Source organism: Diabrotica undecimpunctata, chromosome 8, assembly GCF_040954645.1.
Source record: "Diabrotica undecimpunctata isolate CICGRU chromosome 8, icDiaUnde3, whole genome shotgun sequence".
Classification (NCBI taxonomy): Eukaryota; Metazoa; Arthropoda; class Insecta; order Coleoptera; family Chrysomelidae; genus Diabrotica; species Diabrotica undecimpunctata.
The window spans coordinates 56,394,025-56,504,735 of record NC_092810.1 but is presented as its reverse complement, the minus strand read 5'-3'; the positions used below and the strand labels follow the sequence as shown (position 1 = coordinate 56,504,735).

The 110,711-nt window shown below is 32.3% G+C and overlaps 1 protein-coding gene across 1 annotated transcript; it reads right to left on the bottom strand.

The window, feature by feature from the left end:
* Positions 1–40,739: 40,739 nt before the first annotated feature.
* On the bottom strand, positions 40,740–106,306 carry LOC140447585 (uncharacterized). Its single transcript, XM_072540317.1, has 2 exons — positions 106,220–106,306; positions 40,740–44,497 (listed from the first exon to the last, which is right to left on the bottom strand). Coding segments are annotated over exons 1-2 (1,206 nt in total). The 5' UTR covers positions 106,222–106,306; the 3' UTR covers positions 40,740–43,293.
* Between the last annotated feature and the right edge of the window lie 4,405 nt (positions 106,307–110,711).

Sequence of the window (110,711 nt, the reverse complement as noted above, 5' to 3'; positions counted from 1 at the left end):
CAGTGTTCTGTAGATAGTCATTTTGGTTCTTTTGTCTAATAATTTCGATGTCATCAATCTTTTATTAGCATAGTATGTACGATTCCCGCTGGAAATACGTGCATTAATTTCGCTACTTACGGAGTTATTCTGATTGATTTCTGTGCCGAGATATGTAAAGGCATCCACTCGTTCGATAGTATAGTTGTCTATTGTGATATTATTTTCATTGTCAGTTATTCTTTTGACTGTCATATACTTCGTTTTTGCTTCGTTTATTTTGAGACCTCTTTTTCTTGCTTCAGGATCAATTTGTTTGAACACTTCCATTAGTCGTGGCTTATTCCTACTAATGATGGCTACATCGTCTGCATATGCAGTAATTTCTACTGATTTGGTGTTTATATGGAGGGTTATATTGGTTTTTCTGATGACTGCCTCAAGAACTAGGTTGAATAGCATGGTTGATAGGGCATCTCCCTGTCTTACTCCCATGTTGATGTTAAACAAGGGAGTCAGTTCTCCATCTACTCTGACTGCGGCTTTTGAACCCTGCAATGTCATTTTTATGAGGCTGATGTATTTCTTAGGTATACCTAGATTACAAAGGTCTTTCAGCATTTTGTCTCTTTTCACACTATCAAAAGCTTGTTTAAAGTCTATATACATATTATATAGGTCTATGTCGTATTCATAAGCTTTTTCTTGTATCGTTCTTAGTATGAATATGTTATCTGTAGTGGCTCTATTTGGTCTGAATCCATTTTGATAATCACCAATTATATTTTCGGAGTATTCTAATAATCTATTGTAGATTATACCAGAAAGAATTTTGTATATTACATTTAGCAATGTAATTGGCCTATAATTCTGGCATTCCCTCTTATCTCCTTTTTTATATATTGGTTGTATGAGGCCAACTGTCCATTCCTCTGGCATTTGCTCCTTCGTCCATATTAATGTTATTAGGTAATGGATTCTTTCCCAGAGTTCGGATCCTCCATGCTTTAATAATTCTGCCGAAATTCCGTCCGTTGCTGGTGCTTTATTATTTTTTAGTTTATTTATTATCTGAACTACTTCTTCATAACTTGGATTTTCGATGTGCAGCTCCGCCGTATAATATATTGTCTCGTTCTGATCATTTTCGTTGTCTGCACTTAGATTTTCTTCGAAATATTGTTTCCATCTCATTATAATTTTTTGCTTCTCTGTTAGTAGTTCTCCGTCCTTGTCTTTGCGTATCGTTAGTTTTGGTCTAAATGACTGTGTGCTTTCTTTTATGAATTTATAGAATTTTCTGCTTTCGCGTCTGTTGTTAAGCTTTACGATTTCTTGTACTTGTTTTTTCATAGCCTCTCTTTTCTTTCTTCTGCATATTCTAGTCGCTTGTATTCGTTTTTCGTTATAAATCTCACTGCTATTTCTTGTATTTCTTTGAAGTTGGTTAAGCCTAGCTTGCATTTTTTCCTCTACTGCAGTTCTGCATTCATCATCATACCAATCCGCATTTCTTTGCCTTTTCCGACAGTTTCCTCTGCTGACTCCGTTATAATTGTTTTTAATTGTCTCCATTCCTCCTCTGCAGTATCTTCCTCTCTAGTTAGGTTGAGTTTTAGTTGGAGAGCATTTCTGTAATCTTGTCTTTTTGTTGCGCTTTTGAATCCTTCGACATTCCATTTTTTGATTTGAATATTTTTCCCTTTTGCTACTGTTGCTATTTTCTGCCGTAATTTTGCCCCTACAAGATAGTGATCTGAGTCAGAGTTCTCCCAGCGATACGTTCTGACATTAGTTATGTCTGTTGCCCATCTTTTTGAGATGAGTATATGGTCAATTTGATTGGCTTCGTTAGTTCCTGGTATTTTCCATGTTCCTTTATGGATATCTTTTCTCTGAAAGTTAGTACTGACAACTACGTAATTATTTGCTGCTGCGAACTATGCCACCCTGAGTCCATTTTGACTGGTTTCAGTGTGCAAATTGTGTTTCCCAAATATACGTTTATTACTTAGTCAATATCCACTAGGAAACTAAGTTCCTGTAGCTGGCTGTATACCATGTATAACAAAATTTTTTATTTTAAATCAATGGATGATTAAGTGGGGAGAGGGTGCTAAAAATCCCCCGGTCAGCCAATAATATCCCAAAAGTTAAAAGGATCGTTACGTGGAACATTCGAACCATGTACGAAGTAGGCAAAGCAGCAAATACTATTCAAGGAATGACTCGCCTGAACATAGATATTTTAGGATGCAGTGAAGTTCGATGGCCAAATTCTGGAATAAGAATTACAGTTGAACACCATATCTATTATTCTGGAGACGATACAATAAGAAACAGAAATGGCGTAACGATAATAGTAAAAAGAGAAATAGCTATAGCAGTAATATGATTTACGCCCATATCAGACAGAGTTGTGCTATTGAAAATTAACTCAAGTCCCTCTAATATAAATATCATTCAAGTCTACGCATCGACATCAGAATCCACTGAACAAAAAATAGAAAATTTTTATCAGACCCTAGAAGACTCTCTAAAACTGACCAAAAAAAATGAACTTGCTATTATCATGGGCGATTTCAGTGGCAAAATAGGACAAGGTACAGTCGAGAATGTCGTGGGGTCATATGGTCTTGGCATAAGAAACGAAAGAGGAGAAAAACTAATCCAATTCTACCAAGAGACGGATATGGTTGTAACGAATACACTTTTTAAATTACATCCAAGAAGACTTTATACATGGAAAGCACCCGGTGATACCCCAGGGAAAATCATAAGAAACCAAATTGATTTTATCAACATAAACAAGATGATTAGAAATTCTATGACCTCAACAAAAACATTTTCAGGCGTAGATGTCTTCTCAGATCATAGTCTATTGGTTGCAAATATCAACATACGACTCAAAATAATTCGTAAGAAAATGAGGCCCAAGATACATATAAGACTACTAAAAGAAAATGACACTCAGAAAAAAGTAAAAACAGAGATTAACAAGAATTTTCAGAAAATAGTTAAAGACACTACTAGAGGCATAGAAGAACAGTGGAACTAAACTAAGACATCTATTACCACAATTGCGCATGAATATCTAAAATAAAAAAGTGAAAAGAAGCAAGAATGGATGACAGATAAAATATTGCAGATGATAGAAGAGCGAAGAAAATTAAAAGGTAGAAATGACAACAAATACAAAAAGTAACATAAGACTAAAGGAGATAAAATGAGCAAAAGTAGCATGGCTGATGAAGAAATGTACGGAAGTTGAAACACTACAACGCAAATATGACGATTTTCATATGAACATAAAATTAAAGAGGTACACAATACCAGAAAATAACGCAATACAAGCATAGTTGTAGACATTGAAGGCCACATTTTGACTACCATTGAAGATACATTACGAAGATGGAAAGAATATATGCAAGCAAGCATATTCGAAGATGCAGCACGGAGTCCGACTGAACTAAACAATCCCTACGGCCCAGAAATAACAAACGAAGAAGTACTTATGGCCATTAAGCGGATTAAAGATGAAAAATCACCAGGACCTGATGAGGTGCATGGTGAAATTTTAAACCTATTATAGGCACATCAAATCACAGCTCTTAAGAAACTATTCAACAACTTACCAAAAGACTAGCTACTATCAATATTCATTCCACTTCCTAAAAAATCAAACGCTAGAAACTGTGAAGAACATAGATTAATTAGTTTGATGAGCCATGTACTTAAAGTACTCCTTACTGTCATTCACGCGCTATACACCAAATTAGAAGAACACCTGAGTGAAGTTCAATTTGGATTCAGAGTAGAAGTCGGAACGACGGAAGCACTTTTTAGTTTGCAAGTTCTAATACAGAGAACCAGGGATGTCAACTGCGATGTGTATGCATGGAGAACTTTCTAGTATTGTTCTAGTTCTAGTTCCATTGTCTCAAGACAATGGAACACCACAAGGATCTGTAATTAGCCCTACACTTTTTTTAATAGCAATGAATGATGTTATAAAAAATCTCAAGAGACCTGCACAGGCTAGATTATATGCTGATGATATGATAATGTTTATCAAAGGAAAAAATATTAACTCGATAGTCAAACTTTTACAAGAAGAACTAAATAAAATCGAAAGTTGGTCTAATAGGAGTGGATTCTATTTTTTAGCTGACAAGACACAATATATTATTTTTTCCAAAAAGCCTATTCACACTAACATACCTGCCTTAAAATTCGGCACAAAGTTTTTAAAACGAAGTACAGAGATAAAATATTTAGGCATAACATTCGACGAAACTTTAAGTTGGAAACCACATATTAAAATATTGGCGATATCATGTCAAAATGGTATAAATCTTCTTAAATGTTTAGCCAATAAACAATGGGGTGCTGACGGAGATACATTATTACTGTTGTATAGAAGCCTAATCCGATCAAAATTGGACTACGGATGCATTGCATATTCTTCAGCGTCGAAGTCAAATTTAAAAATCTTAGACATTATACACAACAATGCATTACGCATAATCTCTGGAGCTTATAGAACAACTCCTGTTGCAAGCCTCGAGTGGGAACTTGGAGAGCCATCATTACATGAACGACGGAAATTACTTAGTCTATCTTACGCTTCAAAACAATCATCACTACAACCTGACAACCATTTTCTTACTCAGTCATTGTTATCAAATATCAATATAAGAACACATTTACCATTTCAATTAAGTATCAAAAATATTTTAAACTCTATTGAAATTTTTTACTTTCCCTCAACACATTCAGCAAACGTAAACACGCCACCTCCCTGGTTAATACCTTTGCCTACTTTAAATTTAGAACTATCATCATATCATAAATCTGAAACTAATCCACAACTATTTATAAGCAATTATAATAGAATACTTTCTTCTTTCCCTGAATATACCCAAGTTTACACAGATGCATCTAAAACAACTTCTGGTGTAGGATCATCATTTGTTATAAGAGACATAATAAAAAGTTTCAAATTGCCCATAGAATCCACTGTGATAACTGGAGAATTGTATGCAATATACAGAGCTCTAATTCACATACAAACAGTCAAACTAGATAAATTCCTTATTATTACTGACTCAATCAATTCCCTCCATATACTGTCAAAAATGTACACTTGCAACCCGATTGCTAAATTAATTAAAAACAAGATGCAGCAGCTGGAAAACAAAACATTAGCCTTCGTGTGGGTACCATCACATATAGGCATTAAAGGAAACGAACTAGCTGAAAAAAAATGCTCGAGAAATAGCAAATTCCCCAAATATCAGACCGATAATAAAACCATTAGCAGAAGATCTCAATCCGTACTTTAAACAAAAGCTGATATGTATTTGGACTAAATGTTGGGAAGAAAAATCCTCAAAGTTAAAAGAAATTAAACCAAATTTTGGACGATGGAAAACAACGCCCCTAGCTGTTTCCTTCAGGTTGTATTAACCAGACTCCGATTAGGACACAGCAACCTTACACATGAATATCTCATGAAGAAGGAACCTCAACCAAAATGTACGAGTTGTGACGTGCCGTTAACAGTGAAACACGTTTTAACGGAGTGTCCCAAATATAGTGATGAAAGACTAACTAATAAAATTCCATCAGTTATAAGGGATATTTTTAGTGAGTGTACCAGTGAAAATATTGTGAAATTTTTAAAAGACTGTAACATATTGAACCACATATAAGTATGTTATGTATTTGTTATTTGTAATCATTATTGTTTTCATTAAATTCATCCGCTAATAACCAATATGGTTGATGCGGCTGCCTTTAAATAAAAAAAAGACTAATACACAAAAAGGGAGACACCACAGACCTGAAAAATTATCAACCACTTTCACATACTTTAAATATCCTAAAAGAAAAGATAGTCACGTTGGATAATGGAATCGAAACAAGATCAGTAAAAATCAACTGAGGCGTAAGACAAGGAGATACAATATCTCCAAAATTATTTACAGCTGCCCTAGAAGATATCTTTAAGTCAATAGACTGGATAAAAACCGAAATCTCTATTAACGGAAGATACTTGAACCATCTTAAAATTGGCTGGACATAACCACCGTCTTTAGGATGGCCGATGGAATAAAGAAATCGGGAATTGGCGGTCATACGAAGCCAAAAGACTACGAGGAAGACCGCAAATGCACTGGAGCGACCATAGTAAAAGAACTGCAGGACCAAGAGATGAATGGCGAGAATTAGGAGAGGCCTATATTCGGCAATCCGAATAGAGAGAAGGGCTTAAAAAAAACTAAAATTAAATTTCTTATACAATCTATGTATATCATATCACATATTTTTAAAAATAGTAAAAAAATTAAAAAAATACATATTAAATATGTTTATTGCACATTAAACATGCATGAGTGATTATTAGAGAAGATGGCGGAGTTATTGCTGAATCGTGTTATTCCAATCACCCGTTTCTGTTCACTTTTTCGCGTAAAATGTGGTAAGCCACATGATAATGGCGTCGACTTCGCGTACACGTACTAAATTAAATGCAGTTTTAAGCGAAAATAGCAGTTTAAATGTAAGTGTTATTGACAATAGTGATGATAGTGTAGCAGACAAAGACTATAGGCCCAGTGGCGATGATTTTTCGTCCAAATCTAGTGAGGTAGGCATTTTTTCTTATTTGACTTACCATGTTTTTATAAAAATATATTTAATTTATATTACATAAAAAATATGGTACGACATGTGGCTTATCGAGTTAATAGTATAAAAATGTTGGAATATTTATAAATTCTAGAGTCTAAACCAGTCATGTTTTTTGTATTCTACGATGAATTGCAGGAACCCATACCTATGGTTTCCGGAGGTAAGGAGGTAAATCCAGAGAAGAAAAAACCATCCAGATGGGGACAAAGAAATGAGAAAAACTATTTTAGAAATGAAACAAAAAGAAGCCGTAATTTGGAACAAGAGTATGCTTCGAAAAAAACTAAGATGATTTTTAGTTCACGTGAAATCGGCGAGCCATGTAGTTGTAAAAATAAATGTAGGGAGAAACTGCAAGGTAATCATGAACAATTATTTAAGAAATTTTGAGAGTTGGGACCAAATACCAAAGTCACTACAGCAGAGCCAAAAATAGGAAAAAGGAATATCTGAACTGCGATATGACAATTACAGGACTATATACAGATTTTTATGTGCCCTCGTGTACAAAATTAAATATTACGCCAGTTAAAGAAAGTGCACACAGGAAAATATTTTGTTTTGTACTGAATATAACACAGGGTTTAAACTACCTCGATCTGATACTTGCAAGACTTGTGATGAGGCGATCATTAAAATAAAGACAGCAAAAGACGCTAATAATACAGATCAAGAAAAAGAGTTAACTACTTTATCTAATTTACACATAGGTCGTGCAGATACAATGCAAATTTTGCTAAAAACTAAAAAAAATGAATGTATTACAAACAAGTTAAAATTAGTAATCTCGTTTGACTTACAGCAAAGTATGCCTCTGCCAAAATTAACTACTAAATTATCTTACTATAGAAAAATTTAGCTTTATAACTTAGGGATTCACGACTGTCTAACCACAAGGGATACATGTACTTATGGACCGAATATCAAGCTTAGCGCGGAGCAGATGAGGTTTGATGATTTTTACAGTTTTGAACCTCTTCTAAATAATGTTAATAAAAACGCACGTTTTCCTGACAAGCAGAGCGTAGATTTTACTGGAACATACAACTTTCGATTTAAATGACAAAATTTTGGGTAATTTTTTGTCAAACATAGTGTTAATGGAGAATATCAAAAAGTTAATGTTATAATAAAAGACAGACCTGTAATAATAGAGTCGTCAAAAATTCAAAAAAGAACAAAGAGCCTCTGAAAATTGCAAGAACTAAAATAAAAAATATAAACAGGTTATGATCCGCCAGTCTACCATGCTTTTTATATTCAGCGAAAAGAAGCTACTGACAATGATAATGAAGAAATGGAAATTGTAGATATATAAGTTTACTAGCGGACCCGACAAACTTCGTTCTGTCAAATAGATTTGGAATGTGGCAGTGTATTTCTTTACTTCTCCTGAACAGAACCGTCACCATGATGATAGGGCGGTGTGTGAGGGTCAGCTCGGGTGACCTAAGTATCTTCGCTTCCACAAACTTTAACCACCCTTTTGAACCCACTAAAAACCACGACTGGGATATCTGCCAGAGGGCTTCAAACTAAGAGAGGAACTTAAGGTTCAAACCTGATTGAAAAATAATCTAAAGGGATAGTGGGAACCTAAAGGTGACAAATATTTATAAAGTGGGTGCTTCAATGACAAAACATAGAGATAATTAATTATTAATTATTAATAACATGGGGTTAATAACCGATATAATAAAGAATAATGAAATAAAACGTATATAAATAAGTATTTTCAGTAATCGCTTTATTGTAAATCAAGTGAATCATAATTAATAACAAACCTGATGGTTTTCCAACACGGGAACAGGCAACATACAGTGGACCATGTGAGAAACATGAGTTTTCTAGATTAATACCACAAACACCTAATGATTGCCCCTGGGACTTATTTATGGTAATAACAAAAGCAAGCCGCACTGAAAACTGTAGTCGTTTAAATTCAAACGGTACATCACTCGGAATCATTGGAATACGTGGTATCCAAACGTCTTCTCCTTTATACTTTCCTTTCAGTATAGTTTTTTCTATCACGTTGTTCAATAATTTTTTATCGCTAACCGTGTGTCGTTGCAAAGACGCGGTTGGTTGATATATCTCAACATTATAACTACCGATCCAACCTTTAATTGAAGATTGTGAGGTGGCAATCCTGGTAAAACCAGCGAATTTAAAAAATTATTCGGATGGTTGACGACATCATCTTGGTTAGTAGCCGAATTAACTGATTTATATATCCTCAATTTGCCTGTAATTTGTTCTTAAATTTTGAAATTTAATTCATTTACATCTACAAGTTTTTTGTAGCCAATATAGCCCGCTCGCTAAACCAATCATGGTTTAGAATAAGTTTGTCTTTTAATCGAGTTAACTGACAGAAACTGTGAGGAAAGTTAATGCAACCAGTCAAGGTGTCTTTAGGAAATTTGCCATTACTAATGTCAATGAGTTGTTTAGAAAATATGTCTCTACACCAAATTTATCTTAAAGATGCAGTAGCAGTAAACAAACCAACACACGTTATCAACATTATGAATATTACGAGGAGCACTCCCAAATCACGATTTACAATGTATAAACGTACATAATATCCACCTCATAAACTATATAAATAGACATCGTATACGAAACTCAGCATACCATATCATTTAGTAGTCCTTGTACGCGGAAGAATTGCTATAACTTAATTGGACCACTGTTGTTCTAGTGATAATATTTTAGCCAGGGCGTGCGTCAGGGAATTACAGCGCTTGAATTTATTCATTTATATTTATAATAAATGTTATCATTTATATTTTATGATCAGAAGAATAACAAAGATAAAATTAAATTAATAAATGTTAGAATGAGGTTTTCCAACAACATAATATGCGAATTCGTTATTGTAATGCATTGAATTAATAAAATTAAATTAAATATGTAAAAATTGTTTTAAAATTAAATGTAATATCTAATGGCGGTTTCCCACCAAACGGACAAAATAAAAACAAAACAAAACACAAACTCGTATCCAATAAAACAAAATAGCAACTTTTCACAAACTTTACTAAAGACTGGCGTGTTTTGAAACAGTTCGTTTTGTTTTTCGAGTCCCGAGTTTTTGAAACTCGAGTCTGTTTAGTGGAAACGGTCAGTTGTGTTTATTAATGGACTACCTCACCTCTGACGTTACAATGGGGGGGGCTTCGAAAACCTTTCTAAACATTTCTACACTAAATACAAGATAGAGCTGCGGTAAGTATAAATAAACCGTCAACAGTATGATTGTTACGAGGGGCACTCCCACATCATGATTTTAACGATGTATAAACCTATATTTTCCTGTATTATGAAATACATATGAAAATATGAAGTAGACATCGTAGCATAAGTCGTGCACAGGAATAACAGAACTGAAAATAACTGAATAAACATGTTAGAATGAGGTTTTCCAACAACATAATAACGTGAATCCGTTATTGTAATGCACGGAATTAAAATACAATTATATTAAATGTGTAAAAATGTTTTTAACGTAATATTTAAGGTTGGAACGGAGTTGCCACTCGTGAACTGAGCTCTTAATGGCACTCCATTCGTTGGTTTAAGGAAAACGAAATTTCAAAGCAAAAACCTATGCAAAGGTCAGAAAAATCTTGTCAAAAATAAAAACATTCAACATATCTGAGTAATAAATAAAACAAAAAACTCAAAGTGTAACTTAGGTAATATTTTACTCAGAATCTACCTCGAGTGCATGTGAATACCTTCTTTTTTCTTTACCCATTTCATCTACAATATGCTAACAATAGTGATTTTCCAACAACATAATAACATGAATCCGTTATTGTAATGCACGGAATTAAAATACAATTACATTAAATGTGTAAAAATGTTTTTAACGTAATATTTAAGGTTGGAACGGAGTTGCCACTCGTGAACTGAGCTCTTAATGGCACTCCATTCGTTGGTTTAAGGAAAACGAAATTTCAAAGCAAAAACTTATGCAAAGGTCAGAAAAATCTTGTCAAAAATAAAAACATTCAACATATCTGAGTAATAAATAAAACAAAAAACTCAAAGTGTAACTTAGGTAATATTTTACTCAGAATCTACCTCGAGTGCATGTGAATACCTTCTTTTTTCTTTACCCATTTCATCTACAATATGCTAACAATAGTGATTTTCCAACAACATAATAACATGAATCCGTTATTGTAATGCACGGAATTAAAATACAATTACATTAAATGTGTAAAAATGTTTTTAACGTAATATTTAAGGTTGGAACGGAGTTGCCACTCGTGAACTGAGCTCTTAATGGCACTCCATTCGTTGGTTTAAGGAAAACGAAATTTCAAAGCAAAAACCTATGCAAAGGTCAGAAAAATCTTGTCAAAAATAAAAACATTCAACATATCTGAGTAATAAATAAAACAAAAAACTCAAAGTGTAACTTAGGTAATATTTTACTCAGAATCTACCTCGAGTGCCTGTGAATACCTTCTTTTTTCTTTACCCATTTCATCTACAATATGCTAACAATAGTGTATTTTTTTTATGTTTATTCACAATAGTCAAAAGCTCGACTTTTAGAACTAAATTGTCAAAACTTTTGATCGCAGCCACTTTTGAATATCCGCTTTCTTCAACTCGGTGGTCGATATTTATTAAACGGGGAGTATATAACGAATATATTAAGATAGAAAAAAACATGGCGACTACCAAAATGGCACTACACAGGATCTTGATTATATAGAACGTATAGTTATGTACGAGATATCATAAGGCACTATGAATGAAAATAAATTTACTATAGACAAATTTTGATTTATTGATTTAAGGAAGGCCTCTGGCTAAGTTCAAAATAAACAACTGATCGAAACCTAACTTGCGACATAGCAAATGAAAAGGGACGATATAACGAATCTATTAAGATATGTTATTGATTTTCTATCTTAATATATTCGTTATATCCTTTCCTTTCATTTTCTATATCGCGTGATAGGATTTGATCAGTTGTTTATTTTGTACTCAGCCAGAAGCCTTCTTAGTCAATAAATCAAAATTTGGCATACGGTTTTGCTTTCGTATTAAATTATTAAATGTATACAGCATGTTCAGCAGAAAGTCGAACAAAAGATGTGGGATCTTGACAATATCATTGAGACTCAAGTTGAATCACTGATAATTAACGTAGTTAATGAGAACAGCACGTCAGACTCTGATTATGAATAAAATATTATTACACTGTGAGTTTTTTGTTTTATTTATTAGTCAGATATGTAGAATGTTTTTATTTTTGACGAATGATTTTCTCGGACATTTGCATAGGTTTTTGTTTGAAACTTCGTTTTCCTTAAAAAACGAATGGGGTGCGATTAAGAGCTCAGTTCTTGACTGGCAGCCCCGTTTAAACCGGAAGCTCTTAGATATTAATACTCATAATTTCAACGCAATTTAAGAAGTTTTTACTTCTGGCGGCACTTCTCCAAGTGCACCTTATTTTTTTTAATACAAAATTTTCGTTTATGAAAACATTTAAAGTTAAGGTATATCTGTATTCAAATTTACGAAATTTATATAAAATGAGATTTCAATTTCTGGTAACATTTGTAATCTGGATCACGTGAGTTTTATTGTTTTTCAAATAAAAACTGAAAACATAATAATAAGTTACTTCTTTTGAGGCGAACTAACACACAATATACTTTAAAAAATAAGTGTATTTGATGTTTCGATTTCGATCGTTTAGATGTCAAAACAACGTTGCAATTACTGCTTTATTATTTTTGTCAAACCATAAGTTTCTTTTTATTTTACAGTAGTGAAGCTAATTTTGAATTTCCTTGAAAATAATACTAACATTGTATATTTTATCTTCGTTGTTCATAGTAAACAAATCTTTAATTGTACATACTGTTTTATTAATTTGATAGGAAATATGAAAGCAAAACCGCACGCCTATGGAGTCTTACGTAGCATAGCCTGGTTTTGTTTACTTTTACTGCACGTCGAATTTGAATGAGGTGTAGATTGGTCATTTTGCAGCTCGACACGCATATTCTTGCTTAAGTGTAAGGCTACGGCTCCACGAGCGACAGATTGTCGCTAGCAGTTGCAGTAAAATGTAGCTTGATAAATGAAAACAACAGCAGTAATACTGAGTGGCTCCACGCGCTGTAGATTGTCGCTTCGTTTCGAGACCGAAACGCGTCGTCAAGGTCGTGTCGCGTTCTAATAGATCCGGACCTATTTTTTAGCAGTAATTTGTTTGGAGCGTTTGTGGCTCCACTATCAGTATTTTTGTCGCTTGTAGCGGTAATTGCCATTTAATCGGATATTTTTGTTCTTGTTTGTTTATTTCTCTGTGTTTGTTAAGTTGTTTCTTTGTTTTTATAAATTACTTTAAAGTTTTTTCGTACAATTTTGTGTCTCAAATCGTAACAAAAAATTATAAGTTCTTAGAAAGAAATATTTCCAATATTTTCTTTATCGATATTCTAGATAACAAAAATCAATGGATGTTTTTTCAATCCCAATTAACCGTATCAAACTGTACTTAATAATAGATGCCATTCTTAAACAAGAAAAAGTTGAATAGAGAGAAAAAACAGTTTTTATTGATTTCCCGAAAATCTATTTTTTGGATTTCCTTCTTCGAACTGGTGATTCATTTCTATATAAGGGGTTGTCTAATCATGTCATATACATAAAATTTTAATAATTATTGTTTATAGTAAAATTTTATTATCCTTCAGTACTAATGTTTCTTTTTCGATAGCTTGGCGTGATTCATAAATAAAAGAATGCAACAAAGCAGATTTTATATCTCATCAGAATTTTTTAAATTATTGTAACATAAAAAAAGCAAGTTGGAAAAGGAAGATTCATTACATCAACCCAATATGATAAATGAATATAATCGACATATGGGAACCGTCGATCTACTTGATAATTCAGTAGCTAATTACAGAATACGCAGAGGTAAGAAGTGGTGGCGGCCTCTTTTTATTCTAATGAAAGTTAAATAGTTAAATATTTTGTTTTTTTATTTTTAGGTAGATACATGTATAGGATTATAAAATATGTAATTTGAAATCTTACTTTAAGGTTGCTAATTTTTCTTCTGGCGTTAGGCTATCACGCATTGATGTATCCTGTTTTCGTATGACATCTTCTATTTCACATAATAAAAAATTAAAAGAAGACACTGACATCCTGTAATATTCAAAAAACTTGTCAGGATATTCTTTTAATTTGTTGTGTAAAAGAAAAAATTTTCCCTCTGTCTGTCTAGGCACTAGAACAGGGTGAATCCACCATTTCCGTTGTTTTTTAACCCTACGTCGACGGCACAATGCCAATATTAAAGCAACAAGCAACTTTCTGTTGAAATGATAGATTATCCATACTATATTATTGTATTATCGGTGTGAATTTATTTTACTTATTTATTTATTTATTTTATCTGCTATATAAACGGACATTATATAAACGGACGAGATACCACTGATTGTAGCTGCGTCATATTAACGCTTATCGAGCCACTACCAAGACCAAAACGCGGCGATATGCGCGCTGTAAATTTTCGCTCGTGGAGCAATGATTTTACTGCTTTACTGCCGCCGTAATTTTACTGCTACTGCTAGCGACAATCTGTCGCTCGTGGAGCCATAGCCTAATACCTTGACGTGTTTCCACAACTTGGAGAGTTTTAAACATGCATTGAGTTCATCAGCTGGCGTTGATCGTGGAATCACTGACACGAAAATCTCCTGCTAATAAAATCATTGCACCACCAAATGGGTTATGATTGCTCCGTAGATCTTGTAAGGTTCTATCTAAAGCCTTCAAAGATTTTTTATGTGCCATCGTGCATTCATCCCAAACAATCAATTCACATTGCTGCAAAACTTTTGCCATTGCAGAGTTCTTCGAAATGTTGCAGGTTGGAGTTTCGTTGCTTTGCATGTTAAATGGCAATTTTAGCGCTAAATGGGCTGTTCGACTACCTTCAAGCAAAGTTGCTGCGATTCCCGACGAAGCGAGTGCAAGTGCAATTTTATTTTGTGAGCGAATTGTTGCTAACATCAATGAAATCAAAAAAGTTTTTCCTGTACCACCAGGTGCATCTAAGAAGTAAATCACTCCTGTTTTATCATTTGTTACTTTCATAAGTGCATCAAATACATACTTCTGTTCTTCATTCAATACTGGAAGATTTGTTTGAATTAATTCTTTCAAAGTGTTGAGATCATACAGTTTTTCTCGGTGCAACTCTTGGATGGACTCCCCAAACGACGTCATTTGAAAGCATTTGTTATATTGTTGGATATTTGACAAAAAGTGGAGGGAATGGTACTAGTCCTGAAACCAATCAGTACATTGGCTCTGGTGGTGGATCCACTGGTATCAATTTCACTTTTCCATTTGCGCAACACAATCCATTGGCTTCATTTTTGTATTTCAATGCCTTACAATGACAGCCAACCAAGTTCATAAATCCAAAAGTAACACATTGGTAATTACTGTAGTCAATTGACAAATCGTAATTGAAAGCCGCTCGATTATTAGTTGAATATCTCGCTCTCTCTTCCCGCGTTCGTGATATACGAATTCTTTCACTTTCATTTCGACTGTCACGTTCTTTTGCAGTATGATTAGATCCGTAAGTAGTTTGGTTTGTAGCATTTCGGGTTCTTCTACCTAAATTACTTCGTCTTATAGGAGGTATACCGAATACTGACAAACAGATTAAAAGCAAAACTCGATTTCTATCGATCAGAAGAACAGGCAGGATTTCGAGCGGGACACGGAACAAACGACCATTATTTGCAATGCCTTAAAACTCTAGTTGAAAAGTCTATGGAATATAACAGACCCCTTGCTCTTATCTTTGTCGACTTCCACAAAGCATTTGACACAGTCGAAACAGTTGCTATCTTAAAAGCACTATCAGAATGCAAAATAGATCAGAGGTATGCAAATATTATTCGAAATATATACGAAAATACGACAACAACCATTAACCTCCATTGCATGACTGAGAAGATAAAAATTGGCAGAGGGGTGCGGCAGGGAGATACCTTGTGGCCAAAACTATTTATAACAGTTAATAACAGTGGAGTACGCATTTAAATATCTGCTATGCATCTGCGGCATCTCAGATATGCCGATAATATTGTTCTCATAACAGACAACTTAGGAGAAGCCAGAGTTATGCTACAACAACTACAGCAAGTAACCCAGAAAGTCGGTTTAAAAATAAACTATGGAAAAATAAAAATGATGACCAATCTCGTCCCCAATGAGCTAATAGAAATCGAAAAGTCGCCCATACAACTTGTGGAAAAATATTTGTATTTGGGTCACGAAATAAGGTTAACGCGAGATAACCAAACATGCGAGCTACTCAGAAGAATAAATCTTGGTTGGGCTGCATTCGGAAAAATGAGAGACGTATTTAAAACAAATATACCGATCCATTTAAAAAGAAAAGCTTTTAACCAGTGCGTTCTACCAGTCCTCACATACGGAGCAGAAACCTTAACTCTTACAAAAACATCAGCCGAAAAATTGAGAAGGACACAACACATCAATGCTTGGAATAAGCTTAAGAAATAGAATAAGAAACGAGGAAGTTCGTAGACGAACCGGAGTGGAAGACATTATCGAACATATTACAAGGCAAAAATGGAGATGGGCAGGACATGTTGCAAGAATGAAAGACGACAGTTGGACAAAAAAATTGCTTGAGTGGAGACCATGGGCTGACAAGCGAAGCCGAGGAAAATCCCCAACGCGATGGACCGATGACCTCAAAAGAATCGTGACCAATTAGATAGCAGAGGCGCAGAACAGAAGCAGATGGAAAAGTCTAGAGGAGGCCTATGTTCAACAATGGACAACTCAGGGCTGATTGATGATGATGATGATGATGATAGGAGGCATATCGAATATACTTAATAATTATGAATCACAGGTATTAAAACACTTTGCACAAAATACGATATAAAACAATCAAAAATAAATCGAAGAAAACTGGAGAATTTGTTTCGTTTATCAAGTTGACAAAAGAAAACTGAGTAGATAAGGTAACAGAAAATCCAAGAAAAACAACACGTGTGTGTACACCAATGTACACCGGCAATGTGACAGGTTGTTGTTGTCTGTGAAATCTCTACTTTGCCTGTGAAAGAGAATATAATCAAGGAGGATTTAACACGACGTTTTAGTTTTTTTATTTATTTTTTTTTTTAATTTGATCTGACTTCGAGTCAAGTTGTTTAAGCGAAAACAATGTTGTATGTATATAGAGTATATTAAATTAATAATAAATTAATTATTAAAGATAATAAAAGCTTTTTAACCTGGTTTGTTTACCAGATGCAACGACGTGAAAACTGATGCAATTTATGTCATGTTCCGAAACTAAAACAAAAGAAAGAATATTGCGAGGATAATCAAATCTATAGCTCTTACATTTTTTGATTTTTCACTTTGGTCGGGTTCACGATATTATCACTTTTGTGTGAACGCATTAGATCCTCCAACTCGGACACGCACACACACGAACGCGCACACACGTACATTTGATTGAATTTGAACTTTGTGCAGCGACGATAAAGTGCAAATTGACTCTTCGACGTTAGGAACACACCTACATTGTTTAGATAACAGTGAGTGCTTGTAATTTAATATAAACTTTATTAAATAGCAATAAAGTTCAAATTGACTCTAGATTTAGTTAGAAACTATTTGTATGGGAAAAAAGAAAAGGCCTGTTTTAGGGTTTTTCCGGAAATTATTTGAATTTTTCTCGCCTTAAAAACTATCCTTAGACTTCAAGGAACATTTAAAAAATAATGATTGTTAAGATTGGTCCATGCGTTGTTGAGTTATGCGCTTACCAACACATTTTGCGATTCATTTTTATATTATAGATTATATTTTTCCAATATAGTGTTACGATTTTTTAAATCGAAGAACATGTTTAGCGACAATATTTTTTAAATAAACTTTATTTTTTTATAAATATGTATTTTTTTCTGTACAATAATAAATGTTTATGCAACACACAATACTTTATGAGAACCATTATAAAGACGCAACTTTTCTCTTGCATCACATTCTGGTTTTATCTACTATATGCTCTCTTTTTAATACTTATTTTGGTTTTAATAATGCGGTTGTAGTTACAGAGTGGGAGCTGAATCCGCTTTGTGAGACATCTTCCTGAGTATCTGTAGTTTCTTTGGTATTGGCAGGTATAATGGTTGAAAGCAAAGTCTCTTTAGTTTCTTCATAGATATTATTCTAAAACAAAAACAAAACAGAATACATTTTTATTAACTAATTAGAATCAACTTAAAATTGCAAATCCCAGGTAAATATTTTATATAGATTGTTTGTTTTTTATATAAATCTTGCTATACCCCAGACATATTTGAAGACAAAAATATAATATTTTCCCTTTTTTATTCGAAGGTACCATCAACAGACGCTGAGTGGAAAGAAGTAAGCAATGGATTCCAGGATCTTTGGCAATATTCACTAATTGTTTCGGCGCAATCGACGGAAGACATGTAAACATAACGAAACCAGCCTTCAGTGGATTGTAATGTAAACAGCAAGGAAATAAAGAAGGAAAAATTAAGAGGTAATCAGCATAGTAAAGAGTAATAATTATTTAAGAAATTATTATATATTCCAAATTAATAAAGAATAAATTCGACACAGTTTACCGTATACATTTCAAATTAAAAACAAAACAATTGACCCAGTTTAACACAAGCCTGAATGTTTAAAAAATTACGACACTTAGACCTTGTTGGAAATTAATACAAGGTAAGAATTGTAGTGTACAGTCTAGTTAATACATTGTAAATTCGAAATTTGTTTTGTTATTCCTAACCGTTACAGGTCGAGACTAGAAGAGATACACATCTCGCTTATGCAGTGCTCCGGCTTCTAACGTAAGCCCATAGCCTCTCACTCTTTGCAGGACCTGAGACCAAGAACTCCTTAATTCCCTTCTTTCCAAAAATTTCCTCACCCTCTTGTAAATCCGCGAGGGCGTAACCAGTCAGTCCAGACTAGTGGAGCCAGTAAGCCTTGCCCCGCTCGCAGGGATAAGTATCCCCTAAGAATTGTAGAGGCTTTGATAAGGATATTGCGACAGACGTCTTCTACAATGGTGACAGCCTTATCAGAGTGGAGACATTTCATTTGAGGGGTTTAGTCGATTTATTTACAGCTTCAATTCTAAATTATCACGCTTAACCCCCCAATCTATTAGAATGGTGTCTCCCCCCCCCCCCCCCAATATACTTTTATGTATTATTAGAATAGTAATTATGTATTATTAGAATGGTGACAGCGGTCTCGGTTTGGAGAAATTAATTCGGAGAATTAAGTCACTTCTACAGTTTCTATTTTTTTTTTTTGGCAAAATTTTGCAAGTTTCTTATATTATAAGAATCTCTTCCATCGTTGAAATCTTGCTTCGCCAGTGGCATTCCAAAATTTTTCTTCTAGTATAGAAACAGTACAATATTCAGCAAATATTATTTTATGTACAGGACTTCTTTTCTGAAAATCTTTTTCTTTTTTTTTACCATTGACGTTTTGGGTCCAGAGACATATAGACCCTCGATCAACTTAAAAAAAAAATAATTTTAGAGTATAAGCAAAGAAATCAGTTTGCAAAACTTCCGTCAGGTCTCTCAAGTACTAAATAATTTTCGTGCGGTAGCACAAATCTCGTTTTAGCGAGTAGATTTTTTTTTGTCGCGAGAAAATACCTTCATAACAATCCCGTCCTAAAACCAAAAAATTCCAAGAAGCCATAAAAGGTAGGTGAATCGCTTTTATAATCAATTAAAGGGAGGACAACTTAAATGACTTTGCTTGAAAAATAAATACTAACCATTACTATAAAAATAAGGAATTTAATTATCCAGGTCAAGTTCACAGTGTCGAGTGCACGACACCGGTGTTGGAAAAAAAATGCAAAGCAGCATTAGTTGAGTTTTATTAAATGACTGTTTACATATCAAGTTCAATTTTGTTTTAATGAATTAAGTGTGCCATATATATTTTGTTACTCGAGGAATATTTTGAAGAAAGTATAAAATTTACCATATCATACTCGATATTGAGATTTAGAAGTTTGCATATCCAAGGAGAAATCCGACGTACTCTGAAAGTTTTATGGTGGACAATAGATTGATATTATATAAATATGAATTGACTATATTGATTATTGATTTTTAATACTGGACGGTATCATTCCAGAAATTTTAGCAACTTTAGTTGTCTATTATAGATGAGATTTTTGTGGGATTCGCTGAAATTCTAGGGAAAGAGAGGAGTAGAATTTGTTGTCGTCTTAGATGAGGTAGAAGTTGAAACATTCGCTTCATGTATTTTATATTTATTGAACGTAGTAGTGATTTACTTGAGGATTTGTAGAGATTGCTACCATAATCAATTTTTGGACGGATAACAGATCGGTATATTTTTATTAGTGTTTCCTCATCGACTCCCCAACTATAACGAGCCAGTGATTTAAGGATTTTTTTATTTGAAGGCAGCTGACCTTAGGTTCTCGAATATGTGGTCTCCAGGAATGTTTTATCGAAAAATAATGCAGAGAAGCTTTATTTGATCTACTACCTGGAAAAAATTTCTATTCAGAGAGATGGTTATAGATTGCGTGTTTTGTCTTCTGATAAAATGAATGACTTTGGACTTCGATAAGGAGAAGTTAATGCCGGATTGACTGACTCAGTCGTTTATCTTATTTACCGTTTTCTGTAGTAAAGTGTTTGTGGTGGATATGACCTTTCCATGACAGACTAATTATTAACGTACAAGATTATGTCGTCAGCATATATTCCATATTGTACAGGATCATTTATGAAGGAACTTAAATCGTTATACTAAGGAAAAATAGTATGCTGCTTAGAGCAGACCTTTTTTTGATTCTATGGTGTGAGAATGTTTGACGTCGTATGATCTGACTTAGTTGTTTAGTATCAGAGAAATCGGTATAGAGTCAAAAGCGATTTCGATATCAAGGAAGATTGCAATTATTTCATTTGTTGAATAGTGCATGAATAATTGTGGATCGAAGAAGTAGAAGATTGTCCATGGTGCATCGATTTGGGCTAAAGCCGGATTAAAATAGGTCGAGAACATTATTTTGTTCAGTGTGCCAAAGTGATCTTTTACTATTTATTTTCTAGAAGTTTGCATGATGTACAGGTGAGAGAGATTGTCCTGTATGAGTTTAACGTGTTTGGAGATTGATTGTCTTTTTTGATAGGAATCGTTAAGGATTGTCTCCATAGAGATGAGAATTGTTGGGAAAACCAAATTTTGTTGAACAGTTGGAGTCTTTTTTTTCGTATATATTTTGGTGAAGAATTTTAAAAAAAGATAGAGGAAATAGTAGGATAATAGACGATTAGGAGACGGAAGGCGTCGGAGAACGCTGTAAACCGATAGTAATAATCGAGGAAATAGTAACATTACAGAAGATAAACCGATAGTAATAATCGAGGAAATAGTAGCATTACAGGAGATAAACCGATAGTAGTAATCGAGGAAATAGTAGCATTACAGGAGATAAATCGAATGATGATACAAGAAAAAAAATGTAGGAACAAAAATTATGGAAATATAAGTGAATATGAAAGACACGATACGAGGATATATCGTAATATATTTTATAGAAACAGAGGAGATTGGAAATCACAACGAAGAAGAAGAATAATAAATGGACACAGGTGAGATGCCACAGAAATAGAGGCACAGCGAGAGGATATTTCGCACCGCATGCGAATACGAATACAGTGCCAGAAGTAAATTTTTTCTACAGGAATGTAGGCAAACTGCATATGGTTCGACTTTAATGTTGAAACTTACGTCGAACAGGAGGCTGCTAAGAGGATAAGCTAGGGTGGTACTTGAATCCCAACCCGCTGAGAGTCCTGCTGCTCCAGCACGATACTGCAGTAACTACAGACTGGATTAAAATTACGAAACGAATTGGAAATTAGGATTTTTTTTTTTCAATGAAGTAAATGGGAGAATTATTGAAAAAGAAGTTTGTCACAATTAAGGACGATTCCCTATGAGTATTGTATTTACATGCAAGAGAACAAAAGATGTTAAGTAAATTAGGTACTCACAAAGGCGAAAAATGATAAAGAGATTATTAAGAAAAGTATTTGTCAATATTATTACATATTTAACGAAATTAATTTCGAGATTGAACTGAAAAATAGAAGAAACAGTTACGGTAATATTGAAACAAAAAGTTGCGAAGGAATTACAGAAGGATCAATAGATAAACCGATTAAGGGTATGTTATCTATAGGAATCATAAATGTGAATAATCCAGAAACATAAATTAGAAGTTTTATTCCGAAGATACAAAATCAGGAAAAAAAATTTTATATATGTTATATTTAAAGAAAAAGGCCCATCGAAAAAATGTAAAACATGCAGCTGTTTTATTTGTAAAAGACGATAAACCAAACAAAAAAAAAACCATACCTATTTTAGAATATTTTATTACGATAGCAAACACATTATTCGTTACAAAAAACATTACATAACGGAATTAGGTTAATAGTATGATATTTGATACAGTTGGAATGTACGAGTAAGCAAATCCATAAACTTTGAAATGAGTAAAATGTAACTGACCAGGTTAAATGTTTTATTATTATAAGCGTATATTTAAAAATTTTATTTACAATGCAAGAAAGGGCAATTTTGCGGAAATGGCCGGACCACGTAACAGATTATCTAGGAAAAAAGTAAAGTTTAATGGACTACTAATGTCAAGAAACATTTAGTAATGGATATATCTAATAAACGCCGTTAGGGAATTCTCCGATTTATCGAAGAAAAACAAATTTATTTTAAGGATTTATGCTTCAGGAATAGCATTAGTAGACTTGTTGAGATTTTGGCTCACAAATGCGAGTACAGGCGATTATAAAGAAAAGGATAATAATGAAAAATGAGAATAAGAAGAGACAAAAAATAAGAATAAGCCAATTCTTAATGAAATACGAAAAGATTAAAAGAATCATAATTATTTACAAAACAGGTACAAAAATTTGTATAGTACAAAATAAACAGGTCAAGAAGAGTTATAATCAATGACTTCCACATGTTACAGGAAGGATATGGAAAAATAAATAGGATATATAGTACAGAAATATAAGGAAATAGTATTTCTGGAACGAATTACGAAGAAATGTTAAGAAATATGCGAAATGTGAAGAGATGTGATGATTGCCAAGGGCATAAGCACTCAATCATAGACCAGAACTTCACTTAGCAAAAGGCTGAGAAGAAGAAAAGGAAGCCAGGGAGACGTCAGCCAACCAAAAAGATCAGAACGAATAAGGAACAGACTAGGCATTAAGCATGAAAGAAAATGTTGCTGCATATTCCATGAAACGAAAAAGAAAGGATGGAACTCATACAACAGAATAAGAAATAAAAATGAGACAACAATAATAACACAGGATGATGAGAACGCAGAAACGTTTTTCGACGCAGAAAACCAATAAGGAAACATCAATCAACGACAAGAAAGGTTTAAAGCTTGGTATTACAAGAGACGGCCGCTCGAATAATGCTAAAATTTTAACAAGAAATTTAATATAGTAAGGAATCCGATATAGAGGAATATCATTACCAGGTATAAGTCAAAAATATACATTACAACAATAATAAACTAACGTAATATGCTCAGCTGACTATCTCGTTCGTCTGTTGTGTTCTTATTTAAATGAAATTTATGTGTATGTATGTATATATGTGTGTATGTAATAGAATCATACTTGCCTTGTTGGAACGTATTAATGTTCCGATGTGCATTCGATAATGTTTGCAAATATCCCGCATCATCTAGTAACATAGTATTTAGTGTTTCTAAACCCTGTTCACCCCCCGTAAGAAATTATTGTGCCTGTGACACAATCGCCTACCGTCATACCACATTAGCAAGGAAAATGTTAGCTCCCATAATCCGAAAATATAGAAAACAAATAACTATAGAAAGGGTAGGTTTTGCAATCCAGTATAAATGTAACGACGGATTGGAATATGGTCGTCACCCTTCCTAACAGAACTACACATGTTAATAGGTAAGAAAATTTGCCATTAACAACTAGGGACGAAAGACCAAACACAGGTAATATACTCATTCACAGTTAAAAAATAAATAGAGTTAATGAAAATAATTTTCTTTGAAAGTATAAATAGGGCAGGCTCGAAAATTAAACTAAAAATAGTTAAAAACTAATGTGGACAAACAAATCACTAAATAGCAATACAAGATTATTATTTTATCATAAAACTAAGCAATTTTATAAAAAAAAAAAAATTTAAAGGTCAAGTTAGAAACCGCCAGCAATTTCAAAAATGCAGTATAGTCAAAACGTAGTTCAAATACCAAGAATGCATATTATAGGTCAATTTCAACAAAGACTGCCGCTCAGCAAAATGTAATTAGCCTTGAAACATAATTACAATAAAATCTACAAGGAAAATAATTCCTGTAGCTGGCTGTATACTACGTATAACAAAAGAGGTTAGTCTTTGTATGTTGGTATATTTTATTTTATAAAAACCCTTAAAAGGGCAACATTAAAAGCACGAACGTTTTCGGAACAACTGTTCCATCATCAGGTTAAAATACCTAAAATAAGTATAAACCATTTAATTACAGCAAACGCGGTTTAAAATTTTGACTAAGGTTAAAAAAAACAATAAAATGGTTATACTTACAGGTTAACATGCCTGAGCCACCAAAATATTTGGGTAAAAACCCTTTAAAATGAAATGTGTTACCAAAGATTGTACATGATGTTGATAATATTATGTGATGTTTAATATTTTAATTAGATTTTACTTCAGGTAACATACACCCATGCTTAAGTGAGTTCCAGTGTCCGGAGAGTAAACCTCTTTAAACGGACTTCAGCTGGCAACTGATTAATAAGACACCCATGAACGGTGTCAAAAACAAAATGTCAATGAACCATGAAACAGTGTTAGTTAAACATTATATTACTACAGCCAAAAGATTAAAAAAAAACTTTGATGATGTTAAAATGATAACAGCAATCCAGGTGTTGGAATTTAAAAATTTTTCTATAATTATTTAATATTGAATATAAAAGATGTAAATTACTGGTGTTGTTGAAGGTCATGTTTAAGAGGATGACGTATGCATTAGGCAGCTTATGTTACTCTTTATCGTATGGAGTGTGGTCTAAAAGGTGTAATTTGTGACGAATTAGCTGAAATATATGGAAATGTCCTTTTATGTTGCTTACATCTAGGACAAGGAAAAATAAATAGTATATATTTGTAGCTATTTTCCTTGTCCTAGATGTAAGCAACATAAAAGGACATTTCCATATATTTCAGCTAATTCGTCACAAATTACACCTTTTAGACCACACTCCATACGATAAAGAGTAACATAAGCTGCCTAATGCATACGTCATCCTCTTAAACATGACCTTCAACAACACCAGTAATTTACATCTTTTATATTCAATATTAAATAATTATAGAAAAATTTTTAAATCCCAACACCTGGATTGCTGTTATCATTTTAACATCATCAAAGTTTTTTTTTTAATCTTTTGGCTGTAGTAATATAATGTTTAACTAACACTGTTTCATGGTTCATTGACATTTTGTTTTTGACACCGTTCATGGGTGTCTTATCAATCAGTTGCCAGCTGAAGTCCGTTTAAAGAGGTTTACTCTCCGGACACTGGAACTCACTTAAGCATGGGTGTATGTTACCTGAAGTAAAATCTAATTAAAATATTAAACATCACATAATATTATCAACATCATGTACAATCTTTGGTAACACATTTCATTTTAAAGGGTTTTTACCCAAATATTTTGGTGGCTCAGGCATGTTAACCTGTAAGTATAACCATTTTATTGTTTTTTTAACCTTAGTCAAAATTTTAAACCACGTTTGCTGTAATTAAATGGTTTATACTTATTTTAGGTATTTTAACCTGATGATGGAACAGTTGTTCCGAAAACGTTCGTGCTTTTAATGTTGCCCTTTTAAGGGTTTTTATAAAATAAAATATACCCACATACAAAGACTAACCTCTTTTTTTTATAATTACAATAAACAATTGTAAATTACAAACAACAGGTGATTTTGTTTAATAAAAAAAAAGAAAAATAAAGATAAACTTTATCTTGGAATTATTTTAAAATTTTAGGAAATAGTTAAGAAATAGTCTTGAATTTTAAGAATTACATATGAAAATACGATACTTGATATAGTTTCTGATAAAAGCAGAATTCAGTACACAGTATATTGTAAAAAAATAAGTGATGACAAGTTGAAAATTAAAAATATAAGACTTAACTTTACAGGGTGTATATATATCATAAATATCATATAGTATATTGGAATCGTTTAAAAAAAAAAAGTCCCAATTATCAATATATCTGTTAATAACTAATTAAATATCAATTTATTTTAGTAGTTTATGATCATAAGGCATACTAATATGCAATACAATGTAGGTTAGTTTATAAGTCAGAACTATGTAAAGCTATCGCTACAATTGTCTGCAATAAGCAGCTTATGCATGTATATATAGGTTAAGGTGCGTTAGACTTACGCGTAGAAAGTACTAATGCTAACTAAAGTTTGCTAACGGGAGTGCGACTACTCGGACAGTAATAACAGTGCGATTTGTTACAAAAACCGCAAAGAAAACCACGGATACCGTTCAAAACCGATTACATTATTAACTATCTTATTCCTGAAAGCAGCAACCACAACCAGGCAGAAGAAATCCACCTACGAGAGGGAGTAACACGTCCATTCATCAATGGCTATTGCTTCGACTCTACAATAGGCGAAATAACCTGGGAACAATACAAAGACAACAGTTGTGAAAGTCAATTGTCACAACTTTATAAAGGGCACGGTGAAAAGATCACTAACAAACAATCCCTAGAAGAGCTGGTAATAGTAGAACAAGATAAAACCATATTTGCTCTAACGCTACACAAAAGGGCTATAATATGTAACACAGAGGTATGGCAAACTGAACACCCCCGAATCCTAATAAATTTCCTCGTTAACAACAAAATAAATCCTAGTATGCCACTCCTTCCCCAAAACGTAGACCTAATGACCTACATAAATAGCAAATTCCTTTACACCGAACAAGCCTACCAAAGAGAAATAGAGAATATATACTTAGACACAGTACTGCGGCGATGTCAAACAAAGAGAGAAATTTTAAAAAACAGATTACTAATGGCCCCATCCCTACCTGACGCTGTCAGCCAACTTATGCAGAACATGCCAGGGTACACTGGAAGAGTACTAGGAGAAGTACTTTACATAATGCAATGCACACCGAAACCAGTGACCATACGAAGAACAAACAAATGTTTCCATGAACTACCGATCTCACTACTAAACCAGTCAAAATTTATGTCACCAGTAACAAGAATAATCCAAGATTACGCCGAAGAAATAGATTGCAACCATGTAACACCTCCGATGTTTTACGTAGAAGAACAATGGATCAGCTTGACACCAGACCCAACCAAGGCAGTCAATCCAACAGAAATCACAGTAGAAGCAGAATCATTAATAGACATGGTACCACTACAACCATTAGCAGCTGGCGGAATATACACACAACAAGAAATACAAGACGCACAAAGGATAGTCACGTTCGGATCAGAAAGAAAAGCAGTAGAGAACATATTCACCAGAAGAACAGCAGGCCTAGAGACAATAAATCAAGGGTACACATTAACCAAAATATTTGACGAAAATGAACTAAACGAGATCTCTCACTCCACCCTCAATAGAATATGGGGATGGTTATCCACATTAGGAAATATCACCAGTAGCCTAATTGGCGTATATTTAATATATAGAAAATTATATATGCTTGTGGAATAATACCGAATGGGTTAAGAATATACCAAACAATAGGATGCAGCTACATAATCATAGCAGGGTTATGGACAAACCTCATCAACTGGGTAATACACCGACACCAAAAATCAAAGAACGAAGAACAAAATATACACCTGAATACAAGCAATGAGCAACCAGAATCAGAAGATGAACATTGGACAAAGAGATGCAGCAAACACATACCAGACACCAATTTATCAGAAGTATAACGCGGCAAAGTAAAGCAGTACCAACCAGAAAAGACCAAACCAGCGAGAGCAACCCAATGGAGATAGACAGCACTAACAAGATAGTTAACGCGGTACGTGAAAATTGGCAAACGGACATTAAAAGCCAAGACGACGCGAGTGAAGTGCGAAAATCCCCACAGGGATACGTCGATAGTGAACGATCATAAGCAAAACCGCGATTGCCGAGAAACGCGAGTTACATTCGGATAGAACAATTTGAGAATTTTAGAATTTAGAATAAGTGACACATGTAGTCACAAAACACTGTAATAAGTCAAGAATGTTTTCACTTGTAAATTTCAATAAGAATTTAATACAAAAGTAACTCAACTTGTCATACACATAAGTACAATACGGGGGCAGCACGATACATTCGCTGACCACCGCACAATATTCTATAAGAAACAATATAATATAACACAATAATTGGGACTTAATATAAAAGAGTATAGTAGGATATAAGTAATGTAAGATGTAAGTAGAATAGTTATTATGGGTTGGAAAAGAAAAAGGCCTCTCAGGCCATTTCTTTTTTTGCGAAGGGAGTAATGTAATGTAAACAGCAAGGAAATAAAGAAGGAAAAATTAAGAGGTAATCAGCCTAGTAAAGAGTAATAATTATTTAAGAAATTATTATATATTCCAAATTAATAAAGAATAAATTCGACACAGTTTAACGTATACATTTCAAATTAAAAACAAAACAATTGACCCAGTTTAACACAAGCCTGAATGTTTAAAAAATTACGACACTTAGACCTTGTTGGAAATTAATACAAGGTAAGAATTGTTAAACAAGTGAGAAGAATTGAGCTGACTAAGAAGTTTTTACATAGCGTGATCCAGTTTAACACATGGAATACGTGACATAAAGAATCTAAGGTAGGAGTTGGCGATACATAAAAACAAACAGAAGTTGGTCAGTCAGTCAGTAAGAGCGAGGCGCCGAGAGTAGCCCCACGCCAGTGCGTTAGTGGGAAGTAGTCACGCAGACGCTCCACGCCATAGTGTGGAGATCGGAAGATACGCAGACAGTGGACGCGTTATTTAACTCGACGGGATAGTGTGACGTATAAAGTGTCGGCAACTGGAGATTCGAAGGTTCGCAATCTCAAATCCCGGTAGACTGGAGGCGTATCCCCTAGCTAGAGCCTAGATACGCGGAGGTAACTAAGATCTATATACTAACCCCAGGTATATCTAATGATACCGAATTGTCTGACCTTTAATTCCTTGCTTGTCTCTTCTCGTCTCCCTTCGCGCCTGATCGAACATTTTGGTCATAACTGATATTTTTTAGTGTACAGTCTAGTTAATACATTGTAAATTCGAAATTTGTTTTGTTATTCCTAACCGTTACAGGTCGAGACTAGAAGAGATACACATCTCGCTTATGCAGTGCTCCGGCTTCTAACGTAAGCCCATAGCCTCTCACTCTTTGCAGGACCTGAGACCAAGAACTCCTTAATTCCCTTCTTTCCAAAAATTTCCTCACCCTCTTGTAAATCCGCGAGGGCGAAACCAGTCAGTCCAGACTAGTGGAGCCAGTAAGCCTTGCCCCGCTCGCAGGGATAAGTATCCCCTAAGAATTGTAGAGGCTTTGATAAGGATATTGCGACAGACGTCTTCTACAATGGTGACAGCCTTATCAGAGTGGAGACATTTCATTTGAGGGGTTTAGTCGATTTATTTACAGCTTCAATTCTAAATTATCACGCTTAACCCCCCAATCTATTAGAATGGTGTCTCCCCCCCCCCCCAATATACTTTTATGTATTATTAGAATAGTAATTATGTATTATTAGAATGGTGACAGCGGTCTCGGTTTGGAGAAATTAATTCGGAGAATTAAGTCACTTCTACAGTTTCTATTTTTTTTTTGGCAAAATTTTGCAAGTTTTACGCTTAACCCCCCAATCTATTAGAATGGTGTCTTCCCCCCCAATATACTTTTATGTATTATTAGAATAGTAATTATGTATTATTAGAGGATCATATTTCTATAGTAAATACAAATTACGAATTTGTATACGGTTATACTGGAACAAATGGTTGAGTCTCCGATAGGTGAATATGATCGCAAACAAGCGTATGCAAAAGTCTACTCACCAAAAAGCTAAACACACCAAGCCCCACTGAACTGACAGAAACAAAAGATAAGGTGCCTTATGTTTTCATTAGGCGCAGACGTTATTATAAGAAACCAAATCGACGATATACTTGTTAACAAAAGATATCGAAATAGTTTCCTATTACCCAGGCGCTGATATTCAATCTGACCACAATCCTTTAGTGGGCGTGTATAGAACAAGTTAAAGAAAACACGCGGAAAAAGTGTATAAAAACATAACATAAGAAAACTAAAATGTAGTGAAGTAAAAAAAATAGTCAACAAAACAATAAACAGAAAATTTAAAGAAATCGATAATACAACGGAAAGCACAGAAGAGAAGATCGAATAAAACGATAGACGGCATTAAAGACAATTTTATGAAGAATGAAGAAGGTTAGAATAAGCTAAGAATAAGACATGGATGACGACAGAGATTCTGCAGCTGATGGAAAAAAGAAGAAACAGCAAGAACAATAACTCTATGTATATAAAATTTTATTAAAAATCCTTTATAAAAGATATATAATTTAAAAGACCCAATCGGGCTATATCACAACAGGTTTTCGGAATCTATGTTATATCATCAGTCACCTAAAAAGTATATAACCACTTAATTAAAAAGAACGTAAAATTTAAATTTTGAGCAGCGTTAATACAAAATGTGGTTAGTACTTACTAGGTAGGTATACAGATTATTACAGGAAGATTACAAACCTTACAGGGAGATTATTCTCGTCTAACCACCCCGTGTCACATAAATACGCAGCTTTTCATAGTTACATCCATCGTCTAGAAACCATCCCTCTTTCAGATTTAAACTACAAAAAAGAACTTAACATACTCAGACGAATACCTGTCAACAATGGATATGATCACATCATCAACAAACTCATCCACAAAAGACGCCTTAAGACCCTGCAGGAGACTGCGTTACCCAGGGACCTTACCACCAAACCCAATTACCTTTCACTCCCTTACCATCACGAAAGTCTTTCAGGAGATATTCGAAATCTCATCCCAATAATTTGGGTCAGCAGATATCTAATTCCAAAGATCCCATCAATTATATGAACCGTAGTGGTGTTTACAGACTAAAATGTTCAGATTGTGATGCCAGCTACATAGGTAGAACATGTAGATCACTGTCTTCATGCTCTCTAGAGCACACAAAAAGAGAAAACACTTCCACTTTCTCTCAACATCTCAAAGAACATAACCACACGCTTAATATCCCAGAAGACATTTCACTTATTCACAATATCCCCCAAAAAAACTTCCTCAAACTAGACTTATATGAAAATCTTGAAATTCTTAAAGAAAAACAAAAAAGTCCAAATTGGGTTAATCGTCATGTCTCATTCAATCGAGACTTCCTCCCGCTCCATCGCCAACTATTCTCATAACCCACATCCTTAATTTACTCTTCCAACAAAATCTATATTTATTATTATTTGTTCGTCAACTATCCATCTTCTTTAATTCACTACAAAACCTCTCTTTTAATACATCATATTGTCTAGATTTCCCCAATTCTTTCTATCCAACCTAACTTTAAATCTGACCCCTATACCTAATGTTTTTCATGCTTATTTTTGACACCTCTAAATTCAGAGTAGATTATTCATCATCCCCATCCTAAACATTCAGTTCTCATTTTACTTATCCACACATCTCCCTCAGGGTTTGGTTTCGGATCTCTGGAGACCCCAGCCTTCTGTAGTCTTTTCTCTTCTCATAATTTAAAAACATCATAACTTTCTTTTTTACCTAAATGTAACAGAGCCACCGACAACCTTTTCATTTTACAGTTCTTGTTAAGATATATCAATAGTCTATTAAGCTCATCAACTTATAACTTATCCTTTTATATTTCTCATGTACCTAGTGTTGCTTTATAACAGATAGGGCCTTTTCCTCTTAAGTTATAAGTTGAGTACTATATGACCATCATATTACAAAAACCACGTCCCAACCATCAATTTTTGTTCATCTCATATATTTGCGAACATACACAAAACAACAAACCAACTTCCTCCATGAACACCAAATCAGTTATTTACGTTCATGAACTTGTAACATGAAAATTTTTACATTTACCAGGTACCAAATGTTGCTTTTTAACATACAGGGCCTTCTATATTTAAGTTATAAGTTAATTATTACATGAACATTAGACTACATAAGCTTTTATTTTATTCACTCACTACCTCCATATATAAAATATATCAATTCCTATTTCACCCATCAACAAAAAATTTTCTAGAATCCAACTACCCACATATATCTAATTTCCGTTCTCCTGGTACCAAATGTTGAAAAAACTTAAGGGGCCTTATATAAGAGTCTCTAATTCATACTAATTGAAGACGTATGTATAGTTGGTTGCCTAAAAATACCCTTACACTTTTCTCGCTACATTCATTAATAAACAAAACAAATGCCACCATGTCCTTAAGAATAAATTCAGGACAAATTAACAACTTCAAACAACAACATTGATGGTTGCTACTGTTAAATTATTTTAATTTTAACTTTTTCAATTTTTAATTCTTCTGTCTTAATTGGACCAAACACATAAAGTTACACTGACTGGTTTGTTCGGACTTCCGCCCTTACTTGTCAAAATTGTCATTTCAATCAGTTGCTTTCATTAGGTCCTCGTAGACACATCGTCTCAGAACCAGCAACTTCACGTGGAGTCATACGTCGCCATGTAACCAAATCCTCTGCTAACTTTAACATTTTAGAATTTATCACAACATAATGCAAACCAAATTTATAAAACAAATTTTAACGGGTTTTTACCCACATATTTAGTGGCTCAATACGTATATACCCACCTAATAAGTATTAACCACATTTTGTATTAACCTTGGTCAAAATTTAAATTTCACGTTCTTTTTAATTAAGTGGTTATATACTTTTTAGGTGCACTGATGATGGAACATGGATTCAGAAGACCTTTTGTGATATAGCCCGATTGGGTCTTTTAAATTCTATACCTTTTATAAAGGATTTTTAATAAAATTTTTTGTTATATATGGTATACAGCCAAACAACAGGAGCATAGATTCCTTGTGAATTCTATGTATAAAACATTACAACGAGATATACAGAGAAAGATCAGAGAAACCAAAAGAACTGGAGAAAAAATGCCAAGACATCGAAATTCTACAAAGTAAATACGACGACGTGAATAAAAATGTAAGAGAAATTACAGGCCGAAAGTAAAAGCAGAAGATTAAGTAAATTTGTTAATGACAACGAAAAGGTAATTGTGGACAAAGAGAATATTGATAATACCTGGAAAAATTACATATGAAATATATTTTTTGATGAGAGAGAGAGAACCAGTTACCAATACCTACGGAGACAGGTCCACCTATACTAGTGGCAGAAATAAGAGCAGCCGTAATATCACTAAAAGAAGGGAGAGCTCCAGGACCAGACGGAGTATAGTCTGAATTTATTAAACTTCTTGATGATGAATCTTTAAGAATACTATATATTAATACTAACTGTATATTATATTAAGATATTCGATCATATCTATGACACAGGCAATATTCCAAAACATTGGCTAGTTTCAGAATTTATTACGTTACCAAAGAAACAGGAAGCGAAAAAGTGCGGAGAATATAATAGGCTAATAAGTCTAATGAGCCATAGGTACACTAAAACTTTTTCTTAAAATTATACATCGCAGAATATACAAGCTATGCAAGATACACAGTTTTGATTTATGAAAGGCGTAGATACGAAAGATGCACTGTTTAGTCTACAGGTATTATTCCAAAGATGCAGAGATATGACTTGCGATATCTACACCTGCTTTGTGGACTACCAAAAAGTTGTGACACAGTTTAACACCGAAAAATGATGGATGTTCTAACAAAACCTCAATAAATGATAAAGACCGGCGTATAATACAAAATTTATACTGGAACCAATCAGCCACAATAAGAACAAATCTTGGAGATGAACCGACGGAAGCGATTCACATTTTGCGAGGCGTTAGACAAGGATGTATACTTTCACCTATATTACTTAACCTATATTCAGACCTTAACCTTTTAAATGGAGACCGCCTAAACAATATCCGCTACGCTATGATACCGCTATTTTTGCAGACAGTTTAAACAGTTAACAGCAACTAATGAACAAAGTAAATAAAGTAAGTGAAAGATTTGGACTTCAAGTAAACATATCAAAAACTAAATTTATGGTCATCAGCAAAAACAAAATTAGAGAGGTCCAACTGCTTACCAAGAATACACCAGTGGACCAAGTAAAAGACCAGTTTACCTATCTTGGAACAATAGTAAACGAACAATGGGATCACTCACAAGAAGTAAAATGTAGGATAGAGAAGGCTAGGAGTGCATTCAACAATATGGCCAAACTCTTTAAAAGCCACAACCTTAATCTGGTGATAAATGTAGTACTTCTACGATGTTATATCTTCTTGATATTATACTAGGGAGTTATATCCTGGACACTCACTTAAATAATGGAGAAAAAACTTAAGGCCTTCGAGATGTGAATATACAGAAGAATCCTAAGGATATCATGGACGGACAAGATAATCAATGAGACTGTACTAAGAAGAATGGAGAAAGAAAAAGAAGTGATGTATACGATAAAAAGAAGAAAGTTAGAATATCTCGGACCCATTGTAAGAAACGGCACTAAATACAGATTACTGAAAATAATGCTATAAGGCAATTACAATGGTATGGTCACGTGATGAGAATGAAGGAGGAGCGATGGCCAAAGAAAGCCTTAATGTATGTTCCGCCAGAAAGAAGGAAAAGGGGAAGACCATCAAACTCCTGGAGAAGAGAAATTACAAAAACAATGCAATCTAGAGGCTTAGAAGAGGGAGATTGGAGAGATAGGAAAAGATGGAGGCTGAAATGCGGGAAGCGGCAATCGCCGTAGGACCCCCGTTATATGATGATGATGGCAAAATATTCGGAATGGAAGGAAAGGGAGAAGAAGAATATCATGGTTAAAAAACCTGAGCAAATGGTTTTCCACAACAATAACTAATCTATTTCATCAGTTAACCCTTTAACGCTATCTGGTATCTATATATACCACAAGTTATTACGGCTTATTTTGTCATCAGAGTTGCGGTGAAAACAATCCTTATAGGCGCAGTCTATACACTTATACCGAAAACCTGTATGCGGTGTGACAACTACGTGCTTTTCACAAAACTGGTATGATAACCTACCAGCGTACCTTCTTGCAACAGTCTATGTAAAAAATCGTTTAATTTTATTTTTGTTTTTTCCACACGTGCCATTTGGTATAAAATACTTGGAAAAAAATTGAAGGCCAGTGTCAAGTGTACTTTTTACATTATTTTTAACTAGACGATAATTATTTAAAAGCACTGGAATAGTTATTGGAGCTATAAATAATTTTTTTGTAGGAATTTCAGTCCCAAAATTCATTGTTTTTATTTATCCTGGGGTACAAACAATTATTATTTCTTAGTTTTAAAACTTATGCCAGTTAATAAACAATATTGTGGCAACAATTTTCTATAAAAATCTTGTTGTTTGATATTAGCGCTAGGAAAATATTTTTATTCATTTTGAGGATTGTACCAAATGAAAGGTTATTTTTTCACATACTAAACCAAAAAATCTCAAGATCGTATTTTACGCACAATAATTTAATTATTTGCGGATACACTAAAGCAAGGTTTAGTATTTATTTGCTAGACAAGGTTCTACAAGACTATAAATTATTAATTAAGCCTATTTGTCATTACAATTTTTCCAGTATATTATTGATGTTTTTTTAGATGTCTTAAAACCGACCGAAATTTATGGTCAAGGCTGAAAGTGTTAGTATCACGCTGAAACCCAAGTAACAAGAGAGAACTGATAAAAGCAATTATTCAAAAACTGATTTAGAGTTGTTAAACTGTTTGTTTGGGCTGTTAGACCGTTGTCTTCTGAGATTAGTTCTCGACGTTTCGCCAACACTAGGGGTTGGCATCTTCTGGAGATGTTATTTGGGAAGGGGGAAATTTTGCGATTGCACCTAAAGTTATACCCCAAGAAGATATCATCGCTAATATAGAGTCTGCGATTCGAAACTTACCAATCGAAAAAGCTGAAGAAATAAGGACAGAATCAGCGAGAATTCTGCATAAAGCTAAGACGCCGAAAAATAACCTGAGCCACCACGAAATCCATGCCATTAAACGCAGACAAAGATGTTGTAATTTTACCAGCAGGCAAGGGAAACACCACCGTCGTAATGAAGACAACCGACTACAAAACGAAAATACAAAATCTTCTAGATCCTGCGGTATATAAGAAACTTAAAAAAGATCCCACAGCAGTCACCCTACGGAAAATCAATAGACTTATAAAATCTTTGTCCATACCAGAGGATATAAAACCAAGAATATGCAACAGCGAAGCAGTCCCACCACGCTTGTATGGTTTGCCGAAAATCCACAAAGACGATGTACCTCTACACCCTATTGTGAGCTCCATAGGATTCGTCGCATTCATCAGGCCGGTCATCGAGTATAGATCCACCATTTATACTATACTGCCTGACTACAGCACAAACAGATTGCTCGCATTGGAGAAGACAATCCTGCGTAGAGCAAACTACAAGCGACGAGACTACCCTTTCACCTAAATTCATCTCCTGTCGAATATCCAGCCCATCAATGAGAGGCTCACCTATCTGAGCAGGAGTTACAGTATCAGCACCATCCCGCGCCAAAACCTCAGAGCCCAAAGCATCCTGAAAAGTACCTGTTCATCTATCGGCAATGTATTCAGAAGAAGACCCAAACTCAAACTCCCTTTCCTACCCGCTGTTTTACTGACTCTTGCCAGCAACGAACTCCCTGACAAATACATTGATATACAGGAGGCAATTCCCCTCTATCACCACCGTCGCCATCAACAGTAAATGCTCACTTCGAGCTTGCCATAGACAGGGGGGATCGGTTTTCTGTAGTCTCCCGATTTCATTGCACAATGATACCTATCTATTTGTTGAGGTACCAGTCCACAGCTGCCTTCTCGCGCCGCGTTCATACAGTTACCAATTACAATAATAAATACATAAATTTAAAAATACATATATTTACTAATTCATTGTTAGATCAATAAATTCTGAAAGGAACCGTTTACCTAGATTGCCTTTCGCCTCTGATTGTCCAGGCGCCCCTCCGACGACCAGGCCACCACAACAGCACACCAAGTACCACAACATCAAAAGCAGTGCCAAAACCCAACAAACACAAACCACGTCCTGAAGAGGCAACAGGACATGGTTTGTGTTTGTTGGGTTTTGGCACTAAAACAGGACACCAAAAACACCCAAAAACGGAACATCCAAAAGCAACAAAAACAAAAAACAATGAGTACAACGTAGCGTCAGTTTCAGGTTACAAGTGAAGCAATAACATCTCCAGAAGATGCCAACCCCTGGTGTTGGCGAAACGTCGAGAACTAATCTCAGAAGACAACGGACCGAACAAACAGTTTAACAAGTTAGACGATGGCCGTGAAAGCCTAACGCAGTTGATTTAAAGTTATTACACCAGAAGATTTGGCTCGCCTCGTGAACTCCTTGCCTCGCAGAACCGAGTCTGTCTAAAAAATAAAGATTATCTCACCAAATACTAATTTTCGTGATAATAACCATTGTGCCTACCATTTTTTAAAAATATATATACTAATACCTAAAGGCTGTTGTTTTATTTATTTTTGAATTTTTAGAGGGTTTTTTCTTTTAAAACAGATGTTAAATATTATATAAGTAGAAGCATAAAACGATGCAATAAAATTTTAGATAAACTTATAAATTGCATAAGTCTTGTGAAAAAGAGGAATGCTGATAACAAACTCAAATTTTTGTAAACTTTTTAGAATTTTGGACACTAGTGTATATAATTGGTAGGTATAATATATGATATTAACTTGTAGCGAAATTATATTACTAAAGCGTATTATATGTAGGGATTGAGCGAAGATGCAGGTGTGTTTTTCCTTACACCTTGTCCTGATGCGTTTGGTTCGCGCACCAGTCATAGGTCGCTGGTTTTTTCCCTTGTGGAATAAGTTTTGTCCTTAGGGAAATAGATTCACTTTACTTCTTTGAAGGACCACCCACAAAACTGGGACAAATTAAAATTTCGAAAAGAACAGTTTTAACAAGTTTATTAAAACAATTACAACAACGTATTTTGGACGCCGATAACTTGATTACGATAGCTGATTTATGAAACTAAACTTAATGAGACTATTAAAACTAGATAACTTGTCGGTGATATAATATTGACACGAACTGAGTAAAACTTATTAATATACCGACTGTGCTAAACCTTCTGAGGTGTGGTTAGCGCGGACAGGAGCTTATAGCTCATTCAATGCTGGATTCGAACTGATACAAAAACTGATTTCAATCACTCGGCTAGTAATCGTTTCTTAACATTAAGAAATCTCCCCATCATCCCCTCGACGTATCTAACGGATATGTTAACATTTAAAATACCTTCAACTCATTGGTAAAATTAATTACCTGAGAAGGGTATATTTTTCAACTTTCGTTAATTTTGGGAATTTCCGAATGATTCAAACCGATAATTTGGAAACCATTAATCCCTTCATTGTTATAATTCTTCTAGAAAGTTATTTGAATGCAAGTTATCGGCGCCGTACAGATTATTAGATGGTACAAAGGATTTTATAAATCTTAAACTAATATACAGTGTGATATAAAATAATATGACACAAAATAAGATAAAAATATTAAATATTGTTGTTACGCAACAGGGATATCTACAAAATAAATGATGATAAAAACGCCAATAATTTCTTAACCCTGCAGTACTTGCGTGGGATATCATCGTATCTACTTGCCGAAAAATCGCATATGCTTACTTATATAGCGTATGTGATACAGGTAAGCTTTCCGGAAAGTTTGCTTAAGACTTTGGTGAGGTGCGTATGTGTACCTTTTCTGTTCAGAGTTATTGTTGAGGTTAAATTTGGTTCTGGGACACATATATGTATTCCAAACGACTTCCGAATTTCATTGTAACATTTTTATTATAGCTTGTTTTTTTTTAATTAATACTTATAAGCAAGGATCTGGAAAAATGGCTGGCATGGTACATAGAGCATAGAGCTACAAGAGGAAAAAGTACTTGGAGGATCCAGATGAAGATAATGGAGATTTTTGAACAAAACTGTTCACGACACTGATTCAGAAGAAGATGTCAGGGAAAAGGATGTTGCAAAGAAGGTTATAGGATGTTACGACGGTAATTAAGTTTTCTGTTATGTTGGAAAAGACCGTACAACCCGCTGGAGAAAATTTGTCCACTACAAACAAGAACCATAGATGATACCCATAAATGATGCAGCAAAAAACCATAACAGAATGTTTTAGAAGTTTTATTACCAACAACATTGTGAAAATGGTAACTAATTCTACAAATAACACTGAAAATGTCAGACCCAAGTACAACCGTGACAAATATGCAAAACAAACTGATCGGTGAAAGAACAGATTTCAGTAGTCACTTTGCATTTCATAAGGACGTCACGCTTGTATCTTTTGTCCCAAGGAAGAAGAAAAATGTCCTTGTCCTCTCCACAAGCTATACAGATGACAGAATAGATAAGGATACTGGCAAACCAACAATGGCAGTGGACTACAAAAATTCTAAGTTGGGGGTAGATGTTGTAGATCAAATGTGTGAATCTTATAATGTCGTTTGAAACAGTACAAGGTGGCCCATAACTAGTTTCTTTGATATTATGAATATAGCAGGAATTAATGCCTTAGTACTATTCCAAATGAATAACTCGAACCTGAGTGTTGTACTAAGCGATTTTTTACGCCGCTTAGCTTTGGACCTGATGAAGCTGCAGATTAGATAGAAATTTTGCACGCCTAATGTTTCGGAACAATTGAGGAAAAATGCAGGACCTGAAACTAATAACGCTCTGAAGAAGGTTTTGCTTCTGGAGAAATAACTACATTCCAACCAAAGATGGCCAAAAAAGAAAATGATGCTACATCCTCTAAAAAGAGATAAAAGCACAAGGGACTATTGTTTCGTCTGCAGTAATTGGATCTGCAAAGAACATCAGAAAGAATCACCGGTCGTCTGCTTAAAATAAGCAACAGAAGAAGAAGAATGACCTAGTTACCATTTTATCAAACTTTAATTTAGAAACTGTATTTATTCGCTTTTAACAAAATATAAGGTTATCTAATAAATATTTCATAAAAACAAACTTTGTTGTATATTAAAACAGCAATTGAATATATATTTTAGACCAGGTTTATCTTGGGACACACGTGTATCCCAAGCGACCGCTCATGTAAGTTGCTATGCGAGTAGGAAAAAATTATTGCAAGTTACACAAAAACTATTTAAAATTAAGATAATGAATAGCATCTGAAAACTTCATATTATATTATATTTAAAAGCATGTAATGAAATTATAATTTCATCATTCAAATATTGCCGCGCTCTAACGAGCACATTATCTGGAATATTAGACACAACCACTTCTGTCATCTTTATTTTAATAACTTGTCACTTTGTCAGATTTTATTTGTGGTTAAAAATGTTAAAAATCCAGAGTTAGTGACATTAAATGTCGTTTCTTTAATTTCAGGTAAAATTTTGGGTAAATAATATAAATAGAACATGTTTTAATATATCTTTAATTTCAGAAACTCAGTTGTGTTACTAATTATCAAAAGGAACCTTATAAATATATAATATAATGTTAAAAAAACACTGTACCAACTAACTAGAGACATTTGTGGATATGCAGTTAATAATAATAAAAAATACACAGCGTGGTAAAAACGCCAAATAAAAATGGAAGTACAAAAAATAGGAAGCCCTGAAGAACATATCTGGGACATATTGATAATTATGGAAATTATAAAAATCAAAGACGAGTAGTTGTTAAAGCGGCAATAAAAAATTCTAGGACACAAAAGTGGGAAGAGTTTGCACATAAAATGAAGAGCAACACCTGAAGAAATGGTAAGCTACTAGACAACAATAAAAACTTAAAAAAAGTTAAAGAAGGTACAACAAGATTTATTGAAGATGAAACCGGCAGGCTACCAGTCACAGAAGAGCATATAATGGAAAGATGGTACGAATATTTCAAAGGAGTACTAAATGCGGACAAATGTATTTGAAAGCGATAACAACTTGAGACTATTACAAATATTAGACAACATTCGAGAGATGAAATAGAGTCGATAACAAGGTTAAAGAAAAGGAAAGCGGTAGGTTTAGACAATATTAAACTGGAAAGAAATATTCAAATTACAAAGGCATATGGATTCTGAGAGTAGTACACAAAGCAAATGAGATAATCCTAGAAAAAAGATTAAGAAGTGTTGTTAAAAAAACATTAGATGATAATCAATGCGGTTTTAACCAGGAAGGAGTAAAATAGATTTAATATTCACAGTACGACAGCTGGCAAAAAAAGCACTACATTACAAAGATAAATTACAAAATATACTTTGGTTTTCTACGTCTTTGACTTAGTATCACGAAAGGAAATATGGAATGCTATTGAAGATTGATTTATAGCAAGCTACTCCTAGCTCTTAATAGCATATATTGTTGTACAAGAAATATTATCAGAATAATTAAAAATCGCAATAATTCTACTTAGACAGAAGAGGTAGAGAAGGGGACAGCATTAGGAGGGAACTGCTTTCTTGTTTGTTACATTAATGGATAAAATAGTCGAAAAAGTACAAAGAACTGTCAAATAAGTAAGGGTTGTTACAAAACTGAGAATATTGTAATTTCAAAGCAGACTAAAAAAAGTGATCTCAGAATAGATTAAAGAAAAATTAAACAAGCTGAAAATTTCAAATATTTGAGCTGGATTGTAAATTCGGAGGGAAAAATGGAATAAGAAATCAATAAATCAATAACAAAGAAACGAATGCAACAAAAGTTTACTATATAACTAAGTTTACTAATATAACCGCCAGAAAATTTAACATGTTAATTTCCCCAACAAAGACAATATGCATGGTTATAACAGCAAATTTACTAAGATGTAAATTGGAGCTAGAAGGTCAGATAATAGAACAAGTGCATCTAGGCATCACATTATCTAGCTACGGAAAGCTCGAAACCGAAGTGGAAGATCAACTGAAAAGAGCAAACAGAGCCGCAGGCTGCCTAAAGGAAGCAATATGGAGAAATAAAAATATCGGGAAAGAAACGAAAGGCAGAATTTACAAAACAGTCAAAACAAGACCTGACACAGAGAGAACAAAAAGGATGTTAGAAACAGCAGAGATAAAAACACTTGGGGACAGAGCTAGAAGTACATATATACAACATAGATGCAAGGTGGAGAACATCAAAAACTGGGTAAGAAATAGAAGAGTAGAATGAAACGATCATATAAGCCGAATGACAACAAATAGAGTAGTAAAGACGGCAAGAGACGATTCCCCAATAGGAAGACGATCAGTAGGAAGACCACGCAAACGATGGAATGACAACTTACTGGAGGCACATTGAAAAACAGACAGAGTCATGTAGATAGATTCATAAAAAGAAGAAGAACAAGAAGAAGAAGAAGATATATATAATAATGCGTTTATTTAAAAATTTAGATAAGTATCAGAACCAAAATAAAAATATTTACCAGAAGTGTATACGTGCCCATGCTAATGGATATCTCAGAAACTTGAACTTTCAGTGATAAGCAGAAAAGTAAGATACAATTGTGTGAAATGCTGTACCTAAGCGTGGTTTTGTTAGTGACGCAAGGCGATAGATTAAGGAACCATTTTTATAGGAGAACAGTGTAATGTTGTATTAGTCTAATCGAAAAAAGACAACTTGCGAATTTCAGTCATATTGTCCGTATGGATGATAATAAAGAAATAAAGCAAGTGCGACAAGCAACAGTGGATAAAAAAACGAAGAAAAAGCAATACAGCAAGGACGTGGAATAGTGAGATTGTAAAGGCACTGAAGTCGATGGTCAAGAACCGCGGCATTTGGAGAGGCTACTAATCCAAAATCTCGAGGGCCTTACACTTGTAAGGGAAAACAAGGCTTGAGGATTAAGTAAGTAGATTTAAAAAAAACATTTAAAAAGGTCCGTTCAAAAGCATGTTTCAATCATCATCGAACGTCAAAGAAAATAAAAGCAAAAAAGTGACACTTGATAAAAAAGAGGTAATTTATATGTACTGATAATTTATGCTAAGATAATTTCGTGTGTTGTTTGGAAGGTACAGTAACTTTCATGTTTTTCAAGATCTATAAGATTTCCTTCAAATTTACAACCATGTTTATTATATCTGCAAGAAAAATTAACATCTTGTGCTAAATTTTCCAAGGCAAAATTTCTTTGATCTGTTATAGGTTTCTGACAAAAAGAACAAGATTTTAATACTTTACTACAATTGTCACATATTTCATGACCTCCTATACAGACGTAAATTAGGGAAACCATATATTCCATACATATAGGACACTCTAAAATTTTACGTAGCACATAGGGATTGTTATTTTTAAATTCAGAATAATCCTTTAAAAGTAAGTCTTTATTATCTTCGGCAGGTTTAATTTTAATTATTAACTGAATATAAGATGTTGAATTGAATTTATTGTATATTGATAATAATGTATTTTGCATTTCAGTTAGGGTTAGTTTTTGAACAATTTCATCTGCCACAGAAATTTCTGGTGTTTTAATTGTTTTAATTAATTGTTTTTTTGGTAGCACAGTTCCATATTTCCTCCGATATAACTGTTTTTCTACGTCAATTTTATTTTCAATACATTTTGTACAATACAACTGTTCATCAAACTGTGTAATAACACTGTTTTTAAAACAAATATAAGGTATCTTTCCTTCAGTATTCTTAAGCTTAATTTTATAAGTGAAGGATTTATTTGAACGATTAATTAATGATACAAAGAGATTACAATCGCGAAAAAATATCAAAAAGGTAACAGAATTAATAACAGCAACAAAACAAGAATCTTTATCTATACCACAATTAAAAATAACGTTTCCAAAATAAATAAAATCTGGATGATTTTCCTTCATATGTTCCACGACATCAGTTGCTTCCAGCTTATCGGTACAATCAGATATTTGGCAACAAATAGTTTTGTGTGGACAATTTTGTTCATGATTTTCTACAGATGACCAGGAAAGTTTTTCTTCACAATTTGGATATATACACGGAAACAGCAGATATTTGGCTACTCTCTCATATAGCAGAACTCTGGTTACTGGTTGGGTATATTTTATTGTCTTGCATCGGCCACACTGATATTCATCTTCAGACAGTTTCATAATTGGTCCAACAGACAGCATATTCTTGCAGAAAGTACAAGTTAAAGATTTTAGAGTTTCACCTAACTCTTCACAGAATAATTTATCTTGGTCCCTGCAAAAAGGAAAACGAATAAAAAACGAACTGTCAAATATTATAATATATATATATATATATATATATATATATATATATATATATATATATATATATATATATATATATATATATATATATATATATATATATATGTATATATATATATATTGAAATGATATTGGACGTAGGAGGAGAAAAAATAGTGTCTAAAAAATTAATTTATAAGTTATATACTAGATAATATTAGATATTAAAAGTATTTGGTTATTGTAATAAGTTATATACTAGAGAATCTTATAAAAATTATTTATATGAGGGTATTTTTAAGAAATTAGCATATAATAAGTGTAAAAAGTTTTTTTTATATATAATTATAATATATTTAAGTGAGCCATGTGCATAGGCAACCAGATATACCTACTTTGAATAAGTGTCATAAGTTACAGAAATTAATAATTACGAATATAAGTGGGGTTATAATAATATGTTGTTTAAAATGTGTAGTTTATTAAATTAGAGTGTTTAAGTTACTGATTTAAGTTTATATTCTGATCTGAAAAGCCTAAATGTCGACAAAATTCTCAATAGAAAAGAAAGGAATTCTCTAGAATACAGAATTTAACCTTTATTTACGCTAGAACGTTCTCGAATATGGTTATGTCTGTGAAATGGACATAACCAGAACATATACTTTTTCGAGAACAATCATATAGAACAATTCGAATATGATTTCTTGCCAGATGATTCTGGAACATGGAAAAAGATATAAATACCCGGTGATTTGGATCAGTGATCAGTTACAGTTACTATGAGGCCAGTCAGTTAGTAAGAAAGTTAGTTAGAAGATAGACACATTTAGTTAGTGAAGTCAATTGTTCAGTAAGTTCAAGATAGTCAGTCAGAAGGTCCAGATGTTCAATATAATAAGTTCAATGAAGATTAAGAAACAGTCTAAAGATAATATTATTGAAGATTAAAAATTATGTTATGTAAAAATGGTAATTGGATAATGGAAGGAAGTATTAATTGAAAATTAAAATTATATAATATATTTGGTGATTGGATATTGGTATATTGAAAAGAAGAATATATATATATAAATACTGTTAAGAAGAAAAATATTTTAAATTGGTGGAAGCTGATAATTGGAGTAATTTCACAAAAACAAGGATAACCGAGGCTGAGAACGAAGACATTGAGTGGTGATTTAAATCTTTATTGTAGAGAACATTTTATTTAGGCATTCAGTGAAAGAAAGGTACAAAATTTTGTTAATATAATTTAGTTAGTATCATAAGAATTTCAATTTTAAAGATAGTTTGTTTAAAATTTACATTATCTATATAATTTAATTAGTTTCATATGAATTTTAATTTAAGATAGTTTATTTTAAACTTTACATTGGTTATGTTAGAACAAGTAATGCAGAAAGTGAATAACCGAATTAGGAGGAAAGCTGAAAAATATATCAGAAGACAAAATCAAAAAATAAAAAAACCAATCACATTTCAAAAAGGAGACCAAGTGTTAATTCGTTCACTTAGAAAAAGTAATGCTGGAGAAATCCGTTGTAAGAAATTACTACCCAATGCCAAATATGTCAAATAAACAAAGAAAAGAATTTCAAAAACTAGTACACATTTAGATCTAATGTTGTATATGAAAAACTAAATACAGTTTCGATGGATTTCATCTCAAATTTAGTTCCAAGTCCAACAGGAAAAAAGCATATACTAGTGATAGTGGATTTATATACAAAATTTATTAAACTATATCCCTGCTCCAGAACCAATGTTAAAACATTGAAATTATATATTAATCAATTTTTCGAAGAAATAGGACCATTTAGAAATTGCATAATAGATAATGCTACATATTTTAACAACCAAAAATTTCGGGCATTTTGTGAGAAAAAGGGAATCAACATTCATTTTAAAAGTATCAGACATCCTCAGGCAAATCCTGTAGAAAGATATATTAAAGAAGTTATAAAATATTTAAAGATAATATATCAAAATCAACATGAAACGTGGCAGCAACATATACCACAAGTAGAATATTTTTTAAATAATACACATAATTTAAATACAGAGGAAGTACCAGAATATTTAATGTTTGGCCATATAGGAAACAGAAAATGGATTAGTGAATATAATCAGGATATGTTAGAAGATGGATTCATTGAGAAGGCAGATACACGGTTTATAAACCCTATAGTAGTAGTACGTAAAAAAACCGCGATAAAAAACCTATATATTATATATTATTAAAAAACACTCATTGCTCATCATTCACAAACAATACATCTTAACAATATATATATATATATATATATATATATATATATATATATATATATATATATATATAACTCAAATTTGGGAATGCCAAAAGTCCTTTTTTAAAAAGAATTTATTAGAGCTAAAACGACTAATTACAATAAAATCAGATTCTAAACTGAATAAAATATTAGTTGAAATAAAACATATTATACATTTGCAATTATACAATTCACAATATTACGAAACATAGCGTCAGCACTCCTAAGTTCAGTGTCTTTGACAATGTCAGCACTCCTGAGTCCATGGCCTGAATAAACCCATAGGCGTCGCTCTATAACTCCTCTTCCCCTAGATTGAAGCTCCTTGTGGGAGGTGAATTTTCGAACTGGAATCGTCTGGGTCCTGTATGTTTGACATTCTTATGTCTTCCTTTCTTTTGGTTTCTTTTCTTGTTCTTATCGTTATTTTCTTATAGATAATGTAGATGATTATTACAACGATGGCAAGATATAATATGATCGTCCAAATGCTGGGAATGTGATAATTTTCTCTTTGTTCCATGATGGGTGTGATTCTGTTTGTGGGATTTTTTTCAAATTTTAAATTCTTCAAAGTTATTTTCATAGGTGAAACGCTTAACTCTTTAAACTTTAATTTCGGCTCGGTGATTAATATTGGTTGTCCAAAGGTTCGATCTTGGAACAACAATTCTTGGTTTCTGAAAAGGATTGTACACTGTGTATTTTCGATCAGAAAGATGCCTGTCAGTGTTTTAATTTGAATTCCTTCAGAGCATTTGAAAGTTAATTTTTCCTCCATAGGAAATATTGCCAAAAACTGGTTCATCTCTGGTATGATTTCGATGTGATTGCCTTGGATGTCTGCCTTAATATATTGACAATTACTGGAGTTTTCTTGTAAGATTATTTCCTTTTCGCATATGTGTTCTTGGTTATTTTGTAGACGGCTTGGACATTGGAAAATTTTACCGTGGGTGCAGATGTCGTTGAGAGGTATTATTGTATTTTTATTTTTTAGCAAATATCTTGTATTAGGTATTATTATTGCAAATTCTGACTCAATTTTTGTGGGTATAGGTAATAAATAGTAGAGATCAAAGATGTTCTCAAAATCGATAGGAATTGTTAGAAAATATTGAATTTGGTTTTCCTCTATTTTACAGGTGATTTCCAGAATGGATTCAAAATTCTAAAATATTTTCGTGTTTTAATTCAAATGGTAATTGTGTTTTGTAAAATAAAGAGATTCTTTGTAAGCTATTTTTGATATATTGAATAATAATGTAGTTGTACGTCTCTGATCTAAAGAATTCGCTGTTAGAAATGTTATTTTTAAGATACTCAAATTGCTTGTTCAGGTTGTCATATTCAGTTACAAGTGGTTTTAAATTATAAAAATGTACAAATGTATGACTAGATTTTTGGAGTTTTGCGGTTCCTAATTTTATAGGTAGAATGCCTAGGTTGTGGGTGATATCTTTTATTTCGGCTGTTGTATGTCCGATTGTGACGAACCTGGAAAAATATAAGGTTTCCGTTTAGGTCGTTTTACATTTGAAAGGTGAATGTTTTCGGTGGTATTTTTATGCCGCTTAATGAGTTTTGCTGTTTTCTTAAATTTATTAATGGATTTAATATTTTCTTTTTGATATTTATTTTTAGTTTTTCCTTTTATTTGTCTGTTTCGCACAAATACTTCGGTAGGAATTTCATTTGGTAATTCCTCGCGTGTTTCATTTGCTTTATTTATAACTTTTGCTTTGTTTTCTTGAAGTTTTTTGTTAATATTAGAATATAGTAATTTCATTTTATCCTTATGATTAGAAATATAATTATTAATTAATTGTTGCTCTAGGTCAATGTTAAATGGGGAGTTGATGTCTAAATGTCCCGTGACTAGTTCATGGGGTTTCATTTTTGTTACGGCGTGGATAGTACTGTTGTAAGCTAATAATGCATAGTTTACTTTTTGTTCTATTGGGTCGGATTTATACTCATTTTGATTGTTTAGTAACCTGATATGTTCTATAATAGTTGAATGAAATCTTTCAGCTATACCATTTGATTCTGGATGCTGGGAGGAGATAAAGTGGATTTTTACCTTGTGTAATGCTAATAAGTCTTTAATGACTGAATTTTTTAGTTCTGTACCATTGTCTGAAATGATTTGTTCTGGAATACTATGATGTGTAAAGAATCTAATCAAAGCGTTTGCTACTTCGATACCTTGAGCAGAATTAAGTTTATAAAGTTGGGCATATTTAGAGAAAGAATCGACTATCGTTAGAAATTTGGTATTTTCAAGAGTTATGGAATCTAAATGTAAAATCTGAAATGGCTTAATTGCTGTAGGAGTAATGCTAAATATTGGCTTTATGGGATTCCTATCATATTTTGTTAATTGGCATATTTCGCATTCGTTAATATAAGTTTGTATAGAAGCTCGTTGATTGGGCCAATAATATAATGATTTAATTCGGTTATCCGTTTCATCTAAACCTCTATGATTTTGCTTACCTTCATGATAGTTTTGAATTATTTCTTTAATTTCGTTTATAGGAACATCGATAAGTTTCTTAGTGCAATTAATAAATGATATTTGAGAATTTTTAAAATATTTTTGGATAACAACGCTAAATTTCTCATATACTGGGTCTTCAAAATAAAGGTGATATTTTACTTTGGGTATGGTATATTCTTTAATAAAATCAATAACATCACGCTCAAAATTGTTTTTTGAGAACTGGACAAGAATTCTTTGTCTTTTATCAAATAATTTGATTATAGTGGGACTAGCAGGATTAAAATTAACTTCAGAGATAAAAATTTGGTTAATTCCCGTGTTTACAGGGTTTTCGGAAATAGGAATTCCGGGGGTAGGATTTTCTACATTGGTGTGTATCGTCTCACCGTCATCAGGATTTTCTTCTTGTCTATTATCTTCATCTATTTCAACAATCAGCGATTCTGTATCTGGTTCATTATTAAGATCTTGTTGAGCTTGTTCATTAAGTGTTTCCATATATTCAAAAATATTTTTTGTGTTTTCCAAATTCTTTGTTTCATTGACGTTTAGCTCTATTCTGGATAATGTATCACAATTTGTATTTAAAGATCCTTTTTTATAAATGATTTTATAATCATATTCTTCTAGCTTCAAGTGCCATCTTACTAGTTTGGAGTTGGGATCTTTCAATGAAAATAACCACTGTAGTGGTTTATGGTCAGTAATAATAGTAAAGCGTCGTCCAAATAAATACGGGCGAAAATATTTGACAGCCCATACTATTGCCAGTAACTCTTTCTCAATTGTTGAGTAATTGATTTCTGAGTTGTTCAAAGTTCTGCTTGCATAAGCAATTGGCAAGTCAGATCCAATCTTTCCTTGACTAAGTACGGCTCCTAGCGCAAAATTACTAGCATCTGTAGTGAGATTGAAAGGACGGGAGAAGTCAGGATACTGTAATATGGGTTCATTTATGAGAAGTTGTTTACAAGTTTCAAAACATTGGATGTAATCTGAATCACTTACATTGATTTCAGCATTTTTCTTCAGGCGAGTAGTTAGTGGTTTAGTAAGTTTAGAAAAATCTTTAATAAATTTTCTATAATAACCTAAAAGTCCTAAAAATCCTTTTAATTGTTTAGTATTTTTGGGTATTGGAAAATTTTTTATCGCTTTTATTTTGTCTGGGTTCGGCTTAACACCTTGTGGCGTTACGATGTGACCTAAATATGCTACTTCTTTTTTTAAAAACTCAGATTTATCTATTTGAATTTTGAAATTTGATTCTCTTAATCTTTGAAACACTTCTTTTAAATTAACTAGATGCTCCTGTAGACTTGTACTAAATATAATTATATCGTCAAGATAAACCAAACATTTTTCATTTTGTATACCTCTTAGGATATTATCCATAACCCGTTGGAATGTCGCTGGGGCGTTACGGAGTCCGAAAGGCATTCGCAAAAATTCGTAGTGACCGTTTTCTGTATTGAATGCAGTTTTTTGAATATCGCGTTCATCCATCTCGATTTGATGAAACCCTGAAGCGAGGTCGAGTGTCGTAAAGTATTGACACCGTCCAAGTTTATCCAATAGGTCACTAATGTTAGGTAAAGGGTATCTATCACCAAGTGTGATAGCATTAAGACGTCGATAATCTATTACGACTCTAAACTTAGGTTTCTTGGAGGCGTCCATTTTTTTTGGGACCACCCATATAGGAGAGGACCAAGGGGAATCCGAAGGTCTAATAATATCTTGATCCAGCAGGTTCTGGATTTGATTTTGCACTTCCTTCCTATAAATTTCTGGATATCTATAGGATTTTGAATATACTGGTATATCGTTTGTTGTTTTTATTGTATGTTTAATTTTATTAGTAAAAGTTAATTGATTACCTTCGACATGAAAGATATCGGAATATTCTTTTATTAACTTTAATATTGAATTTCTTTCCTCAAAATTCATATGATCTGTTCGAACTTTAGAAATATCGAATTTGAATTCTTCAGCATTTATGGAATTAAAATTTGGATTTAAAATTTGTTCGTATTCAGCGAACTTTTCCACCATGATTGGGGAAGTTACATCCAATTTAAAATAAGATTCAGAAGAATTCAAAATCGTGCAAATAGCCTTATTGTTCTCTACCGTCGTAAGGCATTCCGGAATTTCTAATTTACCGATTTGTGTATATGGTATAATTACATCGCCATTTTTTATATTTTCAACATTTAAACTGTTAACTTGCTCGGTTCGTGGCGGCACTACTATACAATTCGTGTTGCCACTGTTCCCGGCTTTATAATAATTCAATTTTATCTTACTCTGCGAAGTAATTAAAACGTTATTGGCCAAATCAATTTTTGCATTTATTTTTTTTAAATTATCGAGGCCTAATAAGCAGTGAAAATAGTCATGGAATTTAAAAACGCAATAACTTAAATTTAATTTATTTTTAGTATTAAAAATTTTCGATAAGGGAATTTCAGTACAGTAATTTTCCTGTTTTGCTCCAAGTGCTGTTGAAATTTGAAAGGGTTTACGAAAAATTGAATTTTTAAAATATTTTTCAGCGACTTCTGGGGTTACAAACGATTTTGTGCTCCCAGTGTCTATTAGTACTTTAAGATTATGCTCAGGAAATACAATGTACGGCAATTCACTTTCGTTATTTATCAGATTTAAAAGTTCAACTTGAGTAATTATGGATTTTCCGAGGCTTTGTTCTCTAAAAAATGATTCTCATTAGTTAATTCAACTTCCTCGGTATCGCCAATATTATGTAGCTCCTCAGCTATGGTATTTTGTGGTTGACTTGAAAATGTATTATTGAAGCGTCTTTGATTTCCAAAATTTGTTGGTCTAAAAGTATTTTGACTAGTGGTACTCATTGGAGTTGGGGCTTGAAATCTTTGATTTGGATTTGATTTAAAGACATTACTACTTCTGTTATTTGTAAAAATATTAGTTCCTCTGTTATTATTTGAAAAAGAGGTTGATGCTAATGGTTGTCTTGTTTGTTGAAATTGTGTGGAGTTTGTTATAGGTGGGGCTTGAGTTCTTTGTCGAGGTTCATTGAATGTAAAGGATCTGTTCGTTTGAGGAAATTTTTGTTTAAAGTTAAGATTTGGTCTTGGATTACGATTATTTTGAAAATTTGGCTTTGTTTGCCTAGATTGTGAAGAATTATTTTCATTTAAATAAATTTGAAAATCGTTAGTTAAAATACTTAGTGCAGAATTTAAATCTTTAGGGTTTTTAGTTCGCATGAAGGTGCCAAGTGGTTCTTTTAGACCACGTAATAATACTCGTAGGGCTAAATTTCTAAAATAGTTTGATAAAATTAATAATTCTTGGTCATTAGAACGTGTAGTAATTAAAGATATTTGTAAATTCAAAAGATGTTGGACTTTATTGAAGAATTCAAAGGGAGTTTCATTATTTTGCTTTAATTCTGACATTTCTATACTAAGAGTATAAATATCTCTTTTATCAGCGTATGTATTTAGCAAGGCATCTTTAAGATCTTGCCAGGTCCTAACTACACATGCTGAAATGTTAATAGCAGCTTCACCTTTTACTTTTGCTAATATGCTAGACATAAGGTATTCATTCTGAAAATCATCTGAATCAACTGTATTATAAAATTTATTAATCAATTTTTCACAGATTTCCACGAATCTAGGAAGTAATGTATTTTCTCCGTGGAAATCTGGAATCATGTCAAGATATTCCTTTTTTAATTGTGGGATTGCCATTTTTCTTTTATTTTTTGAGTAAAAATTTAAATTAAAGTACGATTATTTATTAAGGATGAATTAGAACAAAAATTATCTTTAATAGGGAGATTTGAGTCAGAATCTGAGTCTGATGAATCAGAATTAATTAGAATTTTAGGCTCTCTATACGACATAAGCACTTACCAGAGAAGAATTGTCCACTCCATGTAAGCTGGTTCACTCAGAAGGTTTGACTAGGCAGGTATCTTCGATATTCACTCGAAAAGTCCACTTAACACGATTCCTGTTATAAAGGGCTACTCAATCCACCCACAGGAATATAACACTTCCGAATTAAGGTCAATAAATCGTTGAAACGAACCGAATTTATATTCGCTAAACCCGTTTGACCTAGCTACTGACTGCGCCACTCAAATTTGGGAATGCCAAAAGTCCTTTTTTAAAAAGAATTTATTAGAGCTAAAACGACTAATTACAATAAAATCAGATTCTAAACTGAATAAAATATTAGTTGAAATAAAACATATTATACATTTGCAATTATACAATTCACAATATTACGAAACATAGCGTCAGCACTCCTAAGTTCAGTGTCTTTGACAATGTCAGCACTCCTGAGTCCATGGCCTGAATAAACCCATAGGCGTCGCTCTATAACTTATATATATATATATATATATATATATATATATATATATATATATATATATATATATATATATATATATATATATATATATATATATATATATATATATATATATATATATATATATATATATATATATATATATATATATATATATATATATATATATATGTATATATATATATATATATATATATAAATATATATATATATATATATATATGTATATATATATATATATATATATATATATATATATATATATATACATCTAGCGGTTAATGTAAGCTCCGTTCTAAAACGGTATTATACTAACTCCAGTAGAATATACACCGTGTATTTTATTATCTGAGTAGCGCTTTATGTAGACTCCGACCAACACGTAGGATTAAGTGGACTCCACAAAAGGATAAACCATTTGTGGGATCCGTATTTACGATATTGCATATACTTCTAAACTCCTGCGATGTTGCCAATAATTGTATTAGTAGTAGATTTTCAAATTTTACAGCAGGTACATTCTGGAACTGGAAATTTATTTAAATATCCAATAATTTAATCATGGAGGAATTTGAGGACTATTTGGCTAATTTATGTAGTTAAATATAAATTGTTAACCGACATATACCTTTATTTTACTTTTTAGTTTTAATAAACAAGGCGGTAATTTATATTACTTGTTTTATATATTTTTAAACATAAGAAAGTGTCTATTATAATTGTGGAAAAGTTAAGTTTCCATTTTTATTAATTAGTATTTTTTATTAAAAGGCATTGTCACTAAAACATTTAGTTCATAAATGTACGTACATATAGATAGAGTAATCGTGTAACAGTTTATGAAAGTAGAAGCCCCTTTGGTAGGACTATAATGCTTGTTTTCCTATTAATATAATTAAAGAAAACTCAAACAATAGGAAGATCTTTGTAATTTTTGGATTCCTGCAGTTTAAGACATGCAATGTTTGTTTTATAGCGTAGTTAAATTTAAACTACAATAATTTATAAATCTATCTTTAATAACATACTTTTTTACTGCCTAATTTCAATAGATATGTCGATTTTTAATTAAAATATTTAATGCATTAAAGTCGCGTAGAGATTTTCACTAAACATTTAATTTTAAAGCTATTATTCTAATAGTCCAAAAAAAGTATAAAAGTCTAGGGTATTCAATATCCCACTATGGATTTGTTTTATAGATTATCGTAAAGCGTTCGACAGAGTCAAATGGATACACTTATGACTGATACTAAAAGAATTAGGTATACAACATCACCTAATTTTGCTTATAACTGAACTGTACGAACACACTACTGGACCATTTAAACTAACATTAAAAGAAGATTGAAAATCAAAACGAAATATAAGTATCTGGGAAAAATTTCTCAAACGATATTAATATTAAAAGGGACTTTAAAGAGCATCTGATAAAGCATGCTAAACCTTAAGGCGACTAAACCACACAAAATGGTTATTTGAGAAAAATTATAGCTCGTTCCAGAAAGAATTGTAAATATAAACATTAATGTAGATTAAGAAGAAACGCTGAAGAAAAAAACAGTAGCGGTTAGCCTAAATAAAGAAAGGCAAAAAGAAGATGTAATTTGATGTTTTGAAAAAATCTGATCCGAAAACTGTATGAAAAACATCTCATAGTATAGACATAGAGCGCGGCGGTGCCTCTGCCGTTTGGCGGCCTATATCGGAAACTTTTACTACCATTTGACTATTTGTGTACAATTTTGTGTATGGTTAAGTGACACACCACAAAAAGTGTTTTTATTTTCTCTTTTGTTCAACAATTAAAATGTATTGCTATACTTCTAGATGTTCCAATACAATAAAGGATAATAAACATAAAGCACAGGGTAAAAATTTTTATTATTTTCTATGCGCTAGTTATTATAAACACATAAGCTATACTACAATTAAAAACTATGACTACTATGAAAAATATACGGTAGACTATGACTACATTTGTGCTTTAGAACTATAGTAAGAACAAGATAAAAATCTAAATTCCTTCATAATTATATTAACGAGAAGTTTATAAAACTTTTGTTCGTTATCAGTAAGAGAAAGCGCATTTCAGAATATATTATGAAAAATGTTGTTGATATTACAATATCAGATGATAGGAATACAAAAATAAAAAACAACTTACCTTTTCAAAACAACAATCAATCACTTCATTTTATCACGAAAAATTTAAAAATTGCAATGTAATTGAACCCATTTTGCGAGCTATAGTTACATTGATACTTATGTGGCAATTAGCTGTAAAGTCATTAGTCTTTCGCGTCGTATCATATTTTCCTAATATTTTTGTAGGCAAGCGGTTTAGTTTGTGTAATATAATATCCCCAATTCGTCTCATAATATTTAGTTTTCAAAACAGCTGTTAATAATTCGTTCACATTTTTTAAAGCTCTTTGCAATACATTTGAAAATAAGTCGACAGTAAGTTCTGCCATGGTATTTCATAGTTTTATTCTTATGATTATATCAGTGTTTGTTTAAAATCTATAAATAACTAATTTAATGTTTTTTTTGTATTCCCAACATTTCTAATTAACTGCCTAATAGTCAATAATTGATTATTCACTCAATCGTTCCAGGTGTATTAGTAAAAATATTGTATATCCTAATAATTAATAGATATATAGCTTATATATAGCTTATATCGCTATAGTTTGTGCAGTACATTTTATTATCCCTTTTGTGTATGGTATGCTTTTCAGCAAGTTGGTACTTGCTCTTACTTCTAAATTGACAGATCAGCTGTTTAACTGCCTGTACTGAACTTTCTTCTTCATTTTGCAAATATATATAAAAATTAATAAAACTCTGACATACCGTTAATTAAAATATTGGATACCCTATACTATTCAATCAACGGAAATACTAAGATCACACGGGGAGAATCTGTCCCTATCTAATTAGCCCTTTTCGGTCCATCTTTGGACATAGGCCTTCCCAATCCTTTTCCATTCTTCTCTGTCTGTCGGTATAGTCATCCACCTAGAGCCCACGTGCTTCTTGATATCATCTGCCCATCTCATTTGGGGCCTTCCTCTGCTTCGTTTATATTCCCACGGTCTCCAACTTATAAGAATTTTGTTCCATCGGTCTTTTTTTTGTCTTATATTGTGCCCGGCAAATCTCCATTTCAATTTTGCAACTTCTTGTCTAACATCCCTCACTTTTGTTTTCTCTCTTATCCACTCGTTTCTCTTTTTATCCATTAGTCTTATGTGCAACATTTGTCTTTCCATTGCTCTTCGGGTTTTTATGGTTATGTCCATGTTTGCTTTTGTAAATGTCCACGTTTGAGAACCATAAGTTAGAACAGGGAGTACGCATTGATTGTATACTTTAGTCTTAAGATGCTGTGGATATCTTTTGTTTTTAAGAATGTAGCTTAGTTTGCCAAATGCCGCCCATGCCAGTCTAACTCGTCTTTTTATCTCTGCTGTTTGGTTTTCTTTGTTACGTTTTATAGTTTGACCCAGATATATATAATCCTGAACTTGTTCTACTTCATCTTGTCCGATCCTCATTGTGATGTTTTCATCTGTATTTGTTATAATTTTGGTCTTGCTGTAATTCATAAAAAGGCCTATCTTTCCAGCTTCTACGTCCAGTTCTTTCATCATTTCAAATAATTCTTCTCATTTATCTGTTATCAATGCGATGTCATCAGCGTATATTAGATGGTTCAAGCGTTGTCCACAAATTTTTATACCTTTTTCTTCCCATTCTAATCTTTTAAAAATATCTTCCAGAGCCTGATTGAAAAGTTTCGGTGATATTGTGTCTCACGCCTCTATTTATTTGTATTGATTTTGTTCATTCATATCCTTTAATTGTTGTTTTGGCTTCCTTATCTGTGGTCAATTCTGCTGTTAATCAAAGAACTTTTCACTGCCCAATGTTCGACACTGTCGAAAGCCTTTTCGAAATCTATGAACGCTATATATAGAGGAATATGGTATTCATTTGCTCGTTCTATAAGTATTTTCATACTTAGTAAATGGTCACTTTTGCTGAATCCCTTTCTAAAACCAGCTTGTTGGGTATCCATCGAAATTTGTCGTCAATCTATTGGTTAAAATTTTTGTTGGGAGTTTATACATTACATTGAGGAGTGTTATGAGACGGTAGTTTTTTATGTCTGCTTTATCCCCTTTCTTGTGTAGGATAATGGTTACGGATTCCTTCCAGTTGTTTGGGATTCTTTTTTCTTTTAATATCTTGTTAAAAAGGGAATGTAGAGTGTTAATTACCACTTTTCCACCATATTTCAGCGTATCTGCAGTTATCCCATCTTTTCCAGGCGATTTGTTGTTTTTCATTTCTTTCAATGCCTTCTTTATTTCTGATTTGCTTATTTCTGGCTATAGCTCTGAGTTGACATTTTTTACTTTAGCCTTAAGTTGGTTTTTAATTGTTTCTGGTGGTTCCTTTTTTGTTTTGTATAGTTCTGGGTAGAAATGGTGGATAATATTTATAATGTCATCTTTAATGTTTGTTTCTAGTCCGTTTTCATCTTTTATTTTGTTTATTTCACACTTACCTAATTTCGGTCTTAAGCATTTCATATTTTTGTTGTTTTGTATTACCTTTTCTATTTTTATTTCTTGTTCTTTTCTCTTATTTTCTCTTATCATTCTGCTTATTGTTTTATTGATTTCTACATATTCTATAGCGTCCTTCTTTTATCCATAAGCTTCTTTGTTTCTGTTGATATATAGTTGTTCTTTTTTAGATCCTTTTTTGCTATTTCTTTTCCTGAAGTAATCATCGTTGCTGTAAGTATGTTGTCTATTTCATCTATATCTTTGTCATCACTGTCTAATTTTTAAGTAAGTTGTTCTTTTAATAGGTCTTTGTATATCTCTTTATATTGCCCTAGTTTGTTTCTATCTACTAGATCCCAGTTTTTAATTATTTTTCTTTTCATTTCATAGTTACCGTCAATACTAAGTTTTGCTCTGACCAACCAGTGATCGCTACCTGTTGTGAATCTGTTAAGAACTGTTACATCTTTAATGATATATCGTTCCGTGGACAGTATGTAGTCGATCTCATTTTTTGTGGATCCATTAGGGCTGATCCATGTCCACTTTCGTTGGGGCTTCTTTTTGTAAAAGGAGTTCATTGCGTATAGATGCTTTTCTTCTAGGTAGTTCATCAAAGTAGCACCTCTATCATTTCTCTGACCATACCCGAAATCTCCTATTTTAGTTTCTTCCTTGTTTAGTTTTCTACCCAGTTTGGCATTGAAATCTCGAATTACTAGTATAAGACGATTTTTATGTTCTTCCATAGCCTTTGATATATCTTCATAAAATAGTTCGATATCTTCGTCATCATAAGCTGTCATGGGGGCATATACCTGGATAATTTTAATTGATGTTCTTCTTATTTTAAGTATGACATAGGCTGTATTCGGGTTTCTTCTTTTCGTCGAGTTTCTGATAGGCCTATGATATCTCATTTTATGTTTGTTAATTCTTCTTCCAATTCATGTACTTTTTCATCCGTAGACATTGATCTAATATTGTATGTCCCTATTGACAGGTTGACGGATTTTTTTGATTTATGTTGTGTTCGTCTTAGTGGGTTTTTGTTTTTATCTATCAAAAGCGAATTATTGCGTCTCCCAGATACCGCGAGGCAGACCTTTGAGGTGTGGGATAATATTATGGGTTATTTCTGGTTTCATCATAATTTACACCGAAATTACTAACAAGAGAGTTCTCTTACTTCCACATGTTCAAATTGATATATAGTACCAACAGATGCTAGTTATATACCATCAGTACTAATAAAATGAAAACTATCAAATTAATGTCAATTTCATTGAATAATCAAAACAATCGAATATATATACCAAAACAACACAATGAAAGTAAAAGTAGAAGAAGAACTAACCGACCCTATTGAAGCTGGTAATGGGATAAGACAGGGAGATTTAATGAGTTCTCTATTGTTCAACCGGATTATGGATGAAATATTAAAAAAGTAAGAAATAAAAGAGGATACCAAATGGGAGAAAAACAAATTAAAATAATCTGCTATGCAGACGACGCAATACTATTCTTTCAAAGTGAAGATGATTTACAACGTATGCTACACCAATTTCATATAACCGCCAGAAAATTTAACATGTTAATTTCCTCAAAAGAGACAAAATGAATGGTTACAACAGCAAGTTTACTAATATGTTAATTGGAGTTTTAAGGTCAGATAATAGAACAAGTGATGGAGTTTTAATATCTAGGTATCATATTATCTAGCTACGGAAAACTCGAAACTTAAGTGGAAGATCCACTGAATAGAGCAAACAGAGCCGCAGGCTGCCTAAATGAAACAATATGAAGAAATAAAAATATCGGGAAAGAAACCAAAGGCAGAATTTACAAAACAGTTATCAGACCAATAATGACATACACAGCAGAAACAATACCTGACACAGAGAGAACAAAAAGGATGTTAGAAACAACAGAGATAAAAACACTTAGAAAAATTGATGGTAAGACACTATGGGACAGAGCTAGAAGTACAGATATAAGATGTAGATACAAGGTGAAGAACATCAAGAACTGGTTAAGAAACAGAAGAGTAGAATGGAAAGATCATATAAGCCGAATGACAACAAATGGAGTAGTAGACATGGCAAGAGACGGTTACCCAATAGGAAGACGATCAGTAAGAAGACCACGAAAACCATGGAACGGCAACTTACTGGAGACACATTGAAAAACAGACAGAGTCATGTCTATATAAAAAGAAGAAGAAGAAGAAGAAAAAGATACACAGGATTGACAGGATAAACAATAAAATAGCTGCAAGAAAGAGAAAATGAATCAGTCATATTAATGTAGAATAGCAGAGGACAGAGTATTTGTCATAGCCTTAGACAAGTGTCCAATTGAAAAAAGACCACAGGTCGTTCAAAAAAGACGGAACTCTAGAAAGAAAATAGAATAGATTAAAAAAAAAATAAAAGCATAAACATGTCTTTTCCTACTCTTATAATATTGAAAATACGCAAATAGAACCTTGAATTAAAATGTAACCTTTGATATCTGTGATAAATTCATCACCTGAACAATGGCGCCGATGTATGAAGTTGAAATTTTTTACACCTATTTTAACTGTTTATTTTTTTATTATCTATATATGAGTTACGAACGATATCACAAACCTATTTATTTACCACAAACAGGCTCTTTAATACCTTAAATTATTACTATACAAATCTGATTCGAAATATCGTCAAAAAGTAATACACGGCATGTAAAATTTAAATTTTCAATAAAAAGTAAAATATTAGGCATTACTTATGGGGTTCAAAGAACGAGCCTTTACGAAAATTTAAGTACTAAGAAGATCACCACACTCGGGCATACCCAGGGTAATGATTAAATAATTAATCGGCTAATTCTTCAGTCACCCCTTTAATATGATTTTGTTAAATTGGTCCTTTTTAGGACCAACTATTCTAATAACATATGTTTATAACTGTTAAGGGTATATCTAGAGATCAAGAAACTTTGCTTTACTTAAACTTATCAGACATATGCGCTAAACACGAATCTGACTTATTTATAGTGCAGGAAACACATATAGGGCCTAACGTAGGGTATTTGGTATAAAGCTTATCGCTGAAAACCACATTATAATTATAGACATGCTATCTCTGTCGGAAAAAAAGCAAAGAATAACTCAAAGTAAGAAAGGACAACACCAGTCAGCTTTCAGAGAACCTTTCAACGATGTTGAGCTTGGATCCACCATTTACATATTTAATGAAAAATAATACAACTACCGACATTGAGGATCTGAGCACAAAGCTTATTACGAAATCTAGACCAAAAACACCACAATGGCTTATCCGGATGATGAACAACTGTATTCAAATTATGGAAACACCCAAAATCTAGAGACAAGCCAAAGTTGTTACTTCGCTTAAACCTGGCAAAAACTCCAACGAACACAAAAACTATCGGCCAATATCTTTATTTTATCAGCTATTTAAAATACTTTTGCACAAAATCGTTAATATGATTTCACCGATATTTTAAGAAAATCTCAAATTAAAAGACAAAAGTGGCTATAGATAGGGAAGATCATGTACATTACAAATGCTAAATCTTACCCAACACATCAAAGACGGGTACGAAAAATATCGGGTATCAGGGGTGGTATTTTTCAATCTAAATGCCGCTTATGACACCTTAAATTACCAAATATTTCTCGAAAAACTATATGATATTCCCTTAGATAACAAACTCACTTATATTATTTGCGTATGCCTACACAAGAGAATATTTTTTGGATCACTCAATGTTAAGAATAGCAGATGAAGAACGGTCTCGCTTGGGGTAGCATAAAAGCACCTACACTGTATAACATTTACCCAAACGATCAACTTATACCAGTAGATAATAGGACTAATATTATAAAGACGATACACCTATTATTGCACAATAAAAATAAACTATGAATCAATTTTCAGCCAAAACCCCTGAAAAACTCATGTGCGCTCCTCAATTTCCCTAACATAGACGCTTTCACAAACTGAACATCCAATAATGTCATGAAATTGTTGAACTGTAGACTTCCTATAAATTTCTTGAAAATAGTTTGTATCCCACGGGATCAGTCACAGATCATTGTTTAAAACTAAAAGGTAAATTGAGGACCAGAAATAATATTCTTAGCAAGCTTGTCAGCTAAAAATGAGGCGTACGTCCTTCCGCCTTTAAAACATAGACGCTTGCACTATATGCTTCTGCTGCCGAATATACCTTGATAGACAAATTAACCATTCTTTCGTTTTGTGCACAACACTACTACCCATTTTAACACAAAAATATCTATTGCAGCACTTAACCATATTTATTTTGAGATAACCTTCTATCGAGATATAGTATACGAGATATCGAGTATACAAATAAGACCAGAACTAAAATAATAAAAAAGCTTTATACAAGATATCGCAGAAGAGTAGATGAAATAAAAGTAGTTTTTATTAATCAGGTGCTTACATAAAACGTACAAAGACATACTCACGTAAACAAAATACATTACGAAATTTCTGTAATAAAAAAAAACATCGAATTCGGCATTGAACTAATAAATTATATTAAATAAAAAAACAATATTTCTAAAAATGCAGAAAAAATAAAATTTTCTATGCAAGCGAACATTCCATTAAATAATAAGCCGAAATCCTTTTGTATCTATATACCTGTTTTTTAAAGAACCAGTTACCTTTTAGTACGTAGTTATACCAGGTAATAAGATATCCTCTGTTACACAGTGTAATGCATATGACATTACACTGTCTTCAAATAGTAGATAAAAATAAGGAGCCCATATAAACCGTTCAGGGTATATGTTGAAAATATACGGTATAATCGCACAGTTGCCAAACTCTCAGAGCTTACTTAAACCGATAAACGTATGGTTCAAATATACAATGAAAAAGATCTGAACGACCCCTATAATATATACTCGTGAACTAAACGATATACATTTATGATACAGGGGTATTTACGGGCTCCAAAAAATTTTTATAAATTATTAAACTCTACATGTTGATGAATCGACAGAACCAATATTATGGAATGGTCAAGTGAGCTCCGTATATCGGTATCCACTTGACCACGGAGCTCAATTAAACCTGAATTTTAACATGGGCGGAGTCCACTTTATGCCGTAGATATATATATATATATATATATATATATATATATATATATATATATATATATATAATATACCGTACAACGGGGTGAAAAGAAACCGGAGGGTGAATAGAAACTAAATGACAGTATTTCACTAAAAAAATCATAATTTAAATAAAAACATATATTTATATGTACCGGGTGGTCCAATAAGCGGATCTCTCGGCTATATATCAGAAACTATTCATGTTATAACTTTAGGAGAAAAAATTCCTTAGTAAAAGTGGCCAAGAGAAGCTGGAAATAACTTCTGGGTTAACCGCTAGGGGGCGTAACCTGTGAAGAAAAATTTGAAAACCAGTTTTTTGTGAAATATGCCCAATTATACCAAGTGTTAATAAGTAAACTTATGTTGTTAAAGTCCAGTGTAAAACACATCTGGATTAAAAGATATCGAATTTTTACCGTCGAGCTGATACAAATTTTATTAAACATTAATTACGTGCACTTAAAAATTAAAAATTCCATCATGACATTTCAGACTAGTAGGACGTGTGTAGTGTCGCTCCGAAATTAAATTCCAATTTTGGGTGGTTTCGAGTGTAATCTGCATGCAAGTTAGTGTAAAGTGTGTTTGAAAGGGACCTTTATGTAAGTAAATAATCAGTTATCTGATTTTGAACTGTATTAAATTGATAGTTAGTTTTAATTGCCCTACGGATAAAAGTGAAACTTCTGAGTGGTCGAAACGAGTTGAGCTTTTTACGCTGGACGGGTGATTAAGAACGATAAACAATAATAATAATCAACAAAAACAATAGGTCTGTTATTCAGGTTTCGGTAAAACTATACAGAATTATAAAGGCTGAATTTATTTGCTGTTTTGATATTGATTGTATTTTTGTATTTACAAGTGGTAGAAGTCGAAACTAATTAGGATCGAGAATAATTGCTAAGATTTAACTGTAGAGGTAGGCGCGGCGCTTGTCAAGATCCGTAACCGTTATTTATAATATTTATATTTATAAATACTTTAATTACTTGAATAAGAAGAAAAATGGCGGATGGTAAGGTTGATGAAGATGGTAAAAGAAAAAGCAAAGAGGAGATAGATATATTTAGCAGGAGCAGAAAAGTGAGCCGAACGCCAGACAGGTCGAAACCAACAACGAATGAAACCAGCAGCCAGAACGAAATGATGGAACTAATGAGACAAATAGCAAGCGATAATAAAAAGAAAAACAATGACCTGGAAGAGATAAAAAATACAATGGGTAATATGATTGAGGAACTAAAAGAAATTAGGAAGGAAAATAGTGAATACAAATTGCAAATGAAAGAAATAATAAGAGAAAATGAAAATCTAAAGAAAGAAATGACAGCGATGAAACACAGACAAAATAGATAAAATAGAAATAGCATTGGAAGCATGTCAGAAAGAAAAGAAGAAAAATAACCTAATTATGAGAGGCTTACCAATAGACACAATAGAAGCAGAGCAACTGGAGAACTTCATAGAAACAAAAATGGGAGTAAAATCAGAAATAAATAGGGTACAAAAGATAAATGAAACAAAGTGTGTTATCGAATGTAAAAAATTCAAAGATAAAATGAAAATACTGAAAGCCAAGAGTAAACTAATAAACTATAAGCAACATAGAGTATATATAGAATGTGACCTAACATTAAAAGAGATAGAGATACAAAGAAATCTTAGGAAGATAGCAGCAGATGAAATGACTAATGGAAAAAGGACAAAAATTGGATATGGTTTCATAATTATTGAAGGCATTAAGTGGAAATGGAATCAAAAAACAAGCCAGATAGAAAAAATAACATACAATACAGAACCAACTAGTTCAAAAAACTAGCTGAAGAAAACACAATAACGGACAGAGAAACAAAACAGGCACAGAACAGGGACATAAGCAGATCTAAAGATAATAACACAAACGGGAGTAAAAACAAATTGAAGTACAACTTAAACACAGAAAAGAACAAAACAATTTAGAAAATGGCATCATGGAATGTGAGACGTATAAATAGGAAGGAAATAGAACTGGGGGAAGAAATTAGAGATAAGAACATTGAAATAGTAGCTATAACAGAGACAAAGAAAAAAGGAAAAGGATCAATAATATTAGAAAACGGAATGTTACTAATATACAGTGGAGTGGAAGAAACAAAGAGAGCTCAGGCAGGAGTAGCGTGCATGATAAAGAAGGAGAGTATCAACAAAATAAAAAATTGGATATATTACAACGAACGTATACTAAGAGTAGATACATAGATATGGATACAGAGGAAACCAATACAAACCTAATCATATGTTACGGACCAGATGAAGACGCAACAAAAAACGAAAAGAATGAATTCTGGGACAAATTACAAGAAGTGATAAATGATTGTACAGAGAAAATAAATTGTGATCACAGGAGACATGAACAGTAGAGTGGGGAAAGAAACAGAAAAATGGAACAATGTCATCGGACCTTATGGGGAGGACAAACTAAACAAAAATAGAAAATTACTACTTGAATTCTGTCTAGACAATAACCTGGTGATTATGAACACACACTTCCAACATAAAAGGATACACAAGATCACAAGAGAAGTCAAATCAAGAGACGAACAATCAATTATAGACTATACTATAGTGCAAAAAACAGAGAAGAACTGGATAAGAGACGTAAGGGTAAAAAGAAGTTATGAAATTGGTAGTGACTACTATCTACTAGAAACCACATTCAAAAGCAAAAGAAAAGAAATAAAAAGAAATGAGAACATAAACAGAAAACACAAAGAAATAATAAAAATTTATAAACTAAGGGAAGAAACAACGAGAATAAGATACTCAGAAGGACTAGAGAAAGAGATGGATAATGAACATGAAATAACAGAAACAATAGAAGAAGAATGGGGAAAATTTAAAAATGCGATGATAAAAACAGCTAAATCAATATGTGGAACCACAAGAAATAACAACAGAGGAAAACGAATATCTTGGTGGAACGATGAAGTGAAAAGAGAAATAAAAGAAAAGAAGAAATTATGGAAAGAATACATCCAAGACAAAACACAACAAAAATATGAAAATTATAAGAGACAAAGAACAAAAGTTAAAGAGATAGTTAAGAAAGAGAAACAGAAAAGTTGGGAAAAATTCGGGGAAAAAATGGAAGAAAACAGCACAGAAAACGTAAAATTATTTTAAAGAACACTGAAAAACCTAAGAAGCAACAAAGAAACGAAACTAAAACAAATAATGAACAAGGAAGGAACAATAATAAACGACGATAAGACAATAATGGAAAGATGGAGGGAACATTTTCAGCTGATACTGAATGGAAATCAAGCGAATACAATGGAGAAGGAAAGCCACAACAGGAGAGTATCCATGAGAAACACGGAAAATACAGAAACTATAGAAAAAGAAGAACTGGAAGAAGCAATAAGAAAGATAAAGATTGGAAAAGCACCAGGAAGCGATGAAGTAGCACCAGAAATGATGAAATATATAGGAGTAAAAGCAAAAGAAAAATTGTTATACATATATAACCTAATATGGAAGAGAAAAGTAATACCCAGAGAATGGACAAATGCAGTAATTATACCTATATACAAGAAAGGAAACACAAGAGACTGTAGGAACTATAGAGGTATATCACTACTATGTGTAGCAGCAAAAGTATACGAAACCATAATAGAAAGGAAAATTAGAAAAGAAATAGAACATAAATTAGAGGATGTACAAAGTGGATTCAGGAAAGGACACAACACACAAGACTATATATTCACCATGCAACAAGTAATAGAAAAAGCCTTAAAGAAAAATAAAGAAATACATCTGAGCTTTATAGACATGAAAAAGCATTCGACTCAGTCAAAAGAAAAGATATATGGGAAAGCCTAAAGAAGAAACAAGTAAGTGAAGAACTGATAGAAGCAACAAAGAGTATATACATGAAAACAACAAATACAGTAAGAATGTTAAATATACAGTCAGAACCATTTGAAACAACCCAAGGAGTTAGACAAGGGGGAAGTCTCAGCCCAGTACTATTCATAAATGTAATAGATGAGATAGTGAAAGAATGTAAGAAAACATTCAAGAAATACTGCATCGGTTGGAACAGAATGCAAATGATAAATACTGAGATGTGTATATTTGCAGACGATATAGTATTAATTGCGGAAACTGCAGAAAAACTGAAATACAACTTAGAGAAATGGAATCTAAAAGTAAGCAAATACAACTTAAACGTAAACAAAGAGAAGACTCAAATAATGAAAATATCAAGGAAACAAGGGAAGGAAGATCAAATAGAAGTAATGATAGACCAACAAAAAATAATACAGACAAATTCATACAAATACTTAGGAACAGTAATCAACAACAAAGGAGACATCGAGGATGATCTTAACAACAGAATGGAAAACACAGGAAAACTATTCCAAGCACTAAATAGAGGATTCCTTAATAACAAAGAAATATCAACAAAGACCAAGATGACAATATACAAAACAATATATAGACCTACAGTGACATATGGAGCAGAAAATTGGATATTAAACAAAAGACATCAGAGCAGAATTCAGGCAGCAGAGATGAAATACCTCAGAAGAACGATAGGAGTAAAAAGAACTGATAGAATCAGAAATGAAGAAATAAGAGAAAGACTCAAAATCAAACCGATACTCGAGTCAATCAAAGAGAAAAAATTGGCATGGTTCGGACATCTTACCCGGATGGACAATAATAGACAAGTTAAAAGAGTGTGGGACGTCAAACCAATAGAGAAGAACAGAAGAGGAAGACCCATTAAAGAATGGAACAGTGACATCTCGCAGATACTACAGAGTAAGGGTAAGACTTGGCAGGAAGCAACACAGATGGCATCCAATAGGAAGGAATGGAGAAAGTTCGTTAAGAGCTAGGACACCTCAGAAGACTGTCAAATAGTGTAATGTAATGAATTGTATTTTAAACGGCCCAACACCGAAAGGTACAAATGGGTCTACTGATTAAGTAAAGTAATGTAAATTACGTGCACGTGACTGACACTCAAAATGACGTCACCTGCGAAGCAACAGTACAGCTTACTACGGTGTTTGATATGTAAGATTCCTTGTCCCGGTAGGTAGATGTATTTATGCATCGTGCGGCAGATGAATTGTTTTTACAAATTAATCACCCCTGTGATAAGTCTTTAAATATTTTTGTTTTTGCAGATCCTCTACATTTGATTAAACTTGCCCGAAATCGTGTAATTGATCATGGTTTTATTACTGACAATAAAATAATCAACAATGATTACTTTGAAGCCCTACTAAATATATCAACTTTAGAATTGACAATTGCGCATAAATTGACACTACGTCGTCTCTGGTTATAAGACTCTATGAGGCAAAAAGTGAGACCTGCATTTCGATTATTGTCAAATTCTGTAGCAAGAAGATATTTCTTATACTGAAAAAAATGGACTTAGCCAGAAGATAGTTACTGGAAAGAAGCTGCTATAATTGTTTAGCTATTTAATGATTGGTTTGATCTATTAAATTCTCTATGTAAGTTCTCCAACACGAAATGCATATTATGGTACAGATTTAGATAAGCAGTCCCTTTACTGGATGAAATGTTAGAAATGGTCAATTCATTGCAGGTTGGTAAACATATAGGACTTATTCCATTTCAAAAAGGGATATTGCTTACTAATAGATCGCTGAAAAAGATACTTTCTTACGTATCAATCAGAATACAACGTTGACTATACTTTAACTTCGGGGTTCAATCAAGACGAGCCAGAGAACTTTTTTTCTTATATTCGAGGATTGGGTGGCGCAAATGATCATCCTTCGCCAATAGATTTTAAATATGGATTAAGGTGGTATATTTTAGAAAAAGTTATGTCCAGGCTGAGAGAATTGGGTGTTAGTGAGTACCTGGTCAAAGTAATAGACAGATACTTTACTGACAGGTCCATAAGAGAACAATATACCAGCATCAGTTTGTCGCAGGGTGTTCCGCAGGGTTTAGTACTAGGTCCCATCTTGTATAATGTCCTGTACGACGGGGTGTTGAGGCTGCATATGCCAAGGGGATGCACTCTTGCAGCTTATGCCGATGATCTCGCACTGGTTGCGAAGGCGACTCAGAAAACTAACATGGCTAATGCGGCTAGCACAGCCCTGCGTTGCATAAATATCTGGACCAGAGAGAACAATATACAGCTAGCGCCTCAAAAAACAGGTGTTAGTTCCCAAAGGGAGCCGGGAAAAGTCCTCTCTTTGTTTATAGTGGAAGGTGTGGAGTTTGCACCGGTTAAATCTATTAAGTATCTGGGAGTCTGGTTGTCAGGAGGACTAAGGTTCGGAGTACACTTGTATAAAATTTTGTAGTCATTTTAATCAAGAAATGATCTAAGTACGTAATCTCTACAGGTACAAAACATTTACAATTTTAAAGAAGATCAATTTAAGTAGCCCTCAACATTCTTAGAAAGTCTCGGTCACTGAGGCATTCAGTTATTGGATAATCGCTAAGGGTTCGCTCATTTGCATTTTATGATCTAATCCCCAAATCTATCTACAATTTATTGTATCTTAACAGCAGGTAAACGGCTAATAGTTTTGTTCCTAATTTAGGGATTTTCCAAAATCTCCCAGTTTATTGAATTAGGTACCTAAACATTTCTAATTTGATGCTCAGATTTGTAAATCATTTTTGTTTTGATATTCAAAGCGTAAACACTCGTTGTGCGTAACAAAAAGGAAGATTGTGATTTTATAATGCCTAAAACAACCAGTGCTTCAACTTGGATTAAACCTTATAAAGAGCTGTCTATGGATATGGGAAAAATCTACTGTTCAGTCTGTGGCAAAATTGTAAGTATCTAATATTTTATACATACAGGGTGTTTCCAAATGACACTTACAACGTTTGACTGTAGATACTTCTCGAAAAATTGAACAAAACGATATAGTTAATGAGGGGTCAAACTTATTTACTTTTCGAGATACAGGGTGTTAAAATTAAAAAAAATTAAATTCTTTTAGTTAATAACAACAATAACTTTAAAACCAATAAACGTATTTACTTGAAATTTAGTACTCGTAGGTTGTTTTTAAATGAAAAATAGCTTCCTTTAGTGAGAAAAAATTGTCCATGGTACAATACAATGGTGTGTATTTAGAAAAATTTTTCACCTTTACTTTTTTTTATAAAGTCAGCTATTCTAAAACACAATTATTTTTATTGTAATTGAATTAACAAAAAAAAACTTTTGTTGAATTTTAAAATAAGTTATATGATGTACTAATGGTTAGTGACAAAAACTAATTTGTGGATTAATACTGCATTTAAAACACTTAGCGAGTGTTTTTTTTTCCAAACCAGTTATTTGATTAACCAAAAACACCTTGTATATTTTTATATTTTAAAGGTTGGGTTAAAATAAAGGTTTTTATTTTTATTTATAGATAGCATGTGAGAAGAAATTTCAGATAGACCAACATGTGAGAACTGCTTCACACATTGCAAAAAAAGGAAAAATAGGAGGAAAACATCAAACTTCAATGGCTAAATGTTTCCAATCTACTTCAAAAAAATTAGATGAGCAAGAAACTTTTAATGAAGACTTGTGTCGCGCATTAGTGTCTGCAAACATACCGCTTTCAAAATTAGCAAATGTAAATTTTAGTTCGTTTCTAAAAAAATTTTGCAAACTTAATGTTCCAAGTGATCGGTCTCTAAGAAGAAATAATGTGAACGGGCTATACTCGTCGGTGTTAATTAATATTAAGGAAGAAATTGCAGATAAATATTTTTACATATCTGTAGACGAAACCACTGATTCCTCAGGAAAGTGTATTGCTCATTTATTGATTGGTGTTCTTAAAGAAGATACCTTACCAAAATCTCATCTTATTTCATGCCAGCAACTTGAGAAAACAAATGCTTTAACAATTTCGCGTTTTATACAAGAAACATTAGCAACTTTTTTTCTTCCGACAACTATTCCTTCTAATAAATTACTGCTTATTTTATCGGATGCTGCTCCTTATATGGTGAAAGCAGGACAAAATTTAAAAATATTTTTCCCAGATTTAATACATGTTACTTGTGTAGCGCATGGATTAAACAGAGTTGCAGAGGAAATACGAAAAAAGTTTCCTCTTGTAAATACCATGATATTCAGTGTCAAAAAAGTATTTCTTAAATCTCCTATAAGAATTCAACTTTATAAAGAAATGCTACCTAACATTCCTCTTCCACCACAACCTATTTTAACGCGATGGAGAACATGGTTAGAAGCAGCTAATTTTTATGCAGATCATTTTGTTAAAATAAAGAACATAATTGATACGTTAACAGATTAAAGTTCCCAATCTCTTTTGGATTCTAAACAAACTTTTCAGAGTAACTTGCTTCAACAAGAACTTTCATTTATAAAATCAAATTTTAGTTTTGTTCAAAAAACAATTACTCAGTTAGAATCACCAAAACTGTCATTGTTCGAAAGTACAGCATTAATAAAAGAATTTGCGTCATGTTGTCGGAACGTTAGAGGTAATATTGGAAAAGATATTTTAAAAAAAATTTGAAGCTACTATGGAAAAAAATAAAGGTTACCATATTCTTTCTGAAGTAGTCAGTGTTCTAGCTGGAAATATTTCGGAAACAATTAATTTAGAACCAAATGTTTTGGTTAGTTTGAAAAATGCTCCCGTTACATCAGTTGATGTTGAACGAAGTTTTTCCATATATAAATATATGTACTCAGACAGAAGCCACAAGTTTTTGTTAGAAAATTTTGAACACCACTTGGTCATTTATTGTTACCATAATTCTAAATAAGTTTATTCATACTTAAAAATCGTCGGCTTAGTGACACAAAAATGTAACTACATTTTTTCCCGTTTTAAGATATCTACACTATTGAACTTACTTTAGTGAGTTCTATTGAGTTACAAAAAACTGTATCTCTCCGACCACCTAAAACCCCAGTAAGGAGTTTTCGTAACTACATTTCATAGCAATCTTTTAGTGTCACAGAAATGTAAGTGCTGTTATATTTCTGTGATACTGATGTTTTCGTAATATAAATAAGCTGATATTGAGTTACATTTTTGTGGCATTAATTTTTTTGCACTGAATGGTGATTGCAGGTAGTAACTGTGGATTTGATAATTTGTTTATTATGTTTAGCAGGGTGCTCCGTTGCATTTCCAGTTCTGTTACAACGATGTGACGTAAATACGTGAATCAGTTTTAAGTTAATTGTTGTAGATGTTGTTATAATAATCGTTATAATACTGTTTTATAATTTTATTATTACACAATAATGGATTCAAGAGGGAAGAAGTTAGTTTTGTTAGCTATCGGTACGAGATGATAAAACACATAGTCATAATTTACCGCTCTCATCACAAGTGACATATTCAGATAGTGCCTCCCATGTTTCTACCAGTAAACCTAATGTATCAGAATATGAACAATGTGAGGATATATTTTTTTGGTGACGGTTAAGAATAAGTGACACGTGTGGTGGCCAAAACCGCAACGTAACTTTATCTGCTATGTTGCTTTACGCTGTTCAGACATTAGAGATTCCAAAAATTGACCATTGCTTTTTTGAACCTGGCCATTCGATGATGGAGTGTGACTCGGTCCATTGTCATATTGAGAAAGCATAAAAAAACGTGGACATATATGACCCCACTGTGTGGTACTCCACTGTAAGGATGTCGTCAAAGAAATCAAAATACACTGTACACGAGAGTGGACAGGAAGAAATTTATGACTTCACAGCTTTTGCCACAAATCTAATAAAAAACAAAAACGTGGATATCGATGGTAGTAGTATAAATTGGCTAAAATTAACATGGCTGCAGTACAGAAGAGACGGTAATAAACATATTTTTTAAATAAAACAAGGAAACTAAAATTTTCCTTGCCAAACTTAACAACGGCATATGAAGGACAAGGGAAAATAAAAGAGGAAAAATATAAGGATTTAGAAGAGCTGTGCAATAAAGGCATTATTCCTTTCCAGTATCATCTCTTCTATAAGTCGTTGCTCACCAACAATAAGGTCAATTAATCAGATGTGCAAAGTGATTGACATAATTAAATTTATTGTTTGAAAATGTTTTCGAAGTTTATGTTTAATTTAAAAATAATATTTTATAGTTTTAAATAAAGTTATAAACGTCTCGATGAGAATAACCACAATATATTTATTAAAAAAAGAAACTTTATTGGCGTTTCGACTTCTAATTGAGAAATCGTTGTCTAAACATTTTATAAAACTTCTTTTTTTAATAAATATATTGTGGTTCTTCCCATCGAGACGTTTAAATAGTATTTTCTGTCACAAGAAATTAGCTTCAGAACAATATAAAGTTATAAAATGAATTATGATTATTATTTTTATTATGATTATTAGTAAACTGGGTAACCCTCAGTTGTGAAATTAGATTATAATGCTACAGCAACAAAGAGTTACAAGTAGGTACCATTTTATTTTAGACAAGCTTACTCTTAATCCTACTACAAAGTCATTTATATTTAAATGGCGTGGTTAAGTTTTCGGACCAGGTAGAGATTAATTAATTTTAATTTATTGTACTTTTATTTATTATACATGTCACTCAGTATGTTCAGCTCTCGAAATTTATCGATAATACTCAAATACAAATGACTTTGTAATAGGATTAAGATTAAGCTTTTCTTAAATAAAATGGTAAATACATAAGTCTCTATAATAATAGACTTTTCAGTTAGGAACACAAAAATGTATCTCCGCTACTTTATCTAATTGTTGATATTTTGAAAACATAATTTATCCATTGTTGCGTATGATTGTATTACCGTAAATAATACATTCCTAAGATTAATAATTCGGAACAAAAAAGTTGAGAATAAACTACAGATAATTATAAAATGCAAATCATTTTTTTTAAAAACCTTATATTAAGCTCTCCTGAAAAGTAGTCTTTTTGAGATACATTTTTGTGTCACTAAGCCGACGAAATGATGTAGTTACTTAAAATAAATGTAAATCTTAATGAATAGTAGGAAATATTTAGTTATGTACACTTTTTTTTTAAATAAAATTGTTACTATTTTACGATTTTTTTATTTATTTGTATGCATATTTTGTCAAATATTTGCATATTTTCGGGTAAACACGTGCATATTTATGCGCATATTTTCTACATTTTTATTTGCATATTTGCCGAAGTCTAGTTATGACCATTTTTATTTCGAAATCACTATGAATTAAATACACTGTATATTATGAAGAAGTACTAAATTACCAACCAATGTCACACTAAAAATGCACCCTGTAGATACGTTTCCTATACGGGTATATGTCATTAGTATTATAAAGTCAGAAATTTTTGAATGAATACTTTTACTCATTATTATTTCAGGTCACGAAATCCACCAAAGTCCAATAGAACGTTGAGGTTGCTTGAATTGTGTCAGTCTACCGACACTGCATCAGATGAGCCGTTAGCCGTACCTACACCGAATAAGCCATATTCACCAGGTATTATTAACACCGAACGATCAAAAAAAACAATTCTCCCAATGTGCATAAATATAACTTTACCGGAGCAATATGAACAGGTACAAACAACAACTGATTCATGGACATCTCTCATCTTAAGTCATGAACAATTTTTTGGAGCTATTGAGACAAACTCAGACTATTTAGAGATGGAAAATGTCAACTATACGAGTATTCAGCCTGTTTGGGATAGCTAATTTCTTAATGAATCAATGGACACACTTGGTGGAGATCTTGATATACCAGATGCATCTACAGAGACAGATGCTACAGATTTACCTCAGTCGGATTTTTCTTCAGCCTCCGATGACAACTATGTGCAGCCACCTGTACTGTCAGATACGTCAGAATCCTCACAATCGGATCAAGAGACGTTACCAGCTCAAAAAGAAATAATTGAAGAAGTTTTTCACGGCAATGTGAAGGAAGGACTGAAAAGAAGACGAAACGCCCTGAAGTCAAATTGGAAAAAAAACCGAAATAAACAATTAAGAATAAAAGGAAAAGCTTATCTTGGATACACAAAATCTAAAGATGGTAAAATGAAACATAATAGACTAAGAAATGAGCGTAAAATGGGACCGACTTCCAATGGGCACTTCCAATTTTGGTAAGAAAAGTAAAAAGAGGATGTGTGAAAAAATTAATGAAGATTCAAGACAAACCATTTTTACAAAGTTCTGGAAAGATCTTAATTGGGATCAAAGAAAAATGTATGTGTGCTCCAATGTACAGAAAAAAAGTACAGCACAAACGATACCCAGAAATTCGAAGAGAAGCAACACCCTAAAATTGCCACTGCCCATTGAAGATGATAACGGCACAAAAACTATTCCAGTATGCCGCACTATGTTTTTAAACACAACAGTCCGTTCAGTCATGGCTGAAAAATTTTTTTTATGGTATCCAGCTTTCCCAGGACAATCAAAATACAAACCGTAGGAAAACTGTTCCAGCAACAGTTTAAAAACAATCCGAAGGTTTAAATAATTTTTTTGACTTGCTACCGAAGATGCCATCTCATTACAAATGGCAAAATACGAGTAGTAAATTATTTCTTGAGCCTATGTACAAGTCACAAGCGCACATTTACAAACTTTACAAAGAATATTGGGTGGAGAAAAACATTAAATCGTTTTCAGTTAAGAAATTCCATAAAGAATTTCATGCAAAAAACTTATCTATTCGTCAAATAAAAAAAGACATTTGCGATACGTGTGCGTCTTATTCTGTAGATCGAGGAAGATCTATTCTGTAGAGAGAGGAAAAGATCGCTGACAAGTTGAAAGCGGAAAAGGGTGAGTGCATTGTACTCACTGATGATCTTCAGGCAGTTAAAGTTTGTCCTCATGTCACAGCTAGTGCAATATATTTTAAAACAAAATTATCTATGCACAATGATAAAGTTTATAATGTTATGTTACATCTCATCATGCCACCTGTTATTGGTTTACCGAGACTGAAGCAGATCTAAACGCTTCTACCTATGCATCACTACTAATTGATTACTTGACAAGTCACTGCTTACCTAAAGGTTTACCTATTGTAATATTTACTGATGGCTACTCAAATAAAAATAGGAATATCACTCTTTCCAACACTTTGCTTAATATTGCAATGAGTCATAACATATCAGTAACAAAAAATGACCTAGAAGTCGGTCACACTTAAATGGAATGTGACTCAGTACACAGTGCCATCGAAAGAAAATAAATTAAAAAATCGCAGTATCGACATGTCTAGTGATTACGTATCTGCAACACAGGAAGCAAGACAACGTCCATTCCCATATGAAACGCAATTGGTGCATCACTCTTTTTTTTTTAAATTATGCAGATCCATCAACTTGGAGATATTCGACACTAAGACCTGGACGAAACGCAGGTAATCCTAAAGTTGTAGATATAAGGGCTATTGATTATAAACCTACTGGATATCTTCAAGTGAAGCTTAACTTTGACGAAGAATGGATGGAACTACCAATAAGACCTCGGCAAATTCCAGTTTGTTATGGCTACAAGACTGTGTGCAGTAGTCCAATACCCTTTACTGCAATAAAGTATAAACACTTGCAGGAATTAAAAAAGTGAATCCTCCTGATGGTCACATCTATTATGATCATCTGCCACATAACTAACATAATCAATTAAATATTAAGACTTGTGTTGGAACGGAAAAGAATTAAAAAAAATATTATTAGTAGGTACTCTCGATTTAAGATTAGATAGAATAACTTAATAAATTATTTTAATAAATTAATAATTGAAGAAACTTGTTAATTTTTTCATTAAAAATGAGTAGAAATATCTCCCCTACTAAAGTATGTATTATTTTGTACCTACCAATGTCTACTAACTTACACATAGAGCTTCTTGTATGTCAAAAATCAAATTTTTGCTTTGTAAGATAGTTAATAATATAAATAAAACAATACCTCAAACCCATTTTGTTTTTATTTATAACCAATAAAACTAAAAACAGTTTTTTGCTTCTCCTGTACATTCAGTCTGAATGGATATAGGAGGTATTGGTAGTAAGCGGACGCTATGGTGAAAACATAATTGATTATTTGTATGACAAACCTAAGATCAAGTAACACTATATCCGCATAATTCCCGCCTTGATTTTAAAAGTGATATGTCATGTCTAAGTCAGTAGAGTTCACGTGATATGTTGTTTGTTATTGTATTCAAGATTCTTATTATTAAAAGTATTCAATAAATAGTGAAATATTGTTTGTTTTACTGCTTAGAATCTAGTAATCACTTCATGTTATGGGCCCAGTTATGTGCCAGTAATGGAATAGTTTTTGATTTGAAGGGTAAACAGGAATTTGGATCTTGGAATTTTGGAACTCTGGAAACGCGAACGTGATCAAAACAAAGGGAGCAGTTGCGGTTAATCTACAGGTAGCAAATTTTAAACAATTTAATGGTAAGAGTTTTTTTAAATTGAAAGTTTCGCATGGTGTTAATGTTGAAACAAAATGATTTGCTGAAAATTTTACAAAAAAACATAATTAATGACACCTTAAAAAAGAAAGATGCTAAAGCAAGGAATCTTAGAGCGGATACTGTGATACAGATCGTAAAAGATAAAATGAATGCCAGAGATATGTTTACATTATAAAAGACACATATTTGCAAAATGGTTTGTCTGTTCAAGTTGAAATTTAACGTAAATTAAGGAATATGAGGTATGCTAGTGGAGAATGAACAGATTTTATAATGATTTTTGAAAACAAAGTGACAGATCTAAAAAATAGTGGTGGAAAAATGGAAGAACCCGAAATTATTTCACAATTGTTAGCTACTATGCCGGAGTCATATCAAGCAACAGTCACAGCAATTGACATTATTTTCAGTCAAGATCCACCTAGAATTGACTTTAATATGTTGAAAAATAAACTCTTACAAGAAAAATCTCGTCAAGGAAATTCGCATAAAAATAATGAAGAATGCACAGCAGTTTTCTTTGCTGATAAGAATTGATATCACTATGGACATCAACAGAATTCCCAACAGGTCACACATGGTCCTGGATATTATAGTAGAGAAGGACGATGGAATGATTGACGACAGTCAAATAGACAATATCCAGTACTGGGATAAGGACAGGGCAATTTTCGATTGAAATGCTACAAGTCCGGTAAAATTGCACATAAAAGAAATGAGTGCATGGATTGTCGGTCTGTTAATAGTGCAAGTGTCGGTCCAAATAAGGTTAAAAAAAAATTTCATTTCTTACTAAACTAAATTAATTTAAATCGCCACATTCCAATACAGTTTGTGTGAAAAAAGAAAGGAGCTTGTTGAGGTGGATGGGGAATGTCCATCAAATGTCAGAATTGTTAATTTGAATTTTGACAGATATACAACAATAATTGATAAAAGTGTAAACAAACACGTTGACTTTATAATAAACTCTAGTGCCACAAATCATTTGATAAATGCAGTTTCAGGAAGTTTTTTAACGGAAATTATGCTCATAATATTAGTATGGCAAAGCAAGGTGTAACCATAAAAGCTGAAAAGAGTGGTAATTTACATGTTGTATGTAAGGTTGGTGTTAAACTCAATCTAAAAAATATTTTACAGTGCAATGAATTAGAATATAATCTGTTTAGTTTAAAGAAAATGGAGCCGGCAGGTCTAACAATTATATTGAAAAATGAAAAAGTACAGGTATACCATAATTCTAATTTAATCGTCAGTGGAATGTTAAGAGGAAACATATATAATTACTTTTACTGTAGTAGATGATAAGTGTAATGTTGCTAGTTCAGATAGTATTGTTCGAATAATTCCATTCGAATATGTAAAGCTATTTATAAATATTTTTAATTTAGTATTTAACTCCACTTTTGACAAAAATGCACCCACTCTATAAATGTCATAAATGTCAAACGATTGTCAAAACAATTTATCAACAGTCTTTTAGTATTGTATAGTTTTTTGTGCGCTTAAAACTCTTTCAAAAAAGACTTCCCGAAAAATCAGGCACCCTGCTTACTCTTAGAGCGAATTTAGACGTGGATGAAGCAACATCTCTGTTTGGCAGAATTCCCTTAAAATCCGTCAAGGATTTAATCCTCAAAAAAGGTATACAGTGCTCTCCAAATCGGTTAACGATTTGTCCCGCTGTTGGTATAACAGCAATCAATTATAATCACAGATATATTATACATATTGATTATAATATACAGTAGTGCCCGTTTTTGTATACACTAGAAGCACAGAATACTACATAGATAAAATTACACCTAGATTGGTAACAGGGATAGCCAAGGTCAAATCATGTTCGGATTAGGCGCCCATTCGTTTGGTGGCGCTGCTAGTCTCGTTCCTGCGCGGAGGGAGTGTGCTGTGATCAAGTCAAAGTTGAGTTTAGACAAATACGGCGCCATATTTGTATTTGTTTTATTTCTTATAATTTATTTTATAATTTAAATTTTTTTATATAAATAGTGCAAAATCGTACAATTTTCGACGATTTTTTATTATGGAATCGAACACATTACATGGAATAACAATGTAGAGACGAAGAACAGGAACAAAAAATGATGTGTTCCAGATTGCATGGATACTACTGGCAAAAGTCCAGGACATTATATGGATATGTTTGATAAATGGGTGAATGCTGTTAAGAGCCCTTATTAGAGAATGCTGCAAAAGAAACTATTTATAACAAATTTCGTGTATGCGCTAGTCATTTTAAAGAGGAAGATATAGTCAATGTTGGAAATAGCGGTATTACGAGACCAGCCGTTCCGAGTTTGTTTTTACCAGGACCAGGTAAGAACCATAAGAACTATTATACCACTGACCTATATTTTTATTCACATTATATCTGACCTTTTACAAATTAGTTTATAAATTTAACCTAAAATTATATATTATAAAACCAGTCTTACTTAGCTTAGTATTTGAATTATTTGTAGGTAGTGGTTCAACAACTATCTTAAAAAGCATCACCTTAGAGAGGGTTCGGCATAAATTTCTACAGGTGTGCGCCTTTCAAAGTTGGATTAGATTAGCAGACCATGACTACACTATCATGGAGAGGTATATGAGCTTGCCTGCTTTAAGTGTGAGGAGGGATCTGTCCCTCTCTTGTGAGTGAGATTGGTCTTAGAGTACCATATTACCATGGTTTGCCTCATCTATGTACTTTTAATGTTCCATTTTGTCCATGTCCCTCAATAAATATATAAATATTAGTAGAAGAGTTACTGGTACCATAGAGTTTGGAAACTTAACTGTGTAAAATACTTCATGTTTTTATTGTAACTAGGTAATACTTTACATATTTTTTTTATTTTTGTTATGTTATTTTTCCACCTTTATTGTGCTGGATTTTAGAATCGTAGAACTAACTGTTGGGTTTATAGGTTTTAAAATGTAATTACATGTTTAATTATATATATATATATATATATATATATATATATATATATATATATATATATATATATATATATATATATATATGTGTGTGTGTGTGTGTGTGTACATGCATGTGTTTGTGTACATAATATATTTTTATTTCACATTATTTAATTTTATTATCGTAAAATACTGTGTACTTAACCACTATTTTGTATATTGTAAATTGTAACATTTAATCGGCTTGTCCAGTATATTAGCCTGCATCCACACAGACAGTGGTAAGGCGTTCAGAGTTATGAATAAATAAATTTGAATGTGTCGACAGGGATCTTTCCTATTCTGTTGATGATAGGGATGGGATGACTGATCTTAAGGTGAGATACTGGTGAAAAAATCTGTTGATTGTAATTGTGTTTGTCATTTCAGGCATAAAAACCTTATTATCCTCTGTTGTTTGGAGTTTATACTGAGCAAATAAAGTTACTATATCAGGTTTTAGCAAAGCTTACATTCTGGGTGAAAACTTTAAGCATACCTTAGAAATAAATTATTTACCTTATCCATTGTTCTTTTTTTTTTGTTCGTTTTTTCTATTTGCTATTATTCGGTTATTCCTCATTCTTGGGTTTTCTTTTTGCAAGAAGCAATATTTTGCTAATCTAATCAAAATCATAATTTTGTTGATAACCAGAATATTTTTCTGGAACTTATATTATGATTGTAAGGTAAATTTTCTGTCTCATCTGGTATTTATTTAGTAGTGGAATTCTCTAGTGTGTAAAGCAGTTTTCCATTAAGTGAATTCTAAATTTTTGGTTTTCTATGCTAGATTCACCAATTTCCATATAACTCATTGTATTTTTCGACTTAACCATTTCCTTCATGATTATATGGTGTTGTTCTACTTGAATATATTCCTTTAGAGTGTAGATAATTAATAAATTCTTGTGAAGTAAAGCTAGTTCTCCTTGTTAGATTTGATATATACCGTCATTCTATATAAACCAAATAGTGATTTAATCTGTAATTGGTTAGAATTGCTTTTCTACCAGATAATGTCTGCATTTTTTTTAAAACTTCAACTCATTTGCTTTTTTTTTCAATTGCATAATGTTTTCATTCAGAATCTGTGAGGGTATGTGTGAAAAAAGCAATTGGTTTTCCAGATTGATTGCTTCGCTTATGTAATCGTAGATTAATTTTTTAAAAGCATGTACTTATCTTTATCTTCTAGGGATTTATCTTTAGATTCATTGCTTTCTAAAAAATTCTTGAATGTTATATACTTACCAATGTTTGAATTCTTTAGTGGAAGTTTTTGTCAGTTTGGATCAGCCTCTAGTTTATCTGGTCTAAAGTACTTCCCCATTGTAAATTTATGCGAATAAAATTGTAGTAAAATGTCTTTTGCAGAATTAGACTTTTATTCACATAAAACTTGATAAGAATGACAAAACAATTATTTAAATACTGACCAGTTCTTGTCACAACCTTAAGAAAACTAAATTATACTACACGTGGCTTGTATTATTAATATTTCTTGTAACACATATAACATTTCTTGTAACATTTTTATAAATAAAGATTTTATTCTATATTTTATTCTTTAATTTTTTTAACCACTTTGGCATTTTAATGTAATGGAAAATAAATATAGTCCCAACATAACAAGAAAACCAAAAATGTATACGAAAAATATTTATTATCGTATAGGATAAGGATTTTTCTTGTTATTTTAGGATTATATCGATTTTCCTTTACTTTAAAATGAGTTCACAATCCTAGGTAATATTACTAAACTTTTGAATTTAGCGCCATGTATATATAGTTACGCGCCCGATCACTAGGTGATGCGCCAATCATTGTTTTATTCCTTAACACGGAAGTTTCAATGCTAGGTGGTAGCGGTAGTGTGCTATGGAATACTAATCACAACCAATCAGTTGTGATTAGTATTCTGTGCTAGAAGTGTTAGAAGTTTTTTTCGCATGGTTCTCTGGGTGGCCTTTGACACATGGTTACCACATCTCCGCAGCTGTTAATCCAGGATCTTCGTGATAACGACTTGGATAGACAATAGTGCACATACACTTTCGAAAGACTTAATAACTAGCAAGTAGTATTTAGTAGTAGGAATTTTGTTTAGTTTTTTAAAAAATTTTGCAAGTCCGAAGGGATTCAAATTGAATTTACAGTGCCTAGAAATCCTGAGCAAAATATGGTCAGTGAGAGATTTAACCAAACTGTTTTAAATATGATCCGTTGCTTACTTTTTGACATTGAACTGACTAAGAATTTATGGGAAGAAGCTGTACAAATAGCAAAATATATAATTAATTGATTTAAAACTACTGCAGTGCCAAGTGGTAAACTTCCAGCAGAAATTTGGTTTAATAAAAAAATAGATCCAGAAAAGATACGAATATTTGGATCGAAGGCTTGGGCTCATGTTCCTCAAGAAGTAAGAGGAAAGCTCGATGAAAGAAGTCAAAAAAAAAAATATTTGGTAGAATACAGTAATAATCGATATCGTTTATGGAATCCATTAAATAATAAAATAGAAGTTTTCCGAAGTGTGATATTTGATCAACAATATGTCAAATAAACCCAAATTTTTACTGAAGAAAAGAAAACAGGTGTAGAGAAAGATGATGTCAAAAATGAAAATAAAAAAAGGGATGAGACTATAAGAAAAAGCAATTAAGAACGAAAAATTCCAATTGGATATAATGACTATCTATGATATGTATATGAATGGCTTTATTACAGAATTCTCAGCAAGAATTTTACCATCTGAAGTTCCAAAACATTACGAAGAAGCAACCAAGGATGAAAAGTGGTTGGAAGCTAAATGAAGAGTTATCAGTTCTAGAGAAAAATAAAAGTTGGGAGTTGGTGTTTCCTCCAAACGAGATGAACATAATAGACTCCAGGTGGGTATTTAGTATTTACCCAGAAAGAAATAAATGAAAAGGTTTTCAAAAAGGCTCGACTAGTTGCAGGAGGTTATAAACAAGAACTTGATCCAAATGAAGATATTTACACTCCAGTGACCATAATGATAACATTTCGAGCACTATTGGTATTAGCTCTTGAAACAGATTCAAAAATTCATCAAATGGATGTAAAGTCTTTTTTCTGGGCTTTTTTTATATTCATTCTATGTGCTCTTTCCAGACTAATTTTCTATCAATTGTTACTCCTAGGTATGTTTTATGAGCAATAACGGAAAAACTATGCTCTTGTAAAACAATCTGATTGGGAATAGTTCGTTTCCGGGTAAATATACATGATTTCGATTTCGTTAGTGAAATATTTAAACTTTTCTCGTGACACCATTGGTTAAATCGAAGAAAAAATTGATTTAAAGAATTAAAACCAGATTCAAGATCACAATTATCAATGTAAATGCATATATCGTCGGCATATTCCAGTATTTTAATGTCTCTGAATTCGCCTGTTAGCTTTTCTAGGTCAAAGGTATAGATTGTATACAATAAAGGACTTAAATGCTACTCTGAGGTAATCCCAAACTTGTTGTTCTTGTATCTAAGATTTCCTCATTTATTTTAAGGTAAATAATACAATTACGATATAATTTTATTATTTTTCTAGAAAATTCACAACTGTTCTTGTTTTGAGCATTCGCTCGAATGTTTTAAGTACACAGGATGCCAGTGATATACCTCTGTATATCACTGGCATCTAGTGAAATATATACCTCTGTATGATTTGCTAGATTTGGATCTTTTTGCGGTTTTAACTTGGAATCATAATGTATTTCTTCCAATCTTCTGGTTACTGCGTGGTTTCCCATATATTATTTATTATTTCTAACAAAGTAATTTTGCAGGATAATGCAAGGTTGGATAACATTATATAATGAATGTTGTCGATACCAGGAGCCGTAGTTTTGTGCTGTTTAATACTGCACTGGGATTCTTTGAGTCTAAATTTCTTTAACAGACTGTCCATTGCAATGTTATTGATATTTTCTACTTGAAGAGGGTAAACCGCTTCTTCTTTTTCAACCCATGGTGACGTGACTTGGTTTATAAGGGTTGTTGTCCATTCCCCTGCTACTACTTTACTGATTAATTTTTTACAATTATTTTTTAATTTTCTAACCTCTGTCCATATTTGTGTGATACACCATTGTGTTCAAATTAACCAACAGTCAACAAAATGATACCTTTTGATAATTATAAACAATATCAGGTACAGCCAATAGTTGCCCTGCAAAACAACTTTTCTCGTTCTACATCAAACTCTCAAGCTAGCTTAAACTTAAAAAACAATCCAGAAACTTAGAATGAATATGATTCAATGTCAGATGAAGAAGATGAAGACTCAAAATAATAAACACCCATGGCAAACAAGATCAAAAAGAAAAAGGCTTAAACGTCAAGATTCAAAAGAAGAAGAAGCTTCAATTACACTGTTAAAAAACTCAAATAGGTTTTAGCCCCTTTCTTAGTAAAACTCCGTAAATGATACGAATTAAAATCCACCAATCTCAAAACCCCTTCCAAATTTTATATATGGCGTGAATAACTATAGTAAAATGATAGATAATTTAGCTCAAGCAGTAGAAGTAGAAACTTACTTTACTAAAGCCTTAACAAACAACACAATAAAAATTTTACCAAAGACACCTGAATCCTACAAAAAACTAATACATCACGTAGGAGAGGAAAATATCGTCCACCATACATACCAACCTAAGGAAGACAGAGCATACAGAGCAGTTATTCGAGATCAACATCACTTCTTTCCAACAGATGAAATAAAAGCGGAAATCCAGAAAAAGGGTCATAAGGTAAGGAACGTTACAAATGTCACATAGATTGAGTCGTGAACCATTACCATTATTTTTTGTTGACCTCGACCCACCCTCAAACGAACAACAAAGAAATATTTAAACTAAAATATATACAACATTGTAATAAACACAGTAAAATGTACTGTGGAAAACCATATTATTGCGTAAAATGCGTTGGATCACAAAACACAAAGGACTGCATGAAACAAAAAAACACGCCAGCAACTTTCACTAACTGCATTGGAGACCATTCTTCTAATTACAGAGGATGTTCTCTTTATCGTGAACTACTAAATGTCAGATACCATGACAAATCAAAACAAATTACCACTCAAAATCCTGTCAACAATCTCAATGTAAATATATCTATCCAACATTATGCTCATAATTTCAACAAAATCAGTTATGGAGATCCTGCCATTGGAAACATAAAATCAGATAACAAAAATAACAACAATGAATTAGCAGATAAACTATCAAACTTCCTAAACGAATTTTAAAATATGTTCTCTCAGCTCTTACACCAAAATAGCATGATTTTAACCATGTTAACTACAGTCATTAACAAAATAACAAAATAGCTTTCAAGTCACTACGAATTGTGTCGTGGAATGCAAATGGTATTTCAAACCATATACTAGAGATATCAGTGTTTTTAAAAATGTATAATATAGACATTCTATTAATATCTGAAAGCCATGCCACACAAAAAACGATTATTAAGATAACTTACTATACTGTGTATTATGCAAACCATCCAGACGGAGGAGCACATGCAAGTTCTGCCGTTATTATTAAATCAAAAATTAAACACCATGCAGTCCAACCTTATATTACGGAAACAATTTAAGCAGCCATCAATAAAATCGAAACAAACACCTCCCTTAGTGTATCATCAGTTTACAACCCACCTAATTTCCAGCGAAGAGTATCATGATTTCATAGAGACTCTTGGATCCAAATTCATAGTAGTAGGAGATTAGAATGCAAAACATACCACACGAGGTTCCAGAATAATCATGCCTAAAGTTTGAGCATTAATGAATATCATCCAACAAAATAACTTAAGATACTTATCTACGGGAGAACTCACATACTGGCCTACAGATGCCAACAAAATTCCAGATTTGGTAGATTTTGCTGTAACAAAAGGGATATCTGGCATCCATAGTGCAAAAGTGTCAAACTTCGATTTAACATCAGATTACAGTACAATAATAATAACTTTAAGTACACAGATAATATGGAGAATATCACCACCCAAACTCATAACTAAAGAAACAAACTGGGATGTTTTTCAAAATTCTGTAAATACAAAGATTAGACTAGATATTAGGATAAAAGAAAACCAAGATGTAGAGAAAGCAGTAGACTATTTAATAGCAGTTTTACAAACAACAGGATGGAAAGCAACACCACAGCGCCAAAGAGGTTTTGCAAGAAAACCATAATATCCCCCTTCATATAAGAGAACTTGTAGCAGAAGAAAAGAAGAGCTTGGCGCATATGGCAACAAACAAGAAATCCACTAAATAAAACGTACTTTAACAGGACAAGTCATAGACTAAATAGAGCATTACATGAAGAAATAAATGACTCTTTCCAGTTTTATGTTTCGAACCTCTCACATGAAGACCATTCTATATGGAAAGCTACAAAAAATTTAAATGACCGACAATAACAAATTCACCTTTAAGAAAAACAGATATGACCTGGGCCTGCACATGCGCAGAAAAAACAACAGTGTTCGCAGAGCATCTTGCTACTGTATTCGTAGCACCAGATACTAATAACGATGAAAATGATGATATAAAAATATACTTCGAAACTCCATGTCAACTATCTCTTCCTCTGACAACATTTACTCCGACAGAGGTTCGACAACAAATAAAAATGCTAAATTCTCAGAAAGCTCCTGGCTATGATTTAATAACAGAAGAATTACTTCAGAAGTTACCGAGAAAAGCAGTGGTGTTATTAACAATATATGCTTAACAGCATACTACGTTAGGCTACAAAGGCTACTATTACATAAAATTGAGCAAGTTGTTCCTGTAAACGAAATTATACCACAACACCAATTCGGATTTAGACGTGAAAACCGAACTATCCAACAATGCCACAGAATAAGAAATATAATTAAAACAACTCCCGAAGAGAAAAAGTTTTGCGCTGGAGTGTTTCTAGATATAGAATAGGCTTTTGATAGGGTATGGCATAAAGGTCTCCTCTACAAACTGAAATTACACCTAACAGACCAACTATACTTTAAACATATATTATAATATACATAGAAAATCATCCATATATTTCATATTAAATAATAAAATCTAAAAAACGCCCTATTTCCTATTTCAACACTTTACTACATGTTGACAACACGAAATCCTACTTAATGGCGGTCTCTAAACTAAACCCTGAACTCTGGTTAAACCGCCAAAGCACGGAGGAACATTTATGTGGCAGTCCCTACGGATCGCTAAAAACCCGATAGCCGTTTCTAGTGAGATAGGCAAAATTGTCAACAATATTATAGCAGTAAATCGTTCATAATAGTTTTCAACATTTTCCAAAAAGTTGTTACAAGTTCTAGCATTTCGTACATTTCAATAAGCTTTGACGTAATGAATTCATTTACAAATGATAAACAACTATCAAACTTATGTTTATATGGGGTTAAGCTACAATTGATTGTAATGAAAATTATATTCCTAATAACGTTTGTCGTTTCGATTTCCATTCCGTAAATCGTTTTCAAAAAAGATATTGAAAAATTATGCGAAAAAGTATAACCTACAAGTTATTATCTTGATTTAAGTTTTTCAAAACTAACTGTTGACTTACTTGGCCTCGATCATGTAGGCAGTAGCCTTCTTTTGGTTAACAAAAATCTGACGGTAGTGTTTTTACGCTCGGAATATCAAATTCTATCTGTTCATGTGTTTTTATTTCATTTTTGTATAATGTGTGCTTAACGTATATTAATGTATTGTAAATAATTGAGGAGCATACATGCAAAAACCGATAAATCCATTTTTTGAATTTTTTAACCTGAACATGGATTCATATCAATTTAGTAGCCCTCTTTGTTTATAGAATATAAAATTTCAACAAAAACCGATATTTTCTCTTTAAAATGATGTAAAAGTTGACCAGTTCAAGCAAATGCCGATAAATCCAAATTTCAAGCAAAACCCGATATATCTTTAAATAATTAATTTGCCATCTATGATATAGATCCATAATATCGTCCGTACTTATATCAGGTTTCTTTATGCTGTTTCGGGCTTCGTTTTATAGTAGTAGCATAAACAAAGAAGTATACTTCTTTACCTATGGTAGTAGTTTGTAAATTAAAAACGAGAGGACTGTGTTACCTTAATCAAGTTGTCGAAATTAAGGGGGAAAAGATTAAGAGGTTACGTCATGTTGTTTATGAATTAGGTATTAAGCAGTTGTTTAACCTAATTGTATTAGGTTTTAACAATGGAAGCAAGTGTGTTCGAAATAAGTATAGGAAATAGGAAAAAAAAGGAAAGGTGAGACCAAGAGGCAGAAATTGCAAAAGCAAAGGTAACAGGTAAAAAATAAATTAGGATATTCGTTACCTAACCCATTTTTTGTTTTAGATATCGTGATAGCGATCCTCATTTTTAAAACTTTACAAATGGCCCTACTTATCACTGCAATAGCATTGTTAAAAGTGACATTCGAACCATTCGAAAAAATTTTTTGAAAATAATGTGAAGTCGGAATAGGATATCAAATTGTGTCATTACATGTCAGTAGTTCCAATTGAAAGAAAAAGATTGACCACAGAACGAGCAGTCAAGGGGCGTAACTTTTCCGTACACTACTCCTTGTCGAAAAGAGTCAGCAAGAAAAAAGTTCAGGTATGCCAGACATTTTTCATGAAATGTATGAATATTAAAAAAGATCGCATAAACTACGTTACTAAAACATTGTCAGACGGAAAAATCCCAAAAGAAAATCGGTGTGAAGATCACGTGTCCACAAAATCTGTTGTCAAAAAGAATAAAATAAGAGAGTTTATTGGTAAACTACAAGGAAGCGAAAGTCATTCAAATAGAAAAAAAAAGCAAGACTAATTTATTTGGCCTCTGATCTAAGCATAAAGAAATTAATATTATCATAATGTCAACTTTTCGATATTTAGGAGGATATTCGTTTATGATTTTAACATTGGGTTTTCTACTCCAGCATCAGACGTATGCGCACAATGTACTAGACTTTAATTCAAAATTATAATGGAAATCGAAACGGAGGTAAAGAAAAGAGAGTTTCGTACTGAGTTGAGTATCCGCCAAAAGAGGGCTAATGCTTTTTATAGTCTGCTAAAAGAAACTCCTGAAAATTCCATCACATTCTGCTTTGATATGCAGCAGGTGCAGCCTTTGCCCAAAACACCTATTAATGATGCGTTTAATGTACAGCAGATTAGCATGTTTGTTTTTTGCTGCGTGGATAACCAGTCCAAACATCCAACTTTTTTTTACGTAGACTGAAGATCAGGCAGGTAGGGGATCAATTGAAATAGGTTATGCACTTGTAAATTATTTGGATTCTTTAGAAGACGATAATATTACGACACTTCGCCTCTTTTGCGACGGATGCGAAGAACAAAACAAAAACTGCCATATTATTCATTCGCTGTACTTCTGGCTTAGATTTAAAGCTCCAGTTCAAGTGACAGAAATATTACTTGTATTTCCAATCAGAAGCTATTAGTATTTGCCAGCAGACAGGGTATTTGGGATAGTAGAAAAGCTTCTAAGAAAAAAAGTCACAATTCTCTCTAGAGAGAAATATGAAGAAATTTACAAACAAACTAGACTTTTTAAAAAAATAGGCACTGATTGGAGATTGTTTAATATGAAAGAGCTTTAAGTTGGCTTGAAAAAAGTGAAAGCACTAGCCGATACAAAGAAGATTGTAGTAAAAAAATTTAACAATGGCAAATTCATAAAAATACGATGATTCCAAAACTATTATTTTACCAGTGAGTTGAAAAATTTTGAAAAACTTTTCAAACCAAAATTTTCCGATATTGAGTTGACTATCTCAGAAAAAGAATTGACTCGGGGTAACCCCGAATAGAAAAGAAAACCCTTAAACACTCATTAAATCAACAGTTCGATAAAGATTGGGAGAAATTACAAGAACTTGACTGGTACCGGGAATTGCTTAATGACAAAAGTTAAAATGAAAAGGATAAGGAGGAAGAGGAAGGGCAGACATGTGACTGCCTGGAAGAGGAACCAACGTTTCAGATTTGATTTTACTTTTTATTAGCAACAAAAATATGGTGCTCTTTCAAAGATCTTTTAGGCAAAACCCGATAAATTTCTGTTTTCAAGCAAAACCCGATAAATTAAAAAAAATCAAAAATTAAAACAGTAAAAAAAGGTAATATATTAAAATTCCAGAATATTATTACATGACTTATAACTACTATTTATTTCCAATATGATGTTTCTTTAAATTGTTATGGGATTTTGCTGTACAAGTTTTTGCCTTTTATCTCAAAATTGGAAAAAGTGGATTTATCGGTTTTTGCATGTATGCTCCTCAATTGTAAATAATCTCTGCGACTTCTTTTAATCCTCTATTTGCATCAAATGCATCTTATGGCTCGTTGAGCTTTAGAATTAAGCTTTATTTTTATATAGGTTTAAACTGATGATGAAACAAAGTTTTTCTAAAAAATCCATAAGATGAATGAACAAAGTATAAAAAAAGATAAACTGGAAACAAAAGCATGTACTAGTGAGTACCTTTTAAGCACCACACTTTTTTACATTGTTCACAAATTATATAAAAAACAATTATAAATAAAGTTAGAAAAAAGATTGATTAACATTTGAAAATCTAGTTGTAACCAAACATTTTAAAGTAAATAAGTAATGAAAAAGCGTTGTTTTTTTTTTATTTTATTTTACTTCGTTATACTACACAAGCGGCTTAAATCGTTTTTAACGTAAGATTATTACTTAATTTTTATTTTCCAATTCAATTTTTTTATATTTATTTACATTAAATATTAACTTGTTTATTTGTATGATCCATTTCTGCAAAAACTATGTGATATATTTGGTTTAAAATAAATTTAGAAATTTTTTATAATTTGGCAACAATGTCAACTTAAATCTCTGACGTAGATAATGACATGCATTGAGATTTACACTTTACTAACTGTATATTTAATTGTCTGTAAAAACAATAAAGATATATGTGATAAAAACAAGAGCAGATACAACAGAAACATAAAAAAAAAACAGAAAATAGGAATGAGAGTCTTGATATTAATTTCAGGGGAAACATTAAAAGATAGAATACTAAACAACGTAATATGAGTTCTGTAAAATATAGGATATTGTACGATACTACAAAGTGTAGTAATTATCGTACCATCTCACTGATTTCCCACCCAAGCAAAATATTACTAAGAATCATTAAACGCCGTTTGCAACAATACTTAGACAAACAAATTCCCCAAGAACAAGCAGGCTTTGTCAAAGGGAAGGGTACGAGAGAGCAAATCCTTAATATGCGGCAGCTCATAGAAAAGGCCCGCGAATTTAAAATTCCAATAATAATCTGTTTTCTAGACTACCAAAAGGCATTTGATTGTGTGAAGTGGGAAGTTCTCTGGACAGTTCTTCATGAGATGGGAGTTCCAGATCATTTGGCAATATTAATTAAAAACTTATACGAAGATAACTCAGTTAAAATAAGAATTGAAAACCAGCAATCTGATACCTTCAAAACCAGCAGAGGTGTACGACAAGGGTGCATACTATCTCCAGACCTGATTAATTTATATGGAGAATACATAATGAGGAACGCACTCGATGGATGGAGAGGCGGCATCTCCATTGCAGGAAAAAAGATCTCAAACTTAAGACTCGCAGACGATACAACACTGATAGCAACATCTGAAGAGGAGATGTCGAGACTGATAAAGAGAGTAGAAACCGAAAGCAACAAGTGTGGGCTCAAGATTAATAATCAGAAAACAAAAATCATGATTGTGGACCACGCGAATATCCTCCAAACAACAGGCGCCCTAAATCAATTCGAGAAAGTAGACGAGTTCACGTATCTAGGATCTTCCTTAAGCAATGCAGCCTCCTCCCATACGGAAATTCGCAGAAGAATAGGGATGGCCAAGAACGCGATGAGTCGACTGTCAAAAATATGGAAGGACCGCTCTTTATCCAAAAAACTCAAAATGAGACTGGTACGGACACTCATTTTTTCAATCTTCAGTTACGGTGCCGAAACATGGACAATAAAATCAGAGGATAGGAAAAGGATTGACGCATTCGAAATGTGGTGCTGGAGACGAATGCTACGCGTCTCGTGGACGGAGCACAGATCCAATCAGTCGATTCTCGAAGAGCTAAACATTCAGACCAGACTCTCCTCTCAGTGTCTTGCAAATGTTTTAAAGTTTTTTGGCCACATTGCGAGAAGAGACAATGACAACTTAGAAAGACTAATTGTGTGCGGAAACGTAGAAGGACGTAGAGGCAGAGGACGCTCACCTATCCGATGGTCAGATCAAGTACAGAAAGCCACTGAAGAGACGTTTTCCGAGTCCATGAGAGCAGCCCAAAATCGCAAGAGATGGAGAGAATTGACAGCCCGCATTGTAGGAAATCACGATCCTCAGCAATGAGGAAAAGACAAGAAAGAGAGAGTACGATACTCAAGATATAGAAAAACAAAATCATATTACACGAATAAAAACAACACCATCTCCCAACTATTTATAGCAAGAGAATAACACTAGGGTGCTTAGTAAAAAGAGTAAAAAGAAGTCTATAGAGATAAGACTATAAAGGACTATATCTTTACCTTGGTATCAATAGAACAAGTCAATATGCTAATATAAATTAAATAAAATTATTTGGTCTTTTTAGTTCAATTAGTTAAATGAACTTTTAATTTGGTAAAAACAGTTTATGTCAACTTATATTGACTATACCCTTCGAGTTTGTGAACTATTCTTGGCTCTTATAGTATATGTCGACATCTAGATGATTATAGTGACGAGGATAAAAACTATATGCCGGATAGTAGTGATTCTAGCAGTGCTGTTAAAGAAAAAATAGAATCTGTTCCAAATTCTAGGTCTGAAAATACAGAGAGGAGATAAAAATCAGGTGATACCAGTATTGATTCCAACATTCAAGGAGTTTATTAATGAAAAACAAAAAGCGGAACGCAAAAGAAACCGAAACTTTGGAAAAGCTTATGTAACAGCAAAAATAAGGTAAAACTAGCACGCTGCATGAAAAAACTTGAAGCCTGTAGAAATAAATGCAAAAACAAAATTTCAGAAGAGGTACAAAAAAAGCTATTCGACGAATATTGGTCTATGGGTGATCGCAACAAACGTATTGCATATATTGTTAGGAAAGGACTTTAGATTCGGATTAAGAAAAAGTTCAAAAAGTGACTTATGTTTTTCATTTAAAGGTGACTGGCGCTAGAATTCAAGTTGGTAAAAAAATGTTTTATAAACACATTTGATGGGATGAATATGTTTATTACACTGGCTATTACAAATAGCGATTAAAATACTTCAGGAAGAATAACTGATGACCAGCGAGGTCGTGATCATTTTGCTAACAGGCATAATGAGAAAACTATTCCAATTTTCAGAAAATGTACAAATTATACTGTAAAGAAAATTAATCACCTGTCTCTAGACCTATCTAAGAAAAAGAGTTCCATAAAATGAACATTTCATTTAAAAAACCTAAAGTAGATACGTTCCATAAATGTGATGTGCTGAAACTGAGTAATAAACTTAAAGTTACTGAAAACAAAGATGTTAAAACTAAAATAGAAGACGAGATAAGTATTCATCACACTGCTGCAGACAATGCATATGTTATGAAGAGCAACGATACAGAAAAAGCAAAATGTAACAGTACTTTTAGATGCCTTACTTTTGACTTGCAGCAGTGTCTCCCAACTCCATACGTAAATTCTTTTGTTGCCTTTTACAAAAGACAGTTAAGGACATATAACCTAACTATTCATGAGAATAAAGAAGGAATTGTAACATGTTACATATGGCACGAAGATGAAGGAGGAAGAGGAGGTAACAATATAGCTACATTTATTTATAAAGATTATTTTCATTACTACTACATGTTTCCAAAGTAACCCTGTACTTGGATACATGCGGTGGTCAGAACAAAAATTTACATGTTGCTATGATGTTTTTAGTAGCAATGCAAAATAACACTAATTTAGAAGTTATTGACCATAAATTCATGGTGAGTGGACACAGTCATATGGAGTGCGATATTGATCATGGATTGATCGAAGAGCAAAAAAAAAAGTTTAAGTGTTCCAATTAGCCATCTGCATGACTGGTATCAGCTTGTGAGAAGTACAGGAAAAAAGAAGAAACTTAATGTTGTAGAGCTTTACCATGGTGATTAAATTTTTCAGATCTTTTGAAAAGTAATGGTCTAATGCGTAAAAAAGATACAAGAGGAAATCCTTTTAATTGGTTTGATGTGAACTGGTTTCGTTATACAAGAGAAAAGAGAATTATGTTTATAGGTGTACTACGTAGAGGACGAACTAATGCTAGGTTGGTACCCAGCAATTTGTGTAAAAGCACTCTTGCTATATCAACGCAGAATAAAAAGGATATTTTGAATCTTCTTTCTCTGATAAGTCCAGTATTTCACGATTTTTATAAAAATTTAAAGATATTTGATGCTGCTGATGGGATTTCAAATATCAAATACTTTTCTTCATTAAGGGACATAGCCATTGGTCTGCCGAAACCGTATTAACATTATTCCTATGTTTTTATGTTTTTTTTTAAATATTGCGTAAATATATTTTATTTATTTATTTTTTAATAAACAACAGCTTTTTGGGCTAAACAAAATAGTATAAGTCATCTGGTACGTATGGTCCAACTAATATAAGCCACATTTTTTTTTGTAATTTCCATTTAAGTATTTAGAAAAATATATATACAGTGCACAGATTCTAAATGTGCCGGTGGGAGATGGCTTCTATGCGCTGTATTATAGTCGATGTATGAGAGAAAGTTTTCAAAATAATGAAATAACAAATAATAATATAAGATTTGTTATTTTATTGTTTCGAAAACTTTTTCTCTCATACACCAACTACAATACAACGCATAGAAGCCATCTCCCACCGGCATATTTAGAATCTGTGCACTGTACTTTGTTCTAGATTAGTATTTACAAAATAAAAAAGGGTAAAAATAAAAATTTTTTGTACTACGATTTAGGAGATATGACAATTAATTAGCTTCAGAACAAAATTATTTATCTTTTTTTGCTTCTCCAGAAAAGTTGACTAAGTAGACTTATACTTCTTTTACTGAGCACCCTAGAAGGTACCATACCACAAAAAAATCCTTTTAAAATACTATGGTCTTAAAATCGAATAAGAGCAGGAGTATAATCTAATTTAAAAAGAAGTGGAAACATACGAAAAAAAAAATTAGATACGGGAAACAAGAACTTTATACAAAATCTGTTCGAAGCCAAGATTATACTATATGAAGTGCCCTTTACTGTTTAAAGTATAATGCTAATATGGGCTAGAGATGACAAATCAATAAAAAATAAATTAACAAAACCAGAAAGAGATAATGGAAAAAATAAATAATGATAAATAAAAAAACCAAAGATAAATGACAACATTTAGTCAATATCTTTTTCTTTCAGTGCCTATTCGTTCCGAATATTGGCAATCATTCTGGCTATAATTATTTTATTGACTGATGCTTTAAATAGATTCGTTGTTGTTGTGGAGAACCATTTCCTCAGGTTCTTCAACCATGATATTCTCCTTCTCCCAATTCCTCGCTTTCCGAATACTTTACCCTGTAGGATTACCTTCAGTAATCTGTATTTAGTGCTGTTTCTCATTATATGTCCGAGATATTCCAACTTTCTCCTTTTAATGGTATACATCACCTCTCTTTCTTTGCCCACTCTTCGTAATACGGTCTCGTTGGTTATCTTGTCTGTCCATGATATCATTAGAATTCGCCTGTATAGCCACATCTCGAAGGCTTCAAGTTTTTTCTCCATTGCTTCAGTTAGTGTCCAGGATTCAACTCCGTAATACAATATTGAGAAGATATAACATCGTAGGAGCCTTACTTTTATCTCCAGATTAAGATTGTGGCTTTTAAAGAGTTTGGCCATGTTATTGAATGCACACTCTTAGCCTTCTCTATTCTACATTTTATTTCCTGTGAGTGATCCCATTGTTCATTTACTGTTGTTCCAAGATAGTTATACTGTTTTACTCGGTCCACTGGTGTATTATTGATAAGTAGTTGAGCGTCTCTAACTTTATTTTTGCTGATGATCATAAATTTAGTTTTTGTTATATTTACTTGAAGTCCAAATCTTTCACTTACTTCATTTACTTTGTTTATTAGTTGCTGTAAACTGTTCAAACTGTCTGCAAAAATAACGGTGTCGTCTGCATAACGGATGTTGTTTAGGCGTTCTCCATTTAGAAGTATTCCATGTTCGCATTTTTCCAAGGCTTCACTAAATATTTCCTCTGAATATAGATTAAATAATATAGGTGAAAGTATACAACCTTGTCTAATGCCTCGTAGAAACTGGATCATTTCCGTTGGTTCACCTCCAAAATTCGTTCTTATTGTGTCTGATTGGTTCCAGTATAAATTTTGTATTATACGCCTATCTTTATCATCCATTTGGGCTTTTGTTAGAATATCCATCATTTTTTGGTGTTGAACTGTATCAAATGCTTTTTGGTAGTCCACAAAGCAGGTGTAAATATCGCAAGTCATATCTCTGCATCTTTGAAATAATACTTGTAGACTAAACAGTGCATCTCTTGTACCTACGCCTTTCATGAATCCAAACTGTGTGTCTTGTATTCTCTCTTCGCATAGCTTGTATATTCTACGATGTATAATTTTAAGAAAAAGTTTTAATGTATGGCTCATTAGACTTATTAGCCTAATATAATGTCAGAATAAAATGGATATGCACTTAAAATACTTGACCGAAATATTAGGGGTCCTAAAAATTCCCATAGACACTTGACGATCTGCAACGTTCGATTTATTTAGAGACTAAGTGAATAAAAGTGGATATGGTGAGTGACCGAGTCATTTAGCTAGAAATAGCTATTTTAACCTTCGTAAATCCGAGCGGGGTGCAGTTGAAACTCGGATATCAATTTTTAGATTTATTTTCAAAAATATATTTTTTATTAATTTCTTTTGAGGAATGTTTCTTAAACATATTTATGATGTAGCATAAAAACGTTTGATTAATTACTGTTTATTGCAACAAGTTCAACCACACCCCGCTTGGTAAGTAAAGACAGGACCCTTAAGCTAGCGGGGACACATGAGCGGAATCCAATTAAACCTACGCCATATTTTTTCACCAATTTTTCAGTAAGATATTACCATCCTAATAATTTTTCACCATTAAGATTTAAGAAAGACTTTTCAAGCATGTTTGCTTTTACGGAAACTAAAACCTTAATTTCCTACGTCCCAATGAAAATTGCAGCAGTTATTCTTTTATCGACAAAACATAACGATTGCAAAATTAGTGGAGAAGAAACAGATTACAAACTGGATAAAATATATTACATTACAATAAAGTACAAACCGGATATTATATTACACTACAATAAAACAAAGGCTGCAATCGATATATTAGATAAATTGGTAAAAGAGTATAAGACTCAAAGAAAAAGTATCCGGTGGCCGATGGCAATATTTTTTCATCTGCTCGATATTAGTGGCATCAACGCTTATAAACTTTTAATGATGAAAAATCAAGATTGGAAAATTAATCGTTTAGGTAGGAGAAGATCGTTTTTATTGGAGTTGGGCCAACCAATAATTAAGAAAGATAACTTGTAGGTACCAAAATGACCAGTCATTACATCTATCTATATAAAGACAAGTCACACCGTTTATCCAATAAGGTAACGACGCCATCTAGGAAAGAAATATGAACTACCATCTCAATCATATTTTGTTCTTGAAACGATATGTATTAGTAATACTGTATTAATTATATATTAATATAATTAATAATTAATTTTATAATATTCTTAAGGTGAATTTAATACAAAATAATTTAAAGCTTTATGTTAGTTTAGATATAAAATCCTAGCGCCACCTAGAAAAGAAATTCTGAACTACCCACATCTGACATTTTATTCGTATTTTGTTCTTGAAACGATACGTTTCATTAATAATAATAATAATAATAATAATAATAATAATAATATAATTTACATCTAATAATACATATTAATTACATACATAATTAATAATACAAATATGTATTTTTATATTTTTTTCAAAATTGACAAAAATATTGATTGTTGTAATTTAAAGGTAAAATTTTGGTATTTTGCAAAATAATTTAAAGCTTTATGTTAGTTTATATTTATTTGGTTTATATGTAAGAAGGTACATGCTGGTTTTTGTACGTAGACAAATCTATATCGATTTCACAAGACGCCATTTACTTTTTTTAAAACTTTTTTATAACAACTCGACAAATACCGGATCGACTTGGGTAATTTTGATTTTAAAATATTCGTATAAAATATAATAAAATAAAATAAAATTAGATTAAATTAAGTAAATTAAATTAAGTTAAATCGAATCAAATAAAATAAATTGAATTAAAAACCATTGCTCCGTGCCTAGACGATAAGAAAGCAATCCTTCCGCTCCCAGAATTACAACATATCACTTTTTGATTTTTTAAAACTATTTTAATAAAATATAATGATAATCAAATTGAAATAATTAAACATAAATACAAAATAATAATGAAAATGTAAATGATAAATAAATTCTATTTTGAATTTAACAAATTTTGAAAATTACTAAAATCATTAAACAAAATTTTCAAAAGAAAAAATTAAGATTTTTAAACAAACAAAAAGAGATTTAAACAACTTAAATGTGTGGTATTATTTAAAAAAAAAATATTAACAATTCAGTAATAGCAGATATGAAATTTTGAAACTCACATCTCCTTTTTTATTGGTCCGATTGGAGCGTGTGATACGTTAAATGAAAGGGAAGGATATCACGAATATATTAGGATAAAAGACGACTACAAAAAAGATACTTCACAGTGTCTTCATTATTATTGAAAGTATAGTTACGAGATGTCATAGGGCACTAAGGATAAAAATAGTTTAACTAAAAGATAAATTTTGATTTACTGACTTAAAGAAGGCCTCTGGCTGAATACAAATAAACAACTGCACGAATCCTAACATGCCATGTAGCAAATGAAAGGGTAGGAAATAACGAATATATTAAGTACGAAAAAACAAATATAAGGTTACTACACAGTATCTTCATTAATATTAAACTCATAAACAACATTAAAAAAACCAGTAAGATATATCTCGTTCATAAAATAGGTAGGACCAGTGGAAAACGAAAACATAAGACAGCCATACGATATTTCTAATATAATACTAGGGTAGAAAAAATAAAGAAACTGGAACCGATATGTGATGAGAATAGAGGATTCGCGATCTTAAAAGACGAAATACCAACATGATGCGATGGAAACTACACGGACAAGCAACAAAGAGGCAATAAGAGAGCTGGTCATCACAATTACAGATATGATTAACCATTTTATGTATTTCAAGTGGGAAAAAGAAAAAAGAAAGTAACTTAATAGTTTCTCTATAAAATGCAATAGAATTTGATTATAAGATATAGCCCAGTCTGGTTAAAAAAAAGGTGGAAAAATGTTTCGCAGATATCTGAAGCTTTTAAGACATAGGTGGGGGATACTAGATGATGAATAGATGAAAAGATACTCCTAGTTTTACCTTGCGTTTTTTTAAGCAATAATTTATGGTCACAATTTGATTTTTTTGTCTATAAATTTTTTCCGTTATATTTTAAATAAACAATATTTATGTCATTTTTTTATGTCAAGAATATCTTTATTTTCCCGTTTTTTTATTTAAAATTGATAAATAATTTACAGAGATATTTGCAAAAACGCAGTTTTTTTGCACTAATTTATAAATTTTATTAATTTTTTTATTAACAAAATAAAATGGTATTTATACATTTAAACGTCAAGGAATTACCATCTTTTAGATTTGTGCGAAATTTCCCCCCGATCTGTCAAATATTTTATGAGTTATTTAATTTGTTTATCCCTGGGACTAATTATTTAAACCATTGAGCTTGCCCCATGCATGATGCTAGACACATTCAGCAAATTTCATAGGATTCTTTAAGACTTGGACTATCTCAGAAGTTAAATGCATGTTGAGTTTTCATCGAAATTATTTACAAAATAAACGTTTGAAAAAGGGGTATGTTTTTTACTTATAAACAATTGTAATAACTTCTATTTTTTTTAAGCTACAGACTTGTACGTACAACCATTGGATAGCTGGTAAAAAAGCTCACATTAAAAAATAAAAAACCTTCTATGACCAATAGGAACGAAGTTAGTGACTATTTTTAAAAAAATCATATCTCCATTGTTTATAAACATTAAGAAGTAAAATTTGCACAAATTTTGAATAAAAATCTAAACTTTATATTGAAACTTATAGCTATAAAATTTATCTAATTTTTCGAAACGACGGTACTTTCGAAAGATCGACATAGGAAAGTGGAGAGGATATCTGTTTCAGCTCCGTTTTTTTTTTGGCATCAGAACTTGAAATTGCAACACGTAGGAAAAATGTACATTATATCGGCTTCCTTTGCAGCTGCAAGCCTCTTTTTTTTTATTCTGGGGTAGCTCGTCGAAATATGAATAACTACATAGTTTTCACTGGCTGGAAAATATGGGAAAACTCGGAAAAATTGAGTCGATTTGAAATTCACCCTAAATACTTACTTTTTTTTAATTTGCTCGAATAGTTTGTTGCAGTATTAATAATGATGACATAATTATCACCCCCCATAAATCTCGGAAAATCCCGGAAAATCAACATACGTTTTTTCATTTTATATCAATGATGTAATAATACTTATATATTTTATAAATTAAATTTCAGGTAATTTTTTACACATTATATTAATATATTCCTTATATTAATTATAATTGTTTGTATTTTTATAATTGACAATTTTGATTTTTATTATATTTTTCTTACAAATATGATATACAATATTAATCTAATCTGCCTTATTGCTTTGATAAAATAAGTCGATTTTTTCATCACTTGCCTTATTAAATTTTGCAATGTTTATTGAAAAATGAAAACCTCCGTTCAGTGCAGCAACAAATTAACGATACAAACAACGTTAACCAAAAATTAAAGTACATAAATACAGCTATACAAACAACAGGAAAGAAACATCTTACAAAAACAACAACAAAGAATAAGGGGTGGATGACACAAGATATACTAGACTTGATGCAACAAAGAAGAAAGATGAAGAATTACCCAGACAAATACAAAGAAATAAATAAACACATAAAAAAGAGAATAAAAGAAGCCAAAGAGGAGTGGATTAAAGAACAATGTGAAGAAATGAAAACCTATGAAAAAAAGTACGATGCATTCAATATGCACAAAAAAGTAAAATATATAACAGGAAGCATAAAGAAATGCCAAATAGGTAAACTTAAAGACAAAGATGGAAATCTTATTCTAGATCTAGAGAATAAAATAAAAAGTTGGCAGAATACCTGAATGAATTATTTGAAGACGATAGAAACAACTTAACTCAGATAATCAATGCAACTGGGCCAGACATATTGAAAGAAGAAATAGAATACGCAATAAGAAACGCTAAAAATGGAAAAGCAAATGGACCTGATGAAATTCCTACAGAACTGTTGAAGCTTTTGAATGATAAATCCGTAACCATAATATTAAATTTTGCAGCGAGGAGCTAAAACAGTTTCCCCTCCACTTTCCTATGTCGATCTTTCGAAAGTAACTTCGTTTCGAAAGGTTTTAAGTTTCGAAAAATTGGATGAATTTTATAGCTATAAAATTCAATATAAAGTTAAGATTTTCATTCAAAATTTGTGCAAATTTTACTTCTTAATGTTTATAAACAATGGAGATATAATTAACAAAAAAATTGTCGCTAACTTCGTTCCTATTGTTCATAGAAGGTTTATTTTTTTTTTGTTAATTGTGAGTTTTTTTACCAGCTATCTAATGGTTGTACGTACAAGTCTGTAGCTTGAAAAATATAGAAGTTATTACAATTGTTTATAAGTAAAAATCATACCCCTTTTTCAAACGTTTATTTTGTAAATAATTTCGATGAAAACTCAATATTCATTTAACTATACTATAGTATAAGTCTTAAAGAATCCTATGAAATTTGGTAAATGTTTTTAGCATCATTCATAGGGCAAGTTCAATGGTTTAAATAATTAGTCCCAGGGATAAACAAATTTAATAACTTTTAAACTATTTGGCCGATTGGGTGGAAATTTCGCACAAATTTAAAGGACGGTAATTCCTCAATGTTGAAATGTATAAATAACATTTTATTTTGTTAATTTATTTATCAATTTTAATTGAAAAAACGGAAAAATAAAGATATTCTTGATATAAAAAAATGGTATAAATATTGTTTATTTAAATTATAAGGAAAAAAACTTATAGATAAAAAATCAAATTCTGGCCATAAATTATTGTTTAAAAAAAAACGCAAGGTAAAAATAGGAGTATCTTTTTATCTATTCGTCATCTAGTAACCCCCACCTATGTCTTAAAAGCTTCAGATATCTGCGAAACATTTTGCCGTGAAATCGATGATTTTTGTATAACCAGACTGGGCTAATATGCTTAGGAAAAGTTATATCATATATAATAACAACGGTATAAAAGTTCTAATATCACCTCATTTCGGTATCAAAATAAAAATCAGTATTTAAACCAAATACTTAATATGTTGGAAAAGTATCATGTATTTTTCTTAGATTTCTCATAATTTACAGCAAAAGCTGTAGAACAATATAAAACAATATATTGGATTTGTAGAATAAATAGCAAAACTATAGTATATTTATATTTTTGCATAATCACTTTTATGAGATAGCCCAAAATAAGGTTCCAGAGGTGGCCCATGCGGAACATTGAATGAAAAACATTCAATTTTTTTGGTCCGGACAATTTTTTTTTAATTTTATGTCCATGTCAGGACGGGCGCTCGGGCTGCAGCGTATATATAAGAGAGAGAAACAGTATCTAGGGCACAAATTTTTTCTGTTTTAAATTCTCATTGTACAAATGAGCACCCGCCCTAACATACGCGCTTCATTGTCAATTAAAAAACAATAATTTTATAGACATTTATGCACCAAGGGTGTTATTAAGATGATTATGCATAAAGAGCAACCTAATCCAGCCAAAGGGGCTCTGGCCCAAGGGACGGATGTTACTCGGTGAACGTAATCATCCAGTAATAACAGTGGCACATACAAAATATGCAGATATATTTTGTAGGTTTAGTTAAATAAAAAGTAAAAACGTCTTAATTTTAATTTTTATACTATGTGAAGCGAAAAATAAAATCTTGTATGTACCACTGGTGTTACCGAAAGATTACACCCATCGGACATTATTCATCCCTCGGGCCAGATGCTCTCTAGCTGGATTATGTTACTCTCCGGGTGTAATCATCTTAATAACACCCTGATTACCTAAATGGTACTAGTTTAATAAACCGGAACCGTGTCTACGGAGATGAAATTTATATCAATGAATTCTCCTTCACTTACTAATGATTGTGCAATGGTTTTTATTCGGTGCAAAGCGTTCTTTTTTATGTAATTCCGATTTAAAATATGCCCGATTTTTAAAAGCCACCGCCATTATTCGCCATTATTTACCATGAAACAACAAGAAATGACAGGAATGACAACTGTTTCTTATGATCAAGAAGGGTAATTTTAACCAGTGTTGCCATAGTTATTCAAAATTATGTTTTCTAATGAAAAATAAAAATTTACCTAAAACGTAAAGTTTATAAATTATTACCTACTTTTAACTGAAAAGTATAGCTTTTTTACAAGGGTCAGTTTAGATTTGGTTACGTTACTATACGTTTATTATCACGTTTTCTTATGAACAATAAAAATTTTGATAAAATTTTATTCTTATTACTGCTTTTTTACCAGCGTTAGGTTAGATTTGGTTACGTTGGTTTAGTTTTAATTTCATGTTTTCTTATGAAATATAAAAATTTTGATTTTTAATTATAATATAACATTTTATTTATTTATATTACTGCTTTTTTTTACCAGTGTTAGGTTAGATTTGGTTTATTGGTTTACATTTTTAATAATAAAATAAGACGATGGTTAACGGGTACTCGTTTTGCACGTGGTTATTAAGATTGTATCCACCTGTTTTAATTAAGGTAATTTTCATGAAATTTTTAGATCTTTTAAAGGTTAAAATTGGCAACAATGTTAAAAGTACATAAAATTTAACTTCTTTCGCATGGCCGCCATATTGTTTTGAAATATTAAAAATCTTGATTATTTTAAACAATTTTACCCATTTTTCCATAATTTAACAGTAAAAAACAGTGAGATTTAATATGTTTTAGTTACGTTTTTTTTATTAAGACATGTATATAGTATACTTTTCTTTGCTTTTTATGTAATTTTTTTTTATTCATACTACTTTTTTGTTATTTTTTCTGTATTTTTGATTATTTGGGCACTTTTACTAGTTTAAAGCAAAGAAAACATTAAAATTTGAGGTTTTTTTTCACTTTTTCGGCGAAGTCCACAAAAAATTTGGCATTTTTGAGGCGTTCCGGCTTACTAAATAATTACCGCATAAATAACTATCCAGCCATTGTTTTTGAATTCATTATGAATGTTTTTATGGCAGGGCAGGCGTTCATTTTTACAATGAGAATATAAACCACCAAAAATGTGTGCACTGATCTTGTTTCTCCCTCTCATACACGCAGCAGCTTGAGCGCCCATCCTGTCGGTTAAACGACTAAAAAAACAATATTTCGAAATACAATAGACCCAAAATACGCATCGGGATATAATAGAACAAGATTTGTCATCAACTAAACTTGAATTTAGCTTCTTGGTGAATTCAAAAATAATGTTTTTTACTTCGTGTTTTGAGCCATTAGGATTGTAATTTTGCATTTTCCCCAGTTTTAAATTATTTATACTTAACTCGAAAACAATAATGTTTACAGAAAAACTACAAGAGACTTGTTGTTGCGAATGATCAAAAAAATTTAAAACAAAATTCCTGGCAAAAAAAATTGTTAAGTACAATTTGTTTAAAAAAAAAATTGAACAACTTTGTGCATGGGCGACCTCTTAAACCTTATTTTGGATTATCCTATGAAAGTGAATACGCAAAAAAATCTCAAAAAATTCTATTCCTTAATTTTATTAATTTAGTTTTCTAAAACCTAGAGTAAGATATAAATTTAATATAGGTATAATGTTATCTACAGAATTTTTCAAATGTACTTACATTATAAACTAAATATCACTTAGGTTGAGTTGAGAATAATAAACAATAATTGCTGTCTTAATGGTCTTACTATGAGCTTAATCGTATTTACTCTGATTTTTTATATTTTATATAAAAAGAGACATTGAAATTGATAGCAATTCTATTTACCAAACTGTTAATAGTCCAAGAGCCCAAAACACTATTTTATTGGATTTAACAGAAATGATAGATATATTATCAACAACTATTTTTATCGGCTCCATTCTTAGAAATAGTTAATTGTAAAGCATGTATTTAATATTTACATTGACAACAGGTGTTAGCTGAGATATATTGATTTACATTGTATTAGTATATATTAACGTGCAATTACTTGGTTAAATTACAATTGATGAAAAAGGTGTTTCTGTACGGAACTTTACAATATTGTTTATGTTACAGTTTTTGTCTATAGTACATTTGAAAATGAATAATAGCACAAATTTTATTGCAAAAATCTGAATACAGGGTTGGTCAATGCAGAAAAAACTTAATAATTGATACCTTCTTAACTGAATTTTTACTTGACCTTATTATGACCACCCCGACAAACCTCAAATACAATACATTATAAAATGCCAAGGAGCTAACCCTAAGGCATTAAGCAATAACTGAACGCCTCAGTCACGGAGAATATAAAATTACTTTATTATAAAAAAACTAAAATATTGCTTACCGACATTAATTTTTATAAAATTACTAAATATTGGTTTAGGACATATTCTTACAATTTAATACTAAATATATTTTGGGTAGTAGCATCATCTAAACTTATATAATTAGTAATCCTCCTCTATTTTTCTTCTTCGTAAGAATGAAACAAACATCTCCTCACAATATTTTAAGAATAAACTGATAGTATTTAATCTAACATTTTTCGATATGAAAACTAAAGATGGCTATTACTACCTATGGCATGAGGCGGCTGGCGGTACTAGCACCAATTACTACACTTCAATCATTTACAGCTTTTTGAAAGATCATGTCACGAAGGATCCTGACCAAAAAATTATAATTTACAGTGATGGTTGCACGTAGAAGAATAGGAGTCCAACACTAGCCAGCGCCCTTCTAAACCTATGTATGAAATCCGAAATTACGATTAAGCAAAATTTTATTGAAAAAGGGCACACGCAGATTAAGTCAGATCCCATGCATACGACTATTGAAAGGAAACTTCGTCATAATAATATTAACGTACCTCTGACCACGTCGAAATTTGTAAGATAGCACGTAAAAATCAAAGTCCTTATTCTCCTCAATCTTTTCTCTTTCGTAAGGATCTAGTGGCGTCATTTAATTTGTTTGACTATTTCTTTCCAATTATCACTCTCCTGTGCGTGTTGTTTTGCTTCGGCGAATGAGTAACCAGTCATGTCCTTTATTTGGTCCAACCATCGTACCTACTGGATATATTCCTTTAGATCTTTTGCCCGCTACGTTACCTTCAACTATCATTTGCTCCATGTCTTCTCTTCTTCTAGTCAATGTCCAAAATATCTCAGTATATCTTGATTGATAATTGTGATGAGCCTAGTTTTTATGTTAAGTTCTGCTAGAATTAAGTTATTTGTGCGATGGATAGTCCATGGTATGTGCAACATTCTATGGTAGACCCACATTTCAAATGCCATTGTACGCTCTAAATCGGCTTTTTTTATTGTCCAAATTTCTTAAACAAAGGTAGCGATAAGAAATATTAATGCTCGAAGGCGTAATTTTATGTTTTTTTGTGATGTCAGTGTTCTTCCAAATTTTTGTGAGTTTGTCTGTTGCCGATCTGGTTATTGTGATCCGTCGGCGGATCTAGTCTTCGCATCCTCCACGAAGCATGTTTCTTGTCTCTGCTTGGTTGCTTCTAATTCTGTCGATGATCATTACTTTGGTTTTCTGTATATTTATTTTCAAATCATATTCCGTACTCACCGTGCCTAGCCTATTCATAAGTTGTTCCAGTTCTTCAGGTGATGACGCCAATATAACTGTGTCATCAGCGTAACGTAGGTGTTTGATTTTTCTTCCTCTTATCGTTGCTTCACCTTGCCATTCCTCAAAAACTTGACGCATAATATGTTCACTATAATATATATTGAATAGAATAGGGGATATTATTTATCCTTGTCAAACTCCAGATTTTAGTTTGAAGTTTTTTTGAAACCACATTATTAACTCTTACATTAGCAGTATTATTTACATACAGTTTTTGTAATAAATAGATAAGATGTTCTGGCGTACCCATTTCTCTAACTATATGCCACATTTTATCCCATTTTACGGTATCGAAGGCTTTGGAATCGTCAATAAAGCATAAATATGTTTCTGTGTTAAACGCTCGAGATTTTTCGATAATTTGACCAATATTAAGAATATGTTCTCTTGTTCTTTTACTTGGCGCGAATCCGCATTTTTCTTGGGGAAATTTTGGTAAGAGAATTGATTTTAGTATTTCATTAATGATGGTTAGAAGTACTTTGTTCGCATGTGATAACAATGCTACTGTACGGTAATTACTGCAATCTGTCGGTAAACCTTTTTTATATATGGGAATAAACGTGAGTTTACCCCAGTCATTTGGTCACTTTCCGGTATTTTAGATCTCATTTCAGATTCTAAGCATTATTTCCGTCCCTAATTCTCCCATTTCTTTGAGTGTTTTAGCTTTTATTCAATATTTTTTCATGCATCTGCAATACCGTCTGGGTTTGTTATGGTATTTCCACTATTATCTTTGATGATCTGTGTCTGCAGTTTAAATTCTCTTGTTAGATACTTGACTTTTGAGAAAAGTTCTCTAGATTCTTGGCGGTCAGCATGTTCCTCTAGTTGTACACATATGTTTTTATTATAATTATTTTTGTCCCTTCTGCACAGGTTTTTTGTAGTTGTATTTATGCTGCATATCTCTATTTCTTTTAGTTTTGAATTTAATGTACCGCTTCCAAGTGTTCGTCTTTCTTCTACAAGATTGAGGGTCTTTTCAGTCATCCAATGTTTTTTCCTAGCTATTTTGTCTTTGGAATTAATATTATTGATGGTTTGAGTGATCCATTTCTTTGTATATTTCCACGTTTTGTCAGCGTCTCCGGTAGTCACTAGTAGGTCAGCTTCTGCTAATGCTTCTCTAATTTTCCGGGAGTTTTAGAATCAATTTTTGTCTTTTATTTGTGATTGTTTTAATGTGAAATTCTGCTTGTAACATTTTGTGTTCGCAACCACAGTCTGCAGCTGGTTTTTTCTTTACGTTGATTATTGAGCTCCTCCTTTATTAAATAAAAAAAATCAGACCGGAGAAATAAAGAGAATGATACGGTTGGCTTGGGTATCCTTCGGAAAACTTTCCTATATACTAAAAAATAGAAAATACCCCCAATATTTAAAAACAAGGGTCTTCAACCAATGTTTACTTCCTATTCTCACCTATGGTTCTCAAACTTAGACGTTTACAAAGGAAAACATGGAAAAAATAGCAAAGATCCAAAGAGCCATGGAAAGGCAAATGCTGAACATCAGGCAATCAGACAAGAAAAGAAATACTTGGATCCGCAACAAAACAAGAGTGACCGATATATTAACGCAGATAGCAAAACTTAAGTGGAAGTTCCCTGGACATACCATAAGACAGAAAGACGACAGATGGAATAAGATGATTATACACTGGAGACCATATAGTTACAAACGAAAAAGAGGAAGGCCACAAATGCGATGGTCAGCCATATTTGATATTGAAGGTGCTTTTGCTACTATAAGTAGGCAATGTATATTAAACAAACTTATCCTTCTTAATATTAATGGTAATATATTTAACTTCATACGAAATTTTCTATCTTCTAGATCGTTCAGAGTCTCTTTTGTAAAATCTTTTGAATTATTGAATGACTTGGAATTAGTTTATTGCGATATCTTACGCTAAATAAAGAACTGACAATTCGCGCACTATTGCCTGAATAAAACATTTTTATTATTGCTATTTTCTCCTCAACTGAATACATTTTTAATTAACTTTATTGTTTTTTAAACAGTAAATCGCAAAATAAAAATTTTGGCAATTCCAATATTGTCATATATGGCTGTGACTTGAAGAGTTAATTACTATTTAAATAGGAATAAGCCACAATTAAAGGTTAAAGTACGTTTATTGGCGTTTCAATTTCCACTTCGCAAATCGTTCTCAAAATATAAATATGTCATTATTTCTATTTAGGTTATCTAAAGTGTGTATACTGATTTGTTCTAAAAGAATATTAACCCTTAACTAGTCGCTACATGGTCAAAAAGACCGCACGTATTAAAAATTTATAATATTTCGGAAAAAAAATTACATTTGGCAACCACGGCCTTCAGTAGCTTACTCATTCGATATAAGGAGCCTCAGTACTAAATCAGAGTAGCGGAAGGTTTGTTGATTAGGAGTTATAGCGCAAAGGTCATAATTTCCGCGCGCGTCTAGTCAGCTAAAAAGTTTTTATAAATC